General features: G+C 42.9%; 3 protein-coding genes across 3 annotated transcripts; 1 reads left to right on the top strand and 2 right to left on the bottom strand.

Moving 5' to 3' along the window:
- Nucleotides 1–1894: 1894 nt before the first annotated feature.
- Nucleotides 1895–32141, bottom strand: PPP4R2 (protein phosphatase 4 regulatory subunit 2; the record flags this gene model as incomplete). Its single annotated transcript, XM_084269545.1, has 8 exons — nucleotides 1895–4294; nucleotides 5216–5484; nucleotides 6031–6174; nucleotides 6589–6663; nucleotides 7115–7152; nucleotides 8620–8713; nucleotides 13353–13523; nucleotides 32005–32141. 8 exons carry the CDS (start codon nucleotides 32139–32141, stop codon nucleotides 3981–3983), a joined length of 1242 nt encoding a protein of 413 aa, XP_084125671.1. The 3' UTR covers nucleotides 1895–3980.
- Nucleotides 32142–45015: 12874 nt separating this feature from the next.
- On the bottom strand, nucleotides 45016–64459 carry GXYLT2 (glucoside xylosyltransferase 2; the record flags this gene model as incomplete). Its single annotated transcript, XM_084269651.1, has 7 exons — nucleotides 45016–45198; nucleotides 46351–46523; nucleotides 49088–49211; nucleotides 50154–50405; nucleotides 56503–56634; nucleotides 56835–57024; nucleotides 64245–64459. The coding sequence occupies 7 exons, from the start codon at nucleotides 64457–64459 to the stop codon at nucleotides 45016–45018; spliced, it is 1269 nt and encodes a 422-aa protein (XP_084125777.1).
- A 6670-nt stretch (nucleotides 64460–71129) lies between these two features.
- SHQ1 (SHQ1, H/ACA ribonucleoprotein assembly factor) lies at nucleotides 71130–118503 on the top strand (the record flags this gene model as incomplete). Its single annotated transcript, XM_084269854.1, has 11 exons — nucleotides 71130–71272; nucleotides 72314–72378; nucleotides 73172–73294; nucleotides 74068–74219; nucleotides 75668–75780; nucleotides 77731–77858; nucleotides 88437–88591; nucleotides 90340–90393; nucleotides 93312–93435; nucleotides 98726–98846; nucleotides 117855–118503. The coding sequence occupies 11 exons, from the start codon at nucleotides 71130–71132 to the stop codon at nucleotides 118501–118503; spliced, it is 1827 nt and encodes a 608-aa protein (XP_084125980.1).
- Nucleotides 118504–144179: the final 25676 nt, after the last annotated feature.

A 144179-nucleotide genomic window follows, 5' to 3' on the forward strand; every position in this document is an offset into this window, starting at 1 on the left:
TACGCAAGTACAGAGCACACAAATGCACACACAGGTACATGGTAGTGCCACACCTCTCAGAGGTAACCCCTTCCAATTAAACCAGACACCAAAGAAACATTAATTACATCTGTGAAGAAGATTCTGCTGCTGTGAACATCCTTGAGGGAAATGAGGATGGAGAGCTCTGATCAATGGCAGGGATGTCACCTGTAGTACTCCAGTGCTCTTCCAGACATGCCTGACAAACACTGACCTTGGGACAGTGAGATGCAAATAAAATAAACCTTTAAGCCCTTCCCCGAAATGTACTATATGAATAGAAATTGCCAAGGGATTGCAGAAGGGTGTTTTGTACAGTTGTGGTCAACAGAAGGCATTCACTCCAGCAAAAAAATAAACCATTTTTTGTTTTTTTAATTAATCACTAGGTTACCGCTGAACTATTGCAACAGAAAACTCACATAAACAAGACTCTATCAGACTTCAGCTCATTTCCCCCACCACCACCCTCCCTACAATTAACAAAGAAGCTAAAAATAAAAGCTCGATTCTTTTGTACCAGACCCAGAACCATCTTGCTGGAGTCACGATGCAGCTTTTCAGTGAACTGCTCGAGTTAAGAAAACACCACACATACAAAGTTTCTCGCAGACCGAAGCAGCAGCAGCATTTTTCAGCCTGTTTCCTGCATCCCATAGGCTAGGCATACACTGAAATAAATTCCAATGTACTTTTCCAGCTAGGACTATTTCCTGCTCAAATGTTGAAAGAAAGGCAGTAGAAACTCAGTGCTGTGGGTAGAGGTGCCTTAGCCTTGGAAACCTGAAGGCCTTTTTTTTTGTTCAGTGAAAAAGAAAAAATTCACTTTGTTCAAGCCAGCAGTAGACCCAAGAGGCTTTAAAAAATAAATCTAAATTTGTCCTGGGCCTGGTTAGCAACACAAAAAGCAGCAGTAATCCTTACCCGAAACTTCGCTCTGCCTCAGAGAGCTGCAGGCCAGGACACAGCCCCAGAGCTGCCATCCCAAGCTCTGCAGGCTGGACAAGGACCCAATGTTTTGCAGCAAAGGCCTGATGGCACCAGTAGCCTGGCCACTGCGCCCAGTGGGAGCTCCAGCATGGATATTAACCCCAAATTCCAGCAACTTCTTCCTCAACTGACCCCAAAGACATCTGTGAACATTTAACATACTGGTAACTCTAACACCCAACACACTTTCTGTTACCGGAAAGCACAGAGCAAGCATGAAAGTAGCCCCCAAGGTTGAAAAGCCAAGGCTGACACAGCATCTTTCAATCAACTTTCCTGAGACAGCACTTCCTACATTTACTATCAAGAGCAGAATTAAGGGCTGACCTTCACCTCGTGCTGAGGAATAAACCCCATTACATCTCCTAGTCATATTCTAGCCCCATAAAATACTCTTTGTTGGTTTTTAGTAGGAAATACGCCCATGCCCTCGTTTTCTGGGGTTTGAGCACGCACTTCCCCTTCTGCCTGAATAGCTGTGTATGGGATCACACTCTTGGCGTGCGTAATTACAGGACTCACAGCATCCAGATTTAAATAAATACAAGTTATGAAAATAGATTCGGCGCTACACCCACACCACAAAGCTGCTGCCTCTATACCTGGAGGTGTGTGATGCCTCTGACAATGTGACTGCTTTGACATGCGGAGGTTTGGAGTTTTAAATGCACTTTCTCCAACTGTAAATGCAGTCTTTAGGAAGGCAGGCATGTATTTAATGTTTAAGATGCATATTGTGATGTTAAAGCATTGTTTCCATTTTTACCACCCATTAGAAAAACTATGTTGCTGATATATAAATAGATCCATACGTCAAAGTTCTTCATGTCTTTACAACAGTGGCACTACTGCTGCTAAAACAAACGTATCAGAAGGTCACAGGTGCTTAAAGAACAAGTTTATTGACAAGATCTTCACAAATAAACAGTCTAAAGAAAATTTCAGAAATCTCTAAACTTAGAAATTTTAAAATTTTGTTCTCATTGGCAAAATATTCCCACAGGAAGAAAGACCAAACCAAACACAAAAACAAAGAGAAGTGTAAGATGTCGCTATATTTTTAAACTTTCCTAATTTCAACAATTTGGTTCAGTCCTTTTATAATACACATCCAACCCTTAAGCACAATGAAAATGAGTCTAAGTACAGTTTTCCTTCTAGAAGGGGATTTCAATCAATAGGAATTTTTTTTTAAAAAATTTTTTTTGCAAGCATCTCCCTGAATCCTGTCTGCTTAGAACTTGATAGGTAACATCAGCAAGAAAGAACTTCAATAAATATTTCAACTGAGCCAAATCATTCTGCTATTAATCACAACCTAGGTTTCCCCAAAATGATACAAAGCATACCATGTCGTACAAGAACCTATCAGCATGCATTTTTAGAGGTCATTTTTGTACTTCAGGTATGTTGAACTTAAAACCGAAGAGGGACAATTCTGATAAAAATGTACTCAGTTATTTCATAACATTAATATTTATTGCTTTATATGAATACTGTATTGAAAGCCCAAGCATTCAGTTTACACACAGAAATTATACAATTATATACCGTTTCACAATGGCAGTGAGCACTCATTACAATCTACAAAAATCTACTTTACAGAAATTTAAAAATTCTAAATATCAAAAAGGTACAGTTGAAGAAACAGGTATAAATTTGGCAGCCAGTAATTGTGACCGGGAGGTTGCAGCTTGCATGTCTTTAAATATGGGAACTGGAAAATATCGAGAGTTTAAAGCAGTAGTTTGTGCTTTGAGCTGGTTTGAAAAAAATGTAACACTGGCTGTCAAAGTAGCATGTTCAAAAATATTTAGTTCACTTCCAAAATGTTATACAAATCGTGGTGATTTCTATGCACCCCTAAACCTTTTAGTCGTTTAGCTCAGGTACATACTACGGTCGTATATATATATTAATTCTTCCAAGACAGTGGTGTGACCATACCGATGCCATTTGCATACCCTTTGAATAATTCTGAGACTTCTCTACAATATTCACAATGCTCCAAGAAGCACTCAAAAAGGCAAGTACCTGTTCATTTCATCCTAGGTATTTTCTTAACATATTTTTTTTCAAACATTTCTTCTACAAAAGTTTAAGCTAATGTTTTGATTACAACGTTCTCAACATAAAGCACATTTTCTCATAAATAAATGAAATCCTTTCACTCAGGCACCTCAGAAGTATAGAAAAGTGTTGTAATCCGAACAGTTCTCTTGGAATGTGTTTACTCTGGTGTTTTCAACAATGTTAGTATTTCCAGGGTTTCATATGGGCCAGATTTCATTTGTTTTGTTTTCCAGAGGCAAAACAAAGCGCCTTGAGAGGTGGACTCAGTCTTTTCCTATAGAAAAAAGTATTTGCTGTATTTATCTTTTACAGAAACAGAAAAATATACCATTTTCCCCCTTAGAACAGTGAGGGTACACATCCGTGTGCATGCCTGCATATATGTGTGTGAAATGTAACACAGTTTACACACACAACCGAAGTGTTCTGTGTGTATTCAAATAAAAATCTGGAAACCAGCATGAAACCCCATATTTCACATGTCAAATGTTGAAACTGTAACCAAAATATGAAGTTAACTGCCACAGCTGTCAGAAAAAGACAAGACAAAAAGCTTTCTTGCTTACATACAACTAGGTGTGGTAATCTCCAAAAAAGTTGTCAAAATTATAATTACCTTCCAGTTTAAAAACTTTTATTCTAAATAAAAAAAACTATACACAAACCACTGATTTGACCAAATGAAAGTTCAGCGGTAAGCAGGACCTGAAGGAGCTGGTATTCACAGTTCTTATCATGTACAACTCTTTCAAGGTTCAATCCATGGAGAAGTTTATTTTACAACCTGCTGCTTTTTATTTTTTTGTAAAACTAAAGGTCCACTTTATTACATAAAATTATTTATACAGTGTAAAACCGGAGCCTTATGGAAAATACTGCATCTAAGTGTGTTTAAATTAGTCTTGCTCCATAGGTTCATCTGCAGCTTCTGTGGCTTCATCGCTGTTTTCCATAGGGGTCTCTGATGACATCTCTGGAGTTTCACTAGCGTAGGGCCCTAACTCTTCAGTTTCACTGCAGTCAGCTCCACTACTGGCAGATCCACTAATTTCACTGTCATCCGAGTGTAAATCCTTCTCTGCTTGAGACTGATCGGACTCCTCCATTTGATTGTTCTCCTCAGAGGTCTCTTCATTCACAGTTGAGGATTCAGTGTCTTTTTCTTGATCTTTTCTGTCTGGACCAATATTTCTGGGAGACATGAAGGACTCTAGGAACAGTGAAAGCACAGTATTACTTACTAAGGCATTTTGAAACACCTTCATCCCGCTACTTTCTACAGTAACAACACTTCTACAGCACAGCCAAGGACAGGAAAAACTGACAAACCCCATTTTATTTGAAGCTCTAAGTATTAGACAGCTTCCTCAGGATAGCCAGACTCTCCTGCTATACCATCAAATAAAGTCTTTTTGGTATGAAAAGGACCTAGTGAAGATTCAGCAGATAAATACACAGTCTAACAAGTAACTGTTTCTTCCTTCCCCCCCTTTCCTTCTTTTGCCTTCAGAAACTGTCTTTCAACAGTGTTGAAAACATTACTGTTTCAAGCATACATCCACTATGATCCACAGGAGCATTTACACAAATACATAAGCCATAAAATGTAAGTATCAAAAGGAAACTTTAGAGAATATGTAAAGTCTAGGTCAGTCTCTTAATTGCAATTATATTTTCTTAAGGCAGGCCCTGCCCCTTATTAGAGCAAGGCAATTTTCACTGTTCGAAAAGGATCTGAAGAGACTGCAGAAAGAAGGCAACTTCAGTAACTTACTAAAATATGGACATGAAGACAATCATAGATATGACCCTTCCCCCATCCAGAGAAGGGATAAGAACATCTGATGGTACCCTACAACAGGGATTCTCAAATTCTTGGTGTAAAATTACCACCCTCATGTAACTTACTGCCTAAGATTCTAAGTACCTTTTTATAAATTTTTAATTAGAGATGCATGACAAAGAGAAAGGAAGAATGAAAAGAATTGCTAAATAATGTGAAACTGAAGTATCAACAAGTAGTTCATCTTTATGCAGAGCCGGATACATTCAGCAATCCCAACCACAGTGGCCTCCAGCAAAGAAAATTCTAAGAGAAAAAGCCCACAACCCACACAGAAATGTGAAATACCTTCCTCCTCTTCCTCTGTACAGCGCTGTCTGGCACAAGTAGCTTCTTTTTCTTTATCCTGAGATGTAGAGGATGGTTCTTTCTCTTCCCCCATGCCTAAAGAAGCTTCACTGGAGGCAGTTTGGTTAGGTGCATCTCTGGCTTCCCCTTCCTTGTCAAATTTAAGTCTTTTTACCTCGTGTCCTTCTGCTTCTGCAGGATCATCTTCAGAGTGCTTATTTTTAACCGGGCTGCTCTGAGCACCTTCTGATTCAGATGCTGGTGATTCACTATAAACAACAAAAGTTTTTATTGAAGATAAGCATTCTGTATCTTGTCACACTTAGGAGTAGATACACTCCTCAAGAGATCACAATAGACCCACTTCACCTACTATGTAACAAAATCTTAAAGCCACCATTTCTTCACCGGATTGGTGATGAAAACAGTGTGATTGGGCTACTCTGGTGGGTCCCAAACATATAGTTCCTACAGTCAGAATTCATGGCAAGCACCTATGAAATACCACATCTGGGTATAGCATAACATCCTGACACAAACACAAGAGCAATGAATTTCTGATGTCTATTATTCACTCGGGATTTTTATTATACATCCCATAAACTTACCAGATATGTTCCTGCAACTGTGGAAATCTGAGCTAGTAGTCTAGATAAACAGTAGTTAAGTCAATGTCAAATCCTGATGCTGTATGTTAAGACTTAATTATGCCACCTCCGGTGACCATTCTCTTTTACAATATTTAAGTAGAAGTGGGGGAAAAGAAAAAAAAAAGAGAACAATAAAAACTCAAAATAACACTGCTCCTCACAAACCTGTGTTTTTTATCTTCTGCTTGCTGCAAGCTTGATTCTTTATGCTCTGTGTTGTCCGGCAAACCGTTTGTTGTCATGGGAGTTGACAAAGAAACCTTCGGTCGATTTACTGGTCTGGGAGTTCCAGGACCATTTACATTAGATCTTTAAAAATATAAGAAATTAACCCATTCTTTTAGTAAAGCAATTTGTTCCAAAAAGGCAGAAAGGAGCTATAGTCTCATTTTAAAAGATTAATAAAACACATGAGGTACAGTATACTACATATATTTTGCTATTTTATATTGAATAACAATTTCCTTGCCTACAACAGGCAAACCATCATCAAGACTTTAAAATAACAAAAGAGTTCTGAGTAATGAAGTTACAAAAAGATAACCAAACAGAGCACACAGTATGTATACTCACACTCATTCTTCCCTCCTTCCCCCAGTAGTCCATACCACATCCCATTTTTGAGAATGGAGTCAGTAATGAAGAATAAAGGAACTGCACCAGCTGTTTCCAGAACTACATTGCTGTTACCCAGAAAACATAAACTCCCAAAACTAAGCTTACCTGTCAGAGTACCCTGGCGAATTTCCTGGGAACATAACACCATTCATCCGATTTAAACTATTGGAATTATTTTTCCTAACAAAAAAAAAAAAAGATATGATTAATAAAAAAACAAATTAAACTGGTTTGCACAGGATTCTTCCTCCCAACTAAGAGAGTCCCCCACAGCCAGTCCTCAAGGGGTTCTCTCTCTACACAACACTAGAGGAACAGACTAGGATATGAACTCACAGCACTGCTGTTATCAAGGGGATCCACCACCAGCTGTGGCACACAGCAACAGCTCAGTGTTTGAGGTTAATACTGCAGGGCACCACAGATCCCATTCCAAAGCTGTGATTACGACATGTAACACCTGCAGACTACTGCTGCTACTGTGGAATTAACTACTGATAATGAGACCTGAACTCTCCTGGATACATGTGTCTTTTGGGTACAACCACCATGGTCAAGAGAAATATATTAGAGACACTCTACACCCTCTATTGACACAAGTCTTATGTTTCAATAAAAAGATTATACTTACTCTGAAGATGGATATACACAGCTGACAACCATGACATTCTGTAACACAAACAAATCAAGAGTTCAGAAACAAACTTCAGCTCCTGACAACACCACAAAACTCAGTATTGCAGGTTTTTCCTTTTATCTTTTGAAGTATCTCTGCAGAAGCTTGGGTTGAAAGCAACCAATAGATGACAGACAGATACATGAAGTATCTCTGCTCCCTCTTTAAATGGTCAGGCCATAAATGCACTCAAAGTCAGTGTTTTCCCTAATCAGGTTACGGTCATAGTGAGACCAGCATTATTAAGCCTCAAGCCCAAGTGTTTGGAATTCCTTACTGAAGTCTGGCTGGGAAGTGAAGTATGCCAAAAATACTTCTGAATCCTGCTGAAAAACTTCTCAATTACTGTATCTTCTCTTACTGGTTGATTTATACAGGAGTCCTGCATTCAGAAATGTACAAGCACTACTACCCACTTTGGGCAGAGCCATCTTTAACACATTGAATTATTCTGGCCCCACAAAAACAAAGAGCAGAAACAACAATTAATTCAGTATGTTTTGCTTGGCAACCCTCCCCCCCAAATGGCATAGCAAACTACATGAATTTTAACAACTAGAAACCCAGCCTAAAAAAATTAGTAAATTTCTCTTCAAATCAATACTCATCCCAGTTATATGTAGAGGGAGGATTTTATCACAGGGGCAGCTAAATTATTCTAGATGAACTTTAACAAGGGGTCTCCATAAAACCTGATGTGTACTTTCACAAATCTCAGTTTTCTCTAAGAAACTGCTTTCTGAAATCCCTGTCTCATCGTTTATTCCTGTCCATCTTAACTTGCAAAAACACACCTGATTACAGCCACTGTAAGAGTGAAAACCAACCCATGTACAAGTTAACCTTTCTCCAACCAGTCTAAGTAGAAACCTCAAGCCAATTTAACCATCAAGAAAATCTTACATGGAATCACATCCTGAAAGCCTGTTACCTACTTTTGAAAGATCCCACATTGACCTAAGCAATGAAACAGCAGTAAATTACATCTGTATGCTTTTATGAAGGCACAGTGCTCTACATAAGAGGATTTATATACTGAAACAAAACACTGGGGGAAAGGTGCCTCCCTTCCTCACCTAATAGATCTAATCTAAACCCAAATGTGTACAAAAACGCCTGATCCAAAAATTCAAGTTATTTCAGCTGATTATTTCTAGATAGGAATCAATATAAAAAGTGACATTACACCCTCTACAAACTAGTTTGGTACTGCACAGTGATTAGGAATCAACTTTTTGGTCTTAAATCAGTTATTTTACAACTGCTTTATACTGTTAAAAAAGTAGAAAATCAACTCATACACTCAGAGCAGCTATAAGCCATGTATATGGCTTATAGACTATGAGCAACAATGAAACCAGAGGCAATTCAGAAGTTATTTAAATGGTAGCTCACAATCACAGAACTTGTTTGAGTTGGAAGGGACCCTAAAGACCCTTCTCCCTCAGAAAAATACATACCTTTTCCACACCTCTTAGAAATTTGTCTGTTCCCGTGTAATTCCTCCTCGGGTCTGTCAGCAACTCACAGAGTCGCTGAATAGTGAAGGGGATGCTGCAATAAAATAGATTTATAACAATTTAATTTTCTTTTAATGAGTACGACTGCTAGGAAGCATCAATGTTCTTGTTTTCTCCCCCTTACTGAGAAGGCAGAAAGAAAACACTCCTGAAATCTGTTACCATTAGCAATACAAGACAGTAACTCACACACAGAGATAAAACACTCTCTTGTGCTTACCACCACCACGGAACTCTTACATAGACTCCTCATTTCATCACCCCACAACTCAATTCATTACAACAATGAAATGAGATCATCAACGGTTAAATCAATTAAGGCTGCATTTATTATTCAAATATATAGAACAGAAATGGTAAGCGATTTAAAAGAAATTTGAGTCATACACACTGAGGCTAAAAAATTCTCAGCTTTAGTTTATTTCATGTTTTACAAAATGTTTTTACAGAAAAGCACCAAATATTGGCATTAATAGAACCGTTATACTTCAGCTGTTACAAAGACTCTCTTTTGCTAAAACTGCTCAGTATAGTTATCTATCAAGGAACAGCTCAGTAAATATAATTAAAATCAGAGTAAGATATATAAATCCATAAGCATCACATTCACACATTGTTTTCTGACGATCTGGCACTCAATCCCTGCTTAAATGAGGAACTGACCTTTCAGATAAGCAATACCTCACACAGTTGTGCCAGTTACCTGAGATGTCACACACCTTCACTGCAAATCCAGTGTCACATTTTAACAACAACTTCTGTGATATTGACAAAACAGTAAAATACTTAAAAGCTACTGCAATAAAATAATTGTGTGCTTTTAGAGTTAAGTATTTGAAGCTGAAGCCATTAACATTTTCAAAATGTTCAAGAGCAACGTTTGATATGATATTTAAGAATCCTTCCTTGATTGGGAATATGACTCATGCACCAAATCCAAAGCAAGATCAGTACAGACTTACATACATATGTGCATATATATCCCTACACTGAGAGGTTTTGTTAAAATTTAGTTTTTAATTTTTTTAAAAGAACTCAGTACACAGCATCTTAAGCCTATCTCATTAGCTGACACAGTACATTACCTCAAAGTTAGATCACCAGCTAAAAAGCCACATCTTAAAAAAACAGGTCCTAGTTCATCAAAAGCAGGTAAGCATGGCTATGATTTATAATACTACATGACACTTCACTTTAAATGCAGTAATCAGAAAGAGTGAGGAAGTATCAACAACTTAATTAGGGTTTTCAGAATTGTCTGTGTATTACATTACTGAGGAAGCTGTAATCCTCAGCTGGAAAACAGGAAGGAGGTAGGCTACAACACAACCACCCTTAGCCCTAGTTCCATCAGCTACCTGAAAACACAGGGTATTTCACATTTACCCTGTTAGCTGACGCCTTCCCTCGCATTACACTGCACTAACTTCTCTTGTCTTCTAAGAATAGAAAGATGGTGAAGATTAGCTCCATCAATCAGCTGTGGAGAGTAACTACACTAAGCACTTTTTAAAAGTAATGCTACCAGATAACAGTATTTTTAAAACGTTTGTTTTGACATCTTACTGCTTAAAAGCAAGCAAAGCAGCAGGAACAAGGGTTTGGCTCAGAAGCAAAGCACATTTCACCTCCCTAGTACCTCCTCCCCCATCCCCAAAGTTTGGAAGTACAAACCAGAACAAATCAGGAACAAGTGTTCCTTTTAATTCAGCTTTGTACACAAAGGCTCTTAAGCCTGACAACAATTCTTTCATCACTAATTTCCCCAAAGCTTCCTTCCTATCAACTAGTGCTGCTGTGCAACTTCTGGTCAACCACTAATTGTTCTGACACCCAAATTTTTTATGATGCTCAGCTTCTGTGTAGCGCCCTCTTAAACACTTTCCCAACTCTAACTCAAACACAAGGCAGAATTTATTTGATCCATTAACTTTTCCACAGTTTATTTTTCATCAGCCAAATTTATAGAGCATCCTGGAGAATCATTGTCTGACTAATTTTTATTTAGCTGTACCTAACTGGACACCTGGAGTGCCAAGACAAAGTATTTTATGATCCTCAAAACAGTTCTGGCTACTTGGGGAGTAAGTACACTCAAAAAGTGTGCAGCCTGCAACTAACCCCCAAAGATGCCTTCCCATTTTACTTTCTGCTATAAAAGTTTTAAACAAAAGCTAAAACCAGTTCATTTCCCTCCAAAATTTTCCATAATAGACTGAACTTCGTTCACTCAGCAGCAGATGGCACCACGAGTCATATTATTACCTGCTCTGCATGTCATTTGTTCAACATTTGTACGACTTTCTAGCTGGCAAAACCCAAAGTTAACTTCACCTTATGAACTCTTTTCTTTAAAACTATTATTTTCAAATAGTTTAACCACGCTATTTTCAAATAAAAGTAATTTAAATCGGTGTAAATTCATATATGAACACCAATATAAGAGCATGGGAATTGATCGTTAATGCTTAGAAATTTAATTAGTTCAGTACATGAGCTGCATGAATAGTCCTCATCTGCCTACTTAAGGTAACCACTTAAAATTCTATACGAACACTCTCAAAACTGCACTTCCCAGCACTACAGTTCAGAATGAATTACAAACAGAAATTCATTGCAGGTACCAGATTCAAGGGGGATCTGGGAAAATTACTTACAGCAGCTATACTGAATTGCAGCAAAATTAAATTGTAACAAAAAAGTATATAAAAGTTTGCACTATTATTATGTCTATTTTATTTGTGCTGTGAAAACTTCTCTATCTGAGATCTCCAGGAACTTACCTTGGAACTTCCTGCATCACTAACAAAGGATAAAGAAAACGGCAAGTCTTAAGTTCCTACTCCAAAGCAATTCTTTATACAAAGTAAAGAGGATAGCATGACAATCTGGCTCTGCATGCGTATTGCACAATGTTAAGGCACAGTGAAGTTAAAACAGCTAGTTTGATTTCTTTAAAAGACACTTCATCTACAAAGACCCCAAAACAGGGGTCATAAGGAAGTATAAAAAAATTTAGCTCCTTTTAATGAACTCTCTTCCTCATTCTTTTAAAAACTAATAAAAACATCCTAATAAAGTCACATCAAGTAGCTCCCTTCTCTACTCAAGTACCCTGAAATAACATCCACAACTCTAAGAAGCCTGCACATATCCAATCACACAAACCATGGCCTGCTGGTGTTACTTTTTGGACCCATCTCCAAATGATTTACCTTTCAAAATCACATCCTCACTATTAGAATTACAGAATTTACTAAACGAACTATTCTGCAATCCTAGATTCTAAAGCATCCTAATGTATTGTTTTCTTTAGGGTAACTAACATATGCAGTTTGCTTCCTCAAAGACTGGATGGTTCACTGCAAAGTGTGAGGAAGCTGAGCTCTCTGAAGTGTTAAGCAACAGATCAAAATAGCACAGCCAGAGTAAGCTCCAAACTTGGTCACCCAGCAGCTTAGTAGGTTTTGGAACAGAAGATAACAGCAGCCCATTCATTCACTGGCTGTCTCCACGGGAGAGCATAACGCATCTTGTTGGCAGTGAAGCATTAACAAAAAGCTGGGGAAGGCAGGGGAGAGACAGACACAGGCATAAAAAAAGATAAAGTTTGTTTTTAAATTCCTTCAGTGAACTAACCCAGTATAAATACTGGGGAGCTGAGAACAAGCTGAATTTCACATTCTTTTAAGTGGCAGTGGGAGGTAGAAGTGAGACGCAATTTTTAAGAGACAAACTGCAAATAAACCAGGTAGTAGGGAACAGCAAAGAATTATTAATCTTGCATCAAATACTAAACATGTCTTAGCAGCACTTCCAAATCTGAAAATTCAGGGTAACAGGAAAGGAAGCTTTATAGCATGCCCATTTTCAGACAAGCTGAGAAAAATGTTGGAAAAGTCTCTTTTAAGCAAGCACTGACACCCACAAGCAGGATGATTCAGCTTATGGTAAATATGTAATCCAGTTTAGAAACAACAAAAATAGTATTTAAGTTATTTAAAATAGATACACTAAATAAAAGGAAGGGGAAAACAAGGAAAAAAATATCCCAACATCCACCACCAAGAGCTTTATTTTCAAGGACACAAAACTGCCCAAACAAGAAAACCAGCAAAGGGTATATACTTCAACCTAAGGCACTGCAAGGATAGACTGAATACTTCAAGTCTCTCAATTACTAAGTATTACTCAATCTATAAATTTGACTCTGGCAAAATTTAACAATCCAAAACCAGGTATGCTTTGCCTTCCAGTCATGTTTAACATTTAACACAGTGTTACTTCTTCAAAAGCTACCAAACTGCCACGAAGTAATTGAGAACCAAACACCAAAAACTTCCACATTGAAAGAAAACTGACTTTGCTGCGTATTTTACCTGTTAAATGCACATACTAATGCTATGCTTCATTAAATTATACTACTTAAAAACTAACTACATAGTAAAAATCCCTGAAGTGACTGCCACATGCCACAATGTTCATTCAAAGACAGAATCAAGTGCAAGTTCTGAAACTACCATAATGTATTTCCAAGGTATATATTTGCTTCTGTTCACCTGTCTGAGGAATCCAACTGAACAGCCACAGACAGACAGCACAAGCTAGCAAGCCTAAAGGTGGAAAAATATTCCTGTTCTCCTGATTTTCAAGAACAAGTCATACATACATACCCATTAAATCCAGTGACAATTTTCAGGATTCTTTCTTTCATCTCTTCAAAGGGAATATATTCCACGTTTGGATTAGGGGGCCCTCTTGGTTCGGGAGCTGAGGTTCTGAAATCATCCATCACTTTCTCCAGTTTGAAAATAAAATAGCCTTTAAACTGAGACCACTGAACACTGCATAAAACACAAGAATTAAGACACATACAAGTTAGCCCTACAACCACAGAAAAACACAATGTAACTTTATATTTGCAAAACATTTGGGCTGGTATGCCAGTCCTAACATAATTGAGGCAAGTGATCTGACATTATTTTTCTTCCTGAATTTAAAGCATGATAACTATTTGAATAATTTCAGTAGAATGCTACACAAATCAATTGCCATTAACAAGTTAAGCCAATTCCTTGAAGGACCAATATCCAGTTACAATTCAAACCTGAACATGACATAAACATGCATTGTATAGAATTTACCAGTGAGTCTACATACCACCTACAGTTCTCACTCAGCTCACAAGAGGAGGGGAAAGACAAACAACAACAAAGTGTTGAAAGTCTGGAAACCATACAGCAATTGTACACAGCATTATCTGCTTCGGTTACAAAATCTTATTGAAAGATCTTTTGTAACTAACTGCTCAGTAACCACACACCTTTAACATCATTTAATAGTACAGCTTTTTCTCAAAAAGGCAAATATATTCCATATCACAGTGCTTGCTGATGAGTATTTGAGCAAAACAACTTTGACTCCAGAAAAACATTCCCCTAGTAATAAGTGATCTATTTATTAAGATCTTTCCAAATTACCTTCTGCCTTACAACCTGAGGTTTTATCATTTATAGGATTATATATATCCTTTTTTTTTTTTTTGTAAAATAGGTCTCTCACACTGTATACAATGGACACAGTGACAAACTGCTGAGAAAGCCCTTCTATATCCATCACCCCACTCAACATCCACAGAAGTTCTGGCCCTCCTCTGGCTGGTGGATTTCCTACCAGCACAGGGAGCAGCAACTTGAAAGCAGCAATATTAGTTCAGTTACTATCAATTATATTCTATTCATGCTGATGCAGGAGCTTTCACAGCTCCAAGATGGAGATGCTAGTGAAGAAAAATAAACAGGGAAAGTAACAAACCAATAACAACAAGAGAAAGTTAATCAGTGACATTTATCTGTAACACATACAATTTGGAATGAATAGGCTCATATCAAACAAGCATAAAAACTAAACAGCCAGAGAAAGCCCTTCAGTGCTGCTCAAAGAAACACAGTCTTTGGTAACAGTGCTAGCTGACTGTTTTCACCCTCATGTAACACCTGACCTTCTGTCAGGCTGATACAACTATCTGTGCTGTGAGCTATGAGGATGGTCGTATCCTGCGTGCTGTTCTCAAGCACCAGTACTACCAGATATAAAACCCCAGGCCAATGAAGTCATAGCCTGCTTTCACCAGAAACACAGTGCCATGTTATTTCTTGCATTCATGTTCTCCTTTGTCTCAAATACATAATTATGAGATGAAAAGAGGGAAAACTTAGCTCAGGTTTATCTACAGATAGTCAACCATGAAACTTCCATCTTTTATCAAGAGTGATAAATTTGCAAGAATGGCAAAAGAAAAGAAAAGCAAGCCTCTCTCTTCCTTTGGAACAACTTCTCACTGGTGCTTAGTGAGTAACTATAAAGCCAGAAACAAAAATAGAAGGAAAGAAGGTCCTAAAAGGGAATGCCATGGATGGATTAAACAGCATCATTGAGTCTCATTCAATTATTGCTCCAATTAGCATTAAATAGCCAAAGCAGAATACTATAGTGTTCCCAGCATACAGTATCAGGTATTACCCACTACAAACGTTACATTAAAAAGCTGCTTCGAAGTCAGAAGCGTCTCATGCTTCTAGAGCATAATCTGACCTCAGTGTTGCAATTCAGACATTAAAACATGCTCCCATTTAATTGAGTCTTGAAGCACTTTAAATGTATGCAACTGGTTTCTGACAGTTTTGTCCCAGTAAGTTAACTCCAGCCACTCAACAGGAAATATTTGCACCACAATAGACTGAGTCAGCTCCAGACTCTGTGAGAGTACAGGCAAAATTCAGTCCTGCAGTGGCAGCACACTGGACTCCTGGGAGGCAATAAGGAGGAGGAGGAAGGTTTCTGAAGGCTGCAATGGAAACTTGTAAGCCTGATTCTTGTATCATTACCTAAAGATGAAGAATCTCCCAACTTTTGCACACCATCCTTCAACTTATCTCCTTCCTGCCTTCCCTACTAACTCAGTAAGCAGCAGTCCCACTTATCAACCTCATCCACTTACCATTCTGCATCCATCAGGCTGCTAGCAAAGGGATATAACTACACACTACTCTTACGGGAGGAAGAATACACTTCAAAAGCAAGGGGGAGCAGCTCTGGAAAGCAGGTATCTGCTCCTGCTGCTTTCACCCAGAACTGCAATTGCTTCCTCTTCCCTTAAAGCCAGTCACATCTACCACCCTGTTATCCAACACTGACAGTCCACCTCCTAGCCTCTAGTTTAAGCTAACTCAGAACAACATAATACACAAGGTGGATTCATAAAGGATTTATAGAAGACAATCTTTAACAAATATATATAATTAATTGTAGATAAGTGACTTAAAGTAACCTTATCTACATTTCTGACAATGTACTGTAAAATTCGAACTTTTTAAAAACCCTATGTAGAAGACTGCACTGAATCCACAAACCTGAAGAGTGTATGGCTGTGTATGAGAAGAGAAACAGAACAAACTCACTTCTGACAAGGAAAAATCTGCAAGGACAGTAAGACTTTCTTAACTTCCATTGGCTTCAGAAGTGATCTAAAGTGAGCAGCAGAAGAGGAAAGTTACCCTTCCTGTTTTACCAGTCTATGAAAATGACATGTAGAAGTCAGTATCAGCTAGTTAAAACTCTTGAATCTCACTCGGCATCTCATGCAGAAAACCATTTCATTCATAAGTGATAGAACTGTTCAGACAATACAGCACAAAATTAAGATTTAAAATGGCATATCCTCCTAATTAGCAAAACACATCTGTATCTACACCCCTAGAAACGTTATCTTACGTTGAAAGCAGTCATACAATAGCAGAGACACGAGATAAACACTAACTCCCTGCTTTCAAGAAAACCAAACTCTTCCACACAGATCACAAACTTCTGGAGAACAGCCCTAGCACCAGGAAGCAAGACCTGTGTTTTAGGTGCTTTGTTACAAAGAGGGAAATACTGAAACCAGCAAAGTTCAGTCAATACCTTATGTAGATAAATCAAGAGCCAAAAGCAAGCAAAAGAAAACCATCCACACAGCTTGATGTACAACCATATTAAGTTTCATACACTGGAAAATTACAGAGCTTAAAGTGTTTGTCAGTTAAGAAACCAAACTGAACAAATTCCATGGACAAAATACTATTCATGCATTCTTCTGAGCAGGCTTGTTTATAAATACTTGCTCTTCCCACTCAGCATTGTACGTAATCAGCCTTTTTCTAAATGCATACCATGCTTTTCCTGTCCACTTCATTAACTTGTGAATTCTTACTAGCAACTTTGCCAAAGAAAAATATCCCTGTGAACACTATAATCTGTAAAAATGTCTTCAGAAACAGTACCTCAGAAAAACCCAACTGATCCTAACACGTCTTGGGTCAGTGTACTTTCATTCTAGAATGACAATTTTGAAGTTATATACAGTTTATGTGTTTCTAAAGCATCTTTCACAACAATATCTGGCTCATCCTGTGTAAATATACCTGTACAAAGACAGTTCCCTCCCACCAGCTCCTGCCCTATCTTTCTTTTACATCAGCCTAAAGGTTTTGCTCTGACATACAGAAGATTAGAGGAAGAAACTGGTCTTACGGAAGAAGCACCTGGCAATGAACAAACAGAACCAGGGGTAATAATGAATGGCTGAATGATCTATAGCTTGTATATCTATTTATCTATACTGATATAGATATGTCACAGCAGAACCACATGTTTCACATCTTCCCAGGCCCGAGGTAAATGCTGGTAGTTTAACCCAAGTGAAATGTTTGGTTTTTTAAAAAGCACCTTTAATAGTCAAGAGACAGATGAAAGCACAGAAGCTAATGCAGAGTCCAACATACTTCAATACATAGCATTATGTCCTAGATTTAATGTATGCTAATAGCTGTGCTTTAAGGTATGAAAATACATTTAACACAATATCACTGTAATAGAATGGAGTCCCTGACCTTGCAATTTAAATAAAAATCAGAAACAGAGAAACATGGATGGAAGAGACAGTCCATTGTGTTTCACAAAAATTAAATAGGGAAGTAAACAGCACCTGGCTGAACAGCCAATAATATGAGAAACCCGCACAGGTTTTGAGAATATTTGCATATAATTAGAGAAAGCATGAGAAAAGGCTAAAGAACAGTACGGAAAGACATGTGAGATATCAAATGAGCAAGCAAAGAATAAGTGACATGCTACACAACAAAACACCAGTAAATGTTTCGGGGTTTTTTTTTAAATCTCCCCCCCAAAACCCCAGGACAGGGTCAGAATTACTAAGTGAAGACAAGAAAGTTAAGCCCTATGAAGAAAGGCACAAAGGAAACTCTACAGTCAGAACAGTACTACAATGATGTACTTACTCACTGAAAGTTGATGATGCAGCAAATATGCACAGGGAAGGAAGAATTAAAGAGCAGATTAATTCAGACAAGGGACATAACCTAGCATTACCAGCACGGAAACAAGGAAGAATACAATCCCCAGTAACTTTTTTCTCTAATAAAAGCAAACTATTTCACACCTGCACTTGAGCAACATGATGGAATTAATCCCTTACAACAATCAACTAAAGTTTCCCAAGCAACATGGAGTTTAGAAATCTACCAATTCTATTTGATAAACAGCACTCTTGGACAGGGGAAGGAGGTCACCTTAGACAGAAAGCAGTTCAAGTAATCTGATGCTATACTTTGATTTGAAAGAATTATTAGCACAAAGTTGCTTGCAAGCTATGATTGCTTCTCCACTAATATGATTTGAACAGAATTTAGCTTTCCAAGCACGCACAGCAAAAAACAAAATTGCATTTTACATGGAAACAATCTAATCCTACCACTCCCAGAATACAACAGACTTGACCCCCCATTCCCTTACCTCCTGCTTACTTAAAGCATTTGTACTGATGAAACCAAGAAACAGCTTTCTCCCTTACTGCAGTGGTTATTGTAAGAGGAAAATCCTCTTTTAATAGCTTGCACTATTGAGATTTTATTTTTTATTTCAGAGAATTAATTGATATTTTCTTCCTACTGTTGGACAAGTTGTTATATTTGATTCTTTTGCCACTTAGTATATTCAGTTCAAGACACTCAAAGAGAAACAGCCAGAAACATTTAACAAAGTTGTTGGGATAAGATTTGACAAAGATTAAAAATCAATTAACAGAAGTAAAAGTGAAAGGCAGCTTCAGTACCTGAAACAGAGGAAACCCTTGCAGTCTGAAGAATCAGAGAAAAACATTAACTTTCAGAGAACAAGGAAAGGTGCCCAAGTTGTAATTGCAATATCCCTACCTCCTTCATACAAACACAGCGCATACCTTACTGTTTTTAAGGAAAACCCTCCATGCTGAACACGGTTTTTTTTCTCATCTATGTAGTACTACACTGGAAGGCTTTGCTACAACACAGTGATCCCCAGCATTACTGCATGACTTGGACATTTAATTGCAGGCTGGATTGCAAGTCTCAGCCTAGTTGTTTTCTGCATTTGTGAAGTACCCATCCCCTTTTTCAATAACTGTATTGAAATACCAGATGTGACACTAAGGTCACACACATCTGGCTTACACAGACAAACTTTACAAGATTTGAAGTTTCAAACTTCAGTAAGACATATGGAAGGTAATCAGGATAAACCCCAAAATTAACTCAAAGAAGAAGAATTCAAAGTGCCTGAAACAAGGCTACATCCTGAAAGGAAGGTAGTGCAATTATTTCATAAATCTTTCTGGAATTGCTTCACAGATTACAGGTTTAATTAAGAAAAACATTATATTGAAGGGATGTTAAGTTTCTAGAGACCTAGCTATGTACTTAAAACATTAAGAGTCCCAGGAGTCCTGGTGTGATGCCTGTCTTCAAATTTCACAGTGTTTAAGTTCATTACAAAATTGCTCGGTTTAAATTTTAAGAGGATGCCATCTGTTTTGGAGAGATGCTACATACCACAAAGAACACAAAATGAAAAGGAAAACAGAGAGATCTATTGATTCTCATCATTGAATAGGCCATAAAAGAAACACCAGAACTTAGTAAAAAGAGGGAGCACTTCCCTCTCCATCCCACTATCTTCTCTCTGACAAGCAGAAATAAAATTTTAAAAAGAGAGTGTGCAAAATCATGTATTTAGGATGCAAACACTTCACATTTGACTAAATTGATTTTAAGTCAAAGTCCTCAGAACAGAGAATGAAAAATCCAAAGAACAACCTCAGAGGGATTAATTCAACGCGCTAGCAAGAGATACGAGCCACTTCTATTAGCTCCCCCCGCCAACCCCCCCAGTATTGTTGGCTGAGATTACACTTCCAGAGAGACTTGCTAGTAGGAAACAGGTGTTGGTGTGAAGAAACACACCAACTTTAGTAACTGTTTCTTCTCTTTTGTGCCTTGCTCTAGCGCTCATAGAAGATGAAGATACACTCTAGAACACAGTAACTCCTTCAGGCTACCAGAAGCAAGATTGAGGCTTCATCCAAAACAAGTTAAATCCGTTTCCATTCTGGGCTATCAGTGGGATCTCCATAATTATTTGGCAGTCAAAAGGCACAGAAAATGAAGCACACCCAGCAACCTCATAGGTCTGTGCAAGGTGGCAAGCTTTCCAGTGTGCTCCTTGAATTGAAGCTGTAGAAAATGTATCCAAACAGGAATATTGTTGACTACACGGAATATGCCACTTCTCAAATCAAAGGCCTGTCTGGTGCCACCAGAGAGCACAGAGGGAAGAGGCACAGGAAGCCCCAGCGTGGTTCCCTTTTCCCAGTCAGTGTCAGGAGCCAGCCCAGGACTGACCAGCCCACTCCCTGGCAGCAGCACAGCACCCAGAGCACACATGGAAATGATCCTACCCAGTGGAGTCAGCAGCTAAAGCTGAGCAGAGGAACTAAGGGACTTGCACTCCTCTGGGGGAAAGGGGACTGTGGCCACTCTCTTCCTCTCATCCCTCCCTCCTTGGTTATGGCTGTTCCTTGGGATGGAAAGGCAGGAAATATCACATGGGGGAGCAGGCTCTTGTTTGGGTATAACCTTCACCTTCCTTAGCACATCCTATTTTCAGATATATGGACTGGGTATTAACTAGGATACCTGGAACTACACAGTCACATAAGCTAAAAATAAAACACAGTCCCCAGCGTTTTCACACAAAACTAAACCCCACTGTTGCCTTTTGACACTTTTTGTACAGGAATTACTATTTGACTATTTATTATATAGACAATCAAAACTGGTTCTTACTGAGGTGTGTTCCATTGTACAGAAAAAGATTTCAACTTCTTCAGAAAATACCTCTGAAAGATTCTGGGGTAGAAAGCTGGCAATGCTGAAATCCCACGAACAGGGAGATGAGCTCCACTGCAGTTCAGCAGGGGTCTCACCACAGTGCAGAGAGGGAGGGTGCTGCCCCACGAGGTACTTACCTTTATCCATGGCCTACACAGGAAGGGGCAAGCCCGCTCTGCTGCTCCCACACGTTCCTGTGATCTCACACACACAGGGTGGTGAAGCAGATCACTAATCTAACCACAAAATGAATGCTGCTGTTAAGGAAGAACGAAGTGTGTGATGTGACTAGTAAAGAGCAGAGCCAGTCCTTTAAACAGCTGTCCTCATATGCCAGATAAAAGAATGGACATCATTTAATTCCACTCTTGCTTCAAATACTGGTTGAATTTTAAATTTTTCTATTTGCTGTGCTTTACTTCAATAATGTTTTGGTGCAATTACTTTTACTGTCATCGCTCTGCATACTGCTGCCATTTTCACAGTCCACAACAGTGCAGATTAACACAGGAAATTCCAAACAATGGCAATAGATTTACACAGTAAAATCCCCTGTGCACCAATGCAGGCTAGTTTCTGAAATGCTTCTGGCAAGCTGACAAATCCTTCTACCTAACACTAAATTAAAACCATAAGCAAGTGTTAGATTCTTTATCGGGGTTTCTAAATGAGCAATAAATTTTAAAACTTCAGGTGATGCAGGACAGTGAATTTACTGGAGCACTGTGCTGTGCTGTAAACAGTATACTCCTGGTTGGAAAACACTGGCAAGCACTCTTCCTGAGGGAGCGTCCTGTTCACTTTCACCTGATAATTCATGTAAAATTAAAATGCTATCACATTTTATCTTCAGTAGGATTTGACCTCACATTACCCTTCATGTTAATTAAAAATATATTGAAGAGCTCAAAAGAGGAAAAACTGGTATTTCCCACGAGCACAGAAGGTATTGTTTCATTTTCACTAGCTGATTGTTGTCAGCCTAAATTCAAAGTCTTTGCTCTCCTTCCTGTGACCATGACAAGCTCATTCCAGAACCATGGAAACTGGAATGTGTTACAACTACACCTACTTTGGTATATGAATGTCCACCTCTTCGCTACTTGCAAATTACTACTGTTACTGCCAGGAACAAAGACTAAATCTTAGTTACAGAAACAAGTAGTAGATGAAAATATTCAAGTAGTATCTGTAATCAACAGACTATTCCTGATCTCCCCTTATAAATATCCAGCTCACTCCAACAATACAGATGTTCCACATAACAGAGACCATCACAGAATTGTTCAGGTTGAAAAAGACCTTTAAGATCAAGTTCAACCTTTAACCTACTGCTGCCAAGTCCACCACTAAACCATCTATCTCCCTAAGCACCACATCTTTTACATACCTCCAGGGATGGTGACTAAACCCCCTGCCAGGGAAGCCTGCTCCAGTGCTTGACATCCCTTCGGGTGGACAAATTTCTCCTAATACCCAATCTAAGCCTCCCCTGCAACAACTCCAAGACATTTCATCTTATCCTATCACTCGTTACTTGGGATGAAGAGACTCACACCCATCTGGCTACAACCTCCTTTCAGGTAGGTAGTTGTGCTTCTTCACTGCATGCCAGTATATAAATTCTTACCTTGCTCCAATTTCTTATCCTTCACATTTCATTTATGCACATATTGAAATACCTTTCCTTATAAATCTCAAATTTTATTTCATGCAGAATAATGACCCCAGATTCTGACTTTCTTCTAGAGTGTACATCAGCTACAAAACTCTAAGCCTTACAAACACAGACTTTTGGATAAGCATCAAATAGTCAACTCCTCCCATCTCAGTATCAACTACAGCTAACTAATTTACTTTTTTCCTATTATGCAGAAAAATCACTAGTTTAGGGAAACACACTAAATTAATGCTACAATACACACAGACCTAGTACCTTCATGCTGTCATATATTTCACAGAACACTTCTCTCCAACAGATTCTCTCCAGTAATGGATAACTTTTTAACCAATATTTCATGTAATTAATTCATTTACCTTTGTAAAAAAAAAAAACTCAGTTATCCTTTGTACTAGATTATCTTAAAATAAATTGACTTCTGTGTACTTCTTGATCTGACTGGCAATCTCCTAAGTATTATTTCCTGTATAACTTAATTATAAAACACACAACTGTTCAGGAACTCCCAGTAATCAGTTTGTGCACAGCAACTGTTGTCTCAGCCCACACCTGCCTCACTTCTACATAACGCAGCTCCAAGACAAGGACTAGATCACTACACATTCCTGCAACACAAGGCAAGATTTTGATCCAGTTATTACAACAAAATATGTGGGGAATAATTATTTCAGAGAGGCATGATTTCAAAGTACATTTTAATCCTTAAATTCAATTAGAAGACATTCAACTTTAGCATTATAGAGGACCACTTCAGTGACTAGGAAAAAATGTTCAGGAGAAAAGAAGGTATTCCCTCACAAGTTACTAAGCTCTAAGAACATTCAGTGTATCTGCTCCACCACAGATAACCCTAGCTGCATTTGAGCAACTCCAGCCGAAACAGACAGTTGATAGCAGAGGCATTATCTGTGTCAGAACACTTCCCAAAACACACTTACATAGCCCAGATCTGCCTTTAACATCATTGGACATTTTGCTGAAATTCAGACAACTGTATGTATTTCAACTCTGACAAGTCTCTGGATTATTCTTAGCTTTTACTTCTTTCCATTTCAGATCAAGTTTCACTGAACAGATTAGTGTTCATTAAGACACGTTACAAAGATTATGTGTGCACTGTGTAACAGATTCTGCAGGAATTCCATAGCACAATTCAGGGTATCCCATTCAATAGATGTTCCACAGGAAGATACCTGTCAGGCAGAGGTGCAACAAAGCACTGTAGTACTCTGGAATCAATGCAGGCAGAATACAGAAACACTAAACAGATTACACTTTCTGAATAAACCTGTATGTTAGAAATTCTGGAGTCAAAACTTAAGAAACATACCATGCAATAAATGAAACATATTTAAATGTTGCCCTGAATTCACAGCAAATTAAAATTTCTACCTCTGTAGGAGCTGCCTACAGAGAAAATCAAACTGATTAATATAAAATTAATCTTTGGATAATTGCTTAAATATATGTATAACTGCTTCCATATGCAAACTAAATTCCACATATGTAATAACATAGGGCACTTAAGTTGTTCCAGGTGTCATTGGTCTACACAGAATAAACAAATAAACAAAAGAAACCTAACTCATCTGGTAGGCTACCTATCACTGTTAAATGGCCAGTGCAGAGAACTCGACAGGTTACCTCAGAAAAGCAGTAGACCACACTGAGATAACACTATCAAATCTTTATTATATTGAGCAATAAACCAGAGAAATCAGATAGAGGAAGATGCACCCTGTGCAACTATTTTTGGATCTGAATTTACTTTGCACTGTATTCATATGCTCACCAGTTATGTGCTGTCCCACAAAAACACAGGCTTCACTCAGGTCTGATAGTACTGAGCCCAGGTAAATTGTGTTTCTCTTACTAATTCTTTCCAAAACCAGAAACAAAAGCCACACAATCGGCTTCTACACAAGACAGTTCAGCTGACACACACTAAGCTTGTGCTGACAAGGTGTACTCCACCTCAGTGACCTAACAGACAGGGATTAGGTGTTTCTGCATCATCACACTCCCATACCACCTCTGAGCAAAGCCTCACAAGGTATAGCCATCATGGGAACATTCTAACTTTCTTCAAGTGTTATTACTTCTAAAACTGAGACCAGCCAGAGACCAGCTTTGTGGAAAAGCAGCACCATTCTGGTTTATCCACACACCTGGTAATTGTCCACTCCCCAGGATAACCAGACTGCTTTGCATCCTCCCTTCCACATGCACCACTGCCTTGTTCCTTCCTCCCAATGTCTGCTATCAAGCACAAATCTTCCCAAAACCCTGTAGACAGGAAAAGGGACCAAGGCTTATCAAGCACAAGGCCAAAACAGAAAAAAACAATCCTTCTTCTGCAAAGTGTAATATGGAGTGGAACAACACCCAAAGATCTAAGACAGTGCTTCAAACTACATAGTAACAAGCAATGCCACCAGAGACAGGAGAATTGAGGCTTCCCAGAAAAGTCAGAGATAATACTGAGGCAGCCACTACAGCTGTGAAGAAACATTACCAAAAGGTGAAGGTAAGAAATGATAGAAATTCTGAGGATGAGAACAGATGCTATCAAGCACTGCAGGAGAACGGAACTTGAAGAGTTTGCCAACAAAAGCCTGCTAAAGGTGATCATCAAAAGGATATGGAACTACTGATACAGAATACATGGGGGGGTGGGCTGTGCAGAGTGATGGTGAACTGCCTCCAGAGAGAACAGCAACAAGAACACTTCTAAGAATGGACTGTTGACAGCAACAGTGAAGCAAGGTGTACTTACAAAGGAAGTGCATACAGTTACTCCAGGCAGTTAAAATAGTCCAATTACACTGAAAAGCTAGCATTGCTAGAAGGAGCTTTATGCCTCTCCTTACACATGTATTCTACAGAGAGCCTAAAGTTTATTAGTATCAGCTCATCACGCATATTTTATAACGGTAGTTGAAGTTTGACCTTTATACTATAAACCCCACTCCCAACAGACACAAAGTGGCAGCATTTAAAACAAAACACTACAGCTGTATACATTTGCTAAAGGAGTGATTCATCTATATCACAAGTGATTCCTCTGAAGTACTCTAACTGTGTATTTGGTACATGTATGTTTCTTTTATAACATAGGTAAAAGAAGCTAAGCTACTTTTGACAAAGACAGGACAAGAAGAAACAGTCTCAAGTTGTGTCAGGGGAGGTTTAGATTGGATCTAAGGAAAAATTTCATCACTGAATGATCAGTCATTGGACCAGGCTGCCCAGATTGGTGGGGGAGTCACTGTCCCTGGAGGTGTCCAAAAACCAGGATAGATGTGGTACTCCAGGACAGGGTGGTATTGAACAGACAGTTGGACGTGATCTCGGAGGTCTTTTCCAACACTAAATATTCTATCATAAGATAAATCACACCAGGGTTTTCAAAAGGGATTCCTGCCCTTAGGATTAGGAGACAGAAAACCATGTCAGTGGAATGGGAATCAGTGGGGAATAATTCCAGCTACTCAATGACAGAGTTAGTGAGGAATAATAGTAGGAAACAATGCAAGGAAGTTTACTCAATCTCTTGCTTCACTGAGAACATGGAAATGGAAGAGGTCTATATGAACAAAGGCACACACACTTCTTTCAGAAAATACCATCCTGTTTATTATGGCAGGACCTCAACAATTGTTTTATCTAATTTTAAGAAGTCATGAGGAATTACATTCCCCCAGTACTTCTAAAGATTTCCAGAGAATGGTTTCCCTCCAATTTTTCAAATAAAATTTTCAAACTAATCAAAAAATACTGACAAATCCCTGTCAAGCAACAAAATGGTAAGGTGAAAAAAACTGGAGAACAGAGCATGTAAAAAATGTAGATTTCAATTTAAGCATGTGAAATAAGCTAAAGGACATATGGCTACAAAAGCCTACATATTTATAACATAAAAAAGGAAAATATCACACAAGAGTTTGGAATACATCATTAAAACACTAAAGCTGAGAACAGGAACTTTGACATGTTCATTGGCACCATATCTCCACCCATATCTTTTCTACAGCTGACAAACTATTTCACTTCTGTAACAAAATAATATAATAGCTACATTGAACCAAAAACTATCCCAAAAACCTAGTGAGAGAAAGCGTTCCCCGCCACACAGGGTAGATGAAACAGTATCAAAGGGTCAAAAATACTTTTTGCCATTATCTTTGATAGAACCATGGTTATGTAACTTACAGTTATATAATTTTCCAAGAGCAAGTTTTGCCTGATCTACCTGACTGTTGCTGGCAACAAGCACAGATTGGCAGACACTGTTAGCTACAGCAAGACACACAGCACAGTCTCCTACAGCACCTCTGTAGCCAAGCTGGAGAGCTGCAGATGCAGCAGACTACCAGGCCTGTACTGTAGTGGTTGCAGTCAATAGGGTCCAAAGTCTAACTGCAAGCAGTTACAAGTGACGTTGCCCAGAGTCAACACTGGGGCTGATACCCATGCTGACAAAGGAAGCTGAACATCTGTCAGTGTGGCCCTGCTGGGAGACAAAGGCTGCCCACACACTGGACTACATATGCAGCATCACAGAACGTGATTATACCCCTCCACCTGGCACTTACAAGCCCACAACTGCAAACTATGCCCAGTCTGGGGTCGTGCAATGCAAAAGGGAGCAGAGAGATGAACAGAAGGTCACTAAGAGGGTTACAGACCCACAGCACACAAACTAGGCAAGAAGTTAAGGCAGCAGGTGGCTTTCTGAGAAAGAAAAGGCTGTGGTGAAGGAACCTAAACACTGTCTTTTACCACTGAATGAGGAATTGCCTATAGGCAAGAAGGAAATTGACTCCCTTCAGAGGTGCACAAAGAAGGGGCAAGGTAAGTGGTCCCAGGTTGTTCAAAGGCAAACTCCAAGTTGCTGCATGGAAAACCTTATTCCCAATGCACATGGTCAAAGCAGTGAAACAGGAAGCCAAAACAGGCTGTGTGCCATCATAGCAGAAGAGCTACACAAAGCCCTCACCAACCAGAGCTAACTTTGAAGTAGCTCACCCAGAGTATAGGGCATGATTGGATGACCTCCAGAAAGTCCCTTCCAACTTGGACTATCCTAGGATGATACTATTGATGTCCATACGTGCTCTGCAGTCACATGTATTAAACTTGACTAAAGAAACTTTGCAGCAAAGCATTTATGTTGGTGTTCAAAGAAACAACTTCAGGCTTACATGAGGTACAAGTTAGTATTTCAGATCTTCCAGGGAAACTCCAAGGAAAAAATTTGACTACAGAAAGAAATAAAAACAACAGAATGTATTTAATAGCTGTTTATACTGCAATCACAGAACTGGTATAACTACATTACATCCTTGCCTGACCAGTGATCTCTGCTTAAACCTAAAACTATTTTACAGTTAAACACTTCTGCCTATATCCTGTATTTATTCAGATTTTGGTACTTCACTACTTATTTCTGGATTCCTTCACTGCCAGTAAGCATCTGTATTATACTTTCCACTACAGTAAGCCATTAAAACCATGCTTTATAGGTTGCCTGCCCAGGGCAGGAGTGGGAAAAATGCAGAGAAAGCAGGCATAAAATTTCTGATTGCTATTGTTTTCAAAGTCTTATTTTCAACTTCAGACATAAAAGAAAACTCTAGTATTCCTTTCCAGTCCAAGAAATTGAATTTTCTTGGTGAAATACCTGAATAAATCGCTTGCTATTGATAGGGCAGAACGATTTTAAATCTAGGAGAGCTTCTTAAGAGCTAAGAGAAAGCATATTTCAGATGTAAGACACGAGATCCCAATTATTGAGTGATCTTCATGTTCATTAAGAATCCTTCAGAAGAACAAAAAAAATTTCACTTTTGCTTTTCAATTCTAGTACTGCAGTGACTTTGTATTGCCTCTTAAAGCTGTTTCTACTTCAGCAAAAATAGATAAGTGGATTTCTTATGCAAACAACAAGGATAAAAGCATATCCTGTTTCTCAGATATAGTGATCTTTTAAGACTAACAAATTTCATCTCTTCATTTTACTCAGTTTTGCAAGTCATGCTCTCTTTTACAAGTTACAGAAAAGGATGTTACAATGACTTTTTCCTAGGTCTCACTAAGCAAAATCCTTGTTAGCAACTTACTAAAAAGTCAAGTAAACGAAGGAGTATGTCACTTGTCTGAAAATAAAAAAGTCATAAAAGACTCAGCACAAGATTAAAAGAGGTTGGACCATAAACTTTGTATTTCACCTAAGGCTAGGTCTTACCATAACAACCATTAAGAAACAAACATATTTCCATGTTACCAAGTAATCAAACTTCTGCTTCTGTTCACCTCTAATAAAGGAAGTTTAGACTGGCTTTTATAAACACAAGTCTCACAATGAAGTGAATGGTTAACTCTGCACAAGATAGCTTAAACTTCAAATAGATGACGTTAACACACATGATTGTACCATCAAGCTTTTGCTGAAAGGTACTGATAATACCACCAAGTTTATGCTGATAATAAAACCAAATTTAGCAACATTTTTATTTCAGACCTGCCTTGTAAATGAAAATGACTTTCAACTACAATAAAGACACACTCTGAAGAGCCTTATCGTAGTAGCAGTGCTACCTTACAGAACTCTCACCCTTTGTTGCTGCCCCATGCCACCTCCTCAGCTGCACTGGGGTTACACATACCAGTTAACATGGATAATCAATGAACTGAGCCTTGTTAGAAACACTACTGCCAAAGAGAAAGTTACTTACAACTGTGAGCAGTCTTCTGCTCTGGGTTACCATGCAGCTACATAAACAGTTGGAAAAGCACAAGTGAAACAGTGACACAAGGGCTGCATTAGCCAAGACTGCTGCCAAAGGAAATACTAGTAAGTTACAGCCTAACCTAAACCTGCATCTACCTGTTCCTAACTTGCTCCGATGAATAATCACTTTGAAACTAATGGGGGCAGGGAAGTACCCGATGGCCTCACATGAGCCCATGCTTCCAGTCAGTTAAGCAAGCTGTGTATGCCACAATCAAGCTCTGATGAGAATCTTAAGTCATTTAAATTTACTTGATTAACACACTTTCAAGCTAAGTTTACTAACTGTTTACAAGATCTGCTGCAACGATGTCCAGAAGAGGCATGGGGCTGAAGGGATTCAGAGCACTACATTTAATCCAGAACACAGACTGCAGCATATCATCTAAAAATCAGTATTCACCATCCAGCAAGTTACAAGGCTGAGAGAACCCCCAGAACTCTCCTAGAAACAACACTAACTCTAAGCAAAAATACTTGGCATTTCACTTGTCCTTGTTTGCCTTGATCCTCACATGGGTACTTTTTGTTTGTTACTTTAGGAACAGGCTGTGACTGAATAAGAGCCATTGTTTTACAATAAATAAGTCTGCAAACCCTTTTGTAACTGCCCCTGACTTAACAATCCCCCCCACCCCAACTGAGCTCTGAACTTCATAAAAATCCTAGTAAATATCACTATAAACTATTATTTTAGTTTTCATCTTCTCATTACAAGGCAATCCCTTTATTGCTATAGATTTCTATTAGGAGTTATTTTGCACAACTGTAAATAATATTTCACTCATTTTGAATTTACATATATTGGGCAGGTTTGTGTATTTATGAATGCTTTTACAGTTCTTTTACAGCACATTACTGATTTTTACATGAATGCTCACTGTGAAACTTTAGTTTTTACTCATTTATGGCATATACTTTGATAAACAACACAACATTAAAAATAGAACTATATTTGAGGAAGAAATACAGACTTGAATTTGCTTCCCATTATCTACCAAACACCACAAAACAATATTTTCAAGTCTGACTCCAGATTATATTGGATACTTCTGATGTTCTCCTCTAACACCTTTCAAAAAACAATTTAATGCAACAAAAAGATTCAAGAATGCTGAAAAAATCTACAGACATAAAAAACACAAATAAAACCCTGGAAACATAGGAGGCCAGGGTCTGCCTGAAGTTCCAGATGATAAATTCCAGCTTAGGTTAAAGCAATCGTTTTTGATAATCAAATAATAATTTAAAAATAATAATATCTATTTTCCAAATGAAAACAAAATCAGCAATTTGTTCTCCAAATTTCACATAGGGGAGAGTTCTTGGCAAAACCCTTCCCTATGTAATCACTTTTAGAAATTATTTCAATTATATGTAATAGTGGCAGAAACAATAAAAATTACCTGAAGAAATATTTCTGAACAGGAAGAATATTTTAAACATATTATACAGACAAAACACACCACAGCAAGTCCATACCAAAGTACTACACCAAAATATTAACACAGCACAACTGCATATTTCTGCTGAGCCAAAACCCTCCATTCAAAGAGTGAAGTACATTTCAGAACTTGTTTTTCTTTCAAAACCATTAATTCAAGCAGTACTAGCAAGCTACAAGGAAGAAAAAAACCCAAACCACAATGCCTACAAACCTCTTCCAAGTTAGAGGGATTCTAGAAATCCAAACAAAGCCCCTGCGACCACTGGTCGCTAACAACACACTGCTGAAAGCACATATCCCTTGCTGAAGCCTGTAGCCTGGCACTAGGCCGCAAAAACAAGGAGACAGCCTGGGAGCCAGAAAGTGAGCAGCTCAACAGCAACGCACCCAGGGAAGCCTTTCCCCTTCCTGCCAAATAGTGATCCAGCAAGGAAGTCACCCAGCGCAGAAACCAGCGCTCATCCCTGACCAGGAGAGTGTATAGCGCGGCTCCTTCCAGCTACATCGCACCTTCGCGGGGGGGAAACCTGTCAGGGTGATCTGGGAAAGGAAGCCCGGGAAAAGTGCAACTCTGGTGGGAGCTGAAAAACGAGGGACCAGGGAAGCTGAGAGCAGTTCCCACAGGTCTCTGCAGAACACCCCTGAGGGAGTCTGGCCCCTGCTTCATCGAAAGCATCGAGATGTAATCACCACTCAGGATGGCAGAGGAAGCCTGGGCATAAGTCACCTAAGCAATGCATATCTTTCTGCAAATAACACTAATAGTTACTGTGTACAACAGGTATTAACAACAGTATGCAACAGACCTTACAACACCGAGATAAACTCTCCGTTTTACAAAGCTGGATGTCACATTAAACATAGAAAGAGCAACAGGTTTATTGTACTGAGCAGGATCAACAAGACCTGACAGGTACCCCTGAGCAAAGCCTATACAAAACATCTCCCTCTTAGATAAAACTGACTACCAGCAAACAAAACTAATCCATCCAAAACTGCATGGAAACCACAGCAAGCTTATTTAGCTCACAGAAGCTCTCCACAGACAAAAAAAAAAAGAATCCAGGTAGCATCTCACTGACTTACACAGCAGAAACGTTCTAAGTTACAACAACTGAAGATCACAAGAAGTCACACTTACATCGTCTCTCCAGTCTTAGCAACATGACAAAGAAACTGATCCAGTATTGGACATACTTCCTTCTTTCCTCTCTTCTCAAAATCTGTTGTTAAGAGAATGACACAAAAAAAATGATAAAAGATGATAGGACAGAACATAAATTCATAATAATTAGCAGTGTATTTGCTTTAACAGTCAGTACAGCTCCCATAACATTTCCACTCTTTCAACACTGCTTTAGTTGCTCCCAGGAGCTCCACCAGCTACCCAACCCTGCAAGACACTTGATATTTTCGTGTGGGGAAACCACACGCATCTGAGCAGCAAAAGTTGATTTGCAACTTCTTTTGAGTAGCTACAACAGAGGAAAAGGCAGATTTCCCTCAGGCTGCATCCAGCCAGGGAAGCCAGCAGAGAAACGGGCTGGGAGAGAGAAAAGGAAAAGATAGGGGCGAGGGCCAAGGGAGGGCAAGCAGGCAGGCATGCGGGGGGGACAGGAGGGCACCCCAGGCGAGGGGAGCCCCAGGCCCGGGGAAGAAAGGGACTGTTGGGTCACTAACCTCCCTCTGCTGCTCCCCCCCTCACGCAGCACAGACCAAGCCCGGGGGGACCGCCAGGACAGTGGGAACAAGGGGCTCAGCCCTCCCCTTCCCCATAGGGAACCTCCGGCCTCTCACCGCTCCGGGACCCCCTTCCCTCCCACGCGAGCGGCCCCCTCCCCACAGCACGGTGACCCCGACCCTCGTCCCCGGCGGAGGGGAGCTGCCGCCCTCAGCGCAGGGCGCTCCCTCCCCCTAAGAGGGTCTCAGCTGCGAGGAGACCCCCGTCCCCCCCTCAGCGCGGGGACACCGCTCCCCCCCCACCCCCCGCTCTCCGCGGCAAGCCCCGGCACCACCTTTCAGAGCCTCCTGCAGCCTCTCGACATCCATGATCCGCCTGGGCGTCTCCCCCCCCAGCTCCGCGCTGCTCCCCTCCTCCAGCCCCCCCCCCACCCCGCGCAGGAAACGGGCTCCAGCCGCCGCGCACACACAGAGACCCCGGGCTCAGCAACGCTCCAACATGGCGCCCGGGCCGTCCCCGTGCGCGGCCCCGACAGCCCGCCCTCCTCCCGCCGGGGGGCGGTGGCGCGCGGGGAGGCGGGGCCGCGGGGCGGCCCTCGGGGAGGCGGCGGGGCGGCTCCGAGGGAGGCGGCGCCGAGGTCGGGCCGGTCGTGCCGGGCCGCAGTCCCCCCCCTCTCCTCGGGCCGGGGGCTGCCGCCCTCCTCACGCCAGCCCCTCCCGCAGGTCTGCGGGGAAGGGCCTGGGAGCTCCGAGCCTCCGCCCGACTGGCGGGACCTCCCCGCCCCGGCCCCTCAGGGAGGTTGGGCGCTGTCGTCTCCCCTCAGGCTGAGGGCAACTGGCCTTTCCCCACCCCCAAGCCTGATACCTGTCTGTGCACAGATATACCCGTCCCCCATTTTCTTTCACGTAAGGGCTATGCCCCCTTCGACACGCTACCTACCTCTGCTGCCCTTCTGTGGGCCTTCGAGCCCAACATGGCCTTTCCTCAAGTTGCCTGTGTTCCTGGGGACAGTCCCCTCTCTCACCCTGTGCCATGGCTACGGCTCTGCCAGAGTGGAGATGAAGTCCAGGCAGCCTCTGGTCTCGCTCCTTCCTGGACAAGGTCCCCAGGTGAGGCAGGAAGGGAGCCCAGCAGAGAGCAGGTGAACCCAGAGCAGAGGCCAAGGGCTGTAGCTGCGCAACCAGCTGGCCTTGTACAGGCTCATCCACCCCAAACACCTCAGTGGGACTGAGGGGCACAGTAACGCTTGGTTGTGGAAAGAAAGGGAAATGTCAGCTTTGCTCACACACACTCAAAGAAGGTGTAACTGAGGCAGCCAGGTATTGATACCAGCTGTTACTCCAGCCATACACACGCTAGCACATCTGTGCTGGCTTACCTTTAGGTAAAATCCTGATGGAGCCCAGGATCCTGTCGTGGTCTCCTCCCAAGATTGGCACATGGAGACAGCCACGTGCTCAGAAGTGTTCATCCTTCCCCATGGGCAATTCCTGGCTGCCCTCAGGACCAGGCTTGGAAGGACAAGGCACAGGGCCATGGCAGTACGAGTGGGTTGGCTCTGCTGTTCCCCCTCAGAGTCACTGAAAAAAAATCCTAACACCAGCAGCTTCACTAACTTTCCCACTCTCACAGGGGCTGGCTTTATCAACAGAAAATCTCTGTCACACCTACGTTTTTCAGAATGTCACAGCAAGATGACCCAGGATTACCAGAAATGGCTGAGACGAACTGGGCCCCCATAGCAAGCATCCAGGAGCTGCAAGCTACCTTCTCTGACCCCTTGTGTTGTTTTTACCATGCAGGAAAAGATACAAAAAGTATGCAATTAACAGTCCCCACCCCAACTTTTATTTTATAAACTTAGAGCTTATAAAACCCAAGACCCTTTCAAAGCATTTGACTGTTGAAGATGATGAAATCATAGGGATATTTAAGGTTTCATATTTACAGTTGCACTGCACAAAAATCCTTATTTCATACTGTTGTGAAAGCCTTAGTTAAAATAATCAGACCTTGCAGTGAAAGTTCTGTCTTCTTTGTGAAGGCTGCTGCCAGGGAGAGGGGACCTAATGAACCTCCAGGATCCTCTCTCCTTCTCCCTGGTGAGCAGGAGGAGGAAGAGGTGGCAGCGTGGGTTAACAAGCCAACCAGAGCAGAACTGCTGCACACTTCTGCCATGGCACGGCAAGGAGCTTAGGAAAGGCATCTCTTCTATAAGCTTCAAAACACAGCTCAGAAGAGGTACAGATACCTCAGGTTCAATATTTTGAGGTTCTCTCTGACCAAATACAAATAGCTGAAAGTTTGCTTGTGTGCAACTTCAGAGTGCTAGACTTCCTAGGGCTTTACAAGGGAATTGTCTGGGGGGTTTGTGCCACGGGTCTATTCTCAGTTTCTTAAGAAGTGTCATTCCCTGCTGGACATTCATTCCAGGGGAATTCCCAGCAATACTTAGCATGTGGCACTTCTTTTCACTTGTGTCTTGCGCTACATCATTAACTCCATTAACCAAACAAATGACAGAGAGACAGGGAAGATAAGACCTGCCCAAACCTCTGGAGGAGGAGAAAAATACCTACCCAACCACCAAACCCCCATGCATGAGATGGCACTAAACCCACCTGTATTCAGCTGCCATTTTTTCCTCCTACTGCTTTCCTCTTCCCAAAGGCAAGGGCACTGTTAACACCTTTCATTACCGGCCATCTTGCCCTTGCCATCTCTGCTACCCTGACTCTCCTGCCTCACACCCTCTGTGGCACGCTTATCTTTCTAGCATTAGAAACCTCTAGAAACTGATAATACATTAGTTTCCTTTTCTAATTAGACAATAGCACGCACTGTGCAGCATTAACAATATCCTCCCCCAAAACCTCAGAAAAAAAATACCTTCAACGCAGAAAGAGCTGTGAGGAGAAAAGAGCTGAGAGAGGACAGGGGAAGGTTCCAAAGCAAGTGGTGATAGTGGGATGAAAACAGAGACCCTGATACCTGTGTACAGAGGCACCAACAACAGAAGAGGGCAACACAGATTACAGACAAACCTACAGTTGTGTCTTCCTCGAGGTCCACGTTATTCTTGAAAAAGAAACATAAAAGTCCATCTAAAGCAGTAAAAATGCTAGCCCACTTTCAGAAGGGCAGAGACCAGACTCTTTCCAGGGCTTCTCTTAAATAACTTCTAGACCCCAGCTGACTGCATTTCCCCCAGATACCCGATCAGCTCACACCCCCAGCACAGCTTGCTCTTCATAATAACTTTTAGAGCTGATCACATGCTCTCAATTTTCAGCTCTTCCCGAGGAACTGCATTTCCCAGCACGATTGCTCTTCAAGAATCCCACCAGCCAAAACAAGCCTGGAGAGGCGTGCACCTGCACACTGAACTCTGATGCAGTTACACAACCTACTTAAAAAAAACCCAGGAGAGCAAATTCAATCATCCTAAACACCATCTCGCTCCGTTTACAGGTATCACCCAAGCCAACAATACTGTCAGTTGGGTCGGTTGGGTTCCCAGCTGTTCTTTAAAGCAACAAGAAAATACATGGTTGTTCCCAAGAGGAAAAACTGGGACAACATCACATTTCTTCACTAAAAAAAAAACCACAAGTGTCCCCACAAGTGGACTTTTCTTTTCTGAAGTGTAGCATTCATCACATACCTGTACTATATTAAGCAAAGAAGTTAATAGTAATAAGCTGTGGTATATTGGGGGTGACACTGAAGGAACAGCTCTGTTTCGTATTGTGGTTGAATCCATCAGAAAGTGGACTGACCATGCATTAACACTGACTTTCCACTGTTGGGCAGCTTCTCTAATTCTTTCCATTTGGTCAGACTAGATGGTAAATCTATTTTAATCCAAAGAAAGGACAGCATTTGATATCTTACATGGGAATGTGAGTGAAGCATAAGAAGTGCTGCATGACTGAGTTAAGCCTGTCACTTGTCCAGTAGCTCCACTTGATGAGCTTCAGTGAGTTGTTGCCCTTTGTGGGCTCACAGCTCCTTCCTTGCTGGTAGCCAAAGCCAGAACTCTTGGGTGAGAGGCAAGATGTTTGTTATGTGCTGGTTACAAGTGTCTTTGCACTGAAGGAGGCTTTCATTAAAAGCACAAAGTGCAATCACTATACACATTTTAAAAGAAAAGGCAGTATGACTGTGTGTTTTGGAGATAGTAGGAGCTGTGGGAAGCGATGCTTATCAGCTGGGAAAACCTGAAGTTAACTCATGGGGAAGTTTTGGTTTCACAGCTCAGTGTCCCTTTGGATCCCAGAGATCTCTCTCCATCCTGAAGTTCTTTTATGGATACTGCTCACTGACAGAGAACAGGTACCCAAAGCTCCTAGCTCACCCACAGAAACTCAGTTTGCACCAAAAACATGATTCAGAGAGGCAGGAATCTTTCTTTTTTAAAAATGTCATTCCCCAACTTACAGAAAATAAATAATAAAGGCACATTCCCTGTGGCCCCTCGACAGGAGGAGCAGTAAGAGGAAATGCTTTCTGATTTCCAGCCACCCCTCTCTCTTCCTCCCCCTATTAAAGGAAAAAAACCCACATTTTTTTCTCAAATACTCTACCTCCAAAACCTTTTTGGTTTCTAAAGCAAAGGCATTTTAAACTGTGCTTTATTTATAAAACCAAGATAAACACTGAACATTGAGAGATCCTGAAAATTCAATGACAGATGTGTAGGCTTAGTGAAACACTGCTGGGCTTTTGTTTGTTTGTTTGTTTCAGGGGAAATGTTTAAAGGTATGCAAATAATATCCACCTGTTTCTGAGGAAACTGGAGCCATACCCTCTGGAGCAGGAACAAAATAAAACCCACAATTATTTCTATGGAAATAAAGCAAAGAAAGTGCACAAAGGGCTCGTATGTTTGTGTGGTAACCAAGATTGTTTCAAATGCCTTTTAGGACAAAGCTCAGCGATCAGAGGTTTGCATATTTTGGAACCCACATTCCTTCAACCAACTGACAAATATTTCAGTTCACAGCAAATCACCTTTTCCTTCCATTTTCAAAGGAGAAACATTTAAATCTAACCCTGGAAGACAAAAAAAAGCTTGTAGGGAGCTCCACCGTTGACGACTTGTGTGATCTGAGGCAAATGAGTTAGGCAATCGTACCTGTGTGTCTTCATTAATGAAACAGAATTATAATTACTCTTGGTGGTAAGGTATCTGGCACACCTTGTAATAACCACACAGGCAGAGTGTGAGTTCATTTTGTGTCGGTTCCCAACGCTGCTGGTATTTACTGAGGATCGACAAGAAGAAAAGGTCACCTTGTTAGGAGAGGAGATGATGGGAGTTTAAACATTGGACTGCAGAACGATGAGAAACTGGTTTATGACCCAGATTTGTGTTTTTCTCCTTGCACTAAACCACCACAAAGCCATGTGCATATTCACATTTTACATTTCAAGCTTCTGCAGAACGTATTTCTGGAGAGTTTCCAAAGACAGCAGGACCAGCCCCTGCCTACATTGTCAGTCCAGTTCTGCCTGATGCATTTGGACAAATCTCTATTTCCTTACTTGATCTTACACTTCAGAAGCACGACTCATGTTCCTATGCATCACTACTGGAGGAAGATACAGAAGTAGCATCTAAATTACATAGCATGATCATGTACTTCCACATTGTCTTCATGAAATGCCAACAGAAATTAGAACAAACTAGAAACCATGTGAAAACGTTATTACTTCATACTCTGCAGGCAAAACCAAAGAGAGCAGACAATATATTGCCAGTTCTGATGGATCTTTATGGGATCCACGTGCACTCCCCACAAAGGGACATTCCCACATGTCCTGTTCCTTCCTTCACAGCGATTGTGTTTGTAACGTGAGTTCCCAACACCGCCAGTGTGGCCAGGGCAGCTGGTGCCAGGGGAGAGCAGCTGCATGTGGGGAAAGCAGAGGAAGGGAGAACACTGGGGCTCAGCCAGGCAAGGTTATCTCACCACCCAGGAAGGTCTTTAACTAACCAACAACAACACCAGATTCTTGAGGTTTAGGACTATAAGACTTCTGGAAGTTCCACAGAATCAAAGGCTGTCCAACCCTGGGCATAGACCGATAGGCCAGATGATGATGATGATGATGGCGGGTGTAGGACCAGCAGATACTTCTGCTTTCAGTACTGAAGCTCAGATTAGTTATCTAGAATCTCCTAACCAAACCTGATTTAAGGTAATTTCATTCACTGGTGTGTGACAGCAATTGGTCAGGTATTTCAACGCAGATTGACCCCAGCTAATTAGCATGCTTTGAAAGGTGTGGCCATTCAGTGCAATACAAGTGAGAGGCAGCAGAGTAAGAACAGCAAGAACACAAGGAAAACAGGGAAAATCCTGTTTCAAGGCCCACTTAGATCTTCTGAAAATACTACCCATTGGTACACAAAATGAGGTTGGGGATTTGGGTGTTTGACTTGTAATTTTTAGCTACAGAAACTCAACTACGATACAACAAAATGATACTACAAATTGTCTCCAGATTATCCAGAATGGAGAAAGTGTTTTGGTTTTTCTTTAAAGGACATTATAGCCACTTTGGGAGAAATTATGTCTCTCCTCTGAGAAAATGACTACAAATCTTTAATAGGCTTTTAATAGATCTGGAAGACTTGGGAGTGCCAGAAGGTCAGAGTAGCTCACACGTGGTGCCTTAAACCCAGAAAGGCTGGAAACATGAAAATGGTGCTTGTGGGAGTTACATTTTTACCCTGAAGCAGTGGTCACAGTGAGATTTAAACAAAAACCTAAGGAGCAGCTAGATGTGATAAGCATTTTCTCTCCAAGCTGCTTTCTCACACCATCATCCCAGCACATCCCAGGGACAGAAAGCTTCCTGGAGACTGGTCCACAAGCTACAAGATCATTCTGATTAAAAGCAAACTTGTTTTTTCACCCTCAGGTGTGAGGGAGCCAGTGTTCAGAGCAAGATGCCCTTTAGAAGCAGCGAGAGGTTTTTTTGGGAGGGGTGTACCCTGCTTTGCACAGTTCTACCCCCCCACCCCCCCCCAGCAGGGAATGAACCTGGTTCAGAAGGATTCAGAAAAGATGCTTCTGCAGGTACAGGTCAACTGATGACAGTTCTTCCTCTAAAAAAGTGTCATGTCCTTTCAGCCTCATTATTCCAGTATGACCAAAATATTTTGGTTGAGCCACATGGTTTTGGTCTGTAGTTTTCACAAAATAACTTAAGCAATTATGGTGCATTTATAGAAATGTGAAAGTCAACACAAAATATTTTACTTTAAAAGAAAACATTAACAAAGTGCTTTGTTAATCTCAAATGTCAATCCTCACTTTGGTTTTTCCTCTCAGTTTTCATTTCAAAGGAGGTGTTGACAGTTTGGTGTTTATTCCGATCCAGAACACAAGCAGAATTTCCAAACATTGCTATTTCTTTTGAAGCACAAATAGCAACTCCTTCTCCCCTGCCAGCCACGGTTCCTTGGACAGCTGTGGGCCCTGTGGGTCCCAGCACAGAGCCCCCTTGCCACAGGAGCACAGCTGGGGGATGTTTTGAGCCTTGGTGGGGGACAACCCATGTGCCATCTCAGGATGGGCACTCAGTGTCTATTTACTATTTATTAGCACCACATTTGACTGTCTCTGAGGGATAGAGGCAAAACAGTCTCTGAAATTTGTCTCCTTGATGGTTACAGGTACCTGGCTCTTAGGAGTCTCTTGGAGAAGCAGGAAGGAAACAGCACAGAAGCAGCTGAGAACTCTCTCTGCTGAGATTATGAGAATGAATGCAAAATCACAGCCGAGCTCCACCCAGACTCGTGCTCTGTGCCCACGCAATGAGGATGGCTGCTGGAGCCACAGCCAGAGTTGTGGGTGTGCACACAGCAAGGGCAGGGGAGAGAGACCCCTCCCCTAGCCAGGTCCCTGCACTGCGGCTGACTGAACTCCAACACCTTGCTTCCACAGGGTTTGCTTCTCCTGAGTTAGAAAGCAGTGGGCAGTGACCCCAGTGCCGTGGAAGGAGTCCAGCAGTATGGCAGCAGGGACCCGGGAGATGACAGCTCAGCTCAAAGTCTGTGCAACAGGCCAATGCCCAGCCAGCTCAGCGTTGTGCCCATCTCACTTCTGCTCAGAAACTCAGTTCTCCCCCAGTAATACCAACCAAAGCCACATCGGTGAGGGAAGAAGCTTGGATCAGCACCACCTACCAGCCTGATGACGGATCGTGTAAGCACACACATCACTACCCACTGCCCAGGCAATGAAGCAGAGCAGTGCTTTACCTTCTCTCATGAGTACCTGTGTGAGTTTCATTCTTGACTTCAAAGAGAGTGTGACTGAGCCCAACATACCACACGGCTGAGCCAGTGAGGAAACAATTTCATCACCGGGTGGACAACTGGTTTGGCTGACGAGACAACTCAGAGACTTAGGTCACATGGAGTCGTGGCAGCAAAACCAGGGACAGCACAAAAGCAGCCACACAAGTGTCAAAGAAATCAAATAGAAGGAGGGAAAGGAAAGGAAATGGTGCTCAGTGATAAAACCCTTGAAGGAGGGGAAAATAAAGAGTAAAACTGCCCTTTCCTTTGAGAGCAGGTTCTGATCTACAGTCTCTGCAATGTAACTGGAGTTGCAGCATGACAGAGGAGCACTCCAGGAAAACTAAAAGCATGTGTGTCCCCCTCAGAAACTGCCCATTTGATACTCTTGTTGCATCAGAGGGGAGTGTTTTTCTCTGCTGGATGCAGACAGACCCGTGATATGTAACCTGTAACATCACTAACGCTTAAAGAAACAATCCAAATGCAGACCTTGCTTAAAAGTCATTTATTTGTAAGGTAAGGCAAAGGATCTTAACACAGAAATGCAGTGCTAGGCCTCCTTGGGAGCTATAAACAATTGGTGCACTTGTCCCATAGAAACACACAGGCGATTCAACGAGAGAGAAGAGGCACAGATTTCTCTCCACGCCCTCGCTGTGTACACGCACCCACAGAGCCATTTCCAGTTCCCTCCTGTAAGGGACACCATAGCCATGCTGCCTGTCTGAGTCCACTTGGTGCTGCACAAGCAACAGCCTGGAGAAGCTCTCACACTCTGTGACTGATGCAACCAAGCGCTTCTCCCCGGCAGCTCTCTGTGGCACAGTGCCCAGCGCAGCCCCACACTTCTACCTGGCTTTGGGCTGGGAGGAAGAACTCAGTACTTAGCACAAAGCCCTACTAAAGCCCTGCTCACCCATCCTCAGCGAGTTCAAGTGTAACACGGCACCTTTAAGACCTGAGGAGTGAGGACTTGGCTCCACACGTGGCTCCGTGGGTGCTCCTGGGCCTCCCACGTGGGACACCCCACATTCAAACACCCCGGGGCACTTCTCCAGGTGCAGCCACAGCTCTTTCTCCAGCTGAAAGGTGATTCTCTTCTCCTTTATTATCAATACATCATCCACTGGGCTGGAGTTTCTATTCATCTAAAAAACCCTACTTTGGTTTTCCTCCCTTTGTCACTGTTCAAGGTGTTACATTAGCCAAGGTGTTTTGGTTAAATTGTACAATTGGAAATAACTAAATACTTAAAAGAAAGGGGAAACGAGGATACAAAGACTATACAAGTATTTACACGTTCCATTATTAAAATAAATGAAGGCTAATTAACAAGGAATTAGCCACAAGTATGAAATATGAAATGAAGGAAAAACTGCTTTTGAAATAAGATTAATACTAGAAACAACTACTGTTAAAACCAAAATATAATACGGGTTTGGAAGCGGTAATAAAATATAAATTAATAGTTCTAACAACAACAACAAAAATCAAAGTTATAGAATTGTTTTAAAACACTTTGGAGAGCTCAAATTAGAGCTTTTTTCCCCTCAGAAAAAGCACAGCAGGGGGAACCTCCCCCATTCTTCCTGCGAGCCGGTATTACATTAACAAAAGTCTTCATGTTAAAGCATATACTTCATAGATTTTAATAGCTGTTGAGAACATAACACAGTGCTTCCTAATCATAATATAGCACCTCCTGTAAACATAAAAAGCACTGGTTTAATCTCTAATCATTTCATATGCAAGAATGCCTTTGTTTTGTAATGAATTCCATTCCTTCCTTTCAGTGCCCGTGGTGGCAGGGTTCTGCTGAATCACAGCTTACACAATCACAGCCTCCCCGGCTGGAGAGGCTTTGCCACCAGAGCTGCAGCCATCGGGGCAACAAGACTTGTGCTCTGCAAGTTTCTGGGGCGTGTAGATAACCAGAGAAATGAGGAATGCAGAGTGCCCAGCGTGCTTCTCATCTATCCCTGCCTGACCTACGGGCAGCTTTACCCTGATACTTGAAAATCAAGATCAAAAAGCAGGCTAATATATTGTACAAGTTCTCAGTGCTGCTGGTCTAAAGAGCTTACCTGTTGTATGTGAGGCTTACATTATCTTAACCTCTTTAAAACAGCACGTTGTGTTTTCATTTCAGCACCTTCTGGCTCTGAAGCCTCCACAGTGCCTTTGGGTTACGTTTCCAAGCTTTTCTCTGTAGCTAGCAATGTACTGCTCTTTCCAAGTAGCAACTACAACCTCAGATAAAATGGAAAGCACAATGGCAAGTTGTGAGACAGTAATACCTACATGAAGTGTAAATGCCTTTCTGGGCCCACGGTGGGATTCCAGGCTTTCTCTCAAAACAGATGCAGAGCTGCCTCTGTCCCTTGGGCATTGATTTACACTTGAGTGACAAAGGCTGCCAGGTAACAAGGTAACTGTGTGTCTCTGGGTGAGGAACACACACAAACTGCTGGTTAGATTTCACAGCTCAGAGGTGCCAGTAAGTGTCCGTTTGTCCGTCGTGCCCGTGAGGACTGGCACAGCCCAGCAGCGGAACTCCCCAGGAGGGGCTGTAAGCCCCTCATTCCACACCTCTACCGTAACACCTCCTCTAGGCAGCGCTGCCGTGCTGTGTCACTCACCCGGCAGCTTCGGGACACGGCACAGGCTGCGTTGGGAACACTTCACCCCACACACGGGCTGTTGATCCGGCAGCCCGAGTTCCCCTCCCCTCCTCAGCTGCCACACAAGGAGAGAGGAATGTACAAGCTCAAAGGGCTCTCTCTTGGAGACAGTTTTCTTACCAACAGTGCATCAGGCCTGACTGGATGGGGTAGAAACCCCAAAACTGCAATTCTTCAGAAATGCTACTTTTTAACTCAGGAAACATACCCTCTCCCTCATCCATACCCCCAAACGCTGCTCTAACAAGCATGTTACACTGTATAACAATCTGTACCTGTTTTCCTTTCGTTAGAGAAAAGCTTCACAGATCCCACCCTCCTCACCCACTTGGCCTATCAGGTATTACAGTGAGCAGTTCCAAGGAGTGGCTGTTTTGGTTTTTTTTTTTTCCTGAAGAGACTTGAAAAGTAAGATCACTTCCTTGGCTGTTGCCTTTAAGCACTCACCCACACACACCCCTCAAGGCTGACACTTGCAAAACACCCTCTGGGACCCACTGTCCTCAAACCCAGTACCCCCATGACTTGTCCCAAGCACCTCTCAGATACCACGAGCTTTAAGAAGGGCTGGTGGTGGCTCACTGTTGTTACTGTGCAGTTAACAGCAATTGAAGAGGAAAGCAGTAGTAGTACCTGGTTTTGTACTCTCCATTCGCAGCATTCCTGGAGTGTGCCTAACACAATGAGCAGCACCAAGTCAGGGAATTAATTCTTTAAGGTAGTGGAGGGGAAGATGATGCCTGTACTGTACTGCACACCAGGAAGGATTCTCTCTCCGTTCTGCATCCCCCTCCCATTCCTTGGGCACTGCTTTACTATTTATGGTGTAATTACTTTCCTTCCCATTCCCTCCTGAGAAGCCCTCACAAACCTACTGAAGAGCAGAGGGGGAAACTGACAATCATGAGACAAAAAGTGCTGTAAAATACAAAGGAAACAGGCACTTCTATTCCCCAGATCTTCTTATGTAAGAGAAATCTTCGGCCCTACTTGTGAAGAGCAGCAGGTAACCCACCTTCAGACAGAAGGGCAATTACTTTCCCTTTAGTACAGTAAATTTTAACCCATCCTGTCACTAGAGTGATCTTTTCTGCAATTCAGCATTCTCATCACACTCAAGGATACCTGCCCTGTCATTTCAAGGGGTATGTTCCCTTGGTGTTACACAGCTCATACCACAACTTCCTGGTGAAGCTGAAGATCAGGAGAACCTTTCACACAACCTGACAGAAGCTGCAGTGAATACAGCTGTTCTTAAACAAATAACCAATTGAAACTTGTCAGAGAGAAACATAGGAAGAGAACAAAATATCCAGGAAAGGCCAGTGTAGGTCCATGTCCAGGATTTCTTCTGGTTTTGTAATTTCAGGACTTAATAGGAAACTGAATAAGTTTCAGTACAAGAGGTCATGCACTTCATTTGTGTGCTTGGTGAGATGCTAGAATTAGAAACTGAAAAAAATATAGCTACATTTAGTATCTGTGGTTGGCCCCCAAGTAGACAATGACACGATTTTCATACACCTTCTTCATAGTTTTCTCAATTTGCTTCAAAAATACTTGGGGAATCCTCCCACACAAAGTGTGCACTGTATCCAGAAACTTAGACTGCAGAGGGTAGTACAAGGACTGGAAGAGATTGTCTTCAAATGGAAACTAAAGGAAAGAGAAAGAGAATTATCAGTGCTAGTTACAAAACAGCATCTGAGAGGTTTCCCTAAGATAAAACCTTATTTAAGTAGGCAGTGAGTTGTCCCTCACCTTCCCAGAGTGTCACCAAAGCTGCCACCTTCAGCCTGCTGTTAGAAAGGTTGTCAGGGTGTATTACCTGGAATAGCCAACTACCCAAAAAGTCTGTTTCTAGAGCCTGCATTTAAAGGAGATTTCCCAACACAGGGACACCAGAACACCATGGCTATTTTAGAGAGTGGAGGTGTACACACACAGCACTGGAGGTAGAAATGCAGACCTGTGTCTGTATGTGAGCTTCTGCCTTCCATGTGCCCAGGGGGTCCAAGCTTTCACTGGGTATTTACAGACCAGAGCTGCAGCACCAGGAGGAATCACAGAATCACAAGGTTGGAAGAGACCTTTGAAGATCATCAAGTCCAACCATTCCCATCCTATGCTAAACCATATCCCTAAGTACCTCATCTACCCATTTTTTAAACACATCCAGGGAAGGTGACTCAACCACCTCCCTGGGCAGCCTGTTCCAGCCCCTGACAACTCTTTCAGTAAAAAATGTGTTTCTAATATCCAATCTGTCCCTGCCCTGGCACAGCTTCATGCCATTGCCCATTGTTCTATCTTCTGTCACCTGGCTGAAGAGAGCATCGCCCACCTCTCTACAACCTCCCTTCAGGTAGTTGTAGGTGGTGATAAGGTCTGCCCTCAGCCTCCTCTTCTCCAGGCTAAACATCCCCAGCTCCCTCAGCTGTTCCTCATATGATTTGCCCTCCAGCCCCTTCACCAGCCTGGTTGTCCTTCTCTCCACTTGCTCAAGGACCTCAATGTCCTTTTTATGGTGGGAAGATCTCCACTCAAACACTTCCCTTCCACCACCAGCATGGCAGCCAAGCAGTTTATCAGCCTCGGTGATTAGAAGTTCACTGTAGTACGAAGCACTGTTTAAACCACCTCAGATACATGCCTGTGGTAAAACAGGAGAGGCCAAAGCAACCTTGTTATTTTGTGTGTGACACTTATAGTAGTGCTTCCTGCTGGAAGAGCAGCCTGAGGGACATGGATAAGCCAGTCGCCTACACTGGAACCCCAGCACTGTCTCTATCGCGACAGGAGACTCACATCCCGTATCACTTCGTAGAGCGCCTTGAAAGTCGGCTGCTTGTCATCGTGGTAGACGCCCCTGTTTCCGTGCAGAACAGAGACACCCTCTTCTTCTGCACCTCTGCAGTTGCTTCCGTACATGCAGTGATCCGGCCGGTAGTTCCACTGACATGGGAACACATAGAGACACTCTGCCAGCGTTGGTCAAGGGAGATGGGGGATAAAAGGGAAGGGAAAAAGAAGACATGAGGAGTTACAGCAATTTAAACCATGTTTCTGGGGAGAAAGTGGGACTGATGATGAGGAAAATATTTCAGTTACTTCTGTTTGCAACTACCCCAAGCAGCAGCTAGACACAGAAGCTTCCTCTCCTCAGGGATGACAATAACCATTCAGCACTGCTAGACCTGAGCTAACAGAGAGAGAGCAACGTAAAGACTGGGACAAACAGCAACTCAAGGGAATACTTCAGAAAGCTGGAAGTGCCAGAATGTGACCCACAGAGTGTGCACCAGGTGGCACTATCCAGGGTCCTCTGCCCCAGTAAGAAGTTTCTAGGGTTACAGAAATGAGGAAGCTCACAGAGCAGGGAGGATTGTGAAGAATCCTGATTGCTCTGGAGACAGCACAGAGAGCTTGCAAAGTGCACCCAGTGTTTCCTGCTGAGGCTTTCACTGAGCCTGTGACAACCTGTTATACTGAGACACAGCAGAGTGTATATATGGTATACTGTATCCACAGCCCTCCTAAGAGTTGTCATCTGTTAATTTCACAGGTTCCAGTTAATTAAAGATGAGCCTAATTTCTGCAAAGGGTTTGTAATCCCCTTTCTCCTGATGCTTTTTAAAAAACCCACAACTTGCTCTATATGCACCCACAGTATCTGCAGCATGCTTATAATAACCATCTCTGCAGCCCCCAGACAACACAGTTCTGTGTATTTTTAAGCCAGTGCATGGCCTCTACAAAAAGCCACCTGCAGCAATTTCAACTGATTCCTTCCCAGGCCACTGTCTACAACCCAGCACTTCAAAACCTCGGGAAAATCTAGTTTTCAGTTTTAATTGTATCCAGTTCTTTTGTCTTCTTTTCCTGTGCAGTCTGATGTTATGTAATTCATAGAGAATTATTTACCAGTTACAAGGAAAAGACAGACCATGGTGCACAAGAGTCTCAACATGTGGCTTCAATAGAAAGTGCCCTCATCACAGAGCTACAGTGTTTTCGCAACCTTTGTTTTCTTCCTCCCTGCTTAAGCTGGAGACTTGAGTTCAACTTCACAACTCATCTGGCTTCATCTTTCTCTTCTTCCAGTAGATCCTAACCCACAGCATTCATTTCTCTTTGGAAGTTAATTTAAGATTTCACAATTAAGATTTCCTCCACTGTATTTTCTCCCTAGGATTGAGGTAAATACGTGGTGTACTAGGGATGCTGCAGTAAGCAGATGTCAGCTTGTTGCTTTGCTTTTGCTCTCTCATTTGCCTGAGTTTGGGTATATCCTGTTACCTACCCCATCACTCCTCAGAGAAAAAGAAAAGGGAACAGAATAAAGAAAGATAAATCCAAACTTACTCTGTTCTTCAGAGCACTTGAGGGAATAGAGTCACATGGGAAATGAGGAAAAGCCATAGGAATTGACACTCAGCACATTCAGAAGCATTAAAGAAGGTCCCTGGCTTCCTTGGAAGCACACACTATGCCACCATTGAGAGATCCTTGCATTTCTCAGGTGTTGCTGCTTTTGGAAACACCTGGAGTCATTTCTGTGTCCTCAGTGCAAAATCCTGACAAAAGGCTGAGTTTCCAGAAGCTGTCTCAGCCCTGGCAGAAAGAGTCACACCCTCTGACAGTGCAGAGGCCTGAACTTGCCAGTTCCTTGGAAATACACATCCATGTGAGTAAGGCTCCAGTCAAGGAGGAGACAAAGGACAAACCACCAACCAAAAATGCTACAAGTTGTTTACGGAAGCATTGTGCAAGAGTGGTGACAGGAATGAGACAGGACATTTGCTGGGCTGACAAATACAGACTCATTAGTCACACTGGGGCAGACAGGCTGTGCTGTCTGCTCTCAGAACCCATCCTGGTGCCTACTGAGGATGGACCATTCCACTGAGAGGCTGGAAGCATCTTTCTCAAAAAGAAGTTTTAGGGAAGGAGCAAAGGTACAGAAGGCAGCTGTGCTAGACAAGATACTCCCATGGCTGTGCCTGTTTTCTATTAGCTTTATTATTTGCTTGCATAAATAGCCCAATTGAGCTGAATTTCAGAAAACAGAGCACAACTTTGGAGAAGGTTTGGCAGTTTCACGTTCAGATAAATGTCTGAAACAAAAACCTTCTTTGGCTAGGCCCAGAGCAGTGATGCTCCTAAGCACAAATAGAACATGGACGTCATTCCTCTGTTTCATCATGAACATTATCTCTTTTTCTCCAGAAAACAGATTTACATACTCAATGGAAGCAAGTCCAAGCACCCCACTACCCACACCACTTTCAGAAGTATTTTCACAGGTTGTAAATTCTAAATGCGCTTCCACAACAACTTCACACCTGGCAACCTTGTGTAGCTCCAGGCCTGGAGGTTGGTGGCCCTGCCTGTGGCAGGGGGGTTGGAATTCTGTGATCCTTGGGGTCCCTTCCAACCCAGACCATTCTATGACTCTATATAAAATGCATTTTTATAAAAGAACAAGTAGCACTCAGAAATTTTCTTAACACAGATAATCACAACTCCAAGAATCATTACTTACCTGGGTTAAAGTAAAAAATTATGTTTAGTAAATCCTGGTCTCCCCATGTAATGTAATTTTTGTACTTTTGGTATAGTGGATATAACATTTCCTCCCAGGTCAGGCCACTTGGGATCATGCTGTTCTGCAGGGCAGAGAAACAGAAGCAATGGGTTAATACCATGAACTGTGATGAGCTATAGGACTCATCCACATATTTGCAGGTCTGCTAAGCCATGTCAGATACCTGGATGTAAAATGAAGAACTGCCAGGAAATGTTAGAGCTGGACAGGGCTGGAACAGCAGAGCTGATTGTGCCTTTGTTTACCTAAACAGGAAAGGGAGGTCTCCTGGGTCCAGCTGTGATGTCAGCTCCTGCTATTCACAACCTTCCTATTCTGAGCAACAGGAGGGAGAAAAAGTGGGAAAATGCAAAAGTGCAGAGACAAGATGAAAAGTGAGGTATGAAAGTGAAGAAAACTGGAGACTAAAAATTATCCTCCCTGGGAATAATGAATACAGGAAACCCCTGGCCTTGACTACTTGGTGTAAATAAAGCACTTAAACAGGCTAGAGAACACGTGCTCAGTGAAACAAACAGAGATTTTGCAAGCCAGGCCTTCCACAAAAGAGGGAAGATGTTAGAGAAAACATTCCCTTCTTGTTCATATCAGTTCATGGAGTAGCTTGATCTGTAGCAGGAAACAAAGTTCTCTTTACAGCAGATGCAAAAAAATTACAGTTACTCTGGAAATTCACATCAAGCTTTCCAACTTTTAAAAACAACACAGTGACTACACTAGAGATCCTTGAGTTTCTTCTGTCATGTATCTTTTAAGGGAAAATTAAATGTTGCAGAAGCCATTATTAGTACTGCTAACAGCCTGCTTCATCTACAAATTCTCTTGAGACTCTTGAGGAAGTTTCACTTGTTTGGATACATTTTTACTCTAATTCCTTTCAGCATCCAAGCACACATTCTGTATTTTTCAGATTCTTTATATTACAAACCTTATATCACCGAGTTTTACAAGATGTGGAAACACACCAATGCCTGGTTGCTCCAGCAGCTGTGTTCCTTCTTACCTTGAACTGAGTGTTGCGTATCCGTGTTAAATTCATTAGCATCACTCCGGAATTGACTCCAGTTGTTCCATAATACGGGTGACGTGCGAATCGACTGTACCAGCCGATCTTGGGTATCTCGTGCTCCGGGGCCATAGCAGCCAGCTGTGTGGAGTTGAACTCTGTCAGGATGTGCCAGATGTCATCGATGGGTCTCAGGAAGAGAACGTCAGTGTCCACATAAAGGAGAGAATCCACATCCTTCAGAATGACCTTTTGGGTTTGCGGAGTGAGGAGAGGGAGAGACAAAACCAAAACCAGACAACAAAACAGGAAGATTATTGACAAAAGAGACTTTGCTTTTAAATTGATAATTTGAAAAAAGTTATTGATTTATCAGCTAAATGTAACTGCACACAGGAACAACAATTATCAGGTTAATGGCTTGCTGGTTTGTTTTTTGTTTCTGGGGTTTTTTTGTGGGTTTGTTTGGGGTTTTTTGGGGTATTTTTTTGTTTTTAATATATACAAACGTATCATGATTATAAAGACAACCCTACCAATCTCAAAAACATACATGCATCCCCCTGAAGAACAGAATTTGCTCAGTAAGTAGAAATGTGATATTAAAACTTACCAGGTCAGATGCTGATTTCTGTTATCAGACTGTGTAATAACCCCAGGAATAACCCCCATTAAGTCACTCAAGTCAGAAGGGTGCAGACTCTAAATTAGATCCAGGATATTTAATGTATTCTTGTTGACACTGTTCCCCCTTGTGGCTATCCGAATCCTTACATGCTCATTCATTAATATAGGGCAAACTATATTGTGCTCCAACAGTCCTGGAAATCTCTCTTGATGTTTGCACACACTGCTTGTGATGTTTGTTAGGCAATTAATATCATTAGCTAAAGCTGACCATCAGTTCCAACTGTTGCTCTTCTTCATTATTCAGGAAAATAATTCATTATTTGGTCAAACTGTTGAAAAATTCCTGAAGGACTGAAATTTTCTTACTGTGCTTTCAGGCAGAAGACCTGTTTCTCACTCTTTCTTTGATAAGTAAATACAAAAGGGTCTGGACTTTCACCATGCTGTGTAACAGAACAATCACACTCTCATCCAACTGTAACAATACTAATGACCAAGTCTCCTCTTTATGCAAGTAAGAATATATTCTACTGAAGAAACTGAATTGTACATCAGTTGAACTGTATTGTGACTGCAAATTACCTGTGAAAGACAGTGAGCAACATCAGGATTCTGAGCAAGCCTGGGTGGGGAATTACCTCTAAGCGTGTTCAACAGGCATCTGCTGAGATGCCAACCCCATCAGTATGGACTGAAATGAGATTTTTCACCTGACTGAACACTTTGGGATTCAGACTGACATTTAGCCAAGTTTAACAAATCCCTGACCTGTATTTCTGACATAACTACATGTTACTCCTACATAAAAGGAAAGCGGGTTTACTTTTTAAATAAAAGCCATGCTTACAAGAAATTCCACATAAGTCCAACACAATTCCGATCACTCTGCTGGATAAAAGGTACAAAACCCACCCAACAGCACATAAAGGTATGGATAAATGACTGACACAGAGTTCAATGACACACTAAGAGCTCAGAGTGTGTATTTACAAATGTTAAGGACCCTTAAGTCCAATACTAAAAAGCCCAAATAGAAAAGAAGACAGTTCCTTTGAGAGTAAATCAATAGAATACACAAAGTTCAAAGGGCAAAAGGGGTTTTCAGCTTAAGGGTATCCCAGATATTGTATATTATTCCGTGGCATCCAGAAGTTCTGATTTAGAGAGACCTGCTATATGAAGGCACATATGATCAAGTGATATTTAAAAAAAAAATGCCCCAAAATTTAGTCTGAGACAGGAGGTAACACCTGAACAGAAACAGAGCAGAAACTATTAGGTTTTGCCCGAGAGATTTTTCCTAAGGGTGGGCTGGTAGAGAGACAAGTTCAGGGGGTTTCCAGCAGAGAGTAAAGGGGGAAGTTTAATGGGTGCACACAGACACTCCTCCCAAGCATAAGTTGGCAGCCTGGGCACTGCTTCTTCAGCAGAAAACTGTTCTTTCAGCAACCTTAAACATACACATAATTTAATGTCTGTGGAAGTCAGCAGGCTGTAAAAATTCACCTAAACATAAATGGATTTAAGCAGGTATTTCAGTAATTTGCAAATGGGTGCCTACCAACATTTGACCCTAAGCTTTCCACCTTGTATTCTTCCCTCTCCTGTGTCCGAGGTGTTGCCCTGCAGTGACACCCAACAGGCTACAAGAAAAGCTCTGCTACTTGCTTTGAGCCTTTCACATTTTTTCCCCACATGTGAAGTGTTAAGCCTTATTTAAAACCTATGCATGTCAGTTTGAATCCATCACATCCCCTCCTGACTTCACCTTGGGTAGGGAAATTTCATTTCAGAAGTTGCAGCTGTAAGAGTTCCTTGCATAGCTCCCAGGATTTATCTGGGAATGAACACTTACATAAGTCCGGCATTCCCAGTATCCCATAGCTAAAGGAAGGAAGATTTAAATTAGATATTAGAGGGGAGTTTTTTTTACAGAGACAGTGGTGAGGGACTGGAACAGGCTGCCCAGAGAGGGGGTGGGTGCCCCATCCCTGGGGGTGTTCAAGGCCAGGTTGGATGGGGCCCAACCTTGTCTAGATCATTCCTGGAGGTTGGTGGCCCTGCCTGTGGCAGGGGGGTTGGAACTCTGTGATCCTTGGGGTCCCTTCCAACCCAGACCATGCTATGATAGCTTTCAGGTAGCTCTGTTCCAAAACTAAATAGAGTTTTCAAAAAGCTATTTTCTGCTTTACACAGCCCTTTAAACAATATTTACCGTTTACTTCTTCAGAAGCATACAAGAGGAGACAATGGATTTTTCACTGATGATTTCCAGTATCAAAAGCAGTTGAGCCCCACAGGGCACAGCCCATGGTAGAGACCTTGCTCCAGCCTGAACCAGACTCAGCACAGCCAGGGCTGGCAGTGCACAGAGCCTGCCAGGAGGGCTGAGCAGGGCTGTGACTGCAGGTTAAAGCAACACCCATCTGACCTGGAGCATCATCAGTGCAACACTGTGTCTGGTACCTGAGCTCAGGCTTGCTTGCACCAAACATGTAGACACACCTGACAGACTGAGATGTCTGAAGCGGATGGTCAGGAGTACGGCTCCACTGTGCTTGTCTCCCTCCTCTCTCTACAGCTACTTACACACTTAAAAGAAGTGTGAACTTTTTTTTTTCCAGCTATATAGATTATTCTTGGTAAATCTGTGAAAGTTCTGCACAGAACTGGCTATATTTAGCCTGACACTTCACTTAAATACTCAATTATCTGTAATTTGATTTCACAACTTCTGTCTCCATAGATTCTCCCTGTGTTAGCAAGGTTGGCAAGTAATAACACACTGCTGTGTAAACACATACTGGTGTTTTGTGAAGCTACCTAATGGTTTGCAATGGCTAGCATGGCAGGTTTTCAGAGCTTTATCCAGAATTTGGGACAAATCACAAATCTTGATGCCAATGCAGCAGTACCACAAAGTTGAGTCACTGAACTTAATTGTAGTAAGTAATTAACTGAAGTTACAGAAGAGAGAGAAAGTTTTGTCTCTAAGATTCTGGCATCTACTCCCAGTGCTACCTCTGATCCACTGGGTTGGATACTTCAGTGTGCTCAAGAGGACAGCTATAACACAGGGATATTGCTAATCTACCTGAAAAGCTCTTAAGTAGATTAAATGTTTTGAGAAGGGTTCTAAATGTTAGTTACTATTAGAAGTAAAATCATCCAAAAATCCCTTCAGCATTTCATGACATGTTAGCTGATTGTTTTGGTAGCTCCAAAGCAGCAATGTAGGAACAGCTGCAAGGCAGTGCTGTGATATGCAGCATCCCTGAGAAGAGTTTTTCACCTGGTGTCTTCAGATCCAGGTGAGTATCACAAAACAGTTTCAAGCGATTCCTGAGAGCGTTAGACTCCTAGTTGATTTGGAAAGTTCCCTTCAGTGCTCCTGTTAAGATCTGCATCTTCCTTATTCTGCCTCTGCAAATCCCACTGATGGTTTTATTGTAGTAGACTGCACAGTGAGACTCGGGCTTGGGAGATTACAGAGGCTCAATCCCCTTTCCCAGCACACATGTAGCAAACACGATCACGTCACAGGACGCCTCTGTAAGATGTAAGAAGCTGTGTGATCTTCTCACATCCATCTGTTACTCAGGACCAAGCAGCTCATTACTACAAGCTGCAGGATGACATGCAGTAGCTCTAGTTTTATCAGAGTAAAACCATTAAAACCTTCTTGCACAACTCTCCCTTGCACATTCTCCCTCCCCTCCTGTCCACTTTCACATGCCTGATATTTCTGCAGGAGGGAGGTTTCTTTGGCAGGAGAGACACTTGTGAATCAAAGACTCACATTCCACTCGGGCTTAGCATTATCAGGAGCAAGACAATTTGCACAACTGAGCGATAAACAGCTGAAACTCTGCTACTGCTCTCCTGGGGCCCTCCCTAAATCCAGTCACATTTTATGCTGCCCCGAGGGAAAACACTTAGGACAGGGAAGGGTAAGAAAGGAAGGATCCTGGTGTCCTGCTGGTATTTATTTAAAATACAAGCTGAAATAGTTCTGTAAACAGTAACACTGAAACCCTCTGCTCCTGCTGTGTGCAGACTGGATTCCTCATTCGAAGGGGACATTCAGAGCCTAGTTATCAAGAACTGATAATAATAATGGTGGCTGAAATTACATGGAAACAGCCCAAGATTCTGCCAGGCAGTGAACTTGAGTATCAAAACTCCAACTGGACACTTGCCACCTCATCTATTACTACAATTTGTTTTCTTTATTCTATCCATATCAACTTAGTGTCAGCTGCAACTTCTCTTGGACAACCCCTCCTGTTGACAGTCATAAACCTCAGCCTGACCAGCACAACATTTTGCAACTGCCCCAAGAGAAACAAACATTTACAGTTCAGGCTGCCTCCTAGTTTTGCTAAGACAACATGCAATGGTCTACTATTCCACTGCTGAAGTTCAGAGTTCTCCAGTACAAAAAGGAACCAAAAAAGCATTGCCCAGCCTAAAGGAATCACATCAGAAGGGTGATGACAAATAAAACAGTTTCTGCAATGAGAGTCTACCAAAATGACAAGAAATACCACAGAAACAGCAAGAGAGAATGGTGTTTATGCAGTGAAAACAATCCCATTTGTGTACATTCTTGCAAACAATCTGTATCAAACAAGCCAACACATAGGGATTATTTTCCAGGTGATAGAAATATTTCCTCTGGGAAGAGAGGATCCCTGCTGAAGTTGGAGTTACTTTCAGGCCATCCGGCCTTTGTGCATTTGATAGGCTACCCCTAAATGGCAGATAAACAGAACTGCTGACAGCACATATTTTCTCACATATGTATTCATAACCTACGTATCTGGACGTGCAGCTGTCTCCTGATTGTTTCCATCTGAGAAAGTAAGAATTGCTTTGTGTGTGTCCCCATTTCTCGTAAGGCAGCAACAGAGAAATCTGGATCATGTGAAGAGCATGTCACTCCACTGGAGCCAGCCCAGTCAACAGCAACGCACAAGATATTTTTCATAGATGTTCCCAATTCCACCGAAATCGCTTTGTGCCAAAGCTCTTTCCATTTCTGATGACATTTCTGCATATGCAAAATTGCTATCAACACCTTCCTTCTCTCCAGCCATCTTAAATACATGCAGAGTTTATGACACTAAGTATCCTACAGTTAAGAATACAAATTTTCAGTGAACCTGAAGATGCCAGGGTGCACAGGGCTCTTGCATGAAATCTGACTTGGAGCACATTGGAATTATTACCTGAGGGGCAAATCTGACAGTCCTGGAAAAAGAAAAAAAACACCAAACTTGAGGAAAAGGGATTGCTGAAAGCACCTGTCTGAGGGCCAACATATGAAAAGGGAGATAATGGGTAAAGAGGATATGGTGACTGCACGCTGACAAGAATGCTATTTACGGAAGGCATGCAGCATCTACCCTGAAAGCATCTGCCCTGAGAGCTCTGCACTGAGTCTTAAGAGTCCAAGAGGCTAATGGAACTGGAGGCAAATAAGAAACACACATCCTTTGTTAGGAGGAGAAAAAGTGAGGCTGGATTTCTGTTTTGGTTCCCCCCCCCCCCCCCCCCCCCCCCCCCCGTCCCAAAGTGGCTAAAGCACAGCCTAAAATATCTTTAAGCAGATGTTTCAGCCTGAGAATGGTTTCAATATCACACCAGCAAAACTTCCTTTCTGTGGAATTAACCTTTTCCTGAAGCAACCTACTCAGAAATCCAGGTGCCTTACCGGAAGAAAAAGGCGCTGAGCAGCACATGGTTTGAATAACTTCTTCCATTCCTGAGCATTTCCTACTGAGAAGGTTATTGGGTAAATGTTGTATTCAAACTTCTTGGTATATGAGGAGGGCCATTCCTTCAGCTGAAAGACACAGGGGGAGGAATTGCACATTATGTGTTATACAGCTTTAAGACAGGAAAAAAAGGCATGCCTAAGGAATTGATAAACAGTGGACAGTAAAAAAAAGTTGCCACTTGTTGATGTCAGTGTAACTTTTCTTGGAGCTTTGTGACTTACAAATTCCTCCTTTATCTATTTTATCAAATGACAAGGAAACCCACCTTCTTCTCAAATTCAGGCTTAAGGGAATCTTCAGCGAAAATGTGAAAACAGAGCCTCCTGTTGCTGAAGAGAACTGCTGATTTCAGCATGATTAGCGTCTCTTCCAGCCGGTCCCCACATGCCACGACTGCCAGATGCATGCATTGCAAAGATGCAGGCTCTTTTGAATGTTTCTGTTCTCCAAGCTTCCTGAAAATTCAGAGAGTCACATAAAAAAATACTGAGAGAAACATGAAGAGAACCCTGTGGTTAACAGATATCAGGGTTTTTCTGCTTCCCCTTCACTCTGTAAGGGATCAGGAGGGTTTTTTCCTGCTTAGATACCCACAGAACATGCAAGTGCCTTGCCATTTTTTGCCAACAGTACAAATCAACAGTGTTAAAATCACAACACAAGAAATAAGCTATTTTCTAGTTATTCCTGCACTTCTGGATTTGTATAAATCACTGCACTACATATAAGGAATTAATCCAACAGCACCTCAAACCAGACAGCAACTTGCTCTGTGCAAATGATAGCTGCTATTTTTTTTTCTAGATTAGATATTAAGAAGCCAGAACAGAGTTACTACTACCTAGCCAACTTTCTAACACAAGGCAGATCACACAACTACATCCAGTAACTTCATTACCAGGCCCATAATGGCCACACTGGAAAAAGACATCCATACTTTAAGAAAAACCAAACCTACTCTATCCATATGTAAATTTTTCTAACAGTTAATTAATTTTCCTATTAAAAATGCATGTCTTAATCCTGGCCTGAAGGTACTGGCATAGTTTCAAAGGACTGCTCTCCATTTCACCCAATGGAATCCCTGAGATTATTGCTAAAATAGAGATTTTAAAAAACAAACATATTCACACATTCCAGACCAATCTGACAATATTCCACAAGCAGTCAAGGCCCAAACTACAGGGTTTTCACTTAGCACCCATCTGTGAAGGCTTGAAATAAATTTCAGCTAGACAGTAGAGGAATCTGTGTGTAAAAGGCACACTGAAGCTACTCATTAGCCAGAAAAATCAGACTTCTTTGGGGGAGTTGAAGATGTTTTGAGAATATGGCCCTTTGGTTTTGTGTGCTCCCCCACCAGTATGGAGGTAAAAAAATCCCATCCTCCAGGAATGCTTCTACTGCATTGTATTCACATTCCAGCACGGATCACATTTATACTGGCTGTGTGCTGACAAAGCAACTAAATCACAAGCATCATAATCATTATAGGAGAGTTCAAAAGGCTAATCATAGATCACTACCAGCTCTTGACACACCACTGAAGAGAGGACATCAATCCCTGCCTCTTCTCAGCACACACAATTACATACATACAATTCATCAGTAAAGTTAATACTAGAAACAAAAGTTCTAAATACAGAGAAAAATGACAGTTAATAAAGCTGTCATTATCTTTTTCCAGACATTAAAATGCTGCTTTGTGTAACACCATCGTTCTATACTTCAGAGTAACCCACTTCTGTATTAAGGCATAACAGCCAATGGTACTTTACTGAATATACAAAGCAACATGTTTCATTAATGGTTTAAAGTCTTAGGCTTTAGTCTTAATTAAACCCCAATTTCATCAGCGTATAAATAATGGAATACTACATCTATGTGAAGTGGTATTTACTTTCCAACCTATTAGTGTAAAAACCACTGAATTATTGAAGTGAATAATTAGCTGCTCACACAGATCCCCTTTTCCCCCTTTCTCCCTATCTCTTTAATGTTTCCTCTTAATTGAGCCTCTAAATCAAGCCATATGCAGGATGAGAACGGCTTTGATATAGCTTCTGGCAATGGAATTCACTGGGAGAGGGACTAAGCTCTAAGCTTTTATTGCAACATTTCAAAACCCAACACCAAGGCTCTCAGCTTTTCTTGGCAAATTTTAGCCACAGTGAACACTCCATTGTGCAGATATTTCGTAGTGAAAACTCCAGGACACATAGACAAGCACTCCCAATGAAGAGACACAGCAGAGCAAACCCTGATGAAAACAGAGTGTCTTGTCAGCCCAGAGGAGCTACAGATGAATGAGAGACATTCCCACCTGCCAACACAGACACCTTTCCAGCCCCAGAAAGTGGAGGAGAAAGCTAAGCCTTGGAGATGATTATGGATCATGAAGGTCTGGGCTGAAGGGGTTCAGGAGGCTGCCACAGCCCAAGTGGGAACAAAAATCCCCAAGAAAAGGAGCATGAGGTAGTATTTAAGCTACCTCGGTAGTTGTTTGGGACGCTAAGGGCAACAGTCAGTGAGGAAAGTAGCAACAAGGTACAGAAGAAAGTTAGAACACAACATTTTACATCTTTTTTGAAAGTATACAGGGAAATCAAGAGAACTGTGAGGACAAAGGTGAGCTGGAAAGGGAGATGGAAAAAAGTGCCATAGCAGGTTGCATTTAACAATTTCAGCCTAGCCTTTACAAACTTTCTATTACTATCCAGAAGTCTGAGAAGAGGCAGATGTAAAGCAAAGTCAAGCTGCTAGGAAAGCAAGAAAACAGATTCCATCAACACACATCACAAGTCCCTTTCCCTCCTCTGTTTATACAGGCACATACATATAGTGTGAGAAGGAAGGGAAGGGATGGGGAGGAGTAACATCTGGATGAAAGGGTATTCCTTAAAGATCTTCAGGACACAGTAGGTGTCTTCAAACCAAAACAGTTCCAGTTTGAGCAACAGCACCTAGGATGCTTCTGCTTTACACAGAACTAATGGCTATGCTGGCTTATCTGGATCCCCTACTGAAGATAAGGGAGCCTCCACTATGTCTTGTCAAGAGAGAAACTGGAGGTTAGAACTTAACTCGTACCAGTAGAGCAGCTATTTCTACCAGGGATAGGTCAGGCAGGGAATCAAGTGCCTTCCCAGTCAAGCAGGTATAGTGCTCAATGAAAGGCCTTCTTTAAGCTGAAGTTTCTTATGTGGCATACACAGAATCCTGATTCAATACAGAATCTCTAACTGCAGATGTCTATTGTGTAGTTACCAGTGGTTGATGCAAACAGACTAGGAAACAGTCTTCCAAAACGCTGCCTGCTCAGATGATCCCAGACAATACAGCAAACTGGGCAGATGAGAGATGCACACTTTCTTTTAAAGGATGGAGCACGTTAACGCTGTGGTAAATGTACAAAGGATAAGATCTGTTATGTACAATAAAAAACAGCTGACAAGCCAGAAAGAACAGACCATGAGGTTATCAACCTGAGACATCAACAGGCTTCTGACAGAGAAGTACACAGGTAGTGGTTGGAGGGGAAGCAGGCACCAGTTTTGGCTCTGTTTCAGTAAGTCAGACCCTGCAAAGCTTTGGTGAGTGACTAATTCTTTCTGCTTTAGTTGTCCTGCCTGTGAAATGGGAACAGCTATCACAGCAGTAATAGTTACCTACATCAAGAGACTTCCAAGCATGTTAAGAAGCACACAGTGTATTACAATTATTAGCCAATTCTTCCCAACATTTATATGTGCATTCATTCATTTACAGTCCAACTTACTGGTTATGGACAGAGTCTATAATTGGATTTTATGACCTAAATTAAATGTTTAAATGCATCTAAAACAATGCAGTGACCTGGGCCTTAAAGCTTAATGTGTTTGACAAGAACAAATCAAGACATTATATATACATGAGTTCTCTGTTGCCTTGAAATCCTTCCTCTAATTTCAGTACATCAACATAGCCTGTTGATATTTTATAAATCTAACTAATATAACATTGTGTCAAACTCTGCTCTGTTCCCTGTTTTACCCATCTGTTCAGAGAAAATTGCTTCCTGCTCTCACTTTCCTCCAAATATTATTATACAGCTTTAAAATTAAGCACTGTTGCCTAAGATTAAGCACTACAGAAAGCATCACTACATTTCTGTATTAGTCAAAGCCAAAGTGTCTCAAACATAATTAACCCAAAACCTGTCTAAATCAATCCAGATCCATTCAAAATAACACATTCCCATCTCATTACAGAGCCTGCTAATCTATTCAAGCCCTCAAATTTATTCCTGAGAGAAAGATAATGCATGCAGATTCTTACAAAATGCAATACTGTTGTTAGTTTTTGAAACCTTCTTCATATTATGATCTCATTTACTCTTACAGCATAAACAAGGTTAGATTTAGGCAATGTATCAAAACTGGTGATTCACTCAATAGGCTCCTTTCCTCACAGTCAACACTGAGTCAACATCCCAACAGTGGCTCCATTATTTGAAACACATTCTCTTGCACACTTGAAAATATAACTTAGAAAGGGCTCTACATGTTTTAAAACCACAGTTTTGTCACTTCGATGCAGTTGCATAAAACTGGCTGTAGTTGCTGATAATCAAAAGACTGTTGGAAGTTTCAATCTCCTCCTGCAGCTGAAAGAAAAGGGAGAAAACCACTCAAAACCAGAGTGGATGTTTTTATCTTCTTTTATCAAGTGGGTTCTTTGTTAGAGGTATTTGGGCCTTCAGCATGTTATTATAGGCTATCAAACTCAAGCCAAACTTGTATGTGTGTGCACACAGGCTGCAAAGAAAGAAAAATTATCTTGAGGGGTTGCCATTAAAACATGTTTGGCTTTGGAAAATTTGCTTCCAGGGAACTAAATCTGCTGGCAAAGATTCACTTCCCAAGCCTTGCCACGCTGGTCTAACAGAAAGTGTGGTCACATCTGCCCTTCAAATGTAAAATAACCCTTTTGCTTTTTGATACTTTGCACACATTGGTTTGGCACATTTTTGTAATTCTTCATATGAAAGAAATCTTACTGCAAGCATAAGACTTGCTACTTCCAAAAGGAAGGATCAGTAAAACTACTATCAAAAATCAGTTTTCCAATCTAAACAGAAAGTTAGATTGGAATATAGGCTCATCTACAGTCACCAAATTATCTGATGAGCAAAGCAGGACGTGTGAGCATATCTACTAATGTTTGCTAGGTAGCAGCCAGCTAGTGATATGTGGCTATAATAAGCTTTTATCACATATGACTACTTACGTTATAAGAAGGCTGCACATCTTAAAAACGAAAAAACAATGTTTTCTAATGTTATAATGGAAGTGTTACAAAATCCCAGTTAAACTACCACTCACCTTGGCTTCAACATGACTGATTCTCATTAACTGAATGCACATCCTAGATAACACCTTTGCCTATTTCTAAGTTCAGGCCAAAACCTTCAATCTTCTGATATAACTACACAAATCAACTTGGCAAAACTGAATTCAAGCAACTTCTTACACTCGTGCAGGCACAACTTCAGAAAGTTTATCTGAATTAACCATATGGTCTATGTACAAACACACAGACCATAACCAGACCTTAAAAAGCCACAATCAGATGTTATGCCAAATGAATCAGTTATGTTGCATAGCAGCTCTCACATCAAATAAAAAAATCTTCCTTTGCTTGGAACAAGTAAATAATAATTACCTATATTAGAGGAGTGAATAGTCAATAATGGCCCTGATTCAGTATGTTGAATCAGATGTGCTTTACTATAAGCATATACATACACACAGCCTATTAAATCAATGGGAACGCACTCCTGAAGTTAATAACTAATTAAAACATTGTTTTTTTCTCCCCAGCTCAAGCCCCCTGAAAACTGTCTCACAATACTTTCAGTGTATCTTGGATTAGGCTTTTTAAATCAAGCAGGTCCCACCACCTGATGCCTTCACCATGTGAGCATGGATGTGATCCATTCCAGAACAGCACCCATTGGCAGGTATTTCTGCCTTTCCAAGCAGACAGGCATCTACTTGACTTGGACCACATTATGCCACCCCCCAAAAAACCATTTTTTATGGATACCCTCCATCACTTAAATAGATTTTGTTTTAGTGAAAACAGACACAATAACAAATCTTTCAGCAAGGGGTAGAACTGGACCCACAGGCTTCTCAGTTCTACAAGCTCCTACTGGTGCCAATGGTGTAGGATCATGCCCTGCCAACTGATGTGAAGGAAAAATCACCAAACCCCACCAACAAACCAACGGAAAGGCATGGTTTAAATACAGCATTCCTCTCTCCTTCCCTCCCCCTCCGTTGTGTTGCAGACCTTGTAAAAGGACTTGCAAAGTCAAAAAATAATAGAAAAGCTAGACGTCAAATTCTGAAATATGAAGATGCTCACTGAAAAGTTCATTGAAATGTAACAGTTGTTTACACTCTGTAGCAGTTTCATACTTTCTGGGCTCCTTCCTTCAGAGCTCTTCTTGATTTCCATGATAATCACAGAGATATGCCTTAAAGAAAAATGACTTTGGGAGGTACAGTTGCTAGTGGAAATAATCCTGCTTTAATACATGCATTTGAATTCTGTCCATGATCCATTCTCAGCCACAGTAAACATCTCTTTGCATTCAGCAGGGTAACCACGCTTGTAAGAAACCAACTGCTTTAATAAGTTAAGGAATAAGAGCCCAAAAAGCAGGAATAGTCTTTCATTCAGAACATCTCTGTGAAATCATGAATCAAAGACACAAAGACATACCAAGTTAATTAGATATATGAGGTCACACTGACCATAATATAATTGGAATGCAAAGGAGAAAACAGTCCTCCACCCACTGAAAGCACACTGCCCTATCTTTTTCTGCAGTAGTTAAGAGTTTTTGTGAAAATATCCTGCCTGTAAGGTGCTGCATGAGTGAACACACTGTGGTTCCAAACTCTTTTTTAAAGTTCTGCTAACAGCATTCAAAACAGCCTAAAATCTGTCAGTGCCGCACAGTTTGGACCCCAGTGGTACCACACCGAAATAGCCAGATACCTTTCCGTCTCCCTGCATTACGAACGAAAAATCTCCAGAAATTGTAGCTTCAGAGCCTGACAGCAGCTCCTCACAGACTCTGGCCAGCGAGGACCACGTTCCCCACGTCAGCCTTCAAAACAAGGCCAAAACTCACGGAAAAGCTGCTATTTCAGAGGCTCCCCTCGCACAGGCGTGCGGAGGAGCTATCGCCCGGCTCGGGCACAGGGACCGGAGACAGAGGTAACTCCTCTACGTACTTTCGTGGCATCCCTGGCAACCACACTCAGGGTGAAAAAAAAGAGGAAAAGTTTGTACTCCTACGGCAGAGCCGCCGGCACGAGGGTTTCCAGCCACCGGTCCCTTGCAGAGCCGAGGGGAAAAAGACCTCGGAAAGGGAAGTGCCTGAAGGACCGGGCAGCAAAGAGCGGCCACGGCAGTGGGAGCCCACAGGGCAGGAGGGCCCAGGCACGCGTGGGGCGGACACCCCTGACACCGGGTGCGCTCCAGCAGCCGGGCCGCAGCTGGGCAGGAGGGGCCTGGCGGGCATCCCGCCGAGGCCAAGGAGCGGGGGCGGTCGCGCGTGGGGCGCCAACTGTTCACGCGTGGGTCGGCCGAGCTCCGTCGTCCCGGCGCCGGCCGTTACCTGGCGCTGGCGAGTCTGCCCCCGGCGGGGTTCCTCCGCGGCGGGCTCCGGCTGAGCCGCGGCTGCCGGCGGGCGAGCGGCGCGGCGAGTCGGGCGGGCGCGGAGGGCGCGGGCGGCGGGCGCGGGGGCGCGGCAGCGCTGCCCGCCAGCAGATAGAGCAGCAGCCCGCTGCCGAGGCACAGCAGCGCCGCCGCTACCTTGCAGGAGAGCCGCATGGCGCGGGAGGTCAGGGCGCGGAGCGCGCCGCCCGCCCGCCCCTCCGCCAGCCCGCCGCCGACATCGCCCGCGGCCCGGCGCGGAGCGGGGACGTGGCCGCCGAGCCCCGGCCCGGCTCCCGGCAGCGGGGGCGGGGCGCGCCCTACCGTACTCTCTGGACTAGCCGCCCCGTCCCTTCGGCGGCCCCGCAAGGAGGGGCCAAGCCCGCAGCCGCGTAGGCGCGGGGACGCCCGACCCGGCAGCCCGGCGGGGCACGCAGGTCTCTGCAGCGCTCGCCCCTTGGCCGTAAAACCGCAGGGACCCGGCTTGCGGGTGGGGGGGACGGGACGGCAGAGGCTTTCTGAAAACCTTACCGCCTAACAACGCAGCCGTCGAGTAGCGCTTCCTTGTTAAAGAAAGAAAGGCGAGGCAGGGCTCTGGGATCCTCACTACCAGAAGAGCAGAGTTACTCAAAAGTACTTTGATTCCCACAGCCCACAAGAATCCCTGCTGTGCAGATTTGCGGTGCTGGGAAAGCGTGAGTGTGTGCTGTGAAGTGTCTGAGGCACACACCACCTATGTTAACAGGCAAACTGGTGCTGAGCTTCCCCACTCCCTCAACCCAGTTCGCCACCCACCTACACACTGTTCTCATCCCACCTGCTTCTAAGGCAGTACTGCAATAAACAGCAACACCTGCAAAACAGTGAAGGAATATAAGTACTCACTGCTGGGTGGCTTTGGGCTTGTCTGATTGGTCAGGTTTCTTAATGAGTTTTCTGTGCAACATCAGCAGAGATCTGTGAATCTCACAGAAATAAAGCCTACTCAGGCTCATAACCTGATTTATTGCCTTTAAATGTCCAGTATGACAAATATAATCATTCTTACTGCCCATGGAGTTGGAATATAAGCCATGTAACGAATTGAGACACTGGGCTTGGAAAGAGAAAAGTAGGGAAAGGAGATTCTGGACGGGAAGTGAACTAGATGGCATAGCTGCTTCCAGCTCCAGGGACTGCTGTGCAGTGCATTGCAGTGACCACTGCTGCTGAACTCCACTGGAGAAGTGCTGCGGGGTGGATGTGTCTCACCTCTGTGTGCTCTCTGCAGGGCTGTTTCGTTTGTTAGTTTGGAAATGAGTGCTCAGCTCTACAACTGTCCTGAGATCACTGCTGAAGTCACACGGTGGTACCTGCCGGGAAGCATTACACCTGAGATGGGTAACTACACAGGCTGCAAGGACAAAGTCTCTCCTATTTCCAGATCAGAACCTTGCCAAGGTAAGGGATCAGCACATTGTATTGTAAATGATGCATCTCATGTAAATGGGAGAACCTCCTGCTGCACAGCCCTGTCCTGCACATCCAGGTTTGCTTCCAGGGTAAATCTCTCAAGAGTTGGTCCTTTGCTATTTAAATGATGCTCACTTGCCAGTGAAACTGTCCAGCCTGGTCATGTTACACTGCTGTCCAAACAAGCCTTTACCAATGGCATCCCACAGTGTACTTTACCTTAGTACCAATGCAAATGCAATGAATGGTTACTGTTTCAGAATTTCATCCAACTCAGATACTGAGCAGATGTAAGAATATAGCTTACTTCATGCTAACAGAAAATAGCAATACTAAATGACAAACTACAGAAAACCCACACTGCATAAACATATGATCTTTTCTGAAAATATATCTACTACAATAAAACTCTACCAAACTTATACTTAAAAGTATTAGTAGCACCACCCGAAATCCCCAGCCTGTACAGATGTATCATCTCACACTATCAATAAACTCATTCATAGAAGAAGCATTAGCAATGCCTGTATAAAAATACCAAGGTAAGCATTATGAAATCTGAAAAACATTGAAAGGGATTTTTAGAGCCATTTCCCCTTGTTGCTGTACCACTTACCTGCCTACTTGTACTGTTTGCTCTCAGATGACGCCGTGCAAATGTCAGCTTGCATAGTGCATGCTCAAGATCAGTTTCACTGCTGGACTGAGACAGCCTTGGATCAGTGCTGCTGAATGCACCACAGTCTCCAAAGTGTTCAACTTTGGCAGTAAAGCAAAGGACTGGCCACAATGTGAGGTCTGGATACATAGCAGTGGCTACTGAAGTAGTCCAATCTGACCGATGGCTTAGATCTAAAACAACAGTGAGAACCAGCTTAAGTAAAACTTCACATATATACCTATTTTTTTCCCATTTGTTTCTTAGAGAAACAGTTTTATTCCTCTTCTCACTTGTTAAACTAAATAGATATTTTGTATCTGATTATCAATTTGTATGTACATGGCAATTATATATCTAGAATACAGTATGTACCATATCAGTGGGATTTTGCCAGATTTACTTGCTATTATTGGCCACGTGGAGTGCTCATAAATTGCAAAGCTTCATTTCTGTTTTTCAAAGGGACAGCTAATTACTTGCCTGAAACACTGTAGATAATGATTTTCTTTCTTCAGTGCTCCATTAAGCATGGCAGCCAAATTCACTTCTTCAGAAAGATTCACCAAAAGTTGTCTTTCTACATTTCTAATAAAGGTTTTTCATTGCATTTCTAAAAAAACCTCAGTACACTTTTTACAGAAGAAAGCAGTACCAGTTTCTTGGAGATGTTTCTTCACATGTTACTTGGATGGAAAAGCAAAATGACTGATGCACCCGTTTCTTCACTGAAATCTGCATATAAATATTTCTTTTTCAAGGGAAGTATGACCAGGCAAAAAAGGCTGGGAGTTCTTAGACTCTAAAAAAAATATCTGAGCCTGCCTTGGAAGACATCACTCAGACAAGAATAAACTCTCTGATGAAACTTCTTCCTTATCTTTCCTAGAATTGTCTTCTCAAATTTGAACTTATCCAGAGAAGATAGTGCCTACTGGTTCATAATTCATTAAAAGTTTCTAGGGACTTGATCAAGGCTTTGGTCCAAGTTAAATCAGCATCTAAAATTCTTTTTATGTTAAAAATGCATTTTATAGGCCATACATCTTCAATTTCTGCATGTAAAAAACTGGGACACAAGAAAGTTTAGCCCAAATATTAAAACCATCTGTCAGTTTTGATCAATAGGGAGAATGAGCTACATGAATACTTTTGTGAAGTATTTAAACTGTTGGTTCAGTTGCCCAAGAGTGAAGATGCTTTCTCATGAAGAGATGCCATGTTCAGTGGATTTCCAGTAAGAAAAATCAAGCTTTATCAGCCTGGAAGATTGTGTATTTAAAAAGAAAACAAACAACAAATGACAAAACACCACCCTTCATTAGAAGAACTTCCCTAATTATGGTCTTATCCCTCCAGAAAAAAACAACACATTTGAATGCATTTCAGAGGGGTCAGGGAGAGAGTCAGCAGCACTTAAAAATGTAGAGAACTGGAACCAGAATACCTCTCATGGTCTAATGACAGAAAGAGATTGTTTCTACATCAGGTACCATATTTCAAGGTAAGTAGATCATGGCTTTTACACAATCTTTTCTGCTTTCTGGAATTTTTTTGAGCTCTATTGCATTTTCTCCTTAATGCAGTATTTCTTTTGATTCATTAGTAATAATTTTATTCTTACCACCTCAATTGTATTAGGCCCAAAACTTCCATTTCTATTTACTCAGTTCTTAACTCTCCTCTCCAGAAGCGTCTGCTCTCACCGTGTGCTTTACTGATACATACATGGATTTCTTCTATTTTGAGCTGCAAGAGACACGATTTACTTTTGTTATGTTTAAGAAGCAGTATCTGACTGTGCTAAGATGCCTAGAGTTTTGTGCATGGCTGCAGCTATTGCAAAGGAGGAAAGAGCCAATGGTATGTAAGCAATCCTCACGCTGCAGCACCCCATCCCAACCAACATTTTGAGAGATTTGCCAGGATGATGGTAGTTGAGGGTTAGGATCTCACAGAATCATAAGGGTTTGGAAGGGACCTCCAGAAATCATCGGGTCCAACCTCCCTGCCAAAGCACGTTCCTAAGGACAGATTGCAGAGATAGGTGTCCAGACACCTCTTGAGTATCTCCAGAGATGGAGACTCCACAACCCCTGGGCAGCCTGTCCCAGGGCTGTGTCACCCTCACCATGAAAAAGTTCCTCCACATATTGGTGCGGAACTTGCTGTGCTCCAACAGGAAGCCATTGCCCCTTGTTCTGAAAGGAGACAACTGACAAGAGCCTGGCTATTTCCCCCTGTGTCCCACACTTAAGGTATTTATAAACATTAATAAGATCCTCTCTTAGGCTTCTTGAGTCTGCACAGCCCCAGGTCACTCAGCCTTTCCTCGTAAGGCAGATCGTCAAATCATCTCATCAGATGCTGCCTTCGTTTCTTGAGATCATTAGACAGCCCTTGAATCAGGATATCTGGCCCACTTTTTGTTAAAAAGCAAGGCCAGAGGATGGAACCCGAGGAAGGGGGGGACCTGAGGGAAGGGGGAACCTGAGGGAAGGCGCCTCCTTCCCGGCGGGGCCGCCCCGAGCACCACCAGACCGTGAGGGAAAGCCAGGCCCAAGGAGTAGCGGAGGCTGCCTCAGCCTCCCACCGGGCCAGAGCCCGCTCACTTGTCAGCATTAAGCTCTCCCATCTCTTCCGTTTTCGTTCCCTTCCGCGGACGGGCAGCAGCGAGTCTCGGTACGCGTGAGGCAGCGCCCGGGCGGGTTCAACCCTCGGGGCGGAGCCGCTTCCCGCCCTCGCCGCCCGCGCATGCGCACCGCCCGCTTCAGCGCCACACGCGCGCGGGGAGGCCGAGCGGCCGCTCGCTAAGAGTGGGACGGCGGCGCCGGGCGAGGTGAGTGGCGCGACCTGACTGCGGGTGAGCGGCTGCCTCGGTGGGGGCCGGGCCGAGACTTTCTCCGCTGGCTCTTTCTCGGGGGGTTCCCTCCGATTAGAGGTCTGTAGGGGGGCTGACGGGGGTGGTTCGCGGCCCTCAGCGCGGTGGGGTCCGCTGGTAGGAGCCCGGCTGGCCCTTTCCCTCACTGCTTTTGGTGCCTTCACTGCTTGTCCGACGGGCTTGCCTCTTGCGTGCCCCGCGGTCTGGCTTGAAAGGCTGTGACCCCGTTTAACGAGCAGCGGGGGGAAGAAGTAAGCGGTAAAGAAGCGCTGAGGGGTGCAGAGCGGGAGCAGCTGGGCCGGGCTTGCGCGGCGAGCCTCCCGCCTGAGGAGGTAAAAGCGCGGGCTGGCGTCTCCCCCGTGCGGGGTCTGAGCGAGCCGCTGCGGTTTTGCTGCCGCTTCCCCGCGCTGTGAGGCAGCGTGTGGTGTTTAGGGGAGGAGGAGCCCCTCAGACGGGGGCAGCGGTGTGTAGGTGTCGGTCGAGGCAGGTGTTTCCTCGCCGGTTACCGCTCGGCAGCTTCCCAGCCTGGAGAGAGGGGTGAGGATGTTGTCCTGGTGCGGTGAGGAGGGGACTTCGGCCTCTTTCACACCTCTCGGTTGGAGTAAATTGCCCGTGTAAAGGTAAAAAAAGAAAAATATCATCTGTTAATTTAGTCCTATTGATAGTTCGTGCTCCGTGTTTGCTCGCGAAGCTGTCGGAATGGGGTTACTTTGAATGAAGGTGACTGAAAGACAAAAGCAGCTCTTTGCCAGGCAATGCTTCAGGCTTACAGTTTTGAGTAGAGACATTTTTGTCTTAAAAAGTTAGCTTTCAGAAGTGTCTGGGTGTCGTCCCATCGTCCGTCACCCCCCTCCCCCCTCCCCCCCCCCCCCCCCCCCCAGACTCTAAATAAAACCCAAGGCGTTAACTTGCATTTAAAAGCTTTTGAGTCAGATAATTTATGTGTCAGGTGAATGATACTATGTAAACTCCTTGTATTAAATACCATTCTGATAGACGTCGGCCTAAAATGATGCCCTTAAAAACACTTGCTGAAGGAGATCCTCTAGATACCATAAATAATGTAGTAGTTGTAACTGAATTTACTTTGAATCTTCAGAAGAGTGTGAGGCTTTTAGGATGCTTCTTCAAGACTTGTGTAAACCCTGCAAACTGATCATAATAGTAAGCACGGTTCACCTTGGGCATCCTGAGTGTGTTAACTACTCCTGTTTAAGCTGTTCAGGCAGCTCTTGGGTCAGGAGCCCACCACAAAGGAGCGTGTTTAACTTCGAATTTCCTATGAAGACCATTACACTTGGTGTGTGTGCTCAGAAAATCTCTGGGGTGTACTGAATCTATTGCTTGTGTACTGGCTGATTTTTGTATGGGCTATAAAAGGCAGTTCTATTTTTTTTAAAGCATTACTGTTTTTCAGTAGTTTCTAATAGTGGTTTGTGCTCAGTTTGCTAATAAAGCAGAAAGGGCCAAAGTCTGTTGTATGTGTGAAATTAGAAACAACAGTTGCAGAAAGCTGCCAAGTGGTAGGACTGAATTTAATGCATTTTTTTAAATGTGGAATATAATAGGTGCTTTCCTATGATCGAGATGTTTGTGTTCATTTATGTTTAGTTACTTCATTAAGGGGAAGGGAGGTGGTACCTTAAAATTCTTCCTAACACTTTTTTAATTGTGTTGCTGTTGTCACAAGCATTTTCTTGAGCATCTGGAAGATAATTTTGTGAGAATCTGAAGTGTTCTCTTTACAGAATTTGGAAACGCTGCTTGCTTTCCTAAATTGGAAACTACAATAATTCTTCCTGTTTTGTTCTCATAGGGCCACACAGCCAGTGGTTTCTCCTCCTGCTGGATTCATCATGATAACTCCAGCTTTTGAGCTGACTCAGGATCCGGATTTTCTTACAATACTAATCAAAGTACCATATGCCAGAGCTTCAGAGTTTGATGTCTATTTCGAAGGGGAAGATTTTAAATTTTATGCTAAGCCATATTTTCTCAGGTAAGCAGTGGAAGGGTTTTTTTTAAAAAATTGAACTTTATTAAAGGAAAAGTAAGAGGATACATTTTGTCTTGATCCTGTTAGAGCATTCCTCATCTGCAGCTTGTACAGTGAAGAATGCAGAGAGCCCATTTTGTGCAGATAAGTGTTTTTATGCATCTGGCCTTTCTGTTTCTATCCCTTAGGTCATGTTAAAGGGAGTTTAAAGAAATACTTTTCTAAATTTAGAATAGGTTTTTAATGGTAAAACACCAAGACAATTCTGTGGAGGTACAGAAGTTGTGTAGAATAAGCATGTCTTTCCCCCCTTGAGAGCCCAGCACAATATATTAGTGGAAGAATGGCTTTAATGCACTCCTAATAACATAAGGGGAGAAAAGTCGTGGGAGAGAAAGCAGTAGAAAGTGAGATTCCAGGCTGTATCTTTTCTCTAGGTAGCAGTTTCTCTAGATTTCACCACACTTATAGAAAGGAACAAGAGGTAATTTCAGCATCAGAGTGTTAGGAGAACATTTGGCATGTAAGAACTGACAAGTCATTAACCTTTCTTATTTTCTGTTTCCTGTATTCTTGAGACATGTTTCCCCTGTATACATTAGTACACCACAAGGGGTTTTAGTGGACTGGTAGAACGCAGTGAATTGGTTATTCTGAATAAGGAGTACAAGAAGGCTGTGTGAGTTCTTATACCCTGTCACTCCAAGTTAGTTTAGAGTTTTTCAAATTTAAACAAGTATAAAGTTAAAAAGCATTGCACATAGTGGCAAGGGCATCATCTCTGTGGTGGCTGTGATCTCATCCAGGCTGTGAAACGAAGTTTTCTCTGTCTGACATGCTGGTCTCTTGTATCAATAGTTAGGGGAAAAGATTTTGAAGTACATAGGGATTTAATTGTGTGACTTCCATTAGTAGCATCATCTACTACTACATGTAGTAATCCTGTACTGCTTTTGGAATCTGCCTGTCATTTTTACAGGTTGAGATGTTAGGTTGCAGTTAGTCAGGCATTCAATGAGACATCTGATTTTTTTTTACCTGCAGATTGACACTTCCTGGAAGAGTTGTAGAAGATGGCAGAGAAAAAGCATCTTATAATACAGACAAAGGTATTGGTTAATGTTCTTAGTGTATGTGTTGTTAAAAATGCTACTAACTCTGCAGTAATTTATACTTTTCTGCACCAGAATTAAACCTTGCTCAGGATTTATTGTACTTATGTAGGCCATCCTTAAGGGTAAAAGAAGTGTTCAGATCTGCCCTAATAATGAAAAAAAAAAAATGTGCAAGTTCTCTTCAAGCCCAATGTGGCCTAGACATGTATTTGTACAAAGATCATTAGTCCAGTAAATCTGCAAGAAGTCAGGTAGTGCTGAGCAGAAATGACAGAGGCAGTCTCTTGGTTATGTTTAAGAGACAAGATGTTCATCTTTATCCACACCTTAGGGTAGAATGTATTTCTGGGATAGAATATATACCTGCTGGAGTTAATGTATTCATTAAAAACCTCCAGCAATAAAACCTGTAATTTGCTGCTTGCAAAGCCTTTATTATGTACTTAAGACAATAATCAGATTCTGAATGTAGCTTTTGATGATTTTCTGTTGATTGCTTGATTGCTGGAGGGATTCAAAATTAACTAAATCTTGTATTCTGTTGGTTTGTGTTTATACAAAGTGAGTCGAGAGACCACAACTGGTTAAGTATTTTTTCATGCTTTATGATTCAAATCTTTGACTTTTGTGAAACTTCAGAAGTGAAAAACTTGCACAGAGATTGATGCATAATAAAATGCTACCTGCATGTGTCCCAGTTTCCATGGGCCTTTTTCGTTGGAGGAAAAGCTGATGTATTTATCTTGGATATTTTAATGTAATAACTACATTCTGACTTTCCTTTAAGGAACTTTTACAATTCGGTTACCTAAGGAGATTCCTGGCCAGTATTTTGAAGGACTGGACATGCTGACATCTCTTTTGGCACCAAAGAAATCAAGATCAGCCAAACCTTTAGTAGAAGAGATAGGTATGGCAATTTTTTTATACTAGTGATACATACACATAATGAAATAGTTACAGATCTGTACAGTGATGTGTGTGGAAAACCAGTATTGATATTATTGTCTAGTCCAAGGTGCAAGAAGAGTGTGAATAAATCTGAAAGTATGAATAAGTATAAAAATGAAGGTGTTGGAGGTGAGATGTGTGTCATCTTTATAGGCTTAGTTAGGTTTATGTTTTCCAAGATGTGCTTAGCATCTGCTAATCCTCTGCAGATCTTTGTGCCCCTCTAGTGGCTGCGTAACACACACACATCTGAGTCTTCTGCATGCCACAAGCTAGCTCAGCTGGACTTTTACCTTAAATGCCAGAAGCTCATTAAAGCCACAGGTTCTAGCAGATGACTTGCTTAACATCAGTGTTTAACATACAAGAGGGTTTGACTATCTGTGCTTAATATTTTAATACCAATCTTAAATTATTGAAGACATCGCTTTCCCCTTGTCAGGGTTCTCTTAGCAATGAATTCTGATCTTGTTGAGATCAGTGGAGCAATTAATTCAGTCTTTGAGTATACCTAAAAACTTTAGTGTTCCTGGTTGTTCGTTGTTGAAAGCTGGAGAATTTGGAGCAGGATACCTGGATTACTGAAGTAAGCATCTGCCTCCATTATCTGTGTTGTATGTGATGTAGGAAATCATGTACATGCTTAATGTGTTATCAGTGTTTGCCTTTCTATTAAATTGTGTTTATTTCATATGTAATGATTTTCTTTCTATCACCATGCAATGTATACAGCTGCTTCTGCTGAATTGTCTGAGGACGAAGAGGAAGAATTTGACTGGGAAATAGAGCAGACCCCTTATGAAGAAAGTGCAGAAAGCACTCTCCCACTACAGTACTGCTATGGATTTGGGAGTTTGCGGTCAGGGGTGTTCCAGCGGCTGCAGGTAGATGCATTTTTGTCTTTTCATATCAGACAACCTCTTGTTGGGTAGGCTTCCTGGCTCATTCCATGGTCAGGAAGGGATCAACAGGTCCCTCTTCTCCACTAACTCATTCTGTGACTGAGAATGTTTTGCTTTTGCATGTAGTAGTGCAGGTAAGTCCTAGTTCCTGCAGAAGTAGGGGTTAGTCGAAGCTGAGTTAACTGTGTAGCAGAGTCAACTGGAGGGTCTGTTTCTGCAGGAATTTCAGTGATAGAGGACAGGACTGAATGAGCTCCTTGGTAAAAGCAGCCTCTGGAAGTGGGCTGCTGTCACCAGCATGGTTCAGCTAGCCTGCGAAGGCCTGTGTGCAGTAGGCCATGCACAGGGTGAATGGTTCTGGCAAGTTGTGTCCAGGCTTATCACAGTCTGCTGTTAACGCTTCTGCTTTATATTTGTGCAACCAAAATAAAGCTGGTTAATCAGTAGGTCCTGTTATGGTTGTGGCATTAATTTTTTTTGGTGAAATTCTTGGTAATTTTCTCTCTGTACTTATTTTAGACTTGATGGTCTTGTAAGTGGATTAGTTAAGAAGTGTGCACTCCTGGGGGTGTCTGCCCACCTGGTGCCTGGGATTTACTCAGGGTTATGCTGGTGCACTGCAATTTCCTTTTGTGAATTAATGGGTAGGATGGCAGCTTTAAAGTGCAGTTCTTGTGCATTCAGCAGTTTCTCTGATTCACAAATAGATTGAAGCTACTTTACAACCTGTAGCATACTGGTAGTGTGTGTGTAGTACACAGAGGTTTTACTAAAATAGATAACTTAGCTTTGATTAAGACCACTACAAAAATTATTTAAGTTGTAGCTGTTTAAAGCAACTTCATTATGTAATTAACTAATTACTGCATGAATTGTAGTATTTTCAGCATTTGGAGCAGGATTGCTGTTTATGGAGAAAATATTTACATACTGTTAGGTTAGATACACTAGTTTATTACCATGAAATTTGTGAAGTACAGTTCCCACCACTATATATGTGCCACTACTTAACGATGCTTAAATGGGCTCTATAGTTGCCCATAGATTAATGTGCAGCCACTCCAGAGTGTGAGAGTAATCTCAAAAGTCACAAGATTAATTTCTAAGGTTTTTATCTTGTCTTTGTTGTGGTTGTGTGCTTTTGTTAAACATTGCAGATTGTATTGTAATGCCTGCCTTATGATAAAACAGCCTGAATAGAATTCACAATACTAAGAAGTCTAAGAAGCTTGAAATACTTGAATTTCTGTGGAATTCTGATGTTTTATTTGCAAAATGGAGCCTGACTTTGGAAGATTTGAAAGGCAGGTTGAAAAGCATTTAGAGATTTCAGTGTAATGGTGATTTAAGCATCCTTCCTAAACTCTTATCAAGTGAATTTTGCTTATCAGTCCTCTTGCTTGGTCATGTAACTTTTGTTCCATTTGCAGGATGAACTCAGTGACGTTATTGACATTAAGGATCCAGACCAAACTCCTGTAGAGGAACGAAGGAGGAAACGCCTGGCAGCTGAGGATGCCAAGTTTGAGCCTGATCATTACCTGTGAGTATTGATTCATTTCACCTGGTCAGGTACTCAGGTGTAGTATTGTAACTTTTTCTTTTCATGGATGTTTTGTTTTGAGGTCACTTTTGGAAGTAAAAGCTCTACTTTTATTTGTTTATCTCTCTGTCTTACCACAGCAGGTTTAGAGTGTATTCTGAGCTGTGACACTGACACAAGATATTGCTTATCTGTTTTGGGGTTACCTTACTGTTTAATTACTGGTTAAGTCTGTATTCAAGCGGGCTGGTGTGAACTGTGGCAGAACATTGTTTCATAGTTCACCTCTTCAGCAGCTGAGTAGCCAATCCCTGCCAGCATTTTGGGTTGTAGATGTCAGAACTTTGTTCTCCCCTTGTGAAGCGAGGATTGCTGAACCATCCTGGTCTATGAAGAAGTAAATTTGAGCTTTGAAGTTATGAAGACTTTGTCTTGGTTACTTTGTTTTTTGCCTTCATCACATGAAACTGTTTTTACAGTAGAATGAGGAAAAGTCATGTGACAAGACCTTGTGCTTTATCCCATGTAATGAAGGTGGAAATGATTCTTTATGCGTATTTCATGTCAAGTTAGGTGCAGAAACTTAGAGAAAAGTAAAGCACATGGAAGCCATGAGATGTATTTATACAATAGTTCCTACAAGTTAGATTTGGTGGGAGAAGAGTGTAGCCCCCCAGTAGGGAGGATGAGTCCTTGTGGTGTGTTTTGTAGGGAAGAGGTAGGCTTCTAACCCATTTTGAGTTGTTTCAGGAGGTATCTTTGCAAACATGGAATTTTTCCCCAGTCTGGTGTTTCAGTTGCAGCTCTGTGTGTTTCTGTAGCCCATAAGAATTAGAAAAGCTTTCTTGAAATGTCATTTGGAAGTACGTTTCACTAGAACCAAAGTAATTTCTAACATATAATGGGATGCAAATTGCAGTGATCGTAAGTTTCCATCTCACACTCTGTTCTACCCTGGTAGATGAGCTACAACTGCTTAGTTTTAACAGCTGTGTCTTGGATGCTTCAGAACAGATGATACCAACCTTTCTTGAAGAAAAAACTTTCTCGTGTACCCTGCTGAGGACAGTGCAAGAAGAAAAAGTGGCAAACAGGAGTGTTGTGTTGCCTTCAAGGAAAACACACACTGGCTGATGTCTTTAAGTTGCTTTAGGCAGATGCTGAAGGAAGGCATCAAAAATCTGTCAGTGTGAGAGGAAAGCAAATTACATTCTCTGTTCAGTAGACTGGGCAGGTTTTGTATTATGATTAAGAAGCTATTAAGAAATTTCCTGCAATTTTTTTTTCTGTTCTCAGTCTTTATGCTGTTTGGCTTGAAGAAAAAGCTAAAACGATAAAAGGAGGCTTAGCACTTGAATCCTTTAGTATAAATCCTTCCAAAATATTGAGATATTTTTTCTGCAGTGGCTTTCTAGTGAGGTAATCTCTCTTCCAGTACTCATGTACAACTCTTCATCTACCTTGCTATAGCATGCCTTTGTTTACGTAGAAGTTGCTTGCTATCCTGACTTTATCTTCATACCTTCAGCTGCACACTCTTCCTCCGTAAAGTGTATGTAGTTTTAAAGTAGGAGATATTCCCAGTAAAATGAAGTTGCTGATATCCATGTCTTCTGAGAAATCTTCTCTTTGGAATGTTTTCCTTGAGATTCATCTAGAACAAGTCAGCTCTGTTGACCTCTGTGTCAGGCTTCAAGGTCATCAATTTTCTAGGCTTCTGGGTGGCTCAGGAAAGGTGGAGGAAGTAAGGAGGGGCTACTACAGAAGGATGGTGTTAATGTTTTGAATAATGTTTATTTTCTGGTTTTAAATGAAAGAACCTACTTCTAATGGAAAATAGCCTGGAGCCAAGTCAGGTGTACTCTGTGTGTGCATTAAAGCAAACCCACATACACTGTCACTGAAACAAATAGCAAATGATTTTCTCTTTTTTTTTTTTTTCCCCCCTAGAGCTGATTTTTTTGAAGATGAAGCAATTCAGCATGTTTTAAAGTACAAACCGTGGTGGGTTGATGCACATAAGAAAATGACAGCCTTGCAGAGAGAAAGTCATCAGGAACATGCCACTCATTCATTTGGTGAGAAGACACAGACACGTACACAGCCGTCTGTTGCTCGAATTGTAATTGCTGTGATGCCACGTTGTGTTCTAGGTTATTGTTCTTGAAGGAAAAAGATGGCATTGGCTTACAGTTTTCAGCCTTACCCATTCCTCACAGGGGAGTGTTCTGTTATTTCTGCCATCCTAGAAAATTTGTTTTTTGGAGGATTATATACTCTAATCCTGGAGACAGTTGTGTGTGGAGCAGCTGACAGTATAAAGTGGTCATTTCATCTTAAACATTTCTCTTTTGGTTATGTAGTGGTGTGTGATCATTTTTCATCTGCATAACATTTTGGAGTTAACTGTTCATAAAGGGCCCTTCTGGAATTTCAGGTATTGATGGAAAAGTTCCCTTCCAAGGGGATGCTGTGGTCTCAGATTTCAAAGGAGCTGTTGCTGTCACTAAGTCATGATGTCTGACATCAAATCAAACCTATCTTTGTGTAATTATCAGAGCTAGAAAATGGGTCCTTTGGTGGTGCTTATCTCTTGGCGTTTGGGTTGTTGTGTTTTTCCAGGTTTTTTTGAGTAACTGTTCTTCCTTTAGTTGTATTTTCAGTGGAAAAAAATAGAACTGGGTTTTGTGCCCACTTCCAAATACTTGTAGACCCTTCACAGCAGGTCTTCCAAGAATCAGCTGTGAAGATTGAGCTAGTATCAGCCCTTATCTCCGTTTCATGAGTGTGTCTTTAGTTAGAAGTTTTATTATATTTACACAGTACCACAGAAATTTGTGGCATTAATTACTGTTATTTTTATGGAGACTTTGAGACTTTTTCTAAAGGAAAATATTTGTGTCCGTTTAGAAATGAAAAGGGATGGTGTCAGGTTCAGTAGGTGATCTTCTAGCAGTACTGTTAACAGATAACTGAGATTGCAGTCGCTGTGTACAGAAAGGCTGAGAGCATTCCAAGTTACTATGATGTGTATTCTTGCATTGTCCTTTGTTAATTTCCTATGTAGTATGAAAATCCGATATTAGCAAAGTAGATAATGATAATCCCTTCACCAGAGGTTCTTAACAAATATTAGTGCACTAATAATACCTGCACTTTCACATTTTCTATGGGAGAAGGACAATGGAATTTGGGTAAATGTGTGTTTTACTGTGAATGTAATCTGATCTTCATTACTAGTCTCTTTTTTTTCAGCCTCTGAAGCCTTAAATTGTTAATTATATCCATCATAAGCATTGGACAAGTGTACAAGAGGCTTGAAAGTAGAATAATGAGGGCTTCTTTTGTTTGTTTTTATCCATTCACTCCTCAGTAAATGAAACACTGTTAATGCTTGCCTGTGTTAAGGAATAGAATGAAAATGAAGAGCTGCTGGGTGATTTTATTGATAAGGAATATTTTATGACAAATTGAGATTCTGAAGAAAAACACCTGAGTGTGTTGCTGGGTTTGAGAGGCAAGAACAACAGGCAAGCTCCTTGAAATTCTGGCAAGCCAACTACTGAAAGTTATGTAGAAAATGTCAGGATGGATATGTATTTTATGAGGTGTTAAAATTAGTCTGGCCTTTGGATGGCTGAGTGAAGAGGCTCCTGTAGTTTTGTGGATCTTGAGGAAATACTCCTATCTGGTGTTTGGGTAATGCTAATGACAACAACCCACCTTTGCCCTTAGAAAGATCTCTGTTTTGGTAACTTGTTACTGGAGCATGGCAACAGCAGCTGGGGGTGGCAAGAAGCTGAATCAGAATCTGAAATCATTGGAGGCTCTTAAACCTCAGTGACTTGTGGTGAAAGAAACCACCATGAGAGGGAGTACAGGTTCCACTTTAAGGTCTCGTCTGAAGAGAAATACAAAAGGGCAGGAGGTGGGTCCAGCCTGTTGGACCTCAAATTTGATCATCAATAGGATGAGTTCCCTTTGGGTTTTGTGTTGCTTTCATGCTTTATCCAATCAGTGGGATGGTTAATGTGAGTTACAGTCAGGTATTCTTACAAGCTGAATGCAGTTTGAGTGTTGATCTGCATTACTATGTATTCCAGTGCTTGGTATGTGGAGTGACAATAGAAAAGGCATGTAAAAGAAACCAGGACTGTGCTAAGTGAAAGACTTTGTTTACTACTTGAAGAGTTTTATGTTATTTCTACTACAACAGTCTGACTGTGGTGGCTGTACTGTGGAGTCTGTGTTGAGCCAAGGCGTGCTGCACAGCTGCAGGGATAAGGAGGCTGTTGTTGGTATTGAGTGTGCTTACAGGAAGAAGCCTTTGAACACCAGTGCTTAGCTATGAAGCAAACCCAAAGGGTACTTGAGTACAGAAGCTCTAGGGTTACAAGTGCTACTTTTGTTGCAGTGTGTTTTGAGGTGTTTAATGAAGCAATGTGTAGTGGGGGTTTGAGACAGTATGTGCAAGTATTCCTCTGCAGGTAAGTATGAGGTCAAACTTTTTAAAAAATAAAAATCAGATGTAAATGTCCCCTGTTTACTTTTGAACTGTTTCAGGGTGTAAATGAGAAGGGATTGAAACCTTCATGCAGTTTCCTTCTATTGCTTATGGAAAAGAGGCATAAAATGAAGAGTACACAGATTTCGTTTTCTTCCTGAGTTCCAACTTCATGCCTTGTGTTAAGGAAAGCATCTAAACTAAGATAGTTTCCATCATCTTCCACGATGAGGATTTCCAAGCATAGACAGTCTGTAAGGAGACTTCAAATACTGTGGTGTTTAAAATGTACACAACTCATAGAGGTGAACTGCCACGACTGGCTTGCAGAAACCTTTTTCCTGTGTAGAGGAAGGTTGTGCTCTTGATTAAACGTGTGGTGTCCAAAGCCATTCCTCAAGAACATGGAAATGGAGAGCTAGGATGGAAGTTGTGTTGCCAGCTGTGCAGCACTTCACACTGGGGAAGTCTTGCTCCTCAAGCATGAAATGGAGCATCATCTTAGAGGACTGATCATGAAAGGCGAATGAGTGTTTGGTAAGACAAGAAGGTAGGAACAGTAACTTTAAAATAGGTGGTAGATTATGGTCCAGGCTACCACAGTGTTGAGGTATTGGCACTAAAATTTCACACCTAATACCATTGGTGGCTTTCGTGCTCTGTTACTGTTGCCATGAGAGCAGTTCCCACCTACATAGTGACCCTGGAATCAGGAATGTTACTGGGAACTGACTCTTCAAGTTGTTACAGAGAAAAGTGAGTTTAGTGTGGGAAAAGACATAAAAATTAGCAGCCTTTTTTGAGAGTGCATTTTCTTATTCAGACACACAGAACAAAGATTTTTTTTTTGTTTCTTCCTTTTGCTGATGTATGTTGATGTCCTGATGGTTTTTTATCTTTATTGTTTTCTTAGAACCAAGATCTTGATTACTTTTGTGTGTAGAATATCTTGGGCTACAAGGAGTAATTAGAAATAAACCAGCACTTTTTTCTTTTTTGTGACATTACAATTAAGTCAAGATCATGTTTGGTTGATTACTGCTCTTAATTCCATCCCTGCTAATTCTCTCTTTTGTTTTTACATCATCAGGTTTTATTTATGTCTCATTGCCAGGTTTTTTCTTTTTGGATCAGCTGTTCTCATTAACCTGTGAAGTCTTCAACTCTCTTCTGTCAAATCTATTTTTATGTGACCTTTTTACTTTTTCTCTGGCTTTTGTGCATGGTGTGTGTGTATTTTGTCTTTTTTTTAATTTCTTCTTTTATTGCCTTAAGTATCTCTTGTTTCCTATGTCCTTTTTTACATTTCGCTGTGTATTTCCTCTTCTTACCCTTTGTAACTTTTTTATTTTCTAGGCTTATTAGCTGCCAGGCAGCTAAGATAATTGCCTTTGTAATATGGCTGAGGAACCAGAGGAACTACTAAAGAGCAGGATTCACTGTCATGTTTGTAGCAAAATAGTGTTTTTTGGCATGGATGCTTCTGAGCTGAAAGGCCCAGATATTTTCTTCATGCTTATAGTATCTAATGCAAGTCAAGTAATACTCTGTAAAGCCTAATTAATTACACAGCCTTTCCCATGAGGGAATAAAACTTTTGGAAAGCTTGCTTTCTGCTGGTAAAGTTTACATTAGAATCTTGCTTCTACAGATCCCAGATGAAAGCAATATTTTGTAACAGTCGCATTCAGCTTAGTTGAAAGTTCATTTTTATCCTACTTCAAATTGCACAACTCTAAAAACTCCTTTTTAGGCAACACAATAATCTTCAAAAGCTCAAGCTGACATGTGTATTTAATATAAAATTTTTATGCTCCAGGGATAATTTATTTTGTTTACAGTAACCTATCATGCTTAGCAATTTCTATTCTCTTTCTGATCTCCTTATAGACTGAGAAGCACTTTTCAGTAGTGCTCTGCTTAATGTATACCATTACCAGTAGATTAATAAGTTTAGGATCACTTTTTAAATCATATTTCTGCAGTTATTCTGTCTACCTGTTTCACTGAGTCTTCTGGGCCTTTGCAGCATGTGTTCCCTTCCTGGTGCTCTTCTGCTGCAGAGCAAGTATTTGTCACATGGAGAGGCTGCTGCTTATTCATGCAAAACTCCTAAGACAAAAATGAGTGGTCTCTGTTGTGAAGTATCTCAGATACTTGCTCTTAGTAAGGTTTGGAAGAAAGAATGATATGTGGTTTTGATACTGTTCATAGGAACTGCAGATACACTAAAGAATATGGAGTAAAATGAGTATAGAGGAAATTGCAAGATCCAGGAAAGACTGTCCCAGTCCAGTAGCTTTATGGAGAATGCCTGGAGGAAGAAGGTCAGGAGTCATATGGAGGAAATGTGCTGTAAATGTTGATTTGGGTACTTGAGAGGGTGGGAGCCTGAGGTGGAAGAGAAGATAGCTGTTAAAGAGCTAAAATTGGCATGGAAGACGTCTAAGGAGAGGAAGAGGGATGGACAAACCAGTCTTGTCTGCTTGTAGTTTGGAGTGAATGTTGGTGTGCAGAGGAAGAGAGCTTTGTGTTTTTAGGACTTTTCCCTTCCTGAGGAACTGAGGTTTGTCCAATCACAGTTTCCCTGACAGAGCTTGAGGGGGTCTCAAGGATGGTCACTTCGCACAAGGTCTGCAGAAATGGCCCTGTGTTTGAGGCAGAGTCCTCAGTGCCATCGTCTGCAGTGCTGTGGCGTGTGCACAGGAAAGATGTGATCAGCATGTGGAAGGGTTCAGTAACCTTTCCTACTTTCAGATAGCAACAAATTCAAGCACAAAACAAATCAATAGGAAATCAGTTTCATCAGTTATTTGTTTAGGTTTACAGTACTATTACCAAGTGTTTTTAAGGCAGTATCTGGCACCTCTGGGAAGTACTGATCCTGAGCACCTTTGGGTGTCTTTCTAGACAGTGTGGTGCTGCCTTTTCTCTTTTTATGTCTTAGGAAGAGCTTACAAAGAAAGGAGATGTGTTTGCTACTGATTAAAATCAATAGTTCACTTCTGATGAATTTGCTCTCTGCTGACAAATCTCTTTTATCTGGTGAATGCTGACTCCTTAACTTACAGAATAGAAGTACATGTTTAAGAAACAATGTTGCAGCACAATATTTTAGTTAACATTAAAAGAAAAGGGAAGGATCAGTTCTCCTGAGTTCTTTTCCTTTGAAATAGCTGTGGAATCCAAGATTTGGCTGGACAGGACCATAAGCCAAGGCTCTGCTGTCACCAGAAGGCTACCCCCAACTGATCGTCAGAGGCCTTTTCTGACCTCTACTTCTCTGTGATATCTGAGTCCTACCATTCAGTCACTTGCCTAGATAGCACTCTTTATCTAAGTACCCCTAAGATGTTTAGAGCCGTGTCACAGTAGTCTTGAGATACAGATCTTGCACTGGCTTGATTTAAGTGATGTGATCAGCAGCGTAAAATATCAGTAAGATGTTAACAAAACACCCTTTCAGCTGCCAAACCTCATCCTCTCCCTTAGATTAAACCATCTTTCATTGGCAGTTGGGTGCTAAAAACCATTTTGAAATATGTTTCCTTTAACATGAGGGATGGCTAGTTAAAAATAAGTGAGGGAGATGATTAAAAAGTAAGGGCAATCTCTGTACTATTGCCTAATAGTAACTTTTTATGTGAGATTTGATTCATGTAGCCATGTGTGTAGCCATACACAGTTATACTGTGGCTAGGAGTAGCATAGGTTTGGTGTGGACAAATGGACAAAACCAAACTTAAAAAAACCCCAGTTTAGTACTTGATAAATGGCAGCTGATGCTCCTTTGCATTAGATTAATATTAATTGTTTTATAGGTATTGTTACATAAAACATTGGTCACACAACTGTACAAAATACAGGCTTAACATAGCAGAAAATGTAATGACAATTTTACTACTTCTGTTAATTTTATGCTGTGTACTTGTGTTTTCGAATTAGGAAAACAAAGTAGGTGGTGGTTTTGATGTGTTAATAATGAATTTCAGGCCTAGATAATTTATTTTAAAACTTTTAAGGAATGGATGGATACTTGTCTGTTAGATTTAAGTATTTTCTCCAGAGAGAGAAATTTTATTTGGAACACCTGGTGCTTGTAGTGAGTTAATGAAGATCTTGTAACATGTTTTCCTTGGGGAATTGTCTGCTGTGTCTCATCTGCTGTGGTCTAGTAGTCTTTTATTTTTGGGGGTTTATTTTGTGTGTTTATGGTCCAGTTATGTTATGATGCTTCAGGGAGTTTGCATTTTAGAGGAAGAAAACTTGTATATGTTTCATTACATTAATTATTAGTTTCTTTACCTTTTACTTCAAAGTATGGTTCACATTTATGTATTCCTCTAGAATGTGGATTTTGGGGAATCTAACAAATACTTTTTTGTAAAGCTTTTACAGAGTCAATTTGTCTGCTCTCAGTGTTGGGCTGTTTCTGATAAGTGTCTCAGAGGTTAATTTTATCAGCTAGGAGACAAAAACAATCTTCAGGTTATAGTCACTGATGGAAAGAGTGGATAATCAGCAGTAGAACCACTGCTCAATGTATTGAGTTTTGGAACAGTGCATCCTGACTCCTAAGAGTATCAAGCACATTGGGATGGGCCTAGGAATAGGAGAGTGCTGGTGTAACTATTTAACAGGAGGTATCCTGTCTTCTCCTGTGTTTTGAAGGAATTATTTAGCTTCCTTGTGGCAAACTTCTTTATTACTGTAGTGAACAGAGTGATTTTCATCTTGATGAATCTGATCTGCTATAGTAGTTTTCACTAACACATTTTTGTTGTTCAGAACTTCTTGTCCATCTTTAGCTTCAGTTTCACTCTCCTCTTTTGTATACTTCTTCAGGGTGAAAGTGTCACTTGCATGTTATTTTGTAACAAATTGTTCTGTACTCCAGGAGAGCGTTTTCTAGTGAAAGCAAGCTGAAATTGGAAATGCCTTTCTGCTTTCCCATGGGACCTTCTGAATGTAAACATCCTGTTGTGATACTTTGCTGAAGCCATGCTACTGTAGCAGCTTGTCAAGTGCTTTTGCATTATGTCTTTTAGAAACTAACCTTTTTTCAGATGTGCTACCATGTGCCACATGCATGTCTGTGGGAAAGTTTAGTATGAATGATGTAGATAACTCACAGAAGAATCAATGTAGTTTAAGAACTAATAAAGAAATTTGCAGGGGGTTGACCTGCTGGAGAAGAGCTCTGTGGAGAAGGACTGGGGGGTCCTGGTTGATGACAGGATGGCAATGAGCCAGCAGTGTGCCCCAGGGGCCGAGAGAGCCAATGGGATCCTGGGGAGCATCAGGAGGAGTGTGGCCAGCAGGTCGAAGGAGGGGATCCTCCTCCTCTACTGTGCCCTGGTCAGGCCCCACCTGGAGTGTTGTGTCCAGTTCTGGGCTCCCTGGGATAAAAAAGACAGGGATCTCCTGGAGAGAGTCCAGAGGAGGCTACGGAGATGATTAAGGACCTGGGCATCTCCCCTGTGAGGAAAGGCTGAGTGAGCTGGGACTGTTCAGTCTAGAGAACAGAAGACTGATGGGGGACCCCTTTTCAGTGTCTGTGGGGACAGGACAAGGTACAATGGCTGCAATTTGGAGCAGAGGAAGTTCCACACCAACATGGGGAAGAACATTTACCCAGTGAGGGTGAGGGAGCCCTGGCACAGGCTGCCCAGGGGTTGTGGAGTCTCCTTCTCTGGAGAGATTCCCTGTCTGGACACTGACCTGTGCAATATGAGCTGGGGAGCTGCTTTGGCAGGGGGGTTGCACCCGATGATCTCTCGAGGTCCCTTCCAACCCTTATGATTCTGTGATTTTGTGTCATCTATATTTGTGATTTAAGGAGTAACACTGAACTGCATTGTATTAACAAAAAAACAGAACTGCCACAGTCTTACCAAATTGTCACTTTGTACTAGACCATTGAAAGTGGAAGAGATTGGCTTTCTCAAGATGCTTTAAAAGCTGGCATCTCGTTTTGTGGGAACTTGTATAATAAATGGAGGCTGGCTTGGCTCCAGAGAAATGTTTAGCTCATCAAGAAGTTTCTGTAGGAATTTAAATCAAGTATTTCATGGTTATGAAGCTGATAGAAACATTTTAAAAGTTCATAAAGAGGAGACATTCAAAAATGTTTGTTTCTAATTCGTAATTTTATGGCTTGAGATGAGGTGTGTGCATATGCACATGCCTTTGGCACCACAAACATTTGTTTCAAAACATGTCATAAAATTAGAAAGCATTTAGAATGCTCCTGGGATAGAGACATGTCTTATGGGCTGATTGTATCCCTCAGACAGTGGAGAGTGTAAAATGATGATGAGAAGAACGTTTGTAATCATCTTTATGATAGGACAAGGGACAAATGGACAAGGGGTGTGAAAAGGAACTGGATTTAATGGCAGTTGTAACCTTTTCTTCCTGTAACCTGTGCTGTAAACTCCTGGGAATTTACATGCCTGCATCCCAAGGGTCTGGGGCTCTGGATTATGGAATATGCCCAGTAGCATAACCTTGGTATATGTTGCTTAGGAGGAAATGTGAGAAAAGTGCAGAAAAGTAACAGTAAAGTTGCAGGTAGGATTGTTGAGATAGGATCATTAGCTGCTCAAGGATTCCAGAGGTAAATACCAGTGTGGAAGACACAGAAACCTGAAGTGGAAACACGGAATCCTATTGGGACAGGAATTGTTGGGTTATCAAGTCAAGTTTTTAGTGATGATGAAGGTGTTGGAAGATAACTCAGCAATGTTCAGGGATCTGTCCTGGGGATTCACAAAGGCTGACCCTTCCCAGGTGCCTGGCTCATGGCAGTGTGTCAGTATGAATTATTTTACACTTTGAAGCTTTTGTATCTTGCCTACAGCTTTTCTGTGCCCCCAGCTAAGTATGCCAGAATATAGTGACTCATAAAAGGGGTGGCAAAAGAGCAATTGACAATGCATTTCAATATTAGTTGTAAGGTTTTGATGTCATGTCTGTCTGGTGTGTGTGTGTGTCCCGTCCATTGTGTCTACCCCATCCTCTCCCCCAAATAAATCATTCAAGCAGTTAAGAGGTGCATCATGTATCTACCCTGGCACTTAAGGCTTGTTTTGAAAGTGTAACAGGACTGCTGCACTAAGCTTGTTCCCTGTCCTCAGAGAAGTCTCCTTCAGTGAGTGGCACTTTAAACACTGCTTCCAGCATTACTGGTACTTGAACAAATCACGGAGTGGGACTTCCCTCCATGCACCAGAGCCTCAGCTGTTAAGCCAGTAACACTGCTTTCTTCTGTCAGCTCACCTTGTTCCCTCTGACTTCCTTCTGAGGTGAGACCAAAATGTGCTCACTACATCTCTTCAGTAAATCATTGCCTGGTGACATAGAATGGCTGTGCTCCATGCAGCCTGGGTGAAAATCTCTTAGCTCTGGCTTCTGGTTGCTTTAATTGTACTAAATGGCTTCTTGATTGACTTTGAGTTTGTACAGAGATGGCTTCTAGTCAGTTATCTACTTAATCTCTACTGTTATTTCAAGGCAATTCTACCATCATTTCTGAAGTGGTTTAAGTACTCTTCAGAAGGGTTGCCACTCAATATTCAGCCTCAGCTATCCATGTCTATACCACTGTTTGCTAGAGAAATACTTCAATGCAGTCACAGCATGCCTGCTATGTTGTTGTTGACGTCTTCCTCACGTGTCCCAAAGAGAAAGCACTGGGTGAGAAGATTCTTTGGATTGGCTTGGTCTGTTACAGTCATTCTTAAATAAATGAGGTGTGCTGAAGGTAATATACTAGGTTTTGTTACCCTGATTTCTTATTTTTATACCATACACCCTGGTCTTAAACTTCAGTTTACTTGGATCCTGATTGTGCATTTATCTCTGTATCTACAGAAATGCTTGGCACTTCAAGAGGTTCAAAATTGCTACTCTGTACATGCAGTACGTTGCAGGACTGGAACTTGGCTTGGAAAAGAATGTACCAGAGTTTGATAATGAAGTTAAAAATGAAAGAAAGAATGATTTAGGCTTTTTTTTAACTTGAGTGATGAGTGACTCGTGATTAGTTACACACTTCTTTTTAAAGAGACTGTTGAAGTAGTATTACCACCTATTAAAATGAATGTGCCAGATTTAAATTCCTAATCAATTATCCTTTTACTTTTTATAGTTGTCTTCTCTGAGGAAGAGAGAGAGCAGCTGAGAAAGTTCACGAATAAATCTTATCTTCTGGATAAAAGAAGCCGTCATCACGTGTATCTTGGTTTAATTGATATCCTGCTGGCGTATTGCTATGAAATCTGTGTCAATGAGGGAGACAAGAATGTAAGTTAAAAATTGGGAACCTTGTGCTGGATCCTATACTGTCATTTAGGAAACTTGCCTTTTAAAGTGAACTTACTTCTAAGCATTAAAAATGTCTAATTGAGTAAGCTAAACTGAAAGACTTCTTACCTCTAGATTTAGCTGTTGGGGTCCGTGTAGGAATTAATGATATCTGAGTAATTCTGGAGCAGCATTTGAGCTGTAGGAAAGAAGCAGAGTTTAGAGATTTCAGACAATTCTGTTTGTGATTTGGTTTGTCTTGAGTCTTGATTCTATAAATCCAGATTTCATAAAGTAATTGTTCCTTTATATTGATGGATCTTCTTTCTGGTTTTTGGACAGTTCTGTAAGTTATCTTTGTAATAACACCAGTACTGATTTGTGTTCTGAAAAAGCACAGGAATGCAGTAAGTCTGTATGTAAGACTGAAACTGTGTTTAGTGTTTTGAATAGACTAGTGTTATATGCCTTTAACTTTTTTGTGGGTTTGTTTTTTAAAGCATCTGCACTGAGTAAGGAAGGTGTTTCCTGAGGCATTCTGGAAACTAGAATGAGACATTAATAAGTTAAAAATTGACACACATTTAAAAAGTAAAAAAATCCTAATGCAAGCTTTTCTTCTAGTATTCAGACAGTGTAGGAAAACACATTCCCATTTTCTGTATTCTGGTGTTGCCTGTCTCTCACACAAATAGCAGCCAAATTTGTGTCCTGTATCCTTGGCTTTTCATGGAATATAAAGAATTAAGGAAGTAGCAGAAGTTGAGAATGGGTTCCACACTGTTCTGTGGATAGCTTGCCTTTTTGAAATGGACTTGCTTCCTGGGTACAACTTTGTGCCTAGCAACTCTTCTGCTGATATTAACCAATGAGGTGTATTCTCAATATTTTTATCAAAATATGGGAGCATGTAATCAAAACCACTCTGCTTTAATCAGGCTGAATTGCAGGGCATGGATTTTTGAGTGGCAGGCAGAAATGTCCAGACCTGCTTATTCAACAGAACATAAACTAAGATGGTTGCTGTACTATGTGTTAGTATTGCACAAAATTGGAAATATGTGAGGAACCCAGTTGTACAATTCTCTATTGATCTTTGCAATAACCATATGGTATATGTAGAAAACAGACTGGGTTTTTTTCCTTCCCTTCCACTCCCCCTTCTTTCTTTTCCCCCCCTTTTTAGAAGGAAAACCAAGACATTCAGGCCACACAAATCTTTACTAGAGCCAGGATTATAGATCAAGGCTTTCCTGGCTTTTTGCCCTAATCATCCCAGTAGACCACACTACCACACAAATACTATGAATCTGTCACATTTTAAGAATAATGACATTCTACATGTACTGCTGGCTTTAGGACCCTCTCTGAAAGCCAAAAGTCTTGAGCTGTTTTCACAAAACAAGGCATTTTAGCTTGAGCTTTGTTGATTCAAGTTTCTGTTGCTTGGTGAAAAAGGACAAAATTCCACTAAAATGCCATTTTTCAGTGATTGCTGTTGTATTTTAAAGGCTTCATTCATGGGCCAGATATTCCCAATATGGAAACCAAGTCAGTTACTTAACATCTGCATTGCAATATAATTTTTACTGCTGTCCTGTGGCCATTTCAATACACCTAACGTAATTACTGCTTCATATTAACAAAGGTTCTTAAATTGCTGCCAGAATGTTATCTTAAATAGTTTGCCAGCAGTCTTGAATTTTGAATTAGATAATACTTGTTTTATGGTCTCCTCTTAAAATCAGGTTGAATCTTCTTGGAACATCAGGAAGCTGAGTGCAACGTTGTGTTGGCTAGAGGTAAGAAACAACTGAAGTTTTGGAATCAACTAGGGGAATCAACTTTTAAAAAGGGTAGATAATGGCAGGACAAGGTGGAATGGATGGAAGCTAAAGGAGGGAAGGTTTAGATTAGATATTAGAGGGGAGTTCTTTACAGAGAGAGTGGTGAGGGACTGGAACAGGCTGCCCAGAGAGGGGGTGAGTGCCCCATCCCTGGGGGTGTTCAAGGCCAGGTTGGATGGGGCCCTGGGCAACCTTGTGTAGCTCCAGGCCTGGAGGTTGGTGACCCTGCCTGTGGCAGGGGGGTTGGAGCTCTGTGATCCTTGGGGTCCCTTCCAACCCAGACCATTCTGTGATAATATGATTTTGCACGATGCATTTGCTGTATTATTTGGTTTTTGTATTGTATGCTGCTTTTGTGGAAAGCTTACTCTCAGTATTAAATTAAGTGTACATCATCCTTTTAATACATGTTCCAACTAACTGATTATGACTTCTGGGCTCACAGCTACCAGTAGCCTCAAGAGGCTGGAGTATGGCCTCTGGTTTGCCTGGGTGCTGGAACTTCTGCAGGGCTATTCTGGAAAAGCTAAGGCTAAACTCTACAAGAAAGCTGCTTACCTACATACTGTCCCTAACTCCTGGGCTTAATTCACAAGCCTGACCTTTATTTAGGAAGTAACTGTAATTGCTCCTCACATGTGTCCATGGTACATGGGTGCAACCCCATGCTTGGAGCAAGAAAATAGGCCCTCCTAGCTCCTTGATCAGAAGTTGTTGGTTATCTTCCTGTTTTTAACCTGCATTAGCCAGTGAAGACGGAGTGTAAAGGGCATGAAAAAGCAGGGAATGTAATTTTTTAGTGTTCTTGTGTCCTTTAAGTCCTACCTCAGATGTATGTTTTAACCTGAGGAGATGGCAGGCCTTAATAAAGCAGCTTATTGTTCGTTTTGGGGGGCTTTGAATGCGGAGCCTTTCTTCCGCTTTCCTAGTTCTTCATTTGACACTTCTAGCTGGCTCTCATTCTTGGCTGCAGTTCAGGTGGCTTCTGGCTTCCCCATTCTGCTGCGTGGCTTCAAGGGATGTTGGAGAGTGGAACTGGGAAGCCCAGATTTAAATGCGAACCCATTGATAGGAAAAGCTCTTAGAGCTCAATCAGAAGGTTTCAGTTTTATTGTTTTTTCATGGAATTCCATATTGTTATTTTAAGAAGACCTCAGTTCTGTTGTCTCAGTAATGCTAACTTAATTACTGTGTGATTTTTCAGACAAGTGCTGAATACTTTGTTTCAGGTTTCTTGCAGAGTTAGTCAGTGGAGGTGTGTTGCTTTACCTGCTCCCTTCTTTTCAGTGTTACTGCTGAATCACTATTTGTTTAGTTGCTCTTAACCCTTTGAAACCAGCACAGACTAGAGGAAAGAAACCGAATTCTTTGCACTTTCAGACTGTTTACTGAAAGCATACAGACCTGTGTGATTAAGTTGTTAGAGAGATGGAAATGGAAGGGACTTAACCTGGCCCATAATCTGTTGTGGTTTTATGCCAGCAAGCTAGAAAGGGCTGTCCCATCCTCATTCCTGAAATTACTGAGCCAAGTCTGTCTGCAGGACCAAAACATGAGTTTTCTGACAGGGTTTTTTGAGTTGAGGTCTTCTATCGTTTCTAGTAGTGCAAGTATTATATACAGTAACAACTTGTTTTGTGACAACTTGTTTTATAGATCTGTTAGTTTTAATTTCTTTCCAATTGAATGTTCCAGGTCACAAAGGAGTGCAGTTAAAATGCAGCGACTGCCTTAACCCTCAAATCTCTTTCTCAGATCCATCTCCTAATGCAGTGAAGGAGACTCCTGCATGTGCTTATCCTATAATGTAGCAGTTCTTGGCTCAGCCTGTGCCAACAGTATATTTCACACCCAGAAAATTCAGTCTCCTGGCACCAAGCTGTTAATAACTATATCTGTTCTACAAACCATGTAGAGGCGGGTGTTTTCATCAATCTGTAAACAAAATTGCCTCAGCTATGGTTTGTTTGAACTGACTGCCATTTTGCTGTGCATGACATCTACACACCTTAGACTCTAAATATTAAATAACAAAACATAAATTATTTAAATGCTTACCAGCAATCCATTAAAATGAAAAATGGGTTGAGGTAGTCATGTGATGCAAAAAAAAAATATGCTAGCTGTCAAGCAAAGAGTTTTTATTTATTTGAATAAATTGAGAGTTCAATATAGAACAGGTATTTTTATTTGAATTAATAAATTGAATATTTTGTCTCAAAGTGAAAGCTTGAAAGGAAATTGCTCTCTTAAGAAAGTCTTTAATAGTTCATTAATGCCTCTGGCCTGAGTAAATTGGAGGTCTTCCTCACTCGTAAAGGAGGACAGTGAAGTGCTTTCCCTAGGCAGCTATATTTATCCCTGCCTTGAATATCTATAATTTTCATGAAAGGCAGTCATGTATCATTTTTAAAGATCTTATATGTACACATGTATTTTGTTAATATCATGTGGTTTTAATTTTTCTTTATTCTTAAAGGCTTTTTATAGCTTCCCCTTAATATATATAATAATGTGGGACAGATGTAATTTATTGCTTTAATCTAAAGAATGGCAAAGTCTTGAGTTAGATGTTATATTCTAATGTTCTCTGCATTCTTTTTTTAATTCCAAACCACTAAAAATTATAGGACTTCTGTTACCCTGCCATGCAAAATAAATGTTCAGTGTCTTGTTTCTATTTAACATCTTGATTTCCAGATCTATTAAAATACAGATTTTTATATGCATAATGTATAAAAATGTGCTGTGCTGTTTTTTCCCCCATGCTGCTATGACCCTTTCTTCCTTAAAGGAAAACAAACAAATAAAAACCTAATTCTTTGTATGGAAAAGCACACAGATTAATTTAATTTTTTCCCTGATGCACACAGAATTTCACTAGCCTTCATGATGTCCTGGTATCTTTTGGAAGAAGAGTGTTATGCTATCCCCTCTACAGACATTTTGGATTAGTGACACGTGCCTTCAATGATACGGTCATGATACTGCAACTCGGTGAGTTCTTTAGGGATTGGAAGCGATGCCTGTGTAGCCATGCTGTTTGTATGTATCTGTCCCTTTTTTCTTCAAACAACTTTGGAGTCTTTTGGACAGTTTCACCCAAACTTGATAGACATCAACATTTTGTGGTTTTGTGAAAATGGAGCTGGGGAGAGAAGAAAACAAAATTAGTGTCCTCACCAAGAAAAAGCTCCTGAAGCAACTCATGTATTACCCAGTGGATAATCTGTGTAGCTGAGGTATAAATCCAGCAGTGTTACTTGTGCCAGCAAAATGAACACAGAAGAAATGTTATGGATGTCTCATCCTTAGAAAAATCTTTGATCAGATCTTGTATCTTGATAAATCAGGGAAGTCCAACTGTGATTTGTAAAGCTTTAGGGGGGAAAAAAGGCTTCAGAGAAAATTGGTTTGTTGTAATTGTTCACACTGTTGACTTTAAAAGTATTTTCCATATACTGCATTTGTCTGTAAATTTTTCTGTTGGGGGGGAAAAATATTTTAATTAAACTTGTTATTAGTGTAGGTTGGATACTATAATTGGTTTAGACTTTGTTGTGAATATGTCTTAAGTTTTTATTTCAAAGCAGGGCCACTTAATGTTACATAGGGAGTCAGGTTTTTTTTCTGTTGCTCTTAGTGTTCTGTAATTACCTGACAAACCCTGTTAAAACAGATGAGATGGATTTCTGATAAATTCCATGATTTGTATCCATCTAAGAGAAGCTTTTAAAGAATCTTCTTCAATTGTTCCAGATGTTTAAGTTCTGCTCATCAAGTTTTTGCAGTTGCAAATCTGGGCAGCTTCTCTCTGTGATTTACAGCTTGGAAGAACTGTTGTTTTTCACTTAAACCCTGGGTTTGGATTCTGATAGAAAGGAAGCTTGCCCTATTGTTGAATTCCTGCCCCCCTTGCCAGTTGGGGGGCAAAGGGTCATTTAATGGTTCATACCAAGTGTTGTAGTTCTTCTTAGGATTGAGATGACTGTGGTAAATCCAGGCATAGTCTGGGAAGAAGTGAAATCTGGAAATTCTATCAGCATCAAAACTTGTTTTTCATCAGTTTTAGTACATACTTTATAATGCTTCTTTCCTAGGAGCAGAGGCCACAGTCTCTGACTTGTGTGCATTATCTTAGTTCTCTGCTTGTCATTAGGAAAATAAGACAGTTCTAAGTAACAGCCAAGTGGAACTATTCATGAAAAAGAAGCAATGAATACCATGAAAACTATTCTCTTGAAGAAAACAACTATAAAACTGAAGAATAAAAAATAGACTACATGCCACATATTTGTAGCTTTATTTTGTTTCACATTGAGGAGTGGAGCTGTCATCATTTTAATGACAGCACATTATTCTTTCATCAGTGACATTCTTTTTATATAACCCCTGTTTATCCCAGACAGCTTTCATGTAACAGTGCAAACTTCCCAACCTGTGGTTACTCCAGCTTCAGTTGTAGACAATAATGTTTGTATCTTGGGTTATTAAAGTTGAGTACAACTATTTATTGTGAGTTAGTAATTTCAAAGAAAACCTCCAGTGTTAGGGGGTTTTTTGACAGAAGAATCCCTGAGAACAGCACTTGAATGGTTCAGTGAGCTGCAGGATTTAAAAAGAACACCACAAATGGCAGTATTAATTTCTGCTACTGCCAAAAAGTATTCATGATTGAAAATGCCATTTACATTATATCAGTTGGGTTATCAGAGTAAAACCTGGCACAGAGCTGCCAGCCTGATGGATTTTTACCTCCTGACCCTCTGCTTCCAAAACACAGTGGCTGCAGTGGTGCTTATTGTCAGGGTCTCCCTGTGCTGCCCATAATGATCTTGCTCCAACAGCAAAGTCCCTGTCTTCACTGGGGGAGTGCTTTGGATGTAGTAACTCACTCTTGAATGGGATGTGAGAAAGGCTAGCCTTGTTTTTTCCGACCTCAGTGATCTGCATAAAAGTTACTGCCATAATGTTTAACAGAACTTCAGCTCTAGTTGATGGTTACAAGGCTTGGTTTAGAAGCACTGGAAGAAGTGAAGAAACGTAGCAGGGCTGGCCGCGTTCTGTGTGTGGCTGTGCTCTGCTGGCTGCCTGGGAATGGGGCAGCGTGGGGCATCCCGCTGCCTCTGCAGAGCTGGCTGTGGGCCTGCAGGACACTGCAAAGACAGGTGCAAGCCTCAAGAAAAGAGAAGGTGTGCTGGGGTGAAATGGAATCCTGTTCTGAACTCATCTGTGGAGAGAAGACTGGGTTTCTGAAGTGTAGAATTGAAGCTGTGGGCTGTTGTTTACCAGCTCTCACAGCAGTGAACTCCAGAAGAACCCACTGATCTGTGGACATATGCTCTGATTTGTATCATTTTTGCCTTTGTCTTCTCAATTGCTCTGCTGCTTTTCCTCTGAAACTGCACTTAAGCCTTCCCCAACAGCAGTGTAATGATTTTTAATGGCAGAAAAACAAAAGGCCACCTTTGTGTCAGAAAAGCAATGGGTTAGTACTTTGATACCCAATCTTGCAGTTCAGCCTAATTTCTCAAGTTGGTTGTTACCCTCTTCAACTCCAATGCAAATGCCAAAGAAAAGAAGGTATTAGAGTCTCTCTGAAGTCATATATTTTTAAGTTCTACATCTTAAATTTTAATAGCTTAGAAGATCAATTATTTTTTTTATTCTGTTACTGAAGTTGGAATGTTTTTATTTGTACCTTTAAATATAACTAGTTTTACTGATTAATCAGGAACTATACATAATAAGCAGGGCATTTATTGATCAATGTAATGCAGAGCTGTAACTTAACACAGAAGATATGCAAAAACTGACTTAAAATTTAAGTCACTTGTGTTTTCCTGAGATTATCATCCAAGTTTCTTGTTCCTGTCCTTAAGCATTTATTGCTGTTTTTCTCAATGGACAGGTTTTTTTCACCCTTGAACTGAGCAGTGCTTGCCTCTTGAAAGTATGTGAAGAAAATGAAATTGGTGATCCTTGGCATGTTTTCTATTTGATGTCTTTATTAATAAACTCTAATATGGAAAAAAAATGCTGTCCCAGGGCTAAAAAACATTTAAAGACTTTTAAAACTAGCACATTCTAGGTTTGCTTTGATGGACAACCTTTCAGTGAGTTGGACTGACATAACTGCCAAAAAAAGAAGCCCCCAGCCTGTTTGTCTTTGAATCCAGTTCCCTGTATGGTTTAATGAATACTTGCACTGGTACATCCCAGAGAGCTGTGGAAAAGAGGGAGGCAAAGCAGTGCAGCAAAGAGTACTTAACCCCAATGTAAGTAAAAATATTACTGAATATGTAACCACAGCCTGAAAGTTAAGAACAACTGTCTGCTGAAAACTGTAGGAGAGTTCTAAAGGCAGAACCTACAGTGTGGAATTTCCCAGAATTTAGGCCAGGAACCATCTGTATGTCATGGAATAGCCCATGTTAAGGCTTGAATAGTGTTTGTTTTGCAGCTCTTGTTTTTTTTTATTCCTGTGATAAAGAGTTAAATGCAGTTTTGTAGAAGGACTTCTTGTTTATACACTGCATGTATGAAGATGTGTATTCAGAAAGCAGAAGTTTGGTAGCTTGCCATGCTCCCTGTGTTTGCCTGTATGTAGGCTTCCCTATATTATTAAGTCTGGCTAGATTTGCAGCCTTCCTGATTAGAAGCCCATTAAGCTACTATAATCTAAAATTTGAATTTGTGAAGAAAGACTCCCTTTTTATTGAGAATTAGTGTTATAGTCACTAATTTACATTGTGACTTGGCAGATCAGTAAGACTTGTGGATGTTGTAAATGGTTCTGGCTGGCAGCTTGACAGCTAGATCCAAAAAAATTAGCAAAATTTTAATTCCACATATCACTCCTTTTTAAAACAGCACACTTCTTTTTAGTCAAAATAGTGAAGTTTGACAGGCTTGGCGTGACAAGCATTGATGGTGATACAATCTAAAAGTTCATCTGCTATATTTGGGATTTTGTGTTTTCATTTGCATTCTTTTCTGACATTTCTTCAGTTGCTCTCTTCCAAACTAGTGGGTTTGTTCAGTTCTGTTTGTCATGCCTTTTTACTCTTCCAGTTCTTTCTCCTTATTACCATGCTCCACATCCTTTAACTTTCATTCTCTGTCTACAATTTTTTCCAGCATGGGACTCCTTAAAAACAAACAAACAGATTTTTGTGCTTGAACAGCAGGGGGAGTTCTGATCTTTTTCTCTTTTTTCTTTCTTTTTTTTTTTTTTTTTAATCTGTGAAATGTAATTTCATCCATGTTCAGGTTTCATAGCCTAGGAGGAGCCAGCCTCTTGGGAGAGAGTTATTAGATTCCATTTGCAGTAGTGGCTGTTTGCATTTGAATGTCGTGTCCATCCCCCCCATTAAGGGGTGAAAATAAATTATGGGGTTTTTTTTAGTGTTCCAGCACTTAACCCTTTAGCAGCTTTCAGCAGAAAACTCAGGGAGGCTATTCTAGCTAATTGGAGGTTATGTTAATCAGTTCTCTTCATAAATAATGGTGGTGGATAAAGACAAAACTGATGACAGAAAGATTTCTGATTGTGGAATGAGAAAACATTCGAATTGTTAATGTTGCATTGCATTTATTATCTGTATTTCAGCTGGCACCTTCTTGAGCCTGAAGTGGGTGTTTTATTCAGGGGATTCAATTTGCCAAATTATTCTGTGGCAAACAGAAGTAGGGGAAGTTCTGCTGAATTCCAGGCAGTGCTCAGATGTGGGGTGATGGTGTCCCTTACATTGCCTTTGCCATTGCTGGGGCTTCTGTGTGCTCCTCCCTGCTGTAGACTTGCCTGTTCCTAACCTTTTTTATTTTCCAGCACAGGTAATTTGTGTTGAAAACACAGGGAAATAGGTTTTCTGTTTCTACAGATAAATGATAGGACATAATTTTTTGTTCTTTGCAAGCTGTTTTTCAGCCAACTTTCTTTGTTAATATGGTGGGACTGTGTGCCTGTGCTACGGTTTGGGCTGGCATGGCTGGGAGAAGTGGAAAAGCTGGGGGAGGGGGCTGCTTCAGCTGGAGAGAATTACACGCATGACTGTGCCTTGAGGCTTTAGTCTTGCAGAGAGACTCCTACTGAATTCAGAGGCTCCACATCGACATGGATACTGAAGGGCAGAGTTGTGCTGCTGCTGTTCTGAGACTGTGAACCGGCTTTAAGTTACAGGATGGTTGTAAATAGCATGGTTGTTAAAGCCTCAAAGGTGAGAAGATGGGGAGGATTATCTATTATAATTCCCAGTGAATGACAAAATGAAAAATCTGTTTCTAGGAAAAGCTGCAGTCTTGAAGTGTCTGCTGGACATCCACAAGATTTTCATGGAGAACGACCCTGGCTACATCCTTAATGATCTCTTCATTACAGACTATTGCATCTGGATTCAAAAAATCAAGTAAGTTCTTAAGTAGTTATTGATGTGGGAAATGGTTTCAGCATACTTCATCTATGAGCAAGTATCAGTAAAATTAAAAGAAATACCTCCTATAAAGTGGCATGTGATCACTCTCTTCTTTTTACCAACCTTGGCTATCCAGCTACTCTTACTACATAAGCAAAGAGACATTCTGTGCATTTATTTTAGGTAGTGACCTCATTGGAGAAGGGAGGGGGGAATTGCATTTTAAGTTAAAATGTGAGTTTTCATTAATATGCCAATGGTTTTGGGAAGGAGAAACAGCTTCTGGGGAATTTTCATTCTAATGTGATTTTTTTTTTCTTAGGAAGCTTACATCTGTATGAAACCACTGATGTATAGACTGTAGCAGTTGTCCTGATTGATTATTAACACCAGAATAAGCACCATGAATCTCAGTATGCTGAGTACTCTTGCTCCTGTAGTTGCTTGCCAGTTCCTTCTCTGTGGCAGTATGCTTTGGCTTCACTTCATTTGAGAGGAAACAGTGACTCTGCCACTTCCAGGCAAAGTCCTTACACATCAGCACTTGTCTCACCTGTTTCCTTTTGATGGAGGTATCATGGCTTTATTTATTTCCAGAGTCTTGGGAACTGTGGAACCAGACTGGTTAGAAGAATCTGGATGCTTTAATGGCTTCAAAACCAAAGTATTAATAGGAAAGCAGCAAGAAACTGATGAAATAAACACAGCAAGCTGCCTGTCTAAGTCTTACTAAGCTTAATACTGTTTACATGTTGTAGATATTGTTGATTCTTACTCTGTGTGCTTTTAGTGACTCTGTTCCTGTAGGTAACAATGCACAAAACATTCTGAACGCCGGAGAGGGGCTGCTTAGAGGGGTATGGAGTGACAGGACAAGGGGGGGTGGCCTTAAGATGAAGAGGGAGAGATTTAGATCAGGTGTTAGGAAACAGTCTTTCCCTGGGAGGGTGGGGAGGCCCTGCCACAGGGTGCCTGGAGAAGCTGGGGCTGCCCCTGGATCCCTGGCAGGGTTCAAAGCCGGGTTGGATGGGACTTTGGGCACCTGGGCTGGGAGGGGGGGTGTCTCTGAGGTCCCTTCCTGCCCAAACCAGTCTGGGGTTCTAAAGCAACCACAAGTGTTCCCAAACTTTTTGATTCATCCATCCTGATCAGATACCACAGCAGACAGTTCATTATTTGTGTCATTTTTGAGGAGACCTTACACAAGTATGGGGAAATGAATATTTGGGTTGAAGTTGAGTTGAAGTGCAGTAAATGAAGGAGGAGTAAGTTAGTTCATGTGTCTTTCATGGAGAAATGAGTCATAAGACAGTAATATCATTGCTGCCCATATCAATGAATATAATGTCTAGCAAATCAGTCATAAAACCCAAGGCTTTCTTTAAATGCAGCAGAGGAAAATGTATGGTAGATATAAGTGACTGATGTATTAACACATTTACTCCCAGACACATACATTATGTTCCAGTTAAGCAGAACTGACAGCTTCTGGAAAGAGGGCAATTAAGCTATCTTATTGTCATAATGACATGGCACAATAGTTGTCTGTCATTAGGAGAACAAGAGAAAGAGGAACTGCAAAAAACATTCCTATTTTTAGGGTCTGAATCAGGCAGGCATTTAAGCATATGCTTAAGTCATTCCTGTTCAGTTCAGCAGTGAAGCCTGTACTGGAAGTTAAGCATGTGAGAAGTAAACAGGAACACTTTGTTTCTTCCCTTCTGTTGGAAGGGAACAGCAGAGTTAACTTGTCATTCAGAAAATAACAGGTATAGAAATGGGTAGTGACTTGGCTGTTAAGAACAAGGGTTTCCAGCTCCCCAAGGTAAGGCATCTGGAGAGGAGGGTGGTACATCTTCCTTTCCAGGGGAAGAAGGTTACAACATCCCTCTTTATGGCGAAAGGGTTTTGTGAGGGGGAGGGTATTTTGTGGTGGTCTTTCAGTGACATTATTTGTGTGTCTGATCAGTCTGGATACATTCTCTGTTTTCTTTCCTAGCTATTCTTTGCTCCCTGCAAGCTTCATTAACTTTCTTTTGTCTCCATTTTCTCTTTCCTTTTTGTAGCTGTGGTCCCAGTGCACTCTCAAATTTGTGGAGGGTTTTTCTTCCCCTCTTTCTCTGCTGTGTAACCAAGTCCTAGTAGAGGTTGGAGCCTCTTGTTTATAGGTTAAAACAGACTGAGTACTCTTTAGCGAAGAATCTGTGCACTTCAAAAAGTGCTTTTTAGCTTTTTTTAAGCTTTAGTGAGCTTTTTAGCTTACCTGTACTGGCAGAGACAAGTGTGGGAGCTGTAGGTTTAGAAAAAAGGCTTGGCACAGGCAAAAATGTAATGGGTGTATCAAGTGGTACTAAGTGTGCAGTCCTGTTCCCAGATCAAGTCTCTAGGAGAACACTACCACTGTAGGTACTAGCTTTTAAATATTAATTGTAGAAACCAAAAACCTTATACAACAGTGAATCAATAGCTGATTACAAATTTGGTTTGAGGTCGTACTTTGATTGTGGCTAAATTAGATAAGTGAATGTGTCACTGGGCTGGCAGAAGATGATTTATTTTAAAAACAATGTATCTGGAATTGGAAATGATTAAGCTGTTAAATAAAACACATGCAGGTGGCTAATAGTCGATATGATGACTACAATGAAGATCTTCTGTCTAAATAAAAAAATCTTTAGAATTAATGGTTTCCTTTGGGTGCCTGTTGCCCTGAGAAAAGTAGGTTCCTAGAAGTATTAGGCAATGCAAGATGCTAGCAATTGCAGCTGGAATTTTGTCTTGCTGTTTGCAATCTTAAAGCTAGTTTTGCCTCCTTTCTAGGTTTCTAAGTGTCTCTTTGAGCTGCTTGTGAAGTTAGTATTAATAATATGATCTGCTCTTTGAAGTGGAATGTAAAATCCTTAGTTTGTTATGTTTTGAGGAACAGGAGGATGTTGCTCAGCACAACTTGTCAGAAAAGAGGGAAAAGTATGTGTTAACCTGGGTAACAAAAGCTAGAGAAAGGCCTGTGGAGGCAGCTTGTAGTAAATCTCGGCAGGTGGTGTCAACATTTATGTTGAAAAGCCAGATGCAGCCAGATGGAAAATTGCATCTTTAACCCCCGAGGTCATAATGACATGTCATCACTTCATTTGATCCCCCTGCTAAGTGAGCTTATCATCCACCCTGCTGTCACTTCTGTTATTACTTTCATTTCCATAATAAAATTAAATTTAATTTGTCTGGTTTGCATGCTATTCTCTCTTCTTTAGGTCAGAGCTTTTACAAACCACCAAGATGCATAAGGCAGCTTCTCCAAATTGAAGTCATAAGTGAATTTGTATTGTAAGTTTGAGCTTTTCTGCGTCTTTCACACCTTACTCTGAGCAGAAGGAGGTGAGGGAGAGGAGAAAGAGCTTTGGTGAAACCCCTGGTTATCTGATAGCTGATCTGGGTTGCTGAGACCAGGGGAATCTAGGTGTGGGTTTGTTGAGGAGAGCTTCTTCCCTTCTGCCTGAGGGGAGTTACAAAGAGAGCTGCGTGTCTGACCCCGCAGGAGTTCTGTCCTTTATAGAACTCAGAGTAGTTTACCCACTGACTCTTGCTGTGCTGAGGCTCCTTTGTGTAGCCTGATGTCTTTCTCCAGTGTTTTGTATTCCCCTTTGTGCTGGTCTCTATTCACAGTGCTTTCTGTTGTCCAGTGGTGTCCTATGTGCCCTCTGGTAGCTGGGCTGTGCCATGCCTGCTGCCCATAGCACAGTGGCTGGGTGGAAAGCCCAGTGACTTCCTACAAGTCCTTCTCCAGGCAGGCAGGTACGTGCCTGTTCTGCACCCTGAGTAAGAGAAGAATGGAGCTTGTGCTGGTGTAAAATATTTTTAACCTAACATTTAAATACATGCTGAGGTTTATTCACATAGTACTTCAGTATTAGTGAATGTGAGGTTTCTGTGCACCTGAGTTGGAGGTGAAGCCATTACTGTTCCTGGCAGTTTTCCAGGGGTTAGTACACTTATACACAGTTTTGTAGCTGTATACTTCTCAGAGTTTTATGGGTGCAAGCAGTACAGGAGAATAAGGTGTTTGATACCTAATAATAAAATCACTATTTGTGTTGTATGCTGTAGTAGCTTCAACTCTTGCAGTAAAGGAGAATTGTATACTCTGAGAGATGAGCTGTGTCCCCTCTGAAACTGTAGCTGCAACTAGATTTGTTGTACCAGGATGTAGGCTGTTCTGGCAGGTTCTGTACTTACACCGTTGTGTTGCAGAGAGGATGTTCCTAAGACAAATGCAACCTTGCTACTTTTGGTGTCTCTAGGTGTAGCATGCCATTTCAAGCATGGACTATTTGCTTTAGATTAAACACCAGGATTCCTGTTGGCATTGATGCAGTCTCTAGAAGCTGCTATCTTTATTGCAGCTAACTAAATTAGAGCTAACTCAGATATTTCTAAGCAAGTTATATTTGCTCCTCTTCATTTGCAGACATACCCTAAAAAATAGGCTGGCTTCATAGGTCTGTTTTCCTTTTCATCTCTTTGTTGTAATCGAAACCTAGTCCTTGTTACAACATAATTACCCAGTCTGAAGCCAGCAGGGAGTTGCTGCTTTATGTGTAGGGTGTGAAGTTCTCTAAATAAATGTAGGATTAATTACACTCACAGCATGTCATTGAGGTGATGAGATTGACTGTGATTGTTCAGCCCCTCTTTTATTTTCCCTAGGTTTTCTGAATTACTGTTTTAATCAATACAGTGTAATGTGGGCCTGAAGTGCTAAGACCTGATGTTGTATTAAGGACCTGGAGTCTTTTCAGGGGCAGAAAAATAAGTCTGTGAGACTTAGAATCTGTGTTGCTTCAGATCCTGAAGTGCACAAGTAAGGAACTCAACCTTCAGCATCTTAGCTTCAGTCAGTTCTGTTGGCTAAAGGTTGGTAGGGGGATGATTACTCTATGTTCATTCTGACCTCATTCTTGGCTTTGCCTGACTCTTGAATATTTATTTTACAAGACTGTATTTGCAGAAAAGAGTGAGTTTGACTGTGTAAGGCAGCCTACTAACACTTTTTAAAAGCACATGTCTGATCATCAGAGTAGTGCTGATAGTTCAGCTGCTGTTGTGCCATTTAAACACACTGTACCATGCTGAATCTTCAACATCCTCTCTTCAGGTCACAGAAGGATTTGCATAGCTGTATGGGTCTGCTGCTAATTACCATTAAGTTCTCTTATCTATAGTACATCTTATTTTTCCTTCTATCTTGTCACACATACCCCCATATCTTCAGCTTGTAGGGCTGAAAGGCTTTGAGTACAGATCATGTTCAACAGCCTTCCTGAAAGGATTACCTGAAACTTCTAGATTTGGGGGAATGTTTTGTGACCTACAACGCCTTCAACCTTGTACAGCCAATTATTATGGTCTTTAAATGAATAGAAATATAATTTTAACTTGTATTCCAATTATATGTTAAAATATTTTGGGAAAGTGATCATCCATCTGCAAAGTTAGAAAATTTTATCCTGGTATTGTTTGCAAAGATCTGGAAAATTTTGAGAAGTGTTTCAAAGTATGTGGAAACTATTCTGATGGTGCCATTTTGCAGCTGTTTCTTTGCATTTTTGTTTTCTTTAGTGTTTTAGGGTTTTGTAAAGCTCAAACTACTTGAATCAAGGAAAAAAAGAGGCTTTAAAAATCATTTGGTCTTTGCTATTTGCTGCTTGTAGGGTTAATACTGGTGAAGTCCTGTTCACTCTTTGGAGCACTGCCATGTTCCTAGGAGTGACTCAACATCTGATACTTGGGGCTGTACCGCTAAATGAGTGACTCTTGTTGACTGTGCACCTCTGCTATGAAAGCATTAAGTTCACACAGGAGGATTCAGGAGCAAAGTTATCCTGAAAGTTTTTCCAGTGGTGCACTTCTAACATGTTTACTGAATTTTCAGTCTGTAGTGGGGGGAGGAGAGAATGTATTCACAGGTAGGAAAAACTAACCTAGGCTCTAAAGCATTCTCAAATGTTAGAGGAATATGCTGATTGTCAGCTACTAACCTCTTGGATTCAGCAGGTGTGATTCAGAACAAAGGCATAAGCAGTAACATATTCCTGATGGAAAATCCTGCATCTTGGCTCTGGAATTAAACTGAGTTGTAGGACCTGTTTAAAGCACTTGATACAGTTAAGACCTTTGAAGACACCTCACACTGTTGTATTTTGGGTGCATTGCAGTTCCACAGGTCAAGTGTACTTTGCTTTGGCTGCAGCTTAGGCTTTATTTTACCTTTATTGCTGCCCATGTTAATCTCAGTGTAGTGAAGGCTGTGCTAATTTCAGGCTTGATCAAAACTCCACAATTCAAAGTAGGTGAGCAGAGAAAAACTCGATTGCTTTCCCGTTGCTGCTCTGACAGCAGCCTTGCCATTAGCATATGCTTTTAGTGTATGTTCTTATGGAGCCAGCTATTTTATCAGTTAGTGTAAGAACCCCATTGTCACTACTGCAAAATCCTTCTTTTGATGTGTGTTTTAGTTAGAGGATTATATTATTCACTATCCTTCTTTAATGGTACTGTCATTGTGGACAGACCCAATTCCCTTTCCTCCACCCTCCCTACAAAACAGAATGATTTGGAGATGGTTAATTTGAAGGATAGCCTTTCCTTTGCTGTTCCAGCTTAAAAAGAGCCATACAGGTATGGTACAGATATTTTTTGTCACTTTATAAAGTTAAGACCATCCAGAGCTTAAGATCATTTCAGAACTTTTGTCAGAGTACTGTCCAGTATTTTAAATAATCTGTAAAAAACAAAACAATGTATGTCTTTTTAGGTGTAAATTTCTGGTGGTTTTAGATGTTATTTATTTAAAGGTAGAAAACAAATTGTACAGACTGACTCAGACTGGCAGCATGTGCTTGTTTGAACAATGTACATTTTAATACAATCAGATATAAGATGTTGACAGTGAAGAGACTGGAGATCATAGTTATGGATTGGAGACTATAAAAGGCAACAGGTCCAGGCTGGGTCGTGCTTGGGAATGGTTTGAACCTGAGCACCTACTAATATCTGAGGTGGTAAGAGGGTGAGTGCAGTGTTCAGCTGAAGCAGCAGAGCAGCATCATTCAGAAGGAAGTGGTGTGAACTTAAAACACATCATTTGTGAGACTGTGCTAAACCACAGACTAATTCTAGTGTCTACTCAAAAAGATGTTGAAAAATGGAGAGAATTAAGGGAAAAAATGTTCGGTCATTGCATGTGACCTATGTTATGGTAAGAGACTGAATGAGCTCAGGAGATCATTGGTGAGAAAGTTAAAAGATTGATTTAGACTTGTCTCCTAGTACAATGGGACAGAGACTTTGGGTTTTAGCCATTATGTAGTTTAATGAAGAAGAACTGCAAAGAAAATCTATCTAGTTGAACAGGGAAAATTCACGTAGAAATAAGCTTTCACACTTCCCTAGTGAAGAATAATTATAATTTGGCTCATTCTGCCTAGGTTGTTGGGTCATTCTGTACTGTCTTGTTTCCACCAAGATAGCATAGCTCAATGAAAATATCTCGTGGTTCGAACATTAGCTGTGGGTCTGCTGCAGGAAGTGTTTGAGATTCTGTGCAATTTATGCTACTGAAACAGCCTTTTCTGGTCTTACAAGAGGAAAAGCTATCATTTTCCTTGGAACTTAGATAAGGGTTTGCCAGTTTATCAAAGAGTACGCTGACTCTTGGTGCCTGAACTTGGTAGAAAAGCCAGATTTATTTATTTTCACCCCAAGTCATCTGCTCTAATCCTTAGATCACAGTTCTTTGATTTAAAAATAGTAACTAATAATTTGCAAGCACATTATATGTCTCCTCTTTCACTGTTTTGATGCATGTTTTTAATACTGTTTCTTTTTGTTTACTGTCACTGTGTGCTGCCATGCCTCTCATTAAATGTTGCATCTTATTTAAGGCCTGGGCTGTCACTTCAATTGCCTGTAAAGCAGTAGGTGTGCACAGAGCACTTTGTAAATAACAATACCCAAGTAATTTAATACACTGACGTAAGAGGCTTATAGCAAGACACTTGTCTGCCCTGAAGGCTGAAAAATGTGATAGACAGGTGGATATAATACCAGAAATTCCCCTTTATATATGTTTTAGCAAGCCCTGTAAAACATGGATTTTGAACAGGGGATTTAATCTCTCCTCCCAGCTGCTAGCTGCAGTTGCCTTTGAAGTTTTTCCTCTCCTTTTCCTCTGTTGTGTTTTTTTTTTTCTATTTATTCCATCACTTTTCTGTAGCTCGTGTTCCTTCAGGCTGTGTCTGAATGCACCTTGCTGTGGGTGGAGAAGGCAAAGAAGAAAGCCATTCCCTCCCTTCACCCCCCCCAGGCTACTGCTTTGATTTCCCAAAGTTGTTGGGAAGCAGTTCCTATCTGCCTACAGAAGGGTCAGTGATCTGTGTCATGTCTCTTCAGTCAGCACATCTCAGCTGACTCTTCCTCTGTTTTGACTGGGGAAGGATGAGCTTGTGTAGCTGGTGCCTTTCTGAGCAGGTGGAGCATGCTGTGGGGAATCAAAGTGGGAAGCTGATCTGCAGGCTGATAATGTCTTCTTGTTTTCTTCCAGCCTTGTCAGTAGCTGGCATGGTCTTTTCTGCCTGCCCCCTGCAATGATTGCTCCATGAATCTCAAGATGGAACAGAGGGAGAAGGAGAGGAGGGAAAAAATGTTGAATGAGATGATGATTTAGTCTGTGGCCCAATGCCCACTCCCCACTATTCCTGGGGACTCCCTTTCTGCAGGAACTGCACAGAGTGGGCCAGCTATGTGATGCTGCATGCATAGCCTGCGAGTTTCCCTGCAGCCAGTTCACTTATTATTAATGATTATTTATTATTATTCTTCATAGGAGGTATGATCATGCTTTAGAGCATCTGATACTAGGTGCCCTACAAACACCACAGGGTGTGGGGCAGGGAGGAGGTGGGAGCAAGACTGTTCAGTTAGGCCCTTGTGAGGAATTTGCTAGATGCTTGGGTTTGGAGTCCTTTCATGCTTAGGTTGTGTGAGTTGAGAATGGACTGTCAGTGGGAAGTGTTTTCCCTTCTAGGGTTGGGGATGTCGGAGGCAACAGAGCAATGCCGAAGTTAAAACTCTGATCACCCTCAGTGTTTAGTGGAAAATTTTGGTTGTAAATGGGTAGGATCACGTTGGAGTAATCCAGTTGTTACTGTGCCTTTTAAGCCTGTCTGTTGCTGTCATTATTTGTGTAATACATGACTTTACTAGCATTATCCAGATGCTAAAATTCCCATCTTCTGCACTGCTTTGTGTGAGTGCCTTTCATTCCCATATTCTAACACAAACTGTGATTTACAGTGCTAGGAGGGCTGCCTCCTAGATGGCCAGCTGATGGTGAAGACCAGGTTCTAGGTAATGGCATTTAAGGAGTTTGAGGAAGGGGTCTAATGTAGAAAAATGGTCACTGTTCCATTTAATTTTCCTTACTATCACATTATCAAATCTGTTCCTTTCTCTGCATCTATTTTATGGTGAGTTATCTATTCATCTTTCATTATTTGTATTTATCATCTCTAACTTTGGAAGCTCTGCCTTTGTTATATGTTTGGATTGACTGCAAATTACTGAAGCTATTTTGACAGCACTGAGCTGCTTCTAAGCTCAAAGTATTCTTAGAACATATACACACTGAGTTTCTTTTTATGGTCCAGTATTGATTCAAAGTCTGTTTTCTCCTCTGAATATTTTCATAGTAACATCTCCATAAGTAAGCTGTGCTTGATTTCCTTTATAATCCACGATATGTTTGGTTTCAACTTATCAAAAGGCCAAGTAATGAAAGTAAGATGTTATATTGGAAAGCTTCATCTTTTTTTAAAATATTTATAAATGTGAAGTTCAGTTCATGCAGTATTTAGTTCCATTATGAAAGAAGCACTGTGGAATTTCAGAGTAAATACAGAGGGAAAAGTCACTTGAAACATTCAGGCTTATTAACTTAAAAGAAGTCACTTAAATTGAAATGATGATGCTGTGCTTTGTATTTGATTTATGATTAACAAACTGTAATACTTTAAGCTGTGTGGATAGCAGTTCGTGTTTACAAGACTGCAAGTTGGACTGCAGTGTAAGAATCAGGATTCATGTAATGCCCTTTGAAAGCCAGAATTCCAAGATGAAAGTGTTTTATGTTCCCCTTAAACCCACTGGATTCTTCCACATCAGCCACTGTTATATGGTGCAGGACTGCTTTGTCACCTGAAAGTTGTGGGTTTCTCTTGTCAACAGGAGCTTCTCTATGCTGAATTACTGCTCTTCTCATTCTGTCAGTTTAAAGTGGTGGCATCTGGCTTATGGGTGGCTTTTCCAGGCTACTTTTTGAACCTAGAGCTCCTTTTTCTTTATAGTGTGGTTTTCCTATATTTAAGATAAAGATTTGGTGTGCTGTGAACACTTTTCCAATCTCTGTTTTGATGTCTACAAGGGAGAGGGGTGGAGGTGGGAGGGTAGATTCTGTAAACTTTCTACAAACCCAAGTCTTGTTTCCTGATCTCTCCATCACACCCTTTGATACCTTCACCAAGGGGCAGCAGCTGGTCTTAGTGCTGATCAGCTGCTTGGAATGTGCATGCTGTAGCCTCCTACCAAACCAATACATGGTGTCTGTGTTCTGCCAACCTTTCCTCCTGAGGGTCGTTATTTTTTACCTACCTCTGCTCATTTGCATGGCATATGTAGGAATTTAAAGGTTTTTTTAACCTTCATTTGCTCTTAAATTTGATTGAAGATGCCTGGTATTTCCAAGAGTTGTTAGAAAAGAAATAAGTAATGAAGTAGGGACGTGGACAGTGTAACTGTGTAAACCTAAGTTATTTAGGCTAAAAATCAGAATCCCTTCTCTTACAAAATGGAAAGAATTAATTCTTACCTGCAACTGTATAAAATACCTTGAGGAGACTGAGCACACTTCATTTTAGCAGCTGGCTTTTCATAAGGAAGCCTAGAAATTGAGCAGTCTTCAGTGCTGTGCTGTGGAGATGGTTTGTTTCTTTCTTATGAAAACAATGTTTAATCTAGTACTAAATCATGTGAACAAATGTGTTACTTCTGCTGTGTTTACGCTCATCTGTCTTTCTTTTGCTGCAGATAATGTAGAAGATTCAGGTAAAATTGACCTAAACTTTAGTCCTGAAGAAAATGGTCCTGTTGCTCCTTCACTAACACATTAAATTCGGCTTTGTTCTTATATTATCTTCTGTACTCATTGATCAGAGCTAATGAGGTTTTAATGGAGTTATTTATTGGTTCTGCCTCCTGTGATAAAAATGTATAATAGATTAAGCACCTGAAACTGTTGAATGGTTCTGTTTCTGTTTATCTGGCTGGCTGTGAATTGTACTGCCTGTTCTGTCATTCCTTCAGAGCTCAGAAGCCAGGTAGGGTTACGATGACCTAACCAGCAAATAAAAGCTGGAAAGTGCTTTAGTAAACATGTATTCATCTTTCTGTTTAACTGGCACAATCAGGAAACTTGTGGATAGAGGTGCCCTTTTAAAAAGGGATGTAAAATAGTTTTTAGAATTTTATGTTCCTTAGGAACCTATGGTATCTTCTGTGTATGGGCTATAAAAAATCATCTGTATTCTTCTGCAGGAGGGCCTTCTGTTTGCATGAAAGGTTTGCCATATGGTTCAGGTGCTGTGTGTATTTTTTCACTTCATCCTTCAAACTTCACAACAATGTTTTTATGCTTTGTTGTGTTTTAGCCATGTTTCACTATAAAGAGTAGTTGTGTTCCCACAGCTGGATGAAATAAAATCTGTGAAGAGTTTCCTTGAGCTTGTGGGGAATTGGGGCAAAGGGGTGTATAAGGGGCTTTGCAGTAAGAAGTTGCTTGTTGTAGTCTGTACAACAGTGTGTAGAGATAGGCAAAGGGGTTGTCACTCTCTGAACATTTACCAAGACTACAGGCTTTCTGCAATGAATTTCTTTCAGAAATCAATTTGGAGTGTTTTTGCTCACTGATTCTGAGCTTGCTTTCCAAAACTTACCTCACTGTGGTTGGAGGTCATTGACTAGGGTGTAACTTGAAGCACTCCTGAGGAATAACCTTGGAAGTGAAATTAAAAAAATGGTGAATTATAGCATCTCATATAAAACACATGGTAAAAGGTGTAATTGAGTCTCTTATCTCCAGGCAGATTCTGAGGCTCCTGTTCTCTTGTAAGCCATGACTCCTAAGAGTAGTTTAGGCAAATAGATGGTGTGTTTAGTGTGATGACTTTCTCATTATTGCAGCTAAATGTCCATTTGTGAGGATTCCTTCCTGAACTGGAAGATTCTTTTTTGTTATCTAATCTCAGTGTACAACCATTCTGCTTCTTTTTTGTGCATTCTACTATTATTATTTTTTTCTTTCTAGCTGGTTGAAATTGTGGGTCAGATGTGGAGGTATGTTTGACTTGGTGTCTCTGAAAGAAGCATGCTGCTGTTGTCTAAAGCCCTTTTGAAGTTTAAGTTAAGTTAGGGTAGTTTAAGAGTATGCATGTCTCTCCACCCCTGGGTGTCAGAATATGCTGTTGCAGGGACTTAGGGTGTTTCCTAACAGGGGAACTCAGTTACCAGCTTCAAGAGACTTCCCCCAAAGATCACCAGTTTTGTTGCTGGAGTAGCTGCGCAGGACTAGATAGAATCTGACATCTGAATTTTAGATTGAAGAAGAATTTATTTTCTTCTGGAGTATATATAAGAACAGTTAGATGCTTTGGAGGCTGTGTCTTTCTTGTATGAGCTCACTTTCTTATCTTTTGATATCATGTTTGGCTGTAACTTGTTAACCCTTCTGCTGCCATAGGGATGTTAATTTTCATTGAGATCACAACACTTCCTCTGGGAAGTTAATGCTGGCATTATCAAGGGACTAAACAGTGCCTCTTCATACCCCTTGTATCAGGACAGATAAGGCTTGGGATGGAAGACAGTGATGGATGGAGTCCAGCAAGAACCATTCTGGGCAGGGGAGGATTGGGATGGCCTGAAGAGTCCAGCCCTGTTGTCCACCAGTGACAGCCTGTGCAGAAACATCAGTTAGGTCCTATTGCAGCCTGTCCTTCCCAGACTTGTGGCAAGGCAGAAGGTTTCATTATCCTTTATGGTTCAACTGACATGTCAGTGTCTTGCAGATACTAAATTTACACATTTCTTGTATCTGAACTGCTGAGGCTCTACCTTGAGATAATTTCTGGTGATGTCTGAGATAATATTAACTCTAGAATTGTCTTAATAGCTACAGTGCCTCTGGCTAAGAGAATAATTGTGGGAAATGGTACACAGTGCTGCCAGGTATGTAATTTGGAACACTTTTAAAGTGGTTACACTCTTGGCTGCTGCATTGCTTGGTATCTGTTTCATCTAAGAAAGGTGTCATCCATGAAACCATGGCTGAGTTTTGCCAGGCCTTGTTGAGAAAGGTAGTTTAAATACAGAGTGACACTTTCTCCTTAAATATGGTAGCTTCTCATACAGTAAATATGTAAAATTGAGGCAGTTGGGAGTACCATGTGATCCAGCAGACAGAAGTGCTTTTGCTTAGTGCAACAGCTTTACTATTAGACGGATCCTATGTGTCTAGAGCTCCCCTTAAGTGGAGGTAAGTGAAATAACTGCCCTTTTTGTATTTGTCAGCCCGACTGACTGGCACAGCATGGTACTAGTTTGTATTTGAATGCATCTGAAGGAAGGCTGTAGGCCTACCAGGGGGTGGCTGCTTGGCAGTGAGAGGGGCCCTTTTTTTCAGAATTGGTGGAACCTATGACACTGCAAAGGCATGTCTGTGCTTGAAGTATCTGTTGTTTCTCTGAGACTTGTGTATCTTGCCTGTAAGGCTTAAAGATAATTAACGTAATGTGTTTTACATTTAAAACAGGGCTTGTCAGCCCTGTAGAGCCAAGTTAGAGCTCTGCTACCATGGAGGACTGATTGCTATTGTAACACTGTGAATAGGCCCTAACAGCATAATACAACAAGACTTCAGTTGGTTCCAAGATTAGTTAGGTTCCAGCTTGGTTTCAAGACCAGTTAGGTCACATTCAAACACCAGCCCGGTAACCAAAGCTGCAGTCAATGTTTTTGCTCTACAGCTTCCCATGCTTTGTTGCTTTTGTGTTGTCTTTGGCCAGGAATATCTGAATCTGCCCTGGCAGTACTTGTGCACTGTACAGTGACTTGAATGTGACTGAGCAGGAGTAGGTAATGAGAAAATTCCGTTGCCCTGTAGTTGTGTCTCACCGTGTCTCACACACCCTGTGTGCTTCAGAAAAGTAGATGTTGCTCTGCATTTGTGAAACACAGAGCTGAACTTACAAGGCAGTAGAAATAATCCTATTAATATTTACAGAAGTGAGCTCATGCCTGTACCAGAAGAGCCCCTCTTCCTGCCAGAGTGAAATGTTACTCCTGCTTTGAAGGGCTGTGTGGCTGGTTTGGCTATTTACTCCATGTTTGCAAATACTCTGCACAGTGTTTTTAGATCTCTAACTCCTGTGCCATGACAGGGTATGCAGTGCTGTCCTTCATACAGAATGAGGAGTGGAAAGCTGGTTTTCATATTTTTCAGTCCCCTTCAATTTGTTTATTTTTGTTGTGTTGGTTGGTTTGGGGTTTTTTCTGGGGTTTCTTAACATAACTGCTAAAGCCAGAGAATTGGATGTAAGGTGAGTATCAGGCAGAGGGAAGGGCCTGTCCCATTAACACCTGTTCTTTAAACCTTTTTCTTTTGTAGTGTTGTTTCTGATTGGACCAGAAGCCTAATAATGTAATTTTATTTTCACACTTGGGAAAAGAAATTAGGGCATTTTGTGGCTGGATGTATCTCCCAAGTCTGGCATTTATTTTGTGCTTTCTGTGACTAGATTGACTTCTAACATGAGCTGGAAGGAAAGAGCAATCTTCCTTGAAACAATCAAATCCCTAGTATGTCTTCTGTGAGACGTTTTTCTAGTAGCTTCATGTTCTGGAGATGATGGCTATCTTGATTCATCAGATCCTAGTTCCCTCTTTACTCCTTGGAGCAGAAGATAGAACCTGTGCTCACAGGAGCACCTGTCTTGAACCGCAGAAGTTGTGTCCTGCTTCCCTCCCACCCTGGTTGCTGCTTGTGTCTCAGCACTGCAGCCAGTCCCCATCACCATCACTACTCTTCAGGCTGCCACAGATGGGCTTTGCTGGGAACTTGTAATGATTTCCCTTTCCTGTTGCCATGATTCTGTTTTTTTTTCCCTTGTTTTATCCATCTCCCTTTATGCTCAATCTCTTTTGATTATTCTTTTCATTCCCAGTTCTTCTATAATCTAAAACCTGTGGAACAAGATTAGTTTTTTTGTTTCTAGCACATGGAGAAACTCCTGCTGCCCAGCCAAGGATTACAGCAGTTCTGCCTTGAAATTTTAATCCCAGGCTACGTGGACAAGACCTGAGATGCCTGTGTTGTTACCTGTTCCTCAAAGCTATACATTAAACAAAACATGCATCTGATCAGTTTAACCTGTAATTAAACATTTTCCTTAAGCAACTGACATCTTGATAACTAATAATTATCGTGTGTAGCACCTTTAAAGCCTATTATGCATGTTTATGTAAGAACACTATTACCATAATAATAAGATATCATTACCACGAATGTGCATACTGAATGAGCATGTCTTAAAGTAATCATGCAATTCCATTAATCATACTTGAAAAATTAAAGTATTTGCTGTCTAATCTCAGAAACACTACTCAAAAGATTTCCCAAACAGCAGGACCTGTTTACTGCAAGCCTTTAATACAGGGTATCTCATTTCTGGTGCCTCTTTTTGGTTTGTTTTTGGTTTTTTTTTTTCCTGAATTGTTGCTAATCTTTCAGCTAGGGAAATCATTAGCTCAGAGAACCCCAGCCTCCTGTTGAAAGCATTTCCATGCTCTGATTTTTATGCTGTTTGCCTTGGATTTTTTTTTTTTGGTCCAGGGACTGCTGCGACCTTTTCTTAAGGCTGTTGTGAAATGCACTCCTGAAACTCAGTTCTCCTTGAAATTAGATAATTGCCTTAAACGAGATGGACTGATAGCTAATTGCAGTTCTGTTAGTCCCTTGCACAGGGGGAGAGAAAAAACTCAAAAGCTGTTCAAGTGCTCTTTTTCAGTGTTGTTTTTTTTTTTCTTAGAAGAATCTTCCAATCTTAGAAGATTGGAAAGTTGGGCATTTATCTAGGAATTTAAGAGTGTGATAATTCTAGTTTCCATTTGTCATATTGAAATGTTGAGCTCTATAGACTGTCCATTTCTTTCTCTGGAAGAGACTTGATGACCAATGTGAAAGTTAGGAGCAAACATTCAGCCTGCTAAGATATATCTGGGTAACCAAAAAAAAGCTTCTTCACGTTGTTTAAATGAAATACCTGATGTGGCTAAGGGCTAAGAAAATAGTAAAATGACCTTCTAGACTTTTTAATGATTTATTAGAAGATTCCTATTGTGGAAGGATTCCTGTTGCTGTAGAGAAATCATTCTTTTATCTGTCAGTAGTACCACATCTACTTTAGTAACAGAATGTGTTGAGACAAATTAGTATATCACTGTGTTTTCTGCCTTAACACCTGGCATTATAATCTGGAGCACAGTGAAGTGGTGTTAATGCCACCAAGTGCGTGGTGCCATACATCTCCCGACTGCTTGATTCAGTTATGTGACACGTTCCTGTATCTAAGGTGTTAACTGCATTTTAAGAGAATAGTAAAAGAGGAGGAGAGGATTTGAAGTGAGTGATTGAAAGGACTAATTCTAGCAGAAAAATACACATGAAAAATTGAACAACAGAAATGGGGGGGGGGGGGGAGAAAAATTTAGGGTTGGGAAAGAGCGACAGACATGAGGGAAGAGATGTGAGGACAAACATGACTTTCAGGATTGATTCTCCATCTATGATGGCAGCAGTAAAACAGGTAAGTGTGAGGCTCAGGTAGCTGGAAGATCTGTACCAGAGGAAATCATTGTGCCTGTGGTTGGTTGCTCTTGGTTGTCAATGAAATTAGAAGGAGCTACATATAAAATACACAAACCAGTGTTTTCTGTCACAGTGCACACGTAGTTTTTGGGGCTGCTTATATTCTTGTGGACAGGCAGTAGGGTGGGAAAAGGATTGTATCTTCCTATTAGCAGCTCTTACAGGGGAAGAGAACATGTGCACATGCATAGGTATAGTTAGAAGGAAAGAAAGACTGTTTCAAAAGCCAAGCAAAATGTTTTCTGACAGAGCTATAAACTCTCCTGACTGGGGGTATAAACCAGCCTCCCACCAAGGTGTTCAGGAAATAGATTCCCTTCCCTGGTACCTGTAGGTACCTGCAAGGCTTCATGAACCTTTCCAGGTATCACTTGGCTTCTTTTTCTTTCTTTTTACCTGTGGAGCTGGTAGAATGCTCCCTTTGTCCCCAGCTGGCTTGGCAATTTCTCAAATCCACCATAACTTTTCAAGTATAATTCGAGCTCTTGACAAAAGTAAAATGGAAATATATCACCAAAAAGAATGAATGAGAACAGTGTTCAGTAAGCAGCTTTCCAAAATTTGGTACTCATATTTATGTTGGAGGCTGCTGGGGTAATGTGATTTAATTCTTAACTTTAGATTTTAAAACCCCAGAAATAGAAATTGTTCTCTGATGCTTCAGTTACTTCTGGGAAGTGGTTATTTCTTAGTTTTCTAGTCTACTGGTTGAACTAAGGAAGTTTAATGTGTTTTATGCCAAGTTCAGCTGTTAAATGTTGCAGTGTCTCTAAAATGTGCAAGAAGCTGCACTGAGTTCCCTTCCCCCACTTCTAAATCCAATTCCTTTAGGAGCAAAAAAAAAAAAGTAGTATAAAATTGAAGCGTCTGTGTTATACTGAGTAATTATGCCCCCTGGGAAATAGAATATAAAGATCTTTAAAATCGTTCAACTGAGAGAACAAGCACTTTAACTTTTGCCTCGCAGGAGTCATGTATTACATTATCAGCTACTTGCTCCAGTGTCAGTGTGTCATGCCTTGCAGGTTAGCAGGTTTGGCAGAGGAAATGAAACCCAGTCAGTTACTGCAGGATTTATAGTAGACCTGCTGCTGCAGGAAGTGGTGAAAAGTTGATTGATAGTCTGAGGCAAAACTCTACAACAAGAAACAGGATGTATGTTTGCTGTTTTATACCCGTTCTCCCCTCTGCCCCCCACCTCCATTTCAAGGCACTCTACTGTTTTTTCCTCTCTGTTTATAAATCCATGATGCACTTTGCTGGTGAAGTACATGCTGACTTCAGAACACCTGAGGAGTGCAAATGGCTGTACCAAGGGTTTGAAGCTGATGTAGTGTGCCTGCTTTAGTGGAGGTGTCCATCTAAATGATCCTGGTATTTTTGTTGAATTGTATCTCAGCTGAGTTACAAGTGAAAGGTAAAGCACATCTACAGGCAGAGTATCGAACACCTCTGCTATCATGGGGGGCATGAAGCTACCTGTGAAAGGAGGATTGTGTATCTCTGAGGTGGACCCGATCAACTGTGCTCTATTGATTCTTCTGCATAAGAGAAAGGGAGTAAACCACAATGATCTTGCTGTATAGAAACTGAATCCAGCAAGCCACATGATGTGAGGTTTGCTGTGAAGGGCAGCATTCCTGAAGAGGTTTCCTCTGAGGTCTGTTTGCCCTTGCTGCACGCTGCTGAAACATCAAAGCAGCAGTATCTTCTCTGAAAGTGTCACCAAAGCCTTTCAGTGGGACACTGTCTAGCTGTGTGGGAAAAGTTACCAAAATGGTAATACTTATGAATACTTTTGATTCTCCTCCCTCCATCCCCCTTGGCATCTACTTATACAGTCATCTTTCCAAGAAAGTTGTTTGCAGACCAGGCACACACAGTAGGAATGCCGGAGATTCGTGTCCCCGTTATCAAATGGGAAAGTTCTGTTTGTAAAGTTAAATAATATATCTTGTTCTTTGTTAAAGGTCAAAAAAGTTGGCTGCACTCTCTGAATCCTTGCAGAAAACCACACTCACAAAGTCCCACGTGGGATTTGAGCTAGAAGAGCTGGAAGCAGCAGCAGTGCTGGTACAAGAGGAAGAGCGCACGCTGAAAGCTGCTGGCACAGTTTCCAAGCAACAGCTGCCTTCCTCTGAGTCGGAGACAAGTGACTCTGAAGAATCAAGCAGTACTTCATCATCTGAGACAGAAGGCTCTGATTCAGATGAGCGAGAGTCCTCAAGCAGTGAAGATGGGAAAATAAATTCTTTACAAGGCATGCTTCAAGAGGAGAGGACAGCTCCACTTATTGACTGTAATGGATTAAGGCAGGGCACAAACACTTCCACGTTTGAGGTTAGTGATGAAAAATCAAAGGTTTCTTTGCAATCTACATCTGTTCCTGGAAAATTGATAGAAGAATTAGAAAAGCAAATGCACACTGCAATTAGACTTTCAGAACAGCCTGAAGGATTGGCTACTGCAAGCTGTGTTTTACAGGAACGAGAAGAAAGCTGTGTATCTGAACCTGACAGACTTTCAAACGATACTACTGGGAAGGGAAATTTCTTGGAGGTGTCTTCAAAGATGAGCCCGTTGCTTTTCCTTCGCAGCACAAATGAAGGTGAAGACTAAAGGGCTGTGTTAGAACACGGTGTGATCCTCTGGCAACATGGCTTATTGCTATAACAAGGTGTTCCCAAGGCTATCCTGAGCTGCAGAAAAAAGTTGATGCTTTCCTTCTTTGTTGTGTTGACAGTTTGGAGGACAAGACTGCTTGAAAAGAATTGATATGACTGCATGATAGATACCCTTGTAGTTAGATTTTTATTTTTCTTCTCTGAGTCAACAGAGTCTCAATTTCATCTCTGCGTGTGGGAATGAGTAATTTCAGTAAACTTCTAGAAACGGTTTTCATTTAAGCTTATTCAGTCATAGGATGATGTCCTAATCAAATCCAATTGCAATGATTTATAGCATTGCTTTAGTTACCTTCAGCTGTTGGCATTTAGGTGAAAAGTGTCCTTGCTGTGTTTGTGTAAACTTGTTTGTGACATTTTGCTGCATTTTCTAAAATTCCAAATGCATTATAGCTAAACCACTCAAAAATGATCGTTACGAATTTAAGTCTAAATAGTGCTGGTAAATTATTTTTAAATGTAAGAATATCTTCTATTTTTTTACAAAATAAATTTATCAATGCAAGATAGAAGGGTCTTCTGTTATTTCTAAAAGATTAGAAGGGTTATAGCTTATTTCTGCCATTCTTACGTAAGTTCTTTCAGTACTTGGGTGTTGTGTTATACTCTTGTGCTGGTTTTGAAATGTTTCCACGTGTGGACGCTACTGTTGCTATTTAAAGAACAGAAATCCTAATTAATTCTTGTTTCTTTCTGCATATGCTCTTAATATCACCACAGTAATGCTAATCAGAATGAAGGAACAACATGGTTACAGTGGTCTTAGGTATAGGACTGAAAGGAAACCTGTGCTGGCTAGACCTGGCTTTGGTGTTAGTCTGTCCTGTAACTGGCTCCTTTTTGCCTTTGTGAGGTTAAAATAATTCAGTGGTTATATTTTGTGCTAATTTCTGCCAGCTGTTCATAGGTTCTTGAAATCATGTGGCTTCTGCAAATTATATGCTGCTATTCAATGTCTTACAAAAGGATTTTGGAGGGAGGCAGGATGGGACAGGGACCACCAGGCTTGGCTCAGCAGTGTGACGGAACAGGAGCGCCTGATTCGTGCCCCTGGAGGAGCTTGCTTCTCAACCTTCTTACTATGAAAAAAGCATATAAAAGTCCTCAGCTTAAAGACTTATTCTTCACCAATGCTACACCCTGCTGGAAAGCAGCAGGCTAGCTCTGTTCCCGTGCTGACTCCTGTTCTGTAAGAACTGCAGCCCTGATCTGCTGGTATTTTTTATGTTCTTAAATACCTACCGGTCGCTTAATCAGTCTCTGTGTTCTGTTCCCCAGGGGAGGAACCTTTCCCATCTTGCATGTCAGTGAGCACTTACTCTTCTAAATGCTAGCAATAAAATCTACACTGGGGCTGAAATCACACAGCATATGTCTGAGAGAGGTGCTTAAGGGTGGGGGGGGGGGGGGGGGGGGGAGCAAAAGTAACCCAGCTCCCCCTCTGCCCAAATCACAGGTGTGAACTCAAACTTCCTTCAGCTGAACATGGGCTGGGAAAAGCTGAGTTCTGATGAGTTGGGAAATACATTCTGTGAAAAGGGATAGGTGTTGGTGTTTGTAATATCCCATGTCTCTGGCATCCTTTTTTTCCTCCTATTCTCCCATTTTGTGGCAGATCATTGAGGACAAAGTTCATCTCTTTCCAACAGACCTGCTTGCTTGCAGGGCCTGGGTACCTCTCTAGCACAGACAACATCTTTTGTTGATCTTCTCCCCCTTTTTGTCCAGTGTTGATGCTCATCAATGCCTTTTTGCAAAGCTCTGGGGAGCTGATAATGAATGCTGATTTATATATTGATTGATAGCAGTTTTATCTGACCTTTAGTGGTGCTTGATTGTAGGGGTGGGAAGTTTTCCTGTACTGGGTGATAAGATTTTTGCATGTAGCTGCGTTAGCACCCCCAGAGAGCCCAGAATGAGCAGCTTCAGTATGACAGAAGCCTTACTTCTCTGGAAACACACACACACTTGTAAGGAGCTCGGTAACCCTGTGTCCCCAACACTGAGGCTTGTCAAATTCATCAACTACAGATGCTTGGGGGAAACAAAAAAACCCCAAACCCTGACCCCCAGCCCAACCCCTCAATCCTGTAAGCTGCTGTGGGCTCTGAAAGGAGTGAGTGAACTCCAGCAAGGAGTCAGATTTATGTAGAGGAGTTATTTGGATGAATCCATAGGAATTGTTCTCAAGTTTCCAGGCTGGAAATCAGTTGATGTATGAGGAACTTGATACGTGTGGAGTCTGTTCTCTTGGTTTTTGGAATTCTCCCTGTTTCTAGTGCCCCTCCCCACCCCAAGCTTATTTCTAGCACAGCCAATACTTTCTTTTAGGGCCTTTATTGTTCATCATCGTAATCAGTCCAAAGGGGACAGAACTGCAGTGTCTGGACAAAACTCCTACTGCAAATAAGTTTGACTGGGAGCTAAGCATGAGAGGGAAAGTTGCTGGAGAATGGGAAAGCTGGTTGTCTGATGTGTATGGAGTGCTCTGGGGGAGAGATTAAATGGAGTTGGAAATTAACTTGTTAAGCTGCTGAGGTTATGTTAGAGATCTAGGCTGTCTGAAGAGAGCATCTGTGGCCCAGCCTTATGTTGTGGTGGTGGTGCTGAGCTCCCCTGAAGCTAACTGAGGTGGCTGTGGGAAGCTGGCTCCAGCCAACGTCCTTAGGACAGCACTGACCTCAGTTCTTACCTGGACCCAAGAGAAGGCAAGGTCCTGTTCCCAGCCCTGCATCTTCGGAGGTGTGTGAGCTGTCCTTGCAGGAAGCTGATCTCCCTGGGTAAGTGAATGGCAGCAGCCTGGATTTGTGCCCAGGCCCCTGGGGGGAGTCTGCTTTCCATCCTCACTGCTGCCTGGAGTGCTGCTCCTGCCAAGGGTGGCAGGAGAGGGATCTGCTGGACCCTGGTTGTGCTCTCATGGGGGTACGTGCCAGCCCTGCTGTCGAGCTCCTGTGTGTAACTGAGCCCTGGTAAACGAGGGTGAAGGCAGCCCCAGTGCTCTCAGGCCTCAGTGCCAATGCTTGGCAGGGCTGGGGGCAGCACAATGTGTGTGTGTGAGGGGGGCTCCTTACATCCAGGAGTTAGCTCTGAGAGAGCAGAGATGTGCTTGGCTGGGGAGACACCTGTTCTTGCAGTGCTCTAAGTGAGGTTTTAAAAGCAAGTGAAATATAAGAAATAATAGATAAAACTTTTTCTCCACAGCAAGAGAGTCTCACAGGATACTGACACCTTTGCATTTCTTCCCCCAAAGAAAAAATTAGGGCTGAATTGATTGAATAATTGATTTTTTTTTTTCCCCTCAGGCTTTTATGATTCCAGCCAGCTTTCTGAGAAGTTCGTAAAGGCTTTGTTCTATATCAAAAGAAGAAAGCATCAATTAGACTTGATTTAGTCCACTAAATGATAAATGTGGCAAAGAAATTGATGCAGAGCACCGGAGTGAAGGGGCCAGGCAACCCTCTGCCATTGACACAGCTGAGTTTTGTCAAAGCCTGAGCCGACTGTCTCAAGGCTGGAGAAAACAAACAGGGAAGCACATGTCAAACAGATAAATAGCTCTGCTGTTTAGAGCCCTCCACGGAGGCCATTTGTCTCCAAGATAAGGAAGAATGCTCTCCAGAGCTGGGAGAAGATAAGCTGGGAGAACAAAATGAATATGGAATTGCTGTGGGTGCACTTGGGTGTTCAGGTGCAGAGCAAATGGCATACTTCCTCCCTGGGGTAGGGTGCAGCACCCAGGGAAGTGTCTGATGTGAACCTGTGGGCGTCAGTATTTCAGCAGTGGATGATCTTTACACCTTTACAGCAGCAACCAAAGGGTGTCAGTTCTCTTAGCAAGTCACTGACTTTTTGAAGGATCTTCCCAGCCTGTTGTGGATCTGTTTCCCTCCTCCTTAGTGGGAAGTGGGCTGCAGCCTGTGGTTATGTGGGGATGTGTGAGGCCTGATTTTGCACTGACACAATGAAGGGGGTTGTAGTCCTGTGGTACCCATAGTTCATGCTGTTTCTGTGTTCTCAGGTTTTGGAGAAGTGACAGTGCAAAGTCTCCACAAATGCTGCGTTCAGAGACCTGACTCAGATGGTCTCTGAAACGTGCCTGGTAATGTTGCTTTGCATTTCATCACAAGTTTTCTCATGTTCAAAAGCCACAACACGATTCAGCACAGCTGGTGGCACGTGGAGGATGCTCAAGGTCAAGAACACAAGCTGCATCCCTACGGTGAGGACCGAGATGTCAGCAGAGCTCCGTGCCCCAGGACACCTCTGACACAACAGCAGGTTCTTTCTGTGGGAGAAGCTTTCTTTGCTCTGGTGGTGCTGGTTAGAAAATGGGAAAGAACAGGAAGTTCCAGGTTTATACACCCACAAGGTGGGCAGGTGGTCACCTTGCTAACCAGTAACCCGGGAGCTCTGCGGCCGCTCCCTCGCTTTGCAGTTGATGTTCCAAATGACTTGACAAATCCTTTTCCCTGCTTTCAGAAGAGACTGGGTCTGACTCAGGGAGGTCCAGGCTGTGGAAAGGGAACACAAATACAGTGAAAAAGAATAAAGCTCAAATTGGAGAGCAGAGACTTCTTTCTCTGCTGCTTGCTTGTGCTGAGCAAGGGCAAGAGGCTAAAATCTGCGATTTCTGTTGTATTCTGTGTATAAGTAATTGGGTGTTTAACTCAGGGCTGTTAGTGTGTTGGGAGCTGCAGTCCTCATCCACAGCTGCTGGAGCTGCTGCCCCTCTAAACCCCTGAACATGAGACAGACCCAGCCAAAATTAGATGCCAGAAACCTCTTTGAAAAGCAACAAAGGGATGTGTCTGAAGGCTTGGCGCTCTGTTCCACTGTGCATGGCTACCTCTGCAAAACAGACCTCTTGGCCCCCAGCCCAGGGGAGCTGTGAGGCCTCATCACCACTCAGATGGTACTTTGGTGGCTGTCTTCTGGAAAGCTCCTGTTCTCAGGCAATCCCTGGGCAGAGCCTTGCCTGGATAAAACCCACCGTGCGTGCAAGGCTGGTTCTAGCCCTGCAAACAGATCCCTGGTGTTTCCTGTTGGCAGGCAGATCACCTTCTTTGAAGAGCCCAGCAATTTAATAGTGCCTCTCCTTCTCATCACCAATTTGTTTCACACCAGTCCGTGCATGACCCTGGTCAGCACAGAAACCCCATCGTGTGCTGAGCTGCTCTGGGAGGTCCCATCTCTGCACATCACACCCCTTGTCGCATTGCCAGGTCATGCAGCACTTACCTGCAGCGTGCCTGCTTTTTCCATCAATATATTCTACTGCTCATGCTTCTGTTCTGTCACTTAGGTACAGTGAGACCACACCATTTCCTGCCTTTTCTGGGGTAGGAGCTGCTGGGCAGGGAGCACAGAGTCACCTTAAGCAAGGTTGTGCCTGGGGAGAAGGTTCAGGTTTGGTCAGGAGGCAGAGGCTGCCTGTGCTTGGCCTCTGCACTTGGCCTCTGCCACACAAGCTGTGGCTGTCCATGAAGGGCAGGGAAGGCTGTTGCTGCTGCTGCTGCTCACGATGAGGGTTTTGCAGCCTTCACTTGTGCTTTTCAGCCCGGAGTCAGCGGTGGGGTGAAGGGCAGCAAACGCCACTCACTCTAATTATGGATGTGTGAGAGATTTGGGAGTGTAACTCATAAATGGTGATGAGATGTTCAAGGCATAAATCAACTGTGTATCAGGAGGAGAGCAAGCTCTGCTCAGCTGTACTGCTCACAGCCCGGGGTGGTGACCTGGCTCCTTGTTACCCTTCCTCTCGTGTCCGCAGGTCTTGGCCACCACACAGGAACATCCCCTTTCCTGTGGCAGATAAATTGGGATTCGTGTTTTGCCTTGATGTAACTCCTCCTCCTCTAATATGCTGCATTGTCCATTGATTTGCCTAATTATGTGTATTACAACTGCGTAAGGCGCTGGGTAGCAGCAGGGGTCCGTGCTGTGGAGAGGAGGAGGGTGATTGCTCCATCTGTTCCTCCGAGCTGCCGGGAGAAGCGTCGGGGAGCGAAGTGGGAAATGGAGGGGAGGAATTACTGTTTAGTGCAGGTGTCTCTGGAAGGGGAATCCCACTGCCAGGTGCTGGCAGGCAGCTCTCCCGAGCTCCTCGCGTGCTTAATTACCCTATAGCGAGTCTTCCCGTCTCAAATTAGAGCAGGCAATTGCAACTGAAGTCTTGAGACAAAGTGGGAGCGTAGCAGTGCTTAATCTATTTCACTGCAGAGACCTGTGCTTCCCCTCCAGCACGATTCATGTCCCGTTCAGTGAATTGAAAAGCAGTTACATGGAATTAGGTGATTAATTTCAAAATCTGAATGGGGAAGTGCAAAAGCAGATAAGGTCAAAGCATCTGAGCCTGTGAATCTCCACTTCAGTGGTGTTACTCTAAAAAACAAGTGTAATTTTTTGTGCCATGGATCATGGAAGAAGTTTCTTGCAACCATCAGAGCCAGAGTGAGATGTTCCAGGCAGAGCACAGGGATCAGCTCTCATTTGCTTTTCAGTGTTTGCAGTCCTGGACAAGTAGCTTAATGTCTCCACAGCTGCTTCTCCCTCACAGGCTCTCAGGATTGCTGATGGATCAATAGTGGCAACAGGATAACGTGTCGCTCGCTCTCCTGCGGATCTCTGCTAGGCTGCTAACGACTGTAAGTAGGCAACTCATCAGATCAGCCTGTTAGCCCAGCTGGAAAATACCAGAGGAATAAAATACGGTCAGAGTGTGTTATGTGCTATCGTAATGAGTAACGCTCAGGGACTGAAACATCCTGGGAATGAAGCACTTGGGAGGGGAAGGCTGTCAAGAGTCCTGGTGTGAATCCTTTTGTGTGTTAAATTGCCTTGGAGTGGAGTTATGTGCTGTGTGCCTCTGTGCAGGTTTGGTTGTGTCCTAACTTTTCTGTTCCTGGCAGATTACTCAGGAGTTGTTAGCCCTTTCCTTAATTTAGGAGTTAAATTGTCTGAAATGATCACATAACCAAGAGTGCAACAGAAAGTTGAGGTTTCTGGTCCATCCTTCCTCTCGCCTTCCCATGCTGCTCCATACCTGTGCTGAGGGATAGATCCCTGCAGCTGGGAGCATGGGAGTGAGCAGAGACTGCCTCTCCCTGAGATCTGCTTGAAACACTGAATGTGTTTCCTCTGAACTCTGCAGTGCACGTACCCCTCAGGCTGGCAAAGCAGGGCCGTGCCTGCTGCCCTGCAGAGCACAGGAGCAGAGCCCCTGGCATGCCTGGGAGCTCGCCATGGCACTGAGCAGGAGGGATCACACTTCATCCCCCGTGGTGCCCCAGGCTATATTGAAGTTGGAGCTGTGAGGATCTTCTATGATCAGAGGTGCTTTGCAGCTCCCTGGTCATTTGGCCGTGGTCTGAAGTGTCAGGTGAGGGTCTGGTGTGAGGCACCAGTGGAAGGTTCCCTGTTGTCTTCAGATACCCAACAGCAAACTTCACCCCTCACGGCAGCGGAGGATACGTGGGGTCTCTGGGAGTAAGAGGAATAACTGTCTAAACCCAGGGAGAAGTCTTTAAGAGATACTGATGCTGGTGTGGTTGTGCTCTATGGCTGGGATCCTTAGGGGCTTGAGTTGTGAATAATTAGTGATTTGTCTTTCCCCAGCTCGTGCTATGCTGATGAAACAAGAAGCCTGTGGAGCCTTGATGCCTACCTAAGGAAGAGTCCTGACTCATGCTTGGCTTTTTAACCACAGAGCAGAGTGGGTGCCAGTCTGTGAGTACAGGCAGCAGGGGAAAGCCCCTACCTGTGCACACAGGAGTGTGTGTTAATTCACTTTTCAAAGGGGCTAAAACCAAAAGTCTGAGGAGTTCCCCCTGCGAGGTGCTTTCCCTGGGTGCTGCTCAGTTTGCAGCCTCCACGGTAACTGCTCCTCTCTCTAATGGGATCCTCTCACCGGAGAAAACATCCTGCTTCAGATCTGAAGTGCTTGGCAGAAGCTGTAATTGAGGTGTGAAGTGACTTTCCACACAAGAACCTGCCTTCCAGTGCTGGGCTCCTGAGCACTGTTAGAGGAGACTCTTCGGTAATTAGCTGGTTTTAACTGGGTTTGGAAGCCAATTTCTACTCCTGCTATTCTGCTTGGAGTGCTAATCCTCCAAGCTGCACCTTAAATCCCTTAAAACATACATGGACACATAATAATCCATATAACTGAGCATACATGTGAATATGAATACACATAAAAAGAACAAAATATTTTTGCCCCCAACTTTATGAAAACCAAACTGCTATCAATGTTCTTTCTAAATACTGATAGCTACTAGAGCAGGAGTTCTGGGCTTTAGAAATATAGTTTAAGATCAGTTTTGCTTAACAAATCATCAGTTTTATTAATTTGTTATAGATTTACATGACGAGAAGAGAAAGAAAACAACCCTGTATTAGTTGGTAGGATGTATGATTCATATTGATACGAGGAACTGGGTGAAGTCCCACACTGGTCCTTAAAAACAATCAGTTGGATTTGGGCAAGCTGTGGGAAGGTATCTTCATCAACAGTGTGTTTTGGACCCTGACACACGTGTCTGTGGGGGGGGGCGGGAAACAGGAGGTGTGCAGGGCACACCAAGGTGTGTGTGAGCACAGTGCCTGTTCCTCAGTTTGTGGGATTGATGAGTGTGTTCCCTGGGGCCTCTGACCCAACCAGACACTGCAGAAGGGTCTGGAGCCACGGTATTTCTGGTTTTCCTGCCCTCTGAATTCCTTGATTCTGGGCAGGTATTTCCACTAGATCCAACCCCGGGCACAAAAGAGGAAACAAGGGGCTGAGGAGGCGGCGCTGGGGCTGGGAACAGGTAATTTCAGCTCCTTACTCTGTCGCTGCTTTCTGTCCTGACTGCAGATACCTCCCTTCTGCTCCTGCTGCCTGGATCCCCGGTCCCTAGCAGGGCAATAGCGTCGCTCCCTTGCTGTGCAGCAGCGCTCCCTGTCAGCAGCACTAACGAGGTGAGATCTCTGCATTCTATTTTTGCCACAAACTGCCATTTTACAGACAAATTACTGAAACTGCAGGTTAATCGATGTTCTGGAGTCACCGGACGGTCCAGCATAACCAGGCCTGCACGTAGGGGAAGAGCAGCCACAGCTACAAGCTGCAGCTGTCAGAGCCCCACTGTGCTACAAACATTAGATGAATGTTTTATAGATCAGGGAAAAAGGGCTGGATGAGTGACAGCCGTGGGGAAAACCTGAGTACCTGCGGACGTTCCACGCTGGAAATGTGGTTTGAGCGCTAAACTGACCATTGCTTTACACCAGCAATTACAAGCTGTGTGGTAAAGCAGATGGGAGCTCCAGGGAGATTTTAAGCTGGGGTAATGGAAGCGTGAGGTAAGGCAGGAGGAGACATACAAAACTCCCCTGGAGAGCGCGAGCCGTGCAGGCTGGAGTCCCGGCTGGGTTTGGTCCATGAATGTGGTGGTGGAATTCTGTTCCGGGTGCTCCCCTGCTGCCTGCACCCAACCCTGTGCCTGTCTGGAAACGTTGCTCCTGCTCAGGAGAGCACCCCACACAGCAGGGCTGTGTGAGCAGTCACAGTGTGGGTCTGCTGCCTGCGCTGGAGCTCAGTGGCTCTTTAATCTGCCCTAAAGGCGCAACAAAAAGGCATTAAAGCCAAGAGTCTGTTTGTGGAGGTTCAGCCAAAGGAGATGCTGCAGTCCCTTAGGCTGTGCTGTGTTTTCTGCAGTGTTCCCTGAGCTCCAGGTTTTCCAGGCTTCGATGAGACTTTGGGGTGCTGCTGTGTGCTGTTGGAGAGCCACCTCAACAAGGGCATCCCGCTCAGGTGAGGGACGGGGAGAGTCCTGTGCTTTTCAAACTCTGTTGTGGCAGCTGATGTCTTGTCCCGAGCTCAACCTTGTGTCCTTCCAGCAGCCTGGCACGGCAGATTCCCTAGAGCAAGAGGCTGGGAGCTCTGCCAGAGGTGAGACCACAGCTTTCCTGGCCTCTTCCCCCACTGTTCAGCTTGTGTCTTGCTTTGGGGAGTGTAGACAGGAAAAAATGGACATGTTTGGCCTAAACTTTAAAAATAAACTGCTGACTTGCAAATTCCATCGGCTCCAAGGGATGCTGAGGTGCCCAGCAGCAGCCTCTGCCCGCTGTGGCTGGGGTGGGGTGGGAAATCGAAACCTGGAGATTTCACAGGCAACAAAAACGCTGAGGCCTGAAGAGCTATGCAAAACAAACTGAAGAACTCAATGAAAAAACTTTTCCAAGTCGCCAGCCTGTATTTTCACTCCACCCTAGTCCAAGACCAGCCCCTGGCAGTTATTTGCTGGCTGAGATGAGTACGTGGGCGTCTTTAATCTCGAGTGCTAAATGGGAGCAGCAGTTTCAGTTTTGGCAGACCCGCCCCTGAGCCCTGAGTTCCGAGTCTCCTTTTTCCGTTACTTTTTTTCCCCTGTTGCTACAACAATTAATTAAGAATGGTTCTGCTGAACCCTGTTGATTCATTTGGCACTTGGAAGCTTAATGAGGTGTAAACCTGCAGACTGCGGCAACGGTATAGCTGACATGGTAATTTATATCAATTGGTGTGATTAGCCCAGGTCCTCAATCACCCCATTGTTTCTCCCTGCAATCTGTCACAGCCCTAACAGGGGGACCTTAACGCCGGGTTTCTGTTACATCGGTGGTAATGCTCTGGAGGTGCTGCTAACAAGGGGAGTACGACTCATGTGATGCTTTGAGAACAGCAACATACAAATTGCTTCTGCGATAACATGTACTTTTCACTCCGGAGATGACTGAGACCCAGGGTTCAGAACCGCCCGCCCTCTGCTCCGCCTTTGCAGCTACAACAGCTGCGGGGCTGGGGTTGTGGGTACCTGCCCGAGGTACAACCGCCCTGCTCTGCTTGCTGTGACATCTGGGGAGGGTTTTCTTTAGGGCACCTAGAAAGCCCCCGGCCGAAGGTCCTGCTTGTCGTGGGCAGTTGGAGCCCGCTGGGACAGGGCTGTGAGAATCACTTCATGGGCTGCTGCACTCGCCCAGCCGTGATGTTATTCACCGGTAACGATTCGTTCTGCAAATCTGGTCCAGGGGATGTTGGAGCCCTAGATCTCTTCTCCCTTCTATCACAAATAGCAGAGGGGTCAAGGAGAGCAGCTGTGACCTCTCTGCAGCCCTACGTGCCCCACTTATGTCACCAGCGCTGCCACCATGGTGCATTAACTTCCCCAGTCCAACAGAAGGGCAACTGGTCAGAGCTTTGGAAAGGATTTTGTTGGTGAGGTAGGACAGAACATAGGAGGACAGGCTCCTTTTGGCAGCCTAGGCTCAGCAAAGTGAACAATGAAGATATAAATCAGCAGCCACAACTCCTCTGCTCAAAAATAACTGTGTTAAGGGTAAGCATTTGGGTAGGCTGTGCAGCTACGCAGGCTCTGGTTTGACAGTATGTGGCCTCTTGCTGTATTGTTCCCAGGTATCCCCTTCCACATGTGCCATGGAGAAGGACACTTTGTGGGCCACCAGCGAGCCCACTGCCGCATCCTGGCTTGGGATAAGGGCTGGGATAAGCAGCAAGTTCAGTGGTGAAAGCTGCTGCTGAAGGCAGAGGAGTGTTGGCACAGCAGGACGTGTGAGGAAGTCCCATGGGGCAGCAGCTTGATAGTTCAGTAGTGGGTGGTGAATCAGTCCTGGTCACAGTAACCCCAGGCGTGTTGCAGGCTTGGGGCAGTGACTGGAGAGCTGCCTGGAGGAGAAGAAACTGGGTGTGTTGGTGGGCAGCCGGCTGAACATGAGCCAGCAGTGTGCCTGGGTGGCCAAGGCAGCCAACAGCATCCTGGCCTGGATCAGGAATGGTGTGGCCAGCAGGAGTAGGGAAGTGATTGTTCTGCTGTGCTCAGCTCTGGTGAGGCTGCATCTTGAGCACTGTGTCCAGTTTTGGGCCCCTCACAGCAGGATGGATGTTGAGGTGCTGGAGCGCATCCAGAGGAGGGTGAGGAAGCTGGTGAAGGGTCTGGAGCACAAGTCTTGTGAGCAGCAGCTGAGGGAGCTGGGGCTTTATAGTCTTGAGGAGAGGAGGCTGAGGGGAGACCTCATCAGCCTCTATGACTGCCTGAAAGGCCGGTGCAGAGATATCGGGGTTGGTCTCTCCTCTGGGATGGCAAGCGAAAGGACAAGAGGCTTGAAATTGCCCCAGGGGAGATTTAGGTCAGAGATCAGGAGGAATTTCTTTACTAAAAGGGTTGTCAGGCCTTGGAACAGGCTGCCCAGGGAGGTGGTGGAGTCACCATCCCTGGAGGTGTTTAAAAGGCGTGTAGATGAAGTGCTGAAGGACATGATCTAGAGGTGGGCTGGGCAGGGATAGGCTGTGGTTGGACTCCATGACCTAAAGGGTCTCTTCCAGCCCGGGTGATTCTGTGATTCTATGATTCCAATCAGGCTAATTGAGGCTGGGCAGTTTATATGGAGATGGGGATACTTTTGTTTAATCTTTTTTTTTTTTTTTTGACTGATGAATGGAAAAATAAACAACCCCCAACTGAAACAAGAGATGTGAGAAACTGAGCTACAGCAAAATAAAAACACCTTAAAGTATTCCCTTAAAATGGGTCCCTGAAGGGGTTGGATGGATACACAGCTAAAAAACAGTACAATTACAGTAAAGATCTTTTTAATGTGTGCAGAACCAGCAGGAAACTTTAAAGTTGATTCTTGTGGAAAGGAAAATCTGCCATAAACTCTGCATATTGGATGTTATGGTTTTAAGCTGAGCAACAAGCACAGGCAGGTCCAGTTCTGTACCAGGACCCCGCTCCACCACTGCAGTTGTGTCAACTCCTTTTAACACCCTTTCTACCTCCAGTGTGAGGAGTCCTTGGAGTAAATGAGTGTTTGACCCGTATCTATTGAGAGCAGTGTTCACTTTGGGGCCTATCTAAGCCCTGTGTGGAGAAATATAATTTATTTTAATGATATTTAAACTAATGAGCTTGGCTTATAGATATTTTTGAAGCCCTTGATAGGGGTTCAGTCGTGGGACAACATGCCACTGGGCACAAATGCTCATTTAGTCTGTGAAATGTCAGAGAATGGCCAGTCTATTAGTAAAGTGCATTTTGTTTGATTTTAAAGAATATATTTCCATAAATTACAGGCCTGGGAAATAAAATAAATCAGCCAGCTATTCAGTGAAATCTTAAATGTTAATTGAGAGTCACGGGAGTGATGTGAGCCAAAGGAGAGAAGGGCATGGGGAGAGGGGGGAGCTGTTGGGATGGCTTGGGTGGGTGTTTGCTCAGAGGCTTTGCCCATGGGTCTCCTATGAACGTGTTCACCCCAGGTCTGTATTGACTTTTTCTGATGAGAACCCTGGCAAGAAACCTCTCCAGGGCTGGGCAAATGTCCTGCCTCCCGTCCCCCCACCGGCTGCTGAGCGGGTGGGGGTCAGCTGGCTGTGCTGGCAGACTGGGAGTGAAAAGTGAGCCTGGGGCACGGCTGAAAAACTGTCTCTGGACCAGAAAGGTGATGGTCAAACAAGTGACACTGGGTACCTTGGTGTGGGCACTTGGATTACCTTGTGTGTGGCTTGGTACGTATGAGGTTAGCTGTCTTCGCTGCAGACCTGGGTGGATTTTGGGTGCTGTGGTTGCTCCTTGCACATTCCTTTCGACCTGTTTATTTTGCTTAATACCAGGGAGCCACAGTGCCCTGTGAGGGAAGATGGCTTCTGCCAGTGGCACGCCAGTGGTAAGCTTGAGCCCATCGCATTCGTAGCATCCCTGGAACTTTCCAGGAGCAGGGAGGGAAAACCATACCCGTAAGGTCATCGCATCAGGGGGCATGGGAAGGGAACAGAGCTTGTGAGGGCTGTTTCCAGCCCTGATGCAGGTTGATCTGTGCCAAACCTGCTCCTGGGAGCTGTTTGTTGAACTGATTCTTGAGCTCTGCCAACACTGGAGGTCCCCCAGTGCCCCACTGCTGTTGCTGGTTCGGCTGTAGCCCATGGCTTGGGTGTATTGTTAGAGGGCTGTGGGTTTCTCTTCCTCTCTCTGTAGCCATGTGAAGCTCCCTCATGCCACAGCAGTAGCGAAGGGAGGGGACAACTAAATCACTGTCAATCCTGTCTGTGGGCCAACCCTGAGGCTGCCCAGCACCGGCACGTGGGACCTCGGATCTGAGAGTCCCCCGTCTCCTTCCCTCTCCTGTCACACGAAATGCTTTGGCCTTGTGCTGTCTGCCCTGCTCCCAGCTCTCAGTCCGGGGGGGAAGGAGCGAGCGGCGCCGGCGGGCACCGTGCAGCCAGCCAGGCTGCTCCACAGGTAAAGCTGCAGCACCTCCGAACGCCGGCAGCGCGGGGCCGCGCCGAGCGGATGAAAGATTAGAGTGATCAATTTGGTGAGAAGGGAGATTTTTCTCCATCTGTCCACCCTCAAGGCTCTATTTCCTCATAAACCATTCCCCGAGACATCAAGAAAATTGAAGCTGCTCAGAAATGGAAAAGATAGTTAGCCCAAAATGAATGAATATCCGATACAGTGCCTGGCTCTCCTGAGACAGAAGGGAAGCAGCCAGCCGAGCCAACGGCTTTCCTGCAGCATGCTGATTTTTGTTAAAGCAGGCAAGTGCCTTTGCAGCCTGTTGTTTTCACCCAGCATGGCTCATTTCCGAGCGGCGCCGCTCAGGGAAGCGCATGGCAAACTCCCCTCCCTCACTGCTTGGTGATTCTTTCTCCCCAAACTGTGCTAGACTGGGGAGGGATGAGGTGCAGCCCCCAAAACTCAGCTGCTCTGTGTACCCCATCCGTGGTGTTAGTGCTCATTAGGAAAGCCTGGGGCTGAAGGGCTGGTCCTGGCTGCAATTCCCTCACTTGGAATATGGGCTCCAGGCCCTGAGGCTTTCTGTCCATGGCCGAATCTAATGTGTTTTTTCTTAAGGGACGAGCAAAAGATGAGGAAGACGTTGTAAAGGGTGTATGTTTGTGAAGCTTTCCTGTCCTGTGCCTCAGATCCTCTCGGTTTCATTCACACTGGGTGCGAATTGTTCGAAGCAGGAAGGTCACGGCTGGAGGGCTTGGGCAGGTGGGACCTCGGGGTGCAGCGGCCACCTGCCTCTGCTTCCCCTGCAGCTGGATGAACAGGAGGAGAGTAATTGTGGGGCACATCTGAGTGTGCTCCCATCCCCACCCCTCCCTGGTTCTTGTGAAGAGTTTAACTGCCTCTTCCTTCTCCATTAGTGTTCAGGGTTTTTTCCTTACTGCTTCATTGAAGACCATCTCTTACAACCCCACCTAGAGGCTTCTTGCCAGCCTCGTGTGCTCACGTGTTTGCAGACTTACTGCATGTTCTCTCAAACAGTTTTCAAGCCACCTGACAGTGTCTTATGGGCTTTATATTTTCTTTCCCATCCCATTTTTGAGCTACTTTAGACCTCCAGGTGCACATCTACTGAGCTGCAATCACAGAGGAGGTCCTGAGGCAGAGATGCCATTCCCATCCTGCAGCACTGTCTGCAGCACAGCCTCTCAGCATGTACAAAGACCTCCAGAAGCTGCAGTTTCTCCTGCTGCTCCAAGCTGGAGATGCCCAGGTGCTCATCAGCTCTCCTCCTTGCTGGTGATGGCTTGTGTAATGTAAGAAATCTCAGAGCTATTGGTGTCACAAGTCCTTAATTTGTCGCCTTTCAGGGGAGATGGGGAGGGGGACAGGTGGTTCTTCTGCAAGATGCCACCCATGACTCCTGCAGTTTTAAATTCTGTGCTTGTTACAGTCTCAAGGGCTCGATGGGGAGGGGGTGTGAAGGAGGGATGAGTAGGGAAACCCTAGGCTGGACCAGGTGTGATCACCATGGGCTGGTGTGGGAGGCAGCAGCCATTATGCAGACAGGCCAGGAGGAAGGGCTGACACCTCCAGGTTTGAGGTGCAGCGTTCCCCTTGCTGGGTGGATTTGCAGGTGAGCCTGCTGAAGGAAAAGCTGGGTGGTTGTCTGGAGGCATGTGGAGGGCTGGGCATGACCAGGGCATGTGAGCTGGCATGTGCTGTGTGCCTCAGGGCATCCCTCAGCCTCTCTCATAGCTGCATTCAGCTTACAGACACCCCGAAGGCCCAGGGAAATGGAGGCACCATGTGGTTTGATTCTTGCCTAAAGCCACGGTTCTGCTAGGAAAGCTCCTGTGTGTCCTGTTCTGAGCCTACCTGAGCAGCCCCCAGCAGCTGGGGCTGTCTCCCACTGATGTCCAGAGGCAGTGGCTGTGGTGGGGAGGCCATAGTTTGGGGTTCTTCACAAGATGGAGACCAGTGACCTCAGTCTGAGGGAATGAAAATCACGTGTCCTACAAAAATACCTGAGGCATGAGCTGCAGGTGATGCTGGGGGGGTTACAGCACAGGGCAGAGACCCATGGGAGTGCCTGGCCTCCTCTCAGCCCCTTGATGCTGCAGGTTGGGCTCAGCTCTTCCCACAGGCACCGTCCCCCTGCCCGCCCCAGCCCGAGGCTCCCTCAGGGATTTCGGATGTGCCAGGAAGGGTACGAAGCACCACGCTGCTGGAAGCACGAATGCAGGACCAGTCCTTTTCCTACCAGCTGTCAAAAGGTATCATTTAATCTCAAATAGCTCTCAGCAGCCTTGTTGTTGTTGTTGTTGTTGCTGTTGTTTCCTCCAGTTTGTTTTAAGGAGGTTGTTGGGTGTGAGAAGCAGGAAGCGGTGTCAATAACACAGTGGGTTTTTCTCTTCACAGACACCCTTTGAACTCCTTCCACTCTGCCTCCCCTCCAGTTACATTTACACACCCTATAAATAACCTTCTAGTGCTTTGAAATGCTTTTATTAAAGCTAAAAGGGATTTTTCTCCCCCCCCAAATCCAGTGTTATTTTCTACATTATCTGTAGACAACCTTCAGAATAATTATTATAAATGGCTTTGGGTTTTAACCCGTCGCACTGTGTGTGCTGGATGAGCAGGAAAGCTGTGTGTAAAAGCAGCAGCAGCTTGTGAGGATGATGATTGATGCCATGGGACTCTGCCAGCCCCAGCTCTCCTGGCAGGTTGAGTCTGTGGGGCGAGGGGAGCCAAGGCCCAGCCTGTCCTGGGACCTTTCCTGCCCATGGTCCTCCTCAGGAACAGCTGCCACGGGCACGTGCAAGTTCCTATGTGAGCACTGGATGTCTGTGTCCTCCAGTCCCTGTGCTCGATGTGGCTGCTGGGCAGCACTGGGAGCAGTACTGGGGGAGTGAAGGTACGTGGGTCGATGTCACAGAATCACAAGGTTGGAAAAGACCTTTTAAGACCATCGCCCACCTCTCTGTACCCTCCTGTCAGGTAGTTGAAGGCAGTGATAAGGTCTCCCCTCAGCCTCCTCTTCTCCAGACTAAACATCCCCAGCTCCCTCACCTGGGGATGTCCTCGCACCTGGGAGGATTTCAGCATGATCCAGCTCTTACTGACCTGCATCTCCTTCCCTGGGTTTCTGATACTAGTCATTCACTTAAGCTGTGGCTTAAAGCAGTGCTTGGTGTAAGTTTTGTTATGTCTTCTGGAGTCGAGTCACTGGAAAACCACACAGCCCCATTAACATAGTGCTTAACGACAGCAGATGAAGCTTTCTGGAAACTCAATGAACCGTGGGGTAAGACCACTCCTCCCAACCTTGCAGCCTGCAGTAGTATTTATCTCTGCCTCTTCTTGTCTCACTGAATGATGAAAACCTTGTTCACCACCATCGCTCTTCAACCTTCTGTATCTCAGCAGGTTGCTGGCAGTATGTTACCCTCCAGCACACAGGGGTGAGGGCTGGGGGTGTCTCTGCAGGGCTTCCTGGTGAATGTCCCTTGCAGCAACCCACTGTGCTTTCTGAGGAGGGATGGTGTCTCCCCAAGATGAAGCGTGGCTGCTCTCATCCCAGGGTGCCACATGTTATGGTGTTTGACAAGCCTCGTATTTCAAATGGAAGTTTAAGGTTTGGTGCAGGAAGGTCCCTTACCAGGTATATGAGGCTGTTAAGGCACTTCTCACCTCCATTGACAAGTCATGTCACCAGTTTAAGCCTGGCCAGTCAGTTGTGCTCTCTGGAGCAAAACAAGTCTTTGACCTGCAGCTTAAAGAACCCACAATGCAAAGAGCTGATTTATTTTGAAACAAAGAAAGAAAAGAAGTGAGAGATTGCAGTCCCTTGCAGGTCACCATGTGGTCTGTCTTAAGTCAGCTTCACTGGCAAAAGCATATGCTTTTTGGGGAGGGATTTCTAAAGTTGTAACTGGCTTGCAGTATTGTTATATCTAAGCAGAGATGAGCCATGTCACGTTGCCTACGCGAGGTGGTCTGGCTGGATGTGCCCAGTTCTTCTTGCTGAAGGTGGATGTAGATGGGCATTTCAGAGCAGGTTACTACCTTGTGTCAGCCTAAAGTCTTTTCTCTGGAGACTGAGGAGGTGGCCGGAAGCTCATGAGTGATTTAGAGGACCTAAGAAGTTATCACCTCTGCCCTCAACCAACTGATTGCATGAGCAACATTGCATAGCCCATGATGAGAGAGCTCTGCTGAAACCAGCTTCTTTGCATTGCTTCTAACAATAACTGGGTTTTCTCAGCTGCTTTCCCCACCACCTAGTAACTTCTGAGTTACCAGTGGCCTCAACTCTTTGGCTATGAATCTCCTAATTTACAATGTTGACCTGAAAGTGGGAGAAAGGAAGAATTTGATAGTCAGGAGATGGTAAAACTGCCACATTATTTTGAAATGATGTAAATACTCCTATTTGCAAGCCTTTTCCTTTCTCCCCTTGCTTTAATATCTACAGATGGATGGTTCAAAAAAGACAGCCAGCTCCTGAATGTCTAGCATGAGGCTAGAAAGTTAAGAAACCTTTAACATGATTTTAAATAGACTAAAATATTGTAACAGCAATGGCAGTAATGGATTAGATGTTCTTTGATGCATTTACACAGACTCTTTTGCAACTGGTGTAACTGGTTTGAGGTGGGAGGTTTTGGTAAGGTGAATGATAACAAACCAAGAAAAAGACTCTCAGGGAAAGTGTTATTCTTGTGGAAGAGTAAAACACTGGTCCTGAAATATTTCTCACCATGGTGTTGGTATTATTGGGGCAGAGTGTTTTGGAGGAGCTGAAGGAAGGGGGAATTTTCCTGACCAGCGTGCTGTAAGCCTGGCAGGTCATTTTCTATTCTATATGGAGCTGGTGCAGGAGAGCGCGAGCGATGAAGGGCATTAGCTAAATAAGAGATGATTTAGTGGTGATGGCACTGTTGGGCTGCGTATCCCACAGCTGCTAAATTTCAATATAAACTCATAACTCTGGATGCAGAAAGAAGTGAACACGCACAAGAGACTCTTTCTGAATATATTTTCCCCCCTCTCTCCAATAAAAGGCACAAATAATAGCGTATTTTTCAAAGTGCAAAGCACTTTACATTGCAAATAGTTACATTAAATTTACATTTCATGGGTGAGTGGCCGTAGCCGCCGCCTGCCACGTCCTCGCTGGTGACACTCCAGCAGTTGTACATGATCTACAGCCCGCCGGACTGTGCGTGCCTGGGCTGTCCGGGATTAGAGGTGGCTGGGAGCAGAGTGCTGCTCAGCTCCACAAGTACCACCCACAACCTTGCCTTCAAAGTCACAAGGTGCTGGAGAGCCAGTGTGGGAGCCCGGGTAGGGGGGGGAGAAGGCCTTGTGCAGCTCCGGAGTGGTTTCTGGGAGAAGCCAAGGAAATACCGGTACAGGAGGGATGTGACTCCTGTGCCCTCAAGGTGGGGGGTAGGGAGACACCTCCTATATTTTGAATTATTGTTGTTTTAAGGTAAGAGGCAAGCAGCACACTTCCCTGCAGCAGAAAGCCTGCAGAGACTTGGAGCTGTCCCAGTAAAGGTCAATACACTCACCGTCCCTGTCTTCTCCAGAGATAACTGATGCAATGCAAACCCTGTGCTGACAGTTTTGCCTGCCACAGGAAGCTCTTTTTCTGCTGGTCTTTGCTGGGACGTGCAGGATGGCCACTATTACCCCCCTAACACCCTCCTGCCATGGGCGACCTTTGTGTTGTGCGTCGGTAGAGGCAGTGAACAGGCTCCTTCAGGGAGCTCACAGGTCAGAGCCGTCCTGGCAGTTACAGGTTCCCTGATTTTCCTAATTAGACACAGTGCCCCTCTGCTCCTTGTGCCTGCTGCTGCTATGCCAAAGGAAAACTGGGTGCTCCCTGGGGCTGGGTGGGTTGTAGGGATGGGTGTTCAACCCCCTGGCCATGGCTGTGTCCCTCTGCCACCAGCACATCGCAGGGATGGAGCAGCTCTTACCTCCCTCGCTGCTTCCTGACGCAGTTAGGAAGTGTGGGGACTTAGGAAGTGTGGGGACCTTTTCCTCTCCTTTCTTTGCTTATCTGCAGCAGCCTTGGTGACTTTTCTGTCCGGTCCCTGTCATGACCTTTCTGCTCAGCACATTGTTCTATTTCTAGGCTCAAGTTTCATTGTTTGTCATTTATCCGTGTTGGCTTTGGCACCTGTTAGCCTGGGGTATGTGCCTGAGTCACTCGTTACCTGGCAGGGATTGTTCCTCGTTAGTCCTGTGCTGGCATTTACTATCCTGGCAGCCTTGAGATGTGTGAGGTGCATGAGGCTGGGCTGTCACGGCTGCCTTTGCGACCATGGAAAATTAGAGGTGGCTTGAGAAGCAGTGCTGGGGTCTGGCCCCATCTCAGGAGGGAGCAGTGGGGCAGGGGTGCCAATGTGGGGAGCCCCAGGGGAGATGTGTGCATTCCCCAGCCTGGCCCAGGCATGGGACAAGCTTTTATTCCCTGGGGGATTTTCCCTCCCGTGGTGGGGAGGATCCTGGGGGATCTTCCCGTCCCGTGTGGGTTTGCCTGCCTGCGCTGCGGGTGCAGCTTTGCTGGTGTAGCTGCAGCCCTGCTCACGCCTGCTCCTTGGGAGCTGCTCTTTCACGGTTTTTTGCAGGCTCCTGGGAAATATCTCCTGGTTTATGGCTGGGTTTTTTTTTTCCACTGCACACTGTTCCCTGTGAGCAGTGATGCAGCACCACTGTGTCACCGAGCCACGTGCCGTGTCGCCAGGCTGTGCCGTGGTGCAGGGCCAGCTCCTGCACACAGCACCATGAATTTCAGGATGGTTCCTCTCGGGGAGGGGGGGGACAAAAAAAATCTCAGGCAGCACCTTAATAAACTAGTTCAATGTATAAAGTATTTAACTGTTGTGTAATTTCCTGGTAAGCCAGCAGGTCCCCTAATAAATGCCGGAGTGTCGTCCTGGCTCCCTGCCAGCGCACAGGCATCCCAGGCCAGTTGCTGTACGCCAGCTCATAAAACCCTTCCCGTCCTGCCCCCCCCTGCAAGCCCCATGGAGGGGCACAGCCAGGTCTTGGGTTCCCGGGAGCTTCCCAAGTCCAACTTGAGCCTCCCCGCACCGTGTTCTGTGGGGAGGGAGTGAGACCTGGATGGTGTCACCATGCCACTGTGTCCCCATGGCTTTTGTAACAGTTTTTCTCCCCTGTGTTTCTGCAGGAGCCCTTTCCTCAGGGGCTGGAGAAAGCCACCAGAAATATTGCCCCGTGGGTGTTTCCTCTTTGAGGGTTTTACCTGTTCCTCACCTTTCCAGACAGGAGGAAAGCATGGACTCATCCCACCCTTGAAAACCAAGCAGACACCCAGCTGGGAACCAGTGGAGCTTCTGGCGGTGAGTTAAACCTCCCCGTGCTGTAAACCAAGGTCATGGTGGAGGGGCCTGACTCGGGTACTTCAAACCTGGGGATACCTCCCTGGGAATGTTGCTTGAGATGTGATGCCTGGCTGAGGGCACCGTGGCTGGATGGAGATGTTGCTGGGGTGCTGCAGCCTCCCACTGAGCGTTTGCATTGCCACCAATGTGCTGGCCAGCTGATGGAGGCATGCCGGCCGCGCCGCGTTTGAACTGGGAGGGAGGTGGGACTGGGATGCGGCTTCAAAGGCTCTGAACCAGTTGCCAAGAAGTTCAAAGTGGCAGCGTGAGGCTGAAGCGATCCAGATTTGGGGTTTATTTCAAGCCTCACGAGAGTCTCGGGCGCGTGTTTTCTGAGCCGCTGGGATGTCGTTACGGCCTTTGGAAGGCTCTCCTGGCCTGCCTGCCCGCTTGGCTTCCAAACAGGCCGTGTGTTTGCTGCAGACCCTCTCCAGCCAGCAAACGCAGTGTGCCGATGGCCGACCTGGTGCAGCAGCCCCCGGCAAGCCCTGAGCAGAGGGGAGGAGGGGGCCGGATGCTGCTACGTGTGAAGCGAAACCATCTGGTGACAGGCAGCCAGGCATCCCTCGCTGGGCCGCATGAGCCGGGCCCAGTGGTGGGGGATCTCCAGGGAAGTGGACAGGGAGAGTAGGATGTAGGAGCTGGGCTGCCTGAAAACACCTGGTGTTTCCCAGCCGGGCTGTGCTGCGTGGGGATTATCTCTTATTCAACTGGCTGTGGGACTGGGCAGACTGGGCACACTGGGCACGCTGCTCTGCCTGAGTTTTACTGCTGCGGGTCTGTCACGGAGGGTGATACCACTGGAAGGGCTTCCCTGTGCCTGGCATTGGTTGTGACTGTCCTATTCTATTTGTGGATTTTTTTCTTCAGGCTCTCTGCATCTCTAAAGGTAACACCGACTGGGGTGTGAGCAGGGATTAAGCTGCAAAAGTGGCTGTTCCCTCTTTCAACCACATTAAAACAAATTGCAGAGGAGATTTCCTGTGTGCACCGGTCCCGGTGCAAAGTCCGCTGAAGCTGATGAGTTTCTCTGCTGACTTTGGACCCTGCCCTTTGGCACACACGCCTGAGCACTGTAGGGAAGCCACTGGTGCCCTTTTTGTGAGAGAGGGAACTGCTGGGAAACCCTTTGGATTTTACCATCTGTGGCATTTTTTTTCTTTTAATACTGGACACTTTGTTGTTTCCATGGCTCTTTATTGGGTAGGTCAGGCAAAAGTCCATGCAAAATCGTTATCCACATGAAGGAGAGTTGCTTGTAGGATCTCTCACAGCATTTGAAAAGTTGCACTGGCCTGAATCTGCCCAGGAAGTGCTGTTGTGCTGGGGATGGTTTTGCTCTCTTTGGGTAATCTGTGCCAAGGCAGACAAGAGGCAAGATCATGGTGCTGCTCCCATGGATTCAGTGCTCTTTGGAAGGATTTAGTTTCCCTGGCACTTTTTTTGACAAAACTTGGTGTACCAGAGGGTGGCACTTCTGAATTTGGCAATTCAAGAAGATAAAATCCATGGCAGACCTTCCTCTAGGGATGCTGTCAAGCCCCCAGCTTAAACTCCTTTCTCATCAGCTGCAGTGTGTATTCCACTTGCTGCTCTCCACGCTGTGGGGACATTCACCAGCCCCTCGAGGCGAGTTCACTGCATGGGAAGCTGCCCGAGCTCCTGCTCTGCTGAGCCACGTCTTTAGAGCACTCATGGCTACCCTACAACTCAGGGGGGGTTATTCACTATTTTGCACAAGACCTGCCTGTGAGGTTTTCCTCTCTTTCCAGGCAAACTGCACACCAACTCCTTTTCCTCACTTGCCCTGCTGTCCTTTGGTACCACTGACTTGGAGGTTTTGTTCAGACACAGCATCTCAGGAAGAGAACAACCGTGTTTTTGTTTGAAATCACTGCAGAAGGCAACTAGTTACACATAGTTCCTTATTTTTGGTTAAGTGGCCATCACCTCCTAATTGTAGTTTCTCTTTTTTTTAACTACTGTACTCAATTTACAGCCTAATTGCCCTTACCTTGTTTGTTTAATGAAGCTTACATAATGATTCCTGTGATCTTCATGAAACATTGCACTGGGATTTTATTTTTCACTTTATAAACTGTGATTTTTATATTAATGTTTTATAACCTCAGGTTTCTAATCATAAAGTCATAAGGAGTTTAATTGATTTGAAACTGGCCATGCCCTGAAGTGTGTACATGTCAGATTGATTCAAATTGATCCAGTGTGTTTAAATAAAGCTCGTGCCAAAAGCACGTAGCACCTTATGCTACCAGATACTCGCCCAAAGCCCTCTGGTAACTTAATTATGCTGCTATTTCGGTGTAATAAATTATTGACTAGGACATGTTTTTTATGTGTGTTTGTTGTAGTTAGAGAAGCTGGAGAAATCCCCTGATCCCTCAAGACAGCGCAGGCACATCATGTCAGAGGCAACCGGTGCGACCCATTTGGTGCTGGTACCATTACGAGCGCTGTGGAGAGGTGAGGCTCTGGTCCCTGCTCACTGCAGCAAGTGTCCAGTCACATCCTTGTGTCTCCTCACTGTTTGGATTTGTTTGGGTACTGTAAGAAGCTGCTTTTACCATTTGAAGGAAGGGATGAGAGGCCAGAGAACATGAGACTGAGGAGCCCAGCCAAAGCCAACGCAGCAGTGGCATCTGATTTCAAACTGAACGGTCAGCCTGGAGATCCCCTACTCCTGATCTGCCTGACCCACAAAATTTGTTCAGATCTGATGGACCCAAATGATACCAGATCAGAACCATTCAGATCCATCAAGCAGGGTCTGCTAAGGCTGCAGTCCCCAAGTCAGTCCCACGAGCTATAACTGGCACTGCTTCCCACGAGATGCTATATTTGGTATCTCTGGCTGAGGGATGCAGCAGCGATTCCTGCTGTTGGAAACATCCAGGAAATACTGAAAATCATCGGTGGATTAACCCTCCTGGCAAAACTGCTGCTGAGTGGTATGGAGAGAAAAGGTAAGGTCACCAGCAGCCGTGGGAAACGCCTTTTGTGGAGTCAGATGTGACCCAAGCAGCACAGGATGTGATCAGCAAAATCAAATGCTCAGGTACCTGACCCAGCCAGAGAGTGCTCAGGTCATGTATTGCCTGGGGGTGTCTCACTGGGGGCCACATCCCTCCCTCAGAGTCATTTACGTGCCTAAAAAAGTCTGATGGGCTGATTAACAGGAGTACAAGTTTGTGAAGTAAAATGATGTCAGTTTAATCTAGAACAACGGCCATGGGTTTTTTTCTCTTTAATCAGACCTCAGTATTACTACTGGATTTTCATTTATCCCATAGTTGGATTAATAAAACAGTTACAAATGTCAGCAGAGACAGATGAGCAGGGACAAAACTGCTGAATTGGCTAAAACACAGCAAAGTTCATTATGGTGACTGGTACCATGCTGGCTGGAAGGAACGAAGTCCTTATGTTCAGCAGCTCTTCCCTCTGAGACTTGTCCCAACCCTCCTTCTCCCAGCACTGCTGGCTGGGTGGCTGAGCTGAGCACCGGGGGTATTTCCTGGCACAGCCCTCCCCTCCCAGCCTTCGCTGCACGAAGAGATGAGTGACTTCTCTGTATTCATGGGGGTGAGAGGATCTGGGAACAGCGAGGTGCATCCTCAGAGCCTGGGGCCTCTGTGACTTGGCTCAGCGAGCAGGGCAGGGGCAGTAAAATGCCATTTAAGCTCCTGATTGCCAAGTTTTGGGGTAAGTTTCCTGTGCTGCTGAAGGTTTGGTTTTGATCACCCTTTTCTGTATATAAATGACACTCGTTAGCTAAACGACCTCTCTTCCACACAGGCAGGACTCAGGAATCCAAAGAAATCAGAAACTGCACCAGGTGGGTGAGCTCAGAGAACCTGTGTTCCATGTTTGTTTCCTTTCAGTTAAATTTTTGGACC

This window comes from Gallinula chloropus (assembly GCF_964237585.1).
Source record: "Gallinula chloropus genome assembly, chromosome: 12".
NCBI classification, from domain to species: Eukaryota; Metazoa; Chordata; class Aves; order Gruiformes; family Rallidae; genus Gallinula; species Gallinula chloropus.